We start from the raw sequence: 144,179 nt of genomic DNA, 5'->3' as shown, positions 1-144,179 counted from the left end.
CTTCTTGAGAGGTGCCTTCTCTAAATAACCTATATAAAGAGATTATCTAGTCACCCTATATATACTATACAATACATAACAATAAGAAATTATCTTATTTATGCTGTTTTTATTATGTATCAGTACCTTCCTAAATATACACTCCAAGGTGGGGAACTTGTTTATATTTTTCCACAGAGTCCCCAAGCCAAACCCCAAGCCTGTTCCACAGTCCTCAAAAAGTATTTGATGAATGGGCACATTAATAAATGAATATAAGGAGTATTGATATTTTTTATTTTATAGGTTGGCCATATACCAAAATAGGTTGGGTTGCTTCAATATTAAATTGGAAGAGTTCTCAAAGGAAAAATTGCACTGAGAACTCAAATGTGTGACACGATGTTACAGGTAAGCTTATGGACATATTATAAAATAAATGAGATTTTTTTTGGCCTAAGCTTTATATTCAAATATCTGTTATAAATCAGAGGATTGTGATTCTATTAATCTACTTTTTATTCAGCAGGAGATAAAAAGGGAACATAAGAGTTATGACTATAAATTAGTAAAACTGATTGCCACAAAAGGTATGCCATTACGTAAGTGATCTTCAAAGATGCTTAATCTGGTGATGTTGCAAAGAATGAGATAAACTTAAGCAGAGATTAGATTTTGTTGAAAATTACTTTATTACCCAACTACTAGAGAATTATAAAAAAATGTAATCCATTACTTCAGAAAAGTTGGAATCCTTTTGCATATGCTCTTGTATGAGGGTCAAATGAAAGAGTTAAGTACTGGGCAATTAACCTAAGGGGAATAACCTTGACACAGATTACAGTTCAGTTGAGTGTGCCCCCAATTATAAACTTCTTCTGATAAAATTGGGGTCAGTGTTGAAGCACGAAATCGTTGGTATTTAGAAAAACATCCCAGAACACAGAAAAAGTCAAAGTAGATAATGCATCCTCCATAATTATTCCCAGGAGACATGCTTGTATATTTTAGAATATTAATGAAAGAGCATATCTTGCATATTTAGTTAAATTCTTCCTTGTTTCTGAACAATAAGCAAGTGAACGAACAACAACAATAAAAGGACTGAAGTAGAGAATTCTAGAATATTTGTTATTAAACAAATTAAAAAGTATAACTACTGGACTTAGGAACAAGAGGTTTATGCAAAGTCAAGAAGCCAAATACAAAATAAATGTGTAACAAATGGACCTAAAGACATTATAGTTTGTCTTGAGCTCACTGAGTAGTTTATTCACTCATTTATCCAAAGAATAATTTTTATTGAAATTGCCTAGCACTGTACTAGGCATAGGGAAGATGATTAGAAATAATGGCATAATTTCTGTCTTTGAGATACTTCAGTCTGTTGTAGAAGACACATATAAGAAAGCAACTGCAATGAAGTAATAAATCTAGGCTTAGATCATAGTTGAGGAGGCCTTTTCTTGGGGATATGGGGGAAAAGTTCACAGAAGTTGTGCCACATGGAGTCTGTCTTCAAGGATTTAAGAAAGGAACATTATGTACAAAGAGAAACCCAAGTACAAAATCACAGGGACAAGGAAAAACTTGGCATCATAGCCCATATTTGGAGACATACATTTATTAATTTGATCATTCAATAAATATTTATGGAACACTTACTATGTGCCAGGTGCTATTTGAGGTCCCAGGGATAAAGCAGAGACTACTGCAGATTTGAGACATCATTAGGAAGCCATCTCAGAGGCACTTGGTGACACATTGGAAGTGGGAGGGGAGGGAAAAAAGACAAATGAAGGATGAGCTCACCGTAGCAAGAATAGTTTTCTGGGATGAAGTAAAAATGGATCACAGTTCTATTTAGCTTTGCTACTAATGTCTTCATTTGGTATGCCAAAAATCTCAAATTACTTTTTTCTGCACTTCACTCATTCCAACTATCTTTTTTCATTATTATATAAATAGCACTACTCTCCCATCTTTATCTTTTCCAAATATACAACATAAACCAAATAATGGCCATTCCTTTTTGTCCATTAGCCTTGCCTACTACATTTCTTAGTTTGCTAATTTTGCTTTTGGACCTGCCTGATTCCTGAAAAAGAATGTCAGTTTTCTCTCAATTCCCACCTCTTTAAACAGTCTTAAATTTTTTTAAATCAGAGATTAAATTTCTTAGCTCCCTTATACCTCTAACAAATTATGATGCTATAAACATTTAAAACCCAGTGCTTCTAAATGATATCAGACAATACTAAGCAACACGTGGAGAACTCTGAATTTATTTTACTGATCTACAATGAAATAAGTACAGGGATTAAGACTAACACTTTAGAAATTTTTATTGCAATTTGACAGAGTAATTTTATGCTTGTTGAATCTAATACTAATTTTAAAATGGACTTGTAATTTGTATGTTTCTTTTTGACATTTTATAAATTAATTATTACTCTTTTAAAAAGTATTCATCTGTGATGAATTGGTAATAATATTTTAAAAGAAAGGAAACAAATAAAGAAAAAATAGTGGTACTTTGCTGGGGATAGTTTGAAGGGCACTAGTATAGGTTATTTTGTTGAAATCTAGACTGTGGCATTCTTTGCCACTCTTCCGGAACTCTTATTAAATTCTAATTTCCTTGTGGCAGTACAACTTGCAACAAATTATGGATAAATACACATTTTATAGTATCTAAAAATCTTCTCTTTCTTAATTGATGTGGAGCTTTAGCGTGTTCTTGGTGAGTGTTCATTTTTCTAAAATTATCCATAAACATTCTCAAAATAGGATATTAAAATTATTACTGTTTCAGAGCAATTCATTTGAGGGCCTGAACCCATCTTTTAGAACACTAATATTAGTAATTATGTTAGACTGTATTGAAGAGAGTACAACTTGTTTTTAACTTTGACTTCATGTTGTACAGGTATCTATTGTTAAAAAAAAAAAAGAAATTAAGGCATGAGTGTCATGGATGCTATTTTGAAGGCATAGACTCCTTCCTCTAGTCCTTGCATTCTCTAATGCTATCATATGGGGACAAGGAAAACACCTTTAACTTAGCTTTTAAAGGTCATGCTCATCAAACTGAAGTTGTAAGGCTTATGTGGTTTCAGGTTTAAAGCACAAGGGAAAGCTTGTCAATGGGATGATGGTGCAGAACTATGATAGTGCAGCATGCATTTGGTACCCAAACTGGAATGGTTGTTTATTCCTGCTGTGGCTTGCAGTGCTGATTTCAGCTGATAGCCAGTCAACACAAGAGCAAAAAGTGGGAAAAAAAGTTTGAATGACAGATGTTAAATCCACATATGCATCATTAATTCCTAGTTTTGAATTCTTCAGAAATGCATGTTTATTTTGTTTTTTCTTAAGATAACTACACAACTCAGCCATTCTCAAGGAATATCTAACAAAAGGCCATGAAGAAACAAAAGCTTAATTAATATGTGTGGATTATAATTGAAAACATTAAAAATATAAGAAAGTCATTACTAAAGCTAGTAATCACAATCAAGCAAGTATTTAACAGTGATAAATATTTTATTTTACATTGCTTTTTAAAATAACAGTGATTTTCAGCCTGTAGTGGATATAAAAATCACTTGGTCAAATCAATCCTCCAAGATTCTGATGAGGTGATTGTGGGGTAGATCCACAGTTCAGTAAATTTAGCAAGTGCTGCAATTGAGGAAGGGATGGGAAAAAACAAATCTAACAAAATGGGCAGTTTGCTAACTTCTTGTAAATAAATATTTCACTTAATGTCGGGTCTGAGTGTTTTCCTTTCCCCAAACTCAGTTTTTGAGACATCCAGAAAGTAATCTGACCGAGGCCTCAGCACTCTTACATGCTGGCCTGATGCTCACGGCTAGGCCCTGTTGTTCTCCTGTTCCATATAAACAATCCTGCAGAATACTAACATCAGACGAGATCACTCTGAGACCATGATAAAGTGAGAGACAAACCAGGGCACTGTGCAACCCACAAAATACCAAAAATGCCACTCTCTTGGCTACTATGAGAGAATGCTGCCTCTTTACCCATGACAGCTTTATTCTCACTCACCTTATCCCTATACATAAGATGTTTTGAGCTACCCAGTCATAGAATTGCCCTGGCTTACTGACAGCACCCAATCTAGAATGAGTCTCCACTTCTTAGACTCTTCCTAAGATATCCTAGCCAAAGCTTAAATCCTATGTGAAGTTCTTTCATACACCCTCTTACTGAAGCACCACACGTTCCCCATGGTGTATATTCTCCCATGCTGCAATGAGTAATAAACCCAACTTGTTCGGCCCCAGGAATGTTCTTGGGTGGTCTTTGGCTGGAAGGCACTAACAATTTGTATCATAAATATAAACAAACGTGTTATTGAAAATTATTACCAAAAAATAGGACTTAAATGTAAACAAGGTTACTGTATAACCTGTAAAATATTATAAAAAGCCCCAGAAGTTCAAGGGTCACTTAATTTACCAATCAACACTTAGCTTCTTGACTTCAGGGACAGTGATGTCACTATTTATCTAGTGCCTGCCACAGTACCAGGCACCTAGTAGGTGCTCAATAAGCATGTGCAAAATTTTAAAAAAAAAGAAAGAATAAGATTTTCCACAACCAATAGGTGTATTAGGAGATAACCCCTGTGGTAGGCAGAATAATGGCCCCCAAAGATGCCACAACCTAATCCTGGCACCAGTGAATATGTTACCTGACGTGGCAAATGAGACTTTGCCAATTTGATTAAGGATTTGAGATGGCAAGATTTCCTGGGTACCTGGGTGGGCCTAATGTAATTACAAAGGTTCTTATAAGAGGGAAGCAGAGGGTCATAGTCAGAGAAGGAGAGTTGGTAAAGGAGATAGGATGATGGAAACACAGGCGAGAGAAAGAGAGAGAGATCTGAAGATGCTACATGGCTGGCTTTGAAGATGGTTTGAAGATGGAGGATGGGTGGCACAAGGCCAAGGAAAATGTGCATCTTCTAGAAGCTGGGAAAGTCAAGGAAACAATCTTCCCTAGAGCCTCCAGAAGAAATGCAGCTCTACAAACACCATGATTTAGGACTTCTGACCTCCAGACCTGTAAAAATAATAAATTTGCATTGTGGTAAGTCACTACGTTTGTGGAAATTAGTTATAGCTGTGATAGTAAACTAATCTATCCCCAACAGAGCAAGGTTCTTTTTACACAGCATTCTGCTACGTCTGTTAAGACAGCCTTCTGATCGTGGGCCTCAGGGTTTTGTTTATAAAGGTAGTATAGCTTCTCAGGGAAAAAGAATAAAAATATAAGAGCTCTTCCTATCCAAGACTTTATAAAATATATTATTACATTTATAAAAATAACATTTTAATGTAATATTAAATAAATACAAACAAGAATATAATGTCATATGTCTATAATGTCTATAATGTCATGCATAATTAGTGGAACCAGAAATTCAATGTGCAATAAAATAGATATGATATACAGTTATAAATATGATGTGGCTCTGTTTTATTTTATGTGGGTAAAAGTGAGGATACATTGTTACCAAAATTTCACTTTATAATGAGCCCCCAGATTCATATTAGCAGCACATCAGATCTCCTAAAAGTCCAGCCTCACCAATTATTTTATTCCCCTCTAATGGGTGTCACACATCTGTTAAAAATAAGTCCAGGCCAACTGATACAGCTGTTTCCACTCTGGACCTACTAAGGTTACCCATGTTTCCAGCTAGGATTCTACTCAGACCATCCCCTCCTTTCCTAGACTGTTTCCTCTCGCAAAACTACAAAATCTTCAAGGTCTAAATATTGTCCTTGGAGTTATCATTATATTCCAGAAGCAGGAAGATTGTCTATCTCTTCTCTCCTTCTGCTAAAATATAAAATCCCTCAGGGACAACAATTATTACAAATAGAAATCCCATGCAAGAAGGGTCCCTTTCTACTATTATAGTTTTATAGACTTCTTGACTGAATCTCAGGTTGGACTCAACTGTAGCACCTCACTGTAATTCACAACCCCTCTCTCTGGGCTACTGCCAAGACCCTTGAGGTCATTTTAAATCTTTCCAATAGGCATACAGATTATTATTTGGTCATGGTGGATTCCTGACTTCATTGCATTTGAGTTGATAATACTTTTAGTGTCTGCAGTCTCTATATCTGCAGTTCTATGATGTTTTCTTTAACTTACAGAATGGCATTGATATGTTTCTATTGGTCTAGCTATTTCTGTTCTTATTTGTGAACTGCTGAGATTCATTTAAATGTACACAGTTCTTCCAGCTCATTATACCATCCAGTCTCTTCAGCTTACCACCCCCACACTTCATTTTCCCCAATCTATTAGGCTCCCTTCTGATTTCACTCTCCTTTCCTCGTTATCCTCAATCTTGTGATCCATTATTGCCATCATCTTCCTTTCCCTTGGTCTTCCATCATACATGACTTGCAAAATTCCAACCCTGAATAAATTAACCACTCCCTTCTCTCTTCCATGGCTACTAGTGGTTGCTGGAGAACCACATTCAGTTCTGTGTATTGGTGCTACATTAATCCCTGGTCCTCATTGTTAGGAGCAATGCTTCAATATTTGTACACCAACTACAACAAATGTACCATGCACATGTAAAATATTATTAATAGGTGAGAGGGGAAAGGGGGGAGGGGTTGGATATATGGCAATCCCCTATATTCTTTATGTGACTTTTCTGTAACCTAAAGCTTGTTTTAAGATAAAATGAGAAAAATAAGACGCTGGGGGTATATATGGAAGAAAATGTCACTGTATATACAAGACAACAGATCTTACAGTGATGAAAGACATAATGTCTAAAAAATTTTTTATCATTTCAAATTTTAAAAAAATTTGTATTTTATAGCTTGTTTTTAAAATTACTATTTCATTTTCTTATTAATTTTATTTAGTTATTTTGTTGGCTTAATTTTTTGAAAGGTTTTAGATCATAGAAGGGTCACAACAGTGGCAGTGGAGGATGAATGCTGTGGGGTGTCAATGATGGGAGATGCATGGGAAGGGGTTCACCTGAGGAATGCCTCTAAGGCATATGAATATGCTCAAGTGTTCATAGGGCATTGTCTCCGTGGATGGAGATCTACACAATAACCGAAAGAATATTGAATTCCCATCCTGGGGAGTTCTGCTGCATTCTCTGATAGAAAGGCAAGAATTCCCTGAGGGCAAGAGCAGTGCCTAGTGAAGGAAGACAGAACATTATGCCAGGCCCTTGATATTGATGATTGTACTTATGAACCTTTTCTTGTGAAAATGAAACTTAGCCTAGTATTATAAACTGCCTAAGAGTTACCTCCTGAAAGCCTCCTTGTTGCTCAAATGTGACCTCTCTGCCAAACTCAGCATATAAGTGCAATACCTGCCCCCTAGTGTAGGACATGACTCCCAGGGATGAGCCACCCTTGCAACGAGGGATTATTACAAAATGCCAACTAGCAATACATCTGGGAAAATACCTTGACCAAAAGGGGTAATGGGTAAATACAAATGAGTTTTTTTGGCTAAGATTGCAAAGTGAGTCAGGAGGTCATTCCAAAGGTTACCCCTATGCAAGTCTCAGCAGGACCTCATTGACTGCCACAATAAATACAGTCTCAAATAGCAGGGCGCCTGAAGGTTCTAGAAACATCCAGAAACTATAAGCAGGGTAGACAGCTCAGGAATTCAGCACACTGTCAGTGGGACTTACTTTGGAATTTATGCTCTCCCATCTAACAAAGTTAGACTCATTTATAATTTCCTTACACGTGGCTCTTCTGCTGCTTTTATTTAAACCTATAATTAGCACTATACTTGATAAATACATGTCTCAGAAACTTAAATCTTTGGTCTCTTCATGTGCCAGCTGAGCCCTGAATCTCAGCAGAGTTGCAACACCTACTCTCCAGTTCATTGGACTCACACAGGACAACTAACAAGGAGATGATGATGGACAACACCCATCCCGAGGAACACAGTGTCTGTAACTGCAAGCAAGATAGTTTCATCCATCTGCCCCATGGTCTCGAAGCTCCCCCTCAAATAGAAGCAGAGTGAGTGCCACCATTCCCAAATCACCAAGACTGGGGAAAGAACAATGGACTAAGGTAGATTTATTATTATTCTACTACAGACTAATTACTCTAGCAGTGGAAGAACTCATCATTGATACAAAGGCAGTGGTCACCAGAGGTTCTGAGGGATGGGAAAGGGAAGAATAGGTGTAATATGGGGGCATTTTTGGCACATTGGAGTTGTCCTGAATGGCACTGCAGCGATGGATACAGGCCACTGTGTATTTTGTCATAACCTACAAAATTGTACAGGACAGAGTGTAATGTATAATGTAAACTGTAATCCATGATTAGTAACAATGCTTCAATATGTGCTCATCAATTGTAACAGACATACCACACTAATGAAGGATGTTGTTAATGTGGGAAAGTGTGGAAGGGGAAGCAGGTGGGGTATTTGGGAATCCCTTATATCTTTTATGTAACATTTATGTAATCTAAAGTTTCTTTAAAAATAAAGAAAAATATTTTAAAAAATCCTGGGTCCTTAAGTTCATCTGAATTCTCCTCCATCCTTCAATTACAGCTTCCTTTTATGGCCAAGAAGGTACCTCCTATTTTTTTCAAAAATAATAGAAGCTATCAGGTAGAAAATTCCTATCCTCTTAAAATCTTTACCACCAACATACAATTTCTGGGTGGATATCCACTATTACCTACATTCCTTCTCCCATCCCTGTCAGTGTTCTAAAGAAGCTATTGGTCGGCTTAGAGAAATTGGCCTACCAAATATCCTCTTTCTCTTTCCTGTATCGTTGAGCTTTTCATCTTCACGGAATTGGACACTCTTCCCATTCTCAATCTTTGGGCTCTGGTAAGAAATCTGACTTCCTTATTCTCCTGTATATCTCTTTTCATTGGTATTGGTATTGGTATTCAATATAAGTATTGTAATATTTATTTCATAAAATTGAATTCACCTCTTACTAGACATTTAATAAATTTGGAACTTGGCCATATTATTACTCTTCTTTTTCTCCTATAGTGAGTACTCAGAAAGAGCATAGCCAGCACTATCCATCTTTGTGTTTCTAGCACATTAGCACATATTTGTTCTTACCAGAAAGCTTTTACATGAAATATTGAATGTATTAATTCATTTATGAATTATAACTCAACAAAAAATGACTACCTGCTTCAAAATACCTTTTTTTCCCATCTCCTTCTTTAGAAAGAATTTTAGACTTTCCTGTCGTTCAGATGGAAAAAGAAAAACTTCACATTTTAATGGTTCATGACAGTGTTTATGTCTTTACTTAAATGCAGTCAGTATATGGGAATGATCACTTAAAACTTTGGAAATGAGACAAATACAACTGACTTCTCTCTAAGACGTAATGTTCAAAATCAACATAAAGTGGGTCTTAAAGAGTAAGACACACCCGGCTTATAAAACTTGACTTTAACATATTTAATATATTGATATTTTTAAAGAGAGCCAATCCAAAGGAGATTTGTTTAGACATGAAGAAATAAAAAGAAAGAGGATGGTGGAGAGGGAGAGAGAGATACTGAGGCATTTACTGGTAACGTATATTCAAGCACTGTTGAGGGGAGAGATTAAAAATTCTATTCTGTTGACAAGATTTTTACAACTCCAAGTTATATATATCTGTGTGTCTTAGCTTGAGCCCTTAAACATTAGATATATGAAATTCCTTTGTTTGGTTTCAATCATAACCCTTTTATAGTAATGGGGCTTCTGTTGGCATGTTTGAGCTAATATATTAGAACGCTGTTTTTATATATCAGTCTTGTAACCATTGTAAATATGAATGTGTCCCTGAGGAAAATGAGGTTTCTCTCAATATGCTCAAAAACTTAGGTTTCTTAACCAACAGCCAGCTTCTGAACAGTTGTTAGAGTTACTCCGGAGATATAATCTTTTATAATATTGCCAGGTTTCTTCCACCAGAAGACACTGACTCCTCTGTGTCACCTCTTGGGTTTTCTAATTTTATAAGCCTGGAAGTTCTTGTCTATGTGATAACTCACCTGCAGCTTTATTCACTTTCATCTTTTCTGGGTTGCTATTATTTAACTCTTCTATGCCTATCTGTGCATTATCTTGCTCAAATTCATCAATTTTTAAAATGGTCCTGTAATTTGCAGAAATAAGGATCTTAGCTTTGAAGGTCTAGGAATATGATCATTGGTAAATAAATAAAACCTGGTAGATTGTGGTTTATGGTAATCATTTGATAACCATAATACTGGTACATTAATTTAAGAAAAGCCAGGTATCTGAAAATAGAATTATAGTAGCATTTACAGGATGTTCTACCTTCATAATATTACTTTTAAAGTAAAGCACTTTTTTCTTTGAAATATTTGCATTAAGGCTTCATGTATCTTGGTAGACATAATCATTTACAACCCCAGCAGCAGTGGTCAGGAATTACAGTTGCTTCACATCTTTTCCAAATTTTAATAGTCATTTTCCCCAAGTCATGGTCAGTGTGCAATGGCATCTGATTGTGTTTCTAATTTGCATTTCACTGAGGACTAGTGCAGCACATTTCTACATGCTTATTGGCCATTTGGATATCTTTTTTTTTTTGGATATCCTTTTTTGTTGTGACATGCCCATCTATGTCTTTTATCTAATTTTCAATTTGGATTATCAGTCATGTCTTTGTTGATGTGTAGAAGTTCTTTAAATATCTGGATATGAATTCTATATTGGATTGAAATATTGCACATATCTTCTCCCATTCTGTGGCTTGCCTTTTCACTCTTTTTTTTTTTTTTTAAAGATTTATTTTTATTTTTATTTAATTCCCCTCCCCTCCCCCGGTTGTCTGTTTTCTGTGTCTTTTTGCTGCGTCTTGTTTCTTTGTCTATTTCTTTGTCCGCTTCTGTTGTCCTCAGCAGCACGGGAAGTGTGGGCGGCGCCATTCCTCAGCAGGCTGCTCCCTCCTTCGCGCTGGGCGGCTCTCCTTATCGGTGCACTCCTTGCGCGTGGGGCTCCCCCACGCGGGAGACACCCCTGTGTGGCACGGCACTCCTTGCGCGCATCAGCACTGCGCATGGGCCAGCTCCACACGGGTCAAGGAGGCCCGGGGCTTGAACCGCGGGCCTCCCATGTGGTAGACGGACGCCCTAACCACTGGGCCAAAGTCCGTTTCCCCTGCCTTTTCACTCTTTATAAAATTTCTTTTTGTTAAGTAGAAGTTCTTAATTTTAAGGAAATAAATTAAGAATCATTTTTTTTCCTTTTTTCTCAGTAATTTTCACAAGGATTTTTATGAAACCAATGCCTACTCCAAAATTATAATGATATGCTCTTTTTTTTTTCTTTTAGGAGGTACCAGAGATTGAACCCAAGACCTCATACATGGGAAACAGCTGCTCAACCACCAAGCTATATCCGCTCCCCAATGAGAGATGGTTTTATAATTCATTGGTTGGTTGGTTGGTTTTTTTAGGAGGTACTGAGGGAATGAACCCAGGACCTCATACATGGGAAGCAGGCATTGAACCGCTTGAGCTACATTTGCTCCCCAATGATGATATTTGCTTATAATATATTCTAGAAGCTCTATTGTTTTAATTTTGACTTTTAGGACTATGATACACCCTTAATTGGTTTTGCATATGATGGCAGGAAAGGGTTAAGATTCTTTTTATTCCATAGTAAATCCAATTGATCCAGCACCATTTATTGAAAAGAACATCTTTTCCCCACTGTACTGCAGTGCCACCTTTATCTTAACTAAGGTGATAATGTAAGTGTGGGCCTTTTTCTGGATTCTTTATTCTGCTCTGTTGGTCTGTGCATGTATCTAAGCCTATATACTTATATATATATTTTAAGGAGGTACTGGTGATTGAGTCCCGGACCTCCTACATGGGAAGCAGGTACTCAACCACTGAGCTTTATCTTCTCCCCAGCCAATATACTTTTAAATACTGTAGCTGTAAGTTTTGATAACTGGTAACATAAGATCAGCAACTTTGTTCTCTTTCTTCAATCGAGCCTTGACTCTCATTGACCCTTTATATTTTCATGTATATTTAAATAGTTATTCAATTTCCACAAAGGAAAACCAGCTGATATTGGGACTGTATTGAATGTATAGAACAATTTGGGGATAAACTGACATTTTAGCAATAGAGTGTCTTCTAATCCATGAACATTGTATGTAACATCCTTTTCTCCATGTGCCACTTGGTATTTGTGCAACTTGGAGTTTGGCAACTGCCTCAAGGGAAAACCACATATGGAAAACAGGGATCACTTCTCAGCAGTTTCCTTCTTTCTTTCCAGGATTTTGTCTCCTCTGTTCTGACTTTGTGGTAGTCCTGAGCACCAGTCATTGTCTTCCTAGGTAGCTCCTGGCTGCTGTATATTTTTGGTCTCAAAGTATACACTGTGGGGCTTTAGAGGAAAGAAGTGAGGATGAAGGATTCGCCTAAACAAATTTTTTTTTCTCTTCAGGATTACTGCCCCTCAATTGTTGCCTGCCATTTGTTGCTCTCTGGTGTGTTCTAGTTTTTGGGAGTATTTTGCCTAGCTACCTGCTACTCTGTCATAGCTGTGAGACAAAGTTCTGATATTTAATTTTTAAATATTATTTTTCTATTAGGGGTTCTTCAACCTTAATCATCCCCTAGATTCACAAAACTCTGATTTTAGAATTTCACAGTCCATAAAATTTGATTGATTTTATGCCAATTATATATGTCATTAAAATCTAAGTTAGGGACTCATTGACTTTCAGTTCCTTACCTAATGAGGGTAATGAAAAATGAATCCTCTTTTAGACCAAATCATGTTCTTCTTGAAACATTTCATGTATAGATTATTTTAGAGCAGGGGTTATTAACCTTCTTTGTTCCAGGGAACCCTTTGCCAGTCAGGTGAAAATCATGGACCCCTTGCAAGTTCACACTATACTGTGTATTATTTAATAAATATATCACACCAATACATCCCCACAAGAATAGTGTTTTTTTTAATTTCAGTTCAAGCTCACGGACACCTTGTTAAGAACTCCTGTTTTAGAGAGAAATAGTTTGGGTGCTTTAAAGAGTTCTAAAATTGATTCAGGCAATTTAACAGGATGCAACTGTCAGAAACTAATTATTATTAATTTTTATTTGTATTCTATCTGAATAACAGCCAACAGATTTATTCACATAAGCAACTGAATCATCCATGGCAATAAATTTACTTAGGAGGAAATAAAAATGGGAGATCTTGTTAATTTGCAAGAAGTGTATTATATTAAGATAATGGGCTCCTTTTCTCTTTTAGGAATTGGCAGATATAATTCCATATAACTTTAATATTGCCAATAATTTGCTGTGTGTCAGAGTAAATCATATAAACTCTATCTGCCTCAGTGTTATCAACTGAAAAATCAGATGCTTGGTCTAGATTATTTATAAGATTCCTTATAAGAAAATCACCTACTGTTTTATATATTTAGATTTGTATATCTGTGATAGTATGAAATATAGCAATGTTATGTGTATTTACAATACAGAATTGTTATAAATATAACAATGTTATGTGTATTTACAATACAGAATTCTACAAAAAGTATAATCTATGTACAAGATTTAATTTTTTGTTGTCTATAGAAATGCTACATAAACGGGGAGATCATCTATAGCATGGGAAGACACATTAAATCTTCAAAAACTAGAAACAAGCTTATGTATATGAAGTAGTTGAAATACAGTTTTTCATTATAGGACATAGATAAGACTTGGTCTAGAGATCTTATGAGCTAAATGCTTAATACAAGATAGTCCCAATCCATCCAGGCAATTTCAGATGTCTTATAATCAAAGCTAAGAAACATTACATATTTTAATAGCCTTACAAATATAATAGCCTTAGGAATGTCTACAATTACCCATGTTAGCAGCCAAGATGCCTCTCAGCCAGAGCACTCAGCCCTTTAATAGCCAGAAAGCCACTTTGAATAGGGTTGAAAACACTTTTAAACCTTTTGGAGTTATTAGGGATAATTAAAAGTGGTTGAAAGTGTATAGTTTCATTTATCAAAGCATGAAAAGCTGTGCCATAAGAAATATATTCCAACATTAGTAAATGCAATTCATATACTTCCTTGGTTAAGACAATGGTTAAATAAAGCATAGGTATATAGACATATGGACATATATTCAAATAATATATACACACAAAAATGTAAGTATTATATATATACATATGTATGTGCATATATATATAGTTAACATATATATTTAATGCTTATTGCCCAAAGTTAAGAAGCTAGTCAACTTCCAGGGCCACTGTCCTAACCCTCTATGTCTCCTATAATATTAAGTCATTGTTGTGCACTACATACACACACATATACATACATGCATATATATGTGATATGTGTGTGTGTGTCAGTTTGAAGTTCTTTTATGAATCCCAGAAAGACAAAGATTATGTTTTGAACTAAGCCATTCCTATGGATTTGAGTCCCTTTTGTTGGACTACGTCAGTGAGGGATGACTTGGTTGAGTCTCCGCCCTTTTGCCAGGCTGGGCCTGATATAAATGAAGACAGACAGAGAGACACACAGGAAAAGGGGGCTTGATCCTGCCATGTGAGAGAGGACTGCAGGAAAGCAGAGAAGCCCCATGAGGCTGACAGAGGTCCTGGAGTCTAGGACCAGCAGAGCACAGAGGCATGGAAAGAGGCCCCAGAGGGGCTGGGCTCATGGAGCAGCCTCCTCAGCCTATGGCTGAGTTACCCACAGTTGAACTCTGGGAAATTGTAGATTCTTCATGGGAAGGCAGAATCTTTGCCACGTGGCAGGACCATAGGATCAACAGTAGTTGACTTTGGTGAAAAACCATCTCTGGACACTTCACAGCTTCAGAACTGTAAGCTTTTACTATAAATAAAATTCCCATTATAAAAGCCAACCCATTTCTGGTACTTTGCATTGGCAGCCTTTGGCAAACTAAAACAATATGTAACGTGTGTGTGTGTGTGTGTGTATAGTCACTTCACCTGTGTAACTTACAGCCAAAGCACTAAAACACTGATGGAATAAGTACAAATGTGACTCCAATCATAGCAACATGTAAGAGCCATTACGTCACTTTGACCTAGATTCATAAGGAAAATCTGCCCTGCATTTTTACTGTCGTTATTTGTGAGAACTTTAGCATTTCTTATTGTTTTAATCAGAAGAAAATTATCATGAATGAAATATTTTAAAAAAAAAATAAAACCATGAACACAACAGGGTTAAGTTGCCTGGCATAACCTACAGGTCCAAGATAAACAAACAAGTTTGACTTCGGTATATTACAATATACCAATCATCAATTTGCTTTATAAATAAAGAGGGTTCTCAAGGATTCTGCAACCACATATAACATACCCATTTATGCTAAATGAAATTTTTTACTAGAGAATTTTAACCTGATCTGAAAATCACTTGCATGGTACTGAGCAGCTCTGTCATTAATCTACCAAAACAGGGTTAACTTACCTTATACCACTATTGTATAATCAGCAAAATATTTATTTGGTCCTCTTCTTCATGGTTATTCTGGATCTGTAGAATCTTCAGGGGAGTAAAATATACTACTGGATGTTGGTAAGTTATTTATATAAACTAATTGAGTAGATAGGCAGGCAGATAGCTCAGCTCACAAAAAGTATATGCTATTGTAATTTCTAATCAATGATTTACAGCTTTAAGCTAAAATTGTATATACTAAACCAAATGATAATATCCATCAACAGTTCATTCTTAGGGCGCTGGCTTCCTGTGATATCTCACAGGGCTAAGTAGTTATTTTTCTTTCAGAGCATCCTGAAAGTCAGTGTTTCTATATGTCCAATGCCCTACATCACATACTGGACTGGTCTTCCTCAGAGATTAGCAGGCCAATTGTATAAACTGACCCTTTTAAGAGGCATTAGGAATGGCCTCTTCCTTCCCTAATCCAGACTTCTAAGAGTGTGGCCGCACAGCTCCAGATTTCATCAAACGGTTTCATATTGTCATATGCAAAATATTTGAAGGATGAAATAAACTGTTATTACCTTAAAGTCAATTTGTTTGATTTCATTACCGCCCTAATACTTGGCAGAGATTCACATCTCTGAGGGGTGAAGACCAATGAGTTATAGGAATAAGACAATGGGGAACAGGTCATCCTGGTTTTGGCCTACCAGTGGGGGTCACAGGAGGAGGGTGAGCATAAGGAGAGTGAGAAAGCCTCAAAAAGAAACCACTTACTACAAAGTCTCCTTGGAGACATCGTTATAAGCAAATAACTGTTCACTTAGCTATTTCTCAGGCATTTGTAGGAGTAAATCCAGGCATACTGATCAACAACAAGTTAAACAGAGTGGATTGTGTCTAACATTGGACATATGCCAGAGATTCTTACAGTGTCCATACAACATCTAAAGTACCATTGTACATTGCTTGTTTTATATTTGGGCAGGATTTATATATTAATTCATTTGGAATTCTTGGAAATAGTCATCCAGATTACTTAGAACTGTTTCCTTTAAGGATTTTGTTACTCACATTTAGTGGCTTCATTGATGCAGCAATTTGTTATAAGTATCCTGTCACCCAGGAAGAGCTCTCCTGAAAGAAAGGAACCAAGCATGTAGGGAAGCACATGTGAGTTACAGAGAGTCTTCTAAACAGCATTTATCTCAGAAAATATTACTCTTACCTGCCTGAAGCCTTTGCAAACACAAAATGCTATAATCAGAGAAGGCTGAACTCAGAAGGCAGAATAAAAGGATCAAATGCATGAGAGTCGTAATCTTAACAGCATTGTTGAGTGTGTGTGGGGGGGAGTGTTTTTAAAAAAATCTATCTTGAACCAGAGAATGTAACAGAGAGTATTTTTGAGACAGCCTTAAAATTTTAGAGACCAAATTTTTGTCAGTGGCAGAAATAATCTGGATGGTGCATTGAATGGTGTGGGGTACCACACAGATGCCCCCTCCAGGACTGAGGCACTCATTCCACCAGCTGCGGGGAATGTGATCTGATGACAGCTTGCAGTGGAGATCCTCCCCAGGAAATGACCTCAGCCAAAGGGAATGGCTTCACCTAAGGTCACGTCTGTTCCTTCCAATGATAGGTCTATGCAAGGGTAACAGATATTCCTCCTACCCCTTGTATCCTTTAGGACACCACCAAAAGGCCATCCGAGCTCCAGAGCTCTCTGAGGGATTGGGTGAATCTTCTCTTGTGACTACATTACAAGATAGTTCCTCCCTCTGCCCCTCAGGGTTTGATTCAGCAGCAACCTCATAATAAGGAAGAGAGGTACTTCTAAGTACTCTGTAGTATTATTCACTCTCCCATCTCTTCATCAGAAGTGGGGAACATGGCAGCAGTGCTCTTGGAGACTGAGTAGCCTGGTAGACATGACCATAACTCATGGATACATCTATACACATCAGAGGATGGAAAGACAGAACAGGGGCAGTGGAAATACATCATGGACACCATAAGGTAGGAAACCAAAGATTTTTATAACATGTGACACACTCCGTGGGGACTCCAAGAAGTCCAGGGGATTAAGGATTTAGAAGTGGAGGAAGTGTCTGCCTTTACAGGATGGAACAAAAGCCACTGAATGAAAAACTAAGGGTTAATCTGTGCAGAATTGGTTAAAAGGTTGTTTGTAAATCTCTGGAAATGAATGGAAATGGTGAGAGCACATCTTGGCGTTAGTAACTAGCAGAGCTATTATATGGGTGTGACAGTGGTTGAAAGGGAAAGCCTAAGGACATTTATATTACTAGAAGGAAAGCTAAAAAATGTAACATGGGACTGTATAACATAGGGAAACCTCATGTAAAATACGAATATGGGTGATATTGCATATATAAGACTGCTTTTAAAAAATATAAATACAAATAAACTAGAGAGAAGGAAACAGAATAATAGCTATGTATGGCAGGGGAAGCATAGAGAGATTAAGAAGTGATACGTTTGGTTTGTTTTCATTTATTATTATTACTGGAATAATGAAAATGCTCTAAAAATGACTGAAGTGGTGAATGCACAACTAGGCGATTATACCAAATACCATTGGTTGTACACTTTGGATGGATTTATGCTTTATTAATATGTATTAATAAAATGGATTTGTTTGAAAAAAAGCCATTGAAACCTGGATTATATAAGAAAGTGACCAAGTTAGAATAGACTGACTTGGAATAGAGAAGGAAGCCACCTGAGTAAGAGAAGAACATTTAGAGTGGACAATCAAAACAATAAAAAAGGATTTGGGCCAAGACAAAAATTATACTTTAATTGTCCTTGGTTAAAAACGATTGAGAGTCTTCTTGATATGCTCTTGAGGAAATTTCACTTTACCATATAATATTATTACTTCATCGTGCATGGTCTGTGTGTATATATGTTATTAGTAGGGAGACAGATTGCCAAATTTTTCATATTGTGCATACAGTTCTCTACTGAACAGAGTGGGGAGACAGAGTAACAGAGTGGTCAAAAGTGTGAACTCTGAAGACAAAATGACTGGCTTTGAATTCCAGTTTTGTTACATACTGGTAGTTATTATTGCATATGGTTACTTTGGGAACCAAATAAGTCAAAACTCTCAAGCACTCCAAATGCTGAGCATACAGAGAAAGTTCTATAAAAGGTTTTAAAAAATAAATTTGCCTAGGTTTACACCAACAGGAATGCAGATTAAGATTAAGAATTTGTCTAAATTGGGATACATTATTAAATCTACTGCCCTCTCCATTACTGATAGAAGTACAAAAAGTAAGTATCCAGCCAAGCCAAGGGAGGCTGACCCAAGGTTACAAGTTGCATTCATCCTCCTTCCTAGGTATCCAGACAACAGTCATGCCACAGATACTTCTCAAATCTCACCATACAACAGGCCATGGAAACTGTTCATTCATCCTCACCACTCGTACGTCACTGATGAGCTGATTTATCCTTCTGAGGAAAACGTCAAATGCTTTTCACATAGATTAGCCATAGACAGAGATAAATCTCATTTTGAGTAACACAAAGATTATCAGAGCTTTATAAAATTTGTTTCAAAAACCAAATTCTGTTTTTTCCTTCTATTATCACTGCCAAGATGAATTTAAATTAATTTTTATTAATCATTCATAGTGGCTTCTAATATTGAATTTAACTGTACTTAATTGCTATGGCCCTTGGCAAAATAAACAAACAAATGTGCTGCCCTTAGAAAACATTGAGTTGAAAGATCCCATTATATATTGCAAAAGAGAAATCCACTAACCCGGGTGGTGGGGGCTGTGCCAATTCTGTCAAAAGGCTGGAACACTACTTAGGCAATGCTAAAGTATTTTACTAACAAAATGGTGCCTCTATGAGGCCAATTTCTATCCACGTAGTTTTGTTGTTATTTTTAAGGTGACAAATAAGGTGTTCAGGAAGCCCTTATTTAACATATTTGGCAGTTAGTCAATGTGGAGACCACCACACAGATCCCTTTCAAGGAAGGACTTATGACCCAGCTGTAGGGAGTGTGGTCAGCAGGCCACCTCCAGCTGTCAACTCCTTCAGGGCCAGCTTCATCTACAGCAAGCTGTTGGGTGTGAGGTCATGCCCTTCCCAGGGCAGCCACTGTCCAGTGACTGAGTTAGTCAGGGGTATGAAGGCCCTGACATTTCCGCCTAGAGCGGGACACTCTGATATGCAGGCCTCCCTCGAGAGACCCTTCTGGGTTGGCTGAGGCCTTGTGGGGCCTGTATCACAGTTCAGCTTGTCCTTCTGTCCAGACTTTCCCCTTCCCTTCATAGGTGTTGATTCCTAATAAATATCTGAACCCCAAACACTATCTTAACTTATACTTCTGGAGAATCCAACTTACAGTGTGTAATGTAAACCTGTGTCCTGCAAATTCCTCAATTTGTAAATTAACAAATAAATGTTCTTTATAATCCCAATTTTATTGTTATTGGGGAATATGTTATAACATATTTGTAAATTGTGTTAACAATGACAAACACCTAAAGAATAAGAGTTGAATGTTTAATGATAGCAGAACATATTTGCAATACATTCAAAGTACTACTAGAACACTAGATACTTAAAATTTGCAACTTTTTATTTAGAAGGCTTCTAGGACCATTACCATGACATGAAATAAATTGTTCATTAATTCAATCAATATTTACTGAGTACTATGAGCCAGTCCCCATGCTGGAGACTGCAGATAACATGGTCAGTAAAATAGAAATAGTCCCTGCCATCATAAAACTTACAATCTTGCAGAGAAGAAATATATTGAACAAACAAGTAGATAAATATATAATGTAATGCTATCTGGAAAGGCACCAAGTACTATAAATCATACACAAGGGTAAGCTTAGTCTGGAAAAATGAAGTATACACTTAAGCTAAGACATAAGGATGACCAGGTGTTAGCCACACAAAATTGGTGGGAAATAGTATCCTAGGTACTGAATTGCGAGAGTCCTTACAAAAAATTTTCCTCCCATTCTTCCTTTCTTAGCATCCCACTGGAGAATATACTCCATCAAAAAAGGGAAAGAGGGGAAACAGATGTGGCTCAGGTCAATGAATTCCCACATACCACATGGGAGGTCTGTGGTTCAGTTCCCATTGCCTCTTAAAGAAGACAGCAAGCTGGCATGACAGAACAAGATGACGCAACAAGAGACACAAGAAGAAAGGACGAAATAAGAGACACAACAAAGCAGGGAGCAGAGGTTCCCAGTGCCTCCTAAAGTAAACGAGCAAGAGAGTGAGCTGATGCGACAGGCAGGCACGACAAGCTGACACAACAAGCTGATGCAACAAGAGACACGAGAAGAAAAAAACATAATGAGAGACACAACGAAGCGGGGAATAGAGATGGCTCAAGCGATTAGGTGCCTCCCTCCCATACCAGAGGTCCTGGGTTCAGTTCCCAATGCCTCCCAAAGACACAGCACACAGCAAGGGCAAACAACATGGGGGTTGGGAGAAATAAATGAAATAAACCTTAAAAAAAAAAGGGAAAGACTTGGGATACAGTAAAATAGCGATCCCAAACAGGAAATACACAAAGGGAATCCAAAGATGGTAGTGAAAAGAGATCCCTGAATGACAGCTATGCACAAGTAATATATAGTTCAATCTAGGGTTTCTTCAACTCGGCACCATTGTCAATTTGGGCCAGACTATTCTGTGTTGTGCAAGGTTGTCCTATGTATTGTAGGATGTTTAGCAGCATCCCTGATATCTACCTACTTGATGCCAGAAGCAACCCACCTCCCCTTGTTATGACAACCAAAAATAATGTTGACGTTGAAAAATATCCCTAGGAGGACAAAATCTCCCCTTTCCCCATTTAGAAGCACTAGTATAGATGTTTCATAAATGAAGCATGTCACCAATTCTTTCTTTTACCAAGCAGGTAGACACTGTACACTAGAAATGTGAAGTTTTATTTTTACAAAGCATTTGATGGGATGTAATTAAATTTTGAAAAGAATTAAGAATTCAGTGTTTTAATGCTTTGGCATCCATTAATTCTTACATTTTGATTTTTAATGTTGATAGGTGATTTTGACTATTTTAGAATAAAAATCTCTTTTTTTAAAACATGTGAAAATTTTTATTCTTGCATTATAAAGATTTAATTTTATGACAAACATTCAATTTTGTACACAATGAATACAATTGTATTTAATTTTAAAAAATCATTTGGTTCATTATTGTAAAAAGCACAAATTCTGTGAGAATAATGATTATAATAACATAATAAATAAGTTTGCAGAAGACAGCAGAAAAATTAAATTTTATGGAATGTTAAATATGAATTTTATCTTTATTTTATTACAGTCAAACATTCTCAAGCATTAAAAGAACATCCAGGGAAGTGGACTTGGCCCAGTGGATAGGGCGTCCACCTACCACATGGGAGGTCGCGGTTCAAACCCCGGGCCTCCTTGACCGTGTGGAACTGGCCCACGTGCCTTGCTGATGTGCACAAGGAGTGCCGTGCCACGCAGGGGTGTCCCCTGCATAGGGGAGCTCCACACGCAAGGAGTGCTCCCCGTAAGGAGAGCCGACCAACATGAAAGAAAGTGCAGCCTTCCCAGGAATGGTGCTGCAAACACAGAGAGCTGACGCAGCAAGATGACGCAACAAAAAAGAGACACAGATTCCTGTGCCGCTGACAACAACAGAACTGGACAAAAAGAAGAACACATAGTAAATGGACACATAAAACAGACAACTGGGGCGGGGGGGGCGGTGGGAGAGAAATAAACAAAATAAATCTTTAAAAAAAAGAACATCCAGATGATGTGCAATAATAGTTAAATTCAGTAGCCTTTGACATTTGTTGAATTTCAGTAATGTAAAAAAACACACAGCTTTACCATTATTTTTCAGTTTTGTCTTTATGAAAGTATATTTGTAGAGGGATGAGAAAACATCACACTGTATATTAATACAGTTTCTTTTTAGCCTTTCAAAGATTTTAACATATTGTATGTTAGCTTCCAATTGTACTCTTGTGTAGAGTCCTGCAGATATCAGGGGTAGAACAGGAAGGCATTCAGTATTACCTACAAAGTCCAGTATACTTCCTTTGTCAATTCACTCTCTCACTGTTCAAGAGCTATTTCATAACTTCCCCACTCACTTTAAACCTGCACACCCTTCCCCTCCCTCTTAGTTCATGACTTTGCTCTTTATTTCACTGAGAAAATGTAAAGAGTCAGAAGAGAACCTTCACATTTTCCCACCTCCAAATCTAACAAAATACCTGTCTGTACCCCTATACTCTTCCTTTCCTCTGATTAGATTTGATGCACTGTTCCTGTTCAGGTGTAAGGCCGTCATTAAATTCTATTCCCCTCTATGGTGGATTGAATTACGTACCCTACCTTAGGCATGCTCTTGGTCTTGATCCACATTCCCGTGTGTGGATGTGAACTCATTTTAAATAGCATCTCCTGAAGATGTTAGTTTCAGTTAAGATGTGGCCCAATTGAATGAGGTTGGGCTTTAATATGGATTATGAACAGAAGAAATTCAGACATAGAGAGAGAAAGACACAGGGGAAGAGCTAGAAGTTAACAGAACTAGAAGAGAAAAGAGAAGACATGGCCATGTGATGGGAAAGCCAAGGAACCCAAGGACTGCCAGCTAGTCAAAAAGCTGCCAACACCTTGATTTGGACTTCTGGCCTATGCAACCATGAGCCAATAAATTCCTATTGTTTAAGCTAACCCACATTGTGGTATTTGTCACAGATCCTGAGAAACTAAGATCCCATCTTACCTAGTAAAAAATCTTTGTTCCATTACCCTGTTGTTTTTTCTCTGCATGATTAATTTTACATATTTTCTTAATCTAGTCTACAATTATAAAACCACACAGTAATATATCCCATTCCTTAACCTCATATCACTCTCCAGCTATCACTTCAGTTCTCTTTACAGAAAAACTTTTCGAAATTACTGTTTATATTATCTCTCTCCATTTCCTTATCTCTCATTTTTTTCTTGAACCCTCTTTCATAAGGCTTTAATTTTCACCATTCCAGTGTAAACATACTTTGAGGGCCACCAATCACCTTCATGTTATCAAATTCAATAATCAATATTCAAGCGTTATCTTACTACATCTCAACAGCATTTTAACTGGCTGACCATTCCCTCCCTCCTTCTTGCACGTCCTTTTTTTTTTCTCTCTCTCTCTCTTGACTTCTGGGATGCCATAGTATTCTAGTTTTCCTACTAAATCAGTAACTGAATTTTTATTCCTCTTTGCTGCATTCTCATCTTCCCCTAGTATCTGAATCTTAGATTATCCACTGCTCGGTTTCTGGGCTTTTCTTTTTTTTTAACTCATGAGGTACTTTCAATAAGGTCATGGCTTTAAGTATTACTTATACACCAAAGACTCTCAAATGTGTAAACCAAACCCAATTTTTTTGATGTCTTTGATTACTTACTTAGCATTTTCACCTATTTAACAGGTACTTCAAATTTAAATATATTCAGCCTACCTTGGGGTATAGAAGGATTTCCTAAATAGATTTAAATGACACAAGCCATAAAAAAATTGATACATTAAAATTAAGAACCTCTGTGTATCAAAAAATCCCAGAAAGGATAAAAGTAAAAGCCATAAACATTGGAGATGATAGGGATAAACATATAACTGTCAATTTTTTTTTGGTTTTGTTTTTTTTTAATTGACTTTGTAATAATATTACATTAAAAATATATATGTGAGGTCCCATTCAACCCCACCCCCCCACCCCCTCTCTCCCCCCCCCAACAACACTCGTTCCCATCATCATGACACATCCATTGGATTTGGTAAGTACATCTTTGGGCACCTCTGCACCTCATAGACAATGGTTCACATCATGGCCCATACTCTCCTCCATTCCATCCAGTGGGCCCTGTGAGGATTTACAATGTCCGGTGATTACCTCTGAAGCACCATCCAGGGCAGCTCCATGTCCCAAAGACGCCTCAACCTCTCATCTCTTCCTGCCTTTCCCCATACCCATCGTCCACCATGTCCACTTTTCCCAATCCAATGCCACCTCTTCTATGTGGACATTGGATTGGTTGTGTCCATTGCACCTCTATGTCAAGAGGAGGCTCAGATACCACATGGATGCTGGATGCAATCCTCCCATTTTCAGTTGTAATCACTCTAGGCTCCATGGTGTGGTGGTTGTCCTTCTTCAACTCCATCTTAGCTGAGTGTGGTAAGTCCAATAGATCAGATTGTAGGTGCTGGAGTCTGTTGAGGCTCAGGACCTGGCTATCACATTGTCAGTCCAGAGAGTCAAATCCCCTAAATATATCTTAAACCCCAACATTAACTGCACCTCCAGCACATTAGCATGAAAGTCTTATGAAGGGAGATCCCATCTGAGTCCAGATTCATCACACATAAACACCATTTCCAAAGAGGGGCCATCTGCCCTGGTAGTTAACCCCAACGGCCATGACCATAACTCCCATGGGTCTCTTTAGCCCTCAAAGGAACCAATATCTGGGGGTTGTATCTGCTTTATCTGTCTCTCTGACTCTGCTCAGTTGTGCATGAGGGCAATCCTTCTGCCAGCCTCCAGACTCTTTTTTAGAAACTCATAGCCATATAAACTCATTTCTCCTTTTCATTTCCCCCTTACTTTAGGTCAAACAGCATTTTAAAGTCATGGTATTTTATGTAGACGTGGATATTCTGCTGATCCGCATTGAACCTTCCGTATAAGGTCATTTTCCAGTTGCATCATCAGTTGGTAGTTGATAGTGGTCCCTCGTTGCCAGGGAGGCTCATCCCCGGGTGTCATGTCCCACGCTGGGGGGAAGGCATTGCATTTACATGCTGAGTTTGGCTTCGAGACTGGCCACATTTGAGAAACATGAAGGCTGACAGGAGGAAATTCTCAGGCACAATGTTGCTCTAGGCCTTGTTCTTATTTTAGGTTTATCAGCTCACAAGCATAGTCATTAGCATCAGGGGCTCACTGTTGAACCCTCACTCACTCCCGGTCCCCGCCACTGTACCTGGGAGACTGTTGCTGCTCCCCTAGGGACCACAACAGAGCACCACTGGCCAGGAACCCAGTACCCCCCCTGCTGTGGTTTTTAATTGTTGCCACTATGAGTATATCCAAACATTACCATGCACCCTGGACATATGTTCTGTACAGCTCCCTGTCAGCCATATATCACCTGTCATTGGTATCCCATACCAGTATCCCTCCATTGCCATTGTTGAAACACTCTGTGATCCAGAACTCCCCGAAATTTGAAGCCCAATATAATGTCATGGTCCCTTACTAGGGAATGGCATATAGCGATGGGTTTAAAGGATAGATAAAGAACTTGGATAAAGTTAGATAAAGAACTTAGATAAAGAATGTTGACTTGAAAAAATTCCACATCCTATCTTTTTCTTTTTCTTTTTTTTTTCCCCCCCCTAATTATTCAGCTTTTCTTCACAGGACCTAGACCACAGCAATGTATATATATAATATACAGCACTCCCACACATCCACCAGAAAACCTTTTCCCTTCCACAGTGATACTCTTACGCCCTATTCATATCATATTTACTTAAAGTGATGTACAGAGTCTGAGACATTAGCTTTCTAACAAGGTAACATCTGTGCTTACATTATGGTGCATACTTTAGGATACACAGTTCTTTACATTTTTAGTTATCCTATGTTTTACATTATGGTTTACATTATCAGTCTGTCATCTCCTATATGTTATGGTGTAATATTACATGTTTTATATCTATCCTTGTGTACTCTCAAGAAACTCCTCTCTTACCCCCCATTTACTTTGGTTCCACACATTTAACGTCCATTTTCCCTTCCACCTTGGTACCCACAGTGACAGCCAACCACCGTTTCCTGAGGAGCCACTTCCAGAGATAGATGGAATAGTGTTCAGGGCCTAACTTGCTCAACTGCCCCAATGCCCTGGGAGCCACCCTTTCTCTCGAGGGATACAGTTCCCTCTATTTGATGGCATTAGTCCTCCCCAGGATGTGGGTCCACCCCCACTCTCACTACTTGGGTTTCTACCCCATGGTGTCACCCACTCTGGCAGAATGAGCATTTAGACATTCCCCAGGAGCCCGTCCTGCATCAGACCCTCCCCTCCGAGCATTCTAAACAGGTAACCCTCTTAATTATATTTTGATATGATTTTCTCGGCATTTTACTCTCCACCAACACCTGACCCTCTCCTGTGTTCATATGCTACCCCTCCCTCCCCCCACTTTTGGGCAACGTTACCCATCCGTCCCTCCCCAGCCACCCTCAAACCCGCAAAGCCCCAACCAAAGGCAACCCCTTGCCCCCCTTTTATCTCTTCTTTGTGTTCATACTTACCACCATCTCGTCTTAAATTCCACCCCTGCAGACATCGGCTCATATCCTTCCTCCACCCTCCGATTTCCTGTAAGCCTATCGTTCAGTCTCTTGCTATCTAGGGCAGCTTGTTTATTTCATATCATTGAGGTCATGTAGTATTTGTCCTTCAATGTCTGGGTTGCTTCACTCAACATAAGGTTCTCAAGATTCATCCATGTTATCACATGTGTTTGTAGTGTGTTTGTTCTTACAGCCGAGTAGTATTCCATTGTGTGTATATACCACATTTTATTGATCCACTCATCTGTTGATGGGCATTTTGGTTGATTCCAACTTTTGGCAATAGTGAACAATGCTGCTATGAACATTGGTGTACATATATCGGTTTGTGCCCTTGTTTTCAGTTCTGCTGGGTATATACCCAGCAGTGGTATTGCTGGGTCATATGGCAAATCTATGGCTAGTTTTTTGAGAAACCGCCAAACTGTCCTCCAGAATGGCTAGATCCTTCTGCATTCCCACCAGCAGTGGATGAGTGTTCCTCTTCCTTCACATCCTCTCCAGCACTTATATTCTTCTGTTTTTTTCATAGCTGCCAATTTTATGGGTGTAAGATGGTATCTCATTGTAGTTTTGATTTGCATTTCCCTGATAGCTAGAGATTTGGAACATTTTTTCATGTGCTTTTTTGCCATTTGTATTTCTTCTTCGGAGAAGTGTCTGTTTAAGTCTTTTTCCCATTTTTTAAATGGGTTGTTTATCTTTTTATTTTCAAGATATAGGAGTTCTTTATATATGCAAGTTATAAGTTTCTTATCAGATATATGATTGCCAAATATTTTCTCCCACTGTGTGGGCTCCCTTTTTACTTTCTTGACAAACTCCTTTGAGGTGCAGAAGGCTTTAATTTTGAGGAAGTCCCATTTATCTATTAGTTCTTTTGCTGCTCGTGCTTTTGGTGAGATATTCATAAATCCATTTCCTATTACAAGGTCCTGTAGATGTTTCCCTACACTGCTTTCTAAGGTTTTTATGGTCTTGGCTCTTATATTTAGGTCTTTGATCCATCTTGAGTTGATCTTTGTATAAGGTGTGAGATGGTAATCCTCTTTCATTCTTCTACATATGGCTATCCAGTTCTCCAGACACCATTTGTTGAATAGGCCACTCTCTCCCAGTTGAGAGGGTTTGGTGGCTTTATCGAATATTATGTGGTTGTATATGTGAGGTTCTATATCAGAGCTTTCAATTCGATTCCATTGGTCTATGTGTCTCTCCTTATGCCAATACCATGCTGTTTTCACCACCGTAGCTTTATAGTATGTTTTGAAGTCAGGTAGTGTGATTCCTCCAATTTCGTTTTTCTTTTTCAGTATGTCTTTGGCTATTCGGGGTCTCTTTCCTTTCCAAATAAATTTCATAGTTAGTTTTTCTAGTTCCTTAAAGAAGGCTGCGTTGATTTTTATTGGGATTGCATTGAATGTGTAGATCAGTTTTGGTAGGATAGACATCTTAATAATGTTCAGTCTTCCTATCCATGAACAAGGAATAGTCTTCCATTTATTTAGGTCTTCTTTGATTTCCTTGAACAATCTTGTATAGTTCTCGGTGTATAAGTTCTTTACCTCTTTAGTTAAATTTATTCCTAAGTATTTGATTTTTTTATTTACTATTGTGAATGGTATTTGTTTCTTGATTTCCTCCTGATCTTGCTCATTATTGGTGTACAGAAATGCTACTGATTTTTGCGCAGTGATCTTATAACCTGCGACTTTACTAAACTCATTTATGAGTTCTAGAATCTTCATTATAGATCTCTCAGGGTTTTCTATGTATAGGATCATGTCATCTGCAAATAATGAAATTTTGACTTCTTCCTTTCCAATTTGAATGCCTTTTATTTCTGGTTCTTGCCTCAGTGCTCAAGCAAGTACTTCTAAGACAATGTTAAATAGGAGCAGAGACAGTGGGCATCCTTGTCTTGTTCCTGAGTTTAGAGGGAAGGAGTCTAGGATTTCTCCATTGTAAACAATATTGGCTTTAGGTTTTTCATATATACTCTTTATCATGTTCAAAAAATTCCCTTGTATTCCAATCTTTTGGAGTGTTTTTATCAAGAAAGGGTGCTGTATTTTGTCAAATGCTTTTTCTGCATCAATAGATATAATCATGTGATTTTTTTCCTTCAATCTGTTTATATGGTGTATTACGTTGATTGATTTTCTTATGTTGAACCATCCTTGCATACCTGGGATGAATCCCACTTGGTCGTGGTGTATAATACGTTTAATGTGTTGTTGAATACGATTAGCAAGTATTTTGTTAAGTATTTTTGCGTCTAGGTTCATTAGAGAAATTGGTCTGTAATTTTCCTTTCTTGTGATGTCTTTGTTTGGCTTTGGTACTAGGGTAATGTTGGCATCATAGAAGGAGTTGGGTAATGTTCTTTCTGTTTCGATGTTTTGGAATAGTTTCAGCAGGATTGGTGTCAGTTCTTTCCGGAATGTTTTGTAGAATTCACCTGTGAAGCCATCTGGCCCTGGGCTCTTCTTAGTTGGGAGATTTTTAATAACTGATTCTATCTCTCTGCTTGTGATTGGTTTGTTAAGATCATCAATTTCTTCTTTTGTCAATATGGGCTGCTTATGTGTTTCTAGGAATTTGTCCATTTCCTCTAGATTGTCATTTTTGTTGGAATATAGTTTTTCAAAATATCCTCTTATGATAGTCTTTATTTCTGTGGGGTCAGTGGTGATATCGCCTTTCTCATTTCTTATTTTGTGTATTTGCATCTTCTCTCTTTTTTTCTTTGTTAGTGTTGCTAAAGGTTTGTCAATTTTGTTAATCTTCTCAAAAAACCAGCTCTTGGTCTTGTTTATCTGTTCAATGCTTTCTTATTTTCTATTTCATTTAGTTCTGCTCTTATCTTTGTTATTTCCTTCCTTCTTCTTCCTGTTGGGTTACTTTGTTGTTGTTTTTCTAATTCCTTCAAATGTGCAGTTAGTTCTTCAATTTTTGCTCTTTCTTCTTTTTTGATATATGAATTTATGGCTATAAACTTCCCTCTCAGTACTGCTTTTGCTGCATCCCATAAATTTTGGTATGTTGTATTATCATTATCATTTGTTTCAAGGTAGTCATTGATTTCTTTTGAGATTTCCTCTTTGACCCACTGTTTTTCTAAGAGTGTGCTGTTTAATTTCCAAATCGTGGTGTGAGATCTGGGCTTCTGTCCCTTGCAAATCTCCAGCTTGACTCCACTGTGGTCAGAGATAATGTTTTGTATGATTTCAATCTTTCTGAATTCGTTCAGCCTTTCTTTGTGGCCTAGCATAAGATCTATCTTGGAGAATGATCCATGTGCACTTGAGAAAAATGTATATCCTGCTGTGTTTGGGTGTAGCGATCTATATATGTCTATTAGGTCGAGCTCCTTTAATATACTATTCAGATGTTTTGTTTCCTTGGTGATTCTCTTTTGAGATGTTCTGTCCAGAGTTGATAGTGGTGTATTAAAATCCCCCACTATAATTGTAGATGTATCTATTCTTTCACTTAGTTTTTCCAGCGTTTGCCTGACGTATTTAGAGGCTCCCTTGTTAGGGGCATAGATATTTATGATTGTTCGATCTTCTTGACAGATTTTCCCTTTGACTAAAATGTAGTATCCTTCTTTGTCTCTCACAATTGTTTCACATTTAAAGTCTATTTTGTCTGATATTAATATAGCTACTCCTGCCTTTTTTTGGTTATTGTTAGCTTGTATGATTGTTTTCCAGCCATTCACTTTCAATCTCCATGCGTCTCTGGGTCTAAGATGTGTCTCTTGTAGGCAGCATATGGATGGGTCATATTTCCTTATCCAATGTCCCAGTCTGAATCTTTTGATAGGTGAGTTTAATCCATTGACATTCAGTGTTATTTCTATCAAGGAATTATTTGTGTTAGCCATATTTTGATTGGATTTGTGTTTGTCATATTTTGTTTGTATATATTTTTTTGTCTTTTTTGTTGTTGTTGTTGGTCTTATACTCTCCTCCAACTTTGCCTTTCCTGTTTTTTCCTTTCTTCCTGCAGAACTCCCTTTAGAATTTCTTGAAAGGGAGGTTTCTTGTTGGTATACTCTTTCAGTTTCTGTTTGTCTGCGAATATTTTGAACTCTCCATCATGTTTGAATGCTAGTTTAGCTGGATAGAGTATTCTTGGTAGGAAATTTTTTTCCTTTAGTACCTTGACTATATCATACCACTGTCTTCTTGCCTCCATGGTTTCAGAGGAGAAATCAGCACTTAATCTAATTGAGCTTCCCTTGTATGTGATGGTTTTCTTTTCTCTTGCTGCTTTTAGGATTTTCTCTTTGTCTTGAGCATTGGATAATTTGACAAGTATATGTCTTGGGGTGGGCCTGTTGGGGTTTATGACTTGTGGAGTGCACTGTGCTTCTTGGATATGTACATCTTTCTCTTTCAGTAGATTTGGGAAGTTTTCAGCCATTATTTCCTGCAACACTCCTTCTGACCCCTTTCCCTTCTCTTCACCTTCTGGAATGCCTATAATACGTATGTTTGAGCGTTTTGCATTGTCATTCAGGTCCCTAAATCCTAATTGGATTTTTTCTATCTTCTTATTAACCCCTTCTACTATCTGTTTGATTTCTGATGTACTGTCTTCCACATCACTAATTCTCTGCTCTGTCTCTTCTAGTCTGCTGATATTTGCTGCAAGTGTGTTTTTGATTTCTTGAACTGTGGTGTTCATTCCCATCATATCTGTTATGTTTTTGCGTATGTCTGCAATTTCCCCTCCAAGTGATATCTTCATGTTGTTAACCTCTTTCATTACTGCATCAAATTTGTCGGTGATAAATGTTCTGAGATCTTTCATTGCTTGTGCCAAGTTTTGCTCCCCTTCGTGATTATTGGTTTGTTGATTGGATTCAGCCATGTTTTCCTGATTATTGGTTTGGTTTGTAGATTTTTGTTGCTTTCTGGTCATCTCTTTATTTTGACGAATTTAATCAGTTCCTTAGCTTCTTTGTCTGCTCTTGGAGGTTAATTAGTTGTTATTTTTGCATAGGTGTTATATCTTCTCTTTGTCACTTTTTTCTTCTTATTCTAGTTACTTGTTGTTGGTTAAGTTCACTTTAGAGGAAAGTATTAGTGTTGGGGAAAGGCAATTGTGTAAGCAAGGGAAAAGTGTAAAGTAGTATTGGTGATGTATGTTAACAAAGCAAGAATATGAGATCAGGGAGGATGGAGGTTAGATTCATGTAGATTGTATAGAGTTATAGCTGTAGGTAGAGTACCTTTTATGAAGTAGATGACTGAATATGGGAGGAATATGGTATGAACTACAAAGCTATTGTTTTCATGAGAGAGGGAAAAAGAAAAGAAAGGTAGGAGTTTCAAGAGTGGATAACAGACAGAAAACAGAACAAAGGTATTAGAAATTAAGAGTTAGACACTTTGTGGATCAAAGAAGAGGAGGTGGGGGGTGGAATATAGGAGAGACAGTAGAAGATAGTGGATATCAAGATGCAGGGGAAGGGGGATAGTGTAGGTAGCCTAAATCAGTTCACACAGAAATGAGGAAGTGAAGGATGGGAAAACCCAACAAATGTGAGGTGTTCCCTGTAGCACCTATTGTATACTTGAATTAAAATAAAATGAGTGGAAGATGAGGGACAAGAGGGAAAGAGAAAACCGAAAAAAAAAACCTAATTATAATAAAGAAAAAAATGAAAGACAAGAAGAAAGGAAGAAAGAAAAAGAGGATGGGCAAACGGTGGGGAACGGATAGGGGGAAGAGAGATACAGGTATACACGTGTCACAATTGCAACACTATCTAAAACAACAACTTCCCCCCGCTTTGCCCTAAAACCCCCCGTCTGTCTGCCCAAATGGGTCTGCAAGCACCTCCCTTCCCACAAACCCCCAATAGGCCGCCCAGGGCCCACGAACTCCCCAGTACTGCAGATGCTCCAAAAAAAAAAAAAAAAAAACAAAGAACAGAAACCCCTCCGCAGGCCCGGCTCCGCCCGCCGCTGCCCAGCTCCGGCGTCCGCCTCTCGCTGCCGCGGCCTGCACTGGCCCCGCTCGGCTCCATACGCCGCCGCGGCCCGGCCCGGCTACACCCGGCTCCGCTCGCTACAGCGGCCCGGCCCGGCTCTGGCGTCCGCCTCTCGCCGCCGCGTCCTGGACTGGCCCCGCCCGGCTCCGTACGCCGCCGCGGCCCGACCCGGCTCCGCCCGGCTCCGCTTGCTACAGCGGCCCGGCCCGGCTCCGGCGTCCGCCTCTCGCCGCTGCGGCCTGCACCGGCCCCGCCCGGCTCCGTACGCAGCCGCGGCCCGGCCCGGCTACGCCCGGCTCCGCTCGCTACAGCGGCCCGGCCCGGCTCCGGCGTCCGCCTCTCGCCGCGGCGTCCTGGACTGGCCCCGCCCGGTTCCGTACGCCGCCGCGGCCCGGCCCGGCTACGCCCGGCTCCGCTCGCTACAGCGGCCCAGGCCCGGCTCCGGCGTCCGCCGCCCGCCGCCGCGGCCTGAACCGGCCCCGCCCGGCTCCGCACGCCGCTGCGGCCCGGCTCGGCCCCGCCCGGCCCCGCTCGCCGCCGGCGCAGCCTGGCCCGGCTCCGGCTTCCGCCGCTGCGGCCTGGCCTGGCTCAGCCCCACCGAGCAGGACTAGATGCCTCGTCTCCGCCTACCCAAGGAGGGAATCCTCTACAGGTAGCTGGGATCTCCGTGTATATTTCACAGACGGATCCTCTCTGTTACCTTCCCTCCAAATCGATGTCCAGACACCTCCGGACCAGCAAAAATCCCGAAACAATCCGGTCCCAAAGAGTCTCCAACGCCGCCCAGCCGATTCCCTGCAGAAGACCCTAACAGGGATGTTCACTCAGCCGCCATCTTGCCCCCTCTCTCCATAACTGTCAATTATTATTCAGAATATATAGAATATTCTTACAAATCAGAAATAAATCTATGAAAAAATGGGTAAGGGACCAGTACAGGTCCATCCCTGAAAAGGATACTTAAATGGCCAATATACATGTGAAAAGATATTCAACCCTGCAAGTAATCTGGAAGATGCAAATAAAACCATACATTGGAAAATAATTCTTTTTTTTTTTTTTTAAAGATTTATTTATTTAATTTTCCCCCCTCCCCTGGTTGTCTGTTCTTGGTGTCTATTTGTTGCGTCTTGTTTCTTTGTCTGCTTTTGTTTCTTTGTCCGCTTCTGTTGTCGTCAGCGGCATGGTAAGTGTGGGCGGCGCCATTCCTGGGCAGGCTGCTCTTTCTTTTCACGCTGGGCGGCTTTCCTCACGGGCGCACTCCTTGCGCGTGGGGGCTCCCCCACGCGGGGGACACCCCTGCGTGGCACGGCACTCCTTGCGCGCATCAGCACTGCGCATGGCCAGCTCCACACGGGTCAAGAAGGCCCGGGGTTTGAACCGCGGACCTCCCATATGGTAGACGGACGCCCTAACCGCTAGGCCAAAGTCCGTTTCCCGGAAAATAATTCTAAAATAAGACAATGTCAATATTTTTAGGGATTTGGAGCAGCATAAACAAACACTGCAGGTGGGAGTATAAATCAGTAGCATTACTTTGGAAAACAGTTTGGGACTGCCCAGAAAATTGACTATTTGTATACCTATGATCCAGTGATTTTTCTCCTGCATATACAGTATTGAATTCATGCAAATGTGCACCAAAAAATAAGTACATGGAATGGATTTTGATAAAAGTAAAAACCAAAACACAAAACCAAAATGAAACAAAGCAAAACAAAACGATATGGAAGTAACTGTCTGCCTGTCTGTAAACAGTAGACTGAAAACAGAAATAGTATATATTTCTGCCATGGAATATTATATAACAGTAAATAGAATGATTTTCAGCATGAAACATATATCTCAGAAGCAAAATTATGAGTGAAAAGCAAGTCTCCAAAGAATGCTTAGAGAATTTTGATTTATGTAAACACTACAAACATGCAAAATGAAACAGAACATTTTTTGGGGGGAATCAATTATATGTATTAAACCTCTAAAAAAGGCCATAATACTAAATTCATGCTAGTGGTTGCCTATGAAGCTTGGGTGAGGGGATGGTAGTAGGGATATTCCCACCGAGGCTAACAAAATTGAATGTTTTATTTTTTAAATAGTTGATACATGCATGGGTATGCATGTTATTGCTAATCTTGAAAACATATGCATTTTACATATTTTACAGACATTAAATGTTTATAAAATATTTAATGTTTATATTTTTTATTTTACTATTACAAAATAAATATAAAATATAAACATGGTTTTATTTTTAAATTAAATATAATTACATATAAATCATTCATAAACATAAATATTTAACTTCAAATATGAAATTGAAGACATTTAATATTTATAAATATTATGTGATATATACTTAATATTTAATACAAATTAAAGAGCTAAAGTACAAAACAAAGACCAATCAAAACTCAAGGGAAAATTTCCTCTAAGAAATTAATGGCCCAATTAGGAAGCAAACAAAAATGTTTGATTAATTTAAGCAATTGGTGAAATACAAGGAAAGAAATTCATTTGCTCTTGAAACTAAAAACATTCTTTCAAATCATGAAGGCTCATACTAGGAAAGGAAGTGGGATCTTTCACATTTCCTACAGAGCGGGAACAGAAGATTTTACAGTGATTGTAGGATACAATGTGGATGTTAATCTTGTCAATGTAAAAGTAAAATCAGAAAATGTATGCAATTAATAAAGTAGACATAAAAATGAAAAAAATAATGTGTTAGTGTTTAAGTGATTTAAACCTTACCTCTTTTACATTATGTAGTGTGAAGAACAGAATAGTAGAAGCATATTGCCTCAATATGGAAGTTACCCAGAAGAAGAAACATATTTAAATAGCTTACTTCTGCAGAGTGGGACTTAAAAACAAAAGGTTGAAATCAGGGGATTCTTCTTTGATTTATTGTTTACCATGTGCTGGTATTACTCAGTTTAAAAAACAAAACAAACCTCTTCATTCTGATTTGCCCTTATTCCACTGCTCTATCCCATTCCCCTGAACTTCACTCTTAAATATTCTTAAAAGGAACAAATATTTTTTCCCACTTACTTGCTCAGTTGCTCTCTAAACTCTGAAGAAACTGTTCTCACATAACCTACCAAAAAAATTTTAGTCACTGAATCCAAGAGTACCCAGTCTTCAAACTTGTTTGATGTATGTCTGAAAATTTTATTATTATTCAAAGTTCTATCCATTTCTTTTCCATGTTTCTTTCTTTCTTTCTTTCCCGTATCTCTCATTGCTCCTCTTCCAGTTTTTTTTTTTTTTACCGGTTATTATTCCCATCTTCACCTCAGTATTCCCCCAGGATTCTATCATTTCCCCTTTTTGTCTTTAGTGACCTCATTTTCCTTCAACTATTACTAACACTCCATCAAACAGGTCATTTTTATCTTGTTCTTTCTTCTGATAGAAACGTCCATGTTTCCACTTCATTCAACATTTCTATGCTAATTATTCTTTTAAGAAACTGCATTTCTCCATTTATATTTAGCTTTATTTAAGATATTGTTAGGATCTCAGTAACTAAAGCTAAAATCTAAACTCATCTGTTACTTTCCTTCAAAATGCACATTCAATGTACCCCAAGTCAAACCACTTGTAATTCAGAAATGGCTTTTTCCTTGCTCCTGAAATATTTCCTATCTAATGCCACTGAGAATAAATGTAAGATGAGGACTGAAACCTTTCCAATGGATTGATCCAAATGGAGAGAGAGACCTTTATTGACTTTAATCAGGATAATTTCATCGAAATTGTGGTGACATGACAATTATAAAATATGAATGAAAGTTAAGGAAGTAAAGTCAGCAAGGTTAGACAAGGAAAAAAAAACCTTTTTATTAGTCAATAGGAAGGATCTAGCAAAAATCATAAAACTTTAAATAGGTGAGAGAGAGAATAGTTAAGCATAAGGTTGTTGAGAAAGTGGGAGGTAATAGCATTTAAAAAGCAGTACTGGTGAATCTAAAATCATGCTCTATAAATATTTTGTTAATAACTTACTATATTCCACTATCTCTATCCTGATTAGCGATTTCACAATATATGCCTTTAGTTAAAGATAGAATAGCAAGAGAGCACAGGTGAGTCAGGAAACATGTTACCTCTCTTGGAAAAGTTATTCAAAGTACATGCTATAGGAGATGGTGAACTATCTCTACCTGGCAATATTGGGAACTTAATAAATGTCTGGAGAACAAATTTAATGCAATTTTGATGGAGGGCTAGAAGTGTCCATTTGGTATTTCATAGAAAATTTCATTTAACCCTGTGAGGGTTAATGTTTTTTAGTGTTTTTCTTTTCTTGTCTATACCATTCACTGGCTAAAGGGCACAGGCTATTTCTGTTTTCCTCATGTCTTTTCTTGCATGCCAATATGATGCAGTGTTTTTGCATTTGGGGCACATTTGCTACCCTTAAATCTTCTGGCCAGAAATGTAAGCTAGAATCAATGAAAGAAACATGTATACAGAGAAAGAGTATTAACTTCATTTGGGATTCTTCATTTTGAGTAACATATCAGATTCAACCACTGCAATATAATACCATGAAACTTTCACAGAGATTTACATAGATTCTGAGGATGGCTTATCACCTCTTAAAGTTTGGCCACCAAGCCAAAAAGACAAAATCTCTGTTCTTAAGGTTGCCATTTAAGAAGGGAATCTTAGTCAAACTGTTTTTTAAACTTTCAGAGAGGAATCAATTAATATGCCTTGCTTCTCTTTTGTATTCACTTCTAACTGGGCAAATCTTCAACTTACATGCAATTTATATGCTCAAGCTCAACTTGGTTAAGATAGGAATAAAGTATTATCTAACATCCTTCAGAGTATACTCCAAGTATTAGCGCATGTATTAGGCATCACTTCACACCTGAATTAAAGCTAGGATAATAACTTTATGACCTATACACTTTCCAAAGATGTCCAGTAGTTTTAACTGTTTAATACTTTATGTATACTCAGGAAACATAACTCTCAATAGCTACTCTGATCAGGAAGTAGAATACTTGAAAGTTGTTTTCATATTGTTACATTTAGCCACAATTTCTCCTTATAGCATAGTCCCAAAAAGTCTACACTTTATTTTCAAAAGCCACAACTCACTAAAATACAGACCTTGGCCCTGTCCCAGAGAAGGAAAGCCATAAATATTGTACAAAGTCAGATAGAGAGGCTGCTATGCCTCCCCAATATTACTTTTTTACCTCTAATATTCTCTTGTCAAATAGATTGCAACAACAAGTTTATGTCCCTCTGACTCAAAAGTAAACAATAGGAACAGAATGGTGATTCCCTCCCTGGACATATTTATTTAAAAAATGAACAAGTGACATGCCAGCAGTTATGCCAGCAGTCATAGTTTGCTGAAAGAGTTTTCCTTAGGATGATGAAATAAAGCCATGGACTCCAAAAGCTGGTTGTCAACCATGACAACTGACAGAAGCCTTGATTACAGTAACAGGGAGACTTCCATGTAGTATTACATGGAATTTGTTGACATGCAGACAGTCAGTAGTGCTCACCATCCTTCCTCCTGCCACACACTGGCAGCCATCTTAAGAGCTATCAAATCACTCTGTTTCTAAACTTAAAACTACAATCAAAATGCCTGTATTGGAGAGGATGTGGGCTCAAGTGGTTGGGCATGGGCCTTCCACATGGGAGGTCCCCAGTTTGGTTCCTGGTTCCTCCTAAAAAACAAAAACAAACAACGAGCAAAAACAAAGGGAAAAACCAACTCACAAAAGCCAATGTGGCTCAGTGGTTGAGTGTTGTCTTCCCACATACAAGGTCCCGGGTTCAATCCCTGGCCCCTGGTACCTAAAAAAAAAAATGCCTATATATTGTTGTTTAACCACCAAAAACACTAAAAGATTGCACATGTATGAATGATATATAGGGCATATATTTGTATTTTATTGAATTTAAAAGTTTTCATTCAAATTGAAATAGTAAAATTTGACTGTGAAACTGAGGGAAAGGGTACATAAATCCTGTCTGTGAATTGACTGTGGTGTGTGTTTTGCTTTAATACCACACACTGAACTTCACTACCAGTTATCTGTGACCCTATATTTAAAATTATTATTGTACTTTCTTCCTGACCATACTCAAAATCCATTGAGAAGATGTCTTAGTTTGTCAGGCTGCTTTGAAAAAACACCACAGAATGGGTTGGCCTAAACATCAAATGTTTATTAGGTGACAGTTTCAGAGGCCAGAAGTCCCAAATCAAGGTGTTGGCAAGGCCATGTTTTCTCCTCAAAGTCTGCAGGGTTCTGATGCTGGCTTGCCACAATCCTTGGGGTTACTTGGCTCGCATCTTTGCGGCCTATCACATGGTGATCTCTCTTGTGTCTACTCTTCCATCTTCTGGCTCCGCTTTGCACCTTTCTCCTGTCTTTGGCTTCCAGTTTCTTCTCTTTATAAAGTCTCTAGTAATATGGATTAAGACCCACTTTAATTCAGCTGGCCACCTTAACTAATAATGTCTTCAAAAGGTCACATTTACAAACAAATTCACAACCACAGGAATGTGGATTATGATAACATGTCCTTTGCGGGAGTAATTTAATCTACCACAGAGGATAAAAGCAATTATATCATTTACTAAAATTCTCATAATTAGCCAAATAGGAAGATATAAGGGGTTAGAAGAAGACTAAACTCTCAATGTGCAAATATGTGTAAATTAGTAAAATTTAATTCAAAATAAGGAAGATATGGTAATCAGTTTTAGGAAGGGGAGCAATGCAATAGTTGTTTAAATAAATGAAGATTAAACATATAATGGTAGGAAGAATTTACTACTTTTATTCTTCTTTTGTTGCTAATTAAAAGCAGATATTGAAAATTCAAAACGTTAAAGTCTTATAAGTATTATAGACATTTGCACACCAATGTTCATTCCAGTGTTATCCACAATTGCCAAAAGATGGAAACAACCCAAGGGCCCATCAACCAATGAATGGATAAACAAAATGTGGTATATACATACTATGGAATACTATTTTGCAAGAAGACATGAAATTGGAACACATATGACAACATGGATGAACCATGATATTACACTGAGTGAAATAAGTCAGACACAAAAGGACAAATATTGTACAGTCTCACTAATATGACTTAAATATGAATAATAAACATGTGGAGAAAAATCTATAGTACAGGTTACTAGGAGATGGAATGAAGCTGAGAAGGGGTACTGATGATTAATGCCATGTACAACTTTTAATTAGTTTGATTGTGAAAGTGTGGAAATGGATATAGCTGAAGGTAACACGTTCTAGTGAGTGTAACTAACACTGCTGGTTTATAAATGTGATTGTGGCTCAAAGGGGTAGTCTAGGGATGTAAATGTCAATTGAAAGAATGCTAGAGAATAACCTAGGGACTGTATAACAGTGAACTCAGAGGTGGAAGAAAACTGTGGGTTAATAGTACAGATACAATAATGTTCTTGTATGAGCTAGAACAAATGTACACCACTATTACAAGGTGTTAAGAATATGGTGATACATGGGAAGAATACTATTAGTGTAACTTATGGACGATAGTTGACAGCAATACCTTCTTGCATCAGTGTCAAAGAAGGTACTATATCAATGCTAAGGGTCAACGACGGGGAGTGCTTACTTTGCCAAAGGGCTATGGAAGCAATGTACCAGAAATGGATTGATTTTTATAAAAGATATTTATTAATATATGGGATAAAAGCTTACAGTTCCAAGGCTGTGAAAAGTCCAAATCAAGGCATCATAAGAGGTGCTTTCTCACCAAAGTCAGCTGTCATGTGGGGAAGCAAGATAACTGCTGATCTCTGCCAAGGTCTCCACCTTTCTGCAGCTATAGGCAAACCTAGCATAGGGCCTCCTCTCTCAGTCTTGGTGCAGCTATCAGGCAGATGATTCATTTCTTTGTGGGCCTCAGCAATTTGAGCCTCTTGGAGGCTTCTCTCCTTGCAGTACAGGAGTAGGCAAAACCGGAGGGCCTTTCCCTCACATGGCAGGATCAAATATGACGGCTCCCTTTTCCTATGTCTCCATTTTTATCAGACCCAGCAGGGGAGCAGAGACTCAACCTGAGTGATGCCTCATTGACATAGTCCAGCTGCAAGGGTCTCATACCCACAGAAATGGATTATTTCACAAACATAATCTTTCTCTTTTTAGGAGTGATAAAATAACTTCCAACTGCCGCAGGGGTTTTTTCTATTGGACGAAGGAAATTATTTAAAATTTACCGAGGTGATGACAGCACAACTCTGCAATGAAAATGAGAGCTACTGAGCATACACTTTAGTTGGATGGTACAAGGCATGGGATTGTGTAACACAGTGAACAATGTGGTGGATGAAGGACTGTGGTTAACAACACAAAAATGAGAACATTCTCTCATGAACTATAACAATGTACAATGCTAATACATGGTGTTAGTAATAGGGGGGTTATGGAAAAATACACCAAATGTAAGCTATGGACCATACTTAGCAGTAATATTTTGATGACATTCTTTCATAATTTGTAACAAATATTTCACAGTAATGCAAGGTATTGGTAGAGGGGTGATGTAAGAGAATTCTGAATGTTATGCATGATTATTTTGTAAGCTCACAACTTCTGTAATAAAAAGTTTTTTAAAAATTAAAGATAAAAATTAAAATATAATCATTACACATTCTTCAATCTACCTAAAATACACTCTTTCATATATAGAGTATTACTTTAGAAAATGAACAGCTTTTTATAGGAAGTAGAAAACAGAAGTGCTATCTTCTAGTATCTAATAATATAAAAACCAGACAAATGATGTAGCAACAACCCTATCTATCTCTCAAATAGACAGATAAGTATACAAATGCATATGTTCATATATAATTATATATATTTGTAAATACGTATATGTAAATACAAATTCAAATTCATTTACACATACCCATGACCCCCCAATCACATATATTCAAATAAAATGTATACCAATGAAGTATTTCAAGTTTAGCACAATCAGCAGATATCATTTTTTGACTCCTTCATTAATTAAAATACCACCAAGTTTCAATTATATGCTAGGCAGTGTATCAATTACTGAGAAATTTAACATAAATAAGATATTGTTCCTATCATTATTGAGGTCAGAGTTGGCATTAGGAATGAAATATAATGCCAATTACTTATTTTTTGAAAATACTCAAATGTTAAGTTATAGAAGCATTTTTGTTCATGCTTGAGTCTGGGCATAATGAAACTACATTTTCTGATTTTGAATTGCATACCCTAGGAATGACCCTAGGATATACAATAATATCTAGGGAATCTCTTCCCTAGATTCCAGGCATTTTTAATCACAGAGAAACAAAACTGAAAATAAGCACTTGAATCATTTTTTTCCACATCACTAGAATCCATCTTCTTACTTTTTCCAGAAAAGATCACATCCCATATCCCTTTCCATTTCTATAGCAATGAAGGAAAAGCTAAATGTATGTATCTGGTACATTTTGTGGGCATTATTATTGCTACATGAAAAGTGCTCTTTCCAGCATTGCATGGACCATAATTTATAAAATCGGAGACTAACATTTTATTTCTTAAAAGAAAAACTTTTATAAAACAAATTGTCAGGGCTTGACTTTCCCATTTACTGATGTTCTTGCTTACTCATCATCCATGACAGTGTGCACAGTTCTGAAATAAGCTGAACAAAATATTCTAAAATGAAAAGGTACACTGTTCTGATGCTATTTCCATTCTCCTTCCTTTCTTGTCAGAGTTCATATTACAGACCTATTATTTCCATTCTTTGTCTATTTGAATTGTGACAAGCTTCCTATGATTCATTATTAATCAATAACCTGGGAGATGAAATTTGTATCTATCAATAAAGACAAGGACTTGTTATCTTTAGTTAAAGAAGGAAATAATGATTCATTGAGGGATGTGTCTTGCTAATGCTGTCTCACAAAATACAACCCTATTATGAAAATAGAATTACAAAAGATTTCTATTTTGCATGTCTTTGAAGGGAGGAAAATGGGCGCTATTTTTTTTAAAAAAAAGCTAACAGAATAATCGCCATGTCTGACATAATGGAAAATCTCTATCTGAGCTATAAACAGCAAAATGAGGACACATATGTTAGAATACCTTTGTAACAAAATATATGCTATGAACGTGGATGGAAAAGCCAGGAAAAGGCACTCATGGAAGATGAGGAATCTGAGCTTGAGAGATGTAGAAATAAATCCATATTAGACATATATAAATATACCATAATTTTATTTAAACTCTAATTGTTATGTTATGAATATGGAACTCCATTTTTATATACTTAGGCACTTAAAATATGTTAAATTCCTTTGCAAATCTCTCAAGTTAGACTTTTCTGTAAATATGTTAAGAGATCTAAGAATGGACTTCAAGGGCTGTGGGAACCTCTTGAAATTATAGTGTACCATCTGTACTTGAGTTTAGCAGAATTATGTAGGATGTTGGGGATATTGGGATTGGTGGGAAAATATGAAAGTTCAAAAGTCAGATTGCAAGCCAGGCTAAGGGAAGGGGGTGGTTCTTGAAAAAGAATTACAAAACCTTTCCAAACAATATTGGCAGTTAATATAAATGGACTGTTAACCGTTTTTAAAGGCACTGTTATAAGTATTTATTTGAATTCATTCAATTTATCTTGATAAAAATCACCTTACAGGCACTACTTTATCTCCAAATCACAGTTGAGGAAACTGGGGCATGGGAAATTACGTTAACTTATTCGAGGTCATTTTAAGTAAGCAGGGGAGTCTATCAGATGATGGTGAAAAAGAGAGGGTTTCTTAAAGGACAGTCAGAAGAAAGCAGAGTATTGTGCTGTTCTTTCACCATTATGTTAAAACCAGACCACAGGCCATAACCATGTGCCTTCAATTCATCTTTTAAAAAGATTTTCAGGGTGTTTTGTTTATATTTTCTTTTATTTAACATAAATTTCAGCAGAGGACAGGCTCTCTTGGAAAAGGGTAAAGAAGTAACGTTTATTGGGCATCTGTTACATGCCAAGCACACATGCCGTCTAACTGAATCACGAGAACTGCACTGCATATTCGATGTTAACCTCATTCCACATATTAGGACACTGAAGCCCAGAAAAGATCAGTAACTTGTCAAGGTTAGGAGCAAATGAAAGGTGATGGGTGGAATTCAAACATAGTTCTGATTCTAAAACTTGTCTTTTAAAAAACATCTAATTTGGTAGTAATAGCCTGATGATATTATCTCAGAATCTATAACAAATCTTTCACCACGGTATAGTGTGTTGGTGAAGGGTGCTGTATGGGATTTCCACACATGTGCATGATTGTTTTGTAAATTCACAAATTCTATAATAAAAATATATTTTAAAAAATAATAATAGGATGGGTTGGGGGAAAGTACACCAAATGTAAGATACGGACTATAGTTAGTAGTAAGATTTTGATAATATTCTTTCATAATTTGTAAAAAAAGGGCTCACAACAATGCAAGGTATCGGTGGTGGGGTGATGCATAGGACCCCTGTATGATGTTATATATGTTTATTTTGTAAGTTCACAACTTTTCTGAACACTGATATGGTCACAATTAACAACTAGTATGAAAAGACAGTTTTAAGAGGCTTACTATACTCAGCACTAGGCTAGGCAATGGGTTTAGACTCCTGCTGGTGATATTACTGAGTTTTTCTAGCTAAAGAACAGAAATAATTTTAGTAATTTTAAACATTCCGTTCTTGCCTATAACAATATATTGCCAGGAAATATACTGGGTCACAGTATGAATAAAGTGTAGCAACTGATGGTAAAGTCTTTAATCTCTAGAGTTGTATACACTGGTTTGCTTTAAAAATGTACACTGCTGTTTTGCTTTAAGACTTGATTAATAGTAGGGTGATTTAGGGGCACAGGTAAACTTTGCTCTGTCATCACTTGAACATAAGATGCTAAAGATGAGTAAGTTTTACCTTCTACTCTTTAAAAATGTACATCTAAAATTAGTTGTTTTAAAGACTAAGAGTTTGGAATAAGGGGAATAATATTTAACCAATTTAGTTAAGACATTAATTTGAATCATCCTTATTATTATTAAATAATTTAAATATTTAAATAATGTATATATGCAGTATTTTTGTGTTTCAGAATCTCTCTTCTTTCCAAACTTTTATACAAATCTTTGAAAATCAAAGTAGGTCCTTGCATCTGAGCATGATTTCTACTTTGATTAACTGGTTAAAATGAAATGGAGATGCATGGATTTTTATGTATAATACAGTTTAACATCTTAACATTAATCAACTTTAAAGAGATCTAAAACATATATATTTTATAGTTACCATTATATATGATTTAACAGAATGTATGTGTCCCATCACTGTTTGCTTGAAATCAATTTGTAATGAATTATAGTTTTCTATGTTCTTCTCTATAAAATTGGAGAAAAACTCCTCTTCAAAAATTTGAAACAGTAGATACAATAAAACTAAGTTCAAAACTGCAGGGGAATATTGAAAAATCACATGTTTAAAGGAAAAGAAAAGAAAATTCAAATAAATATAAGTTGCTATTACTGTTACTATATTAATTTCAAGAGCAATACAATAGCTGTTATGTGAAGTGAGGGATAACTACTGAGATTCATGAAAATCATGAGTCTTAGTGTGGTGATTTCAAAATACAATGTGATGGGAAGTAGATTAGGCTCAACGGATAGAGCATACACTTACCACATGGGAGGTCCAAGGTTCAAACCCAGGGCCTCCTGACCCATGTGATGAGCTCAAGGAGTGCTGTGCCACGCAGGGATGCCCCTGTGTAGGGAAGCCCCACGCGTAAGGAGTGCCCTCCATAAGGAGAGCCGCCCTGTGCAAAAAAAGTACAGCCTGACCAGGGTGGCGCTGCACACAGGAAGAGCTGATGCAGCAAGATGACGCAACAAAAAGAGACACAGATTCCGGGTGCCACTGACAAGAATACAAGTGGACACAGAAGAACACACAGCGAACGGATTCAGAGAGCAGACAACGGGGGGGGGGGGGGGGGGGGCCGGAGCATGGAAGGGGAGAGAAATAAATAAAAAATAAATCTTAAAAAAAAATACAATGTGAATTCTTTGGCACTCTTCCCTTTGTGTGGTGGAGTCTAATTCCCCTCCCCTTTAACATGGGATGACCTTAAGGGACTTACTTGTAAAAAAGTAGAATGTGGCAGAAGTGACGTCATGTAATTTCAGAGGCTAGTTTATGAAAAGCATAGCTTCTATCTGGCTGTCTTTCTCTTGGATGGCTCATTATGGAAGAAGCAAGCTCACGTTGTGAGAACACTCAAGAATCCCTGGCAACAACAAGCACCAAACCGGCATACAAGAGTTAGCCATAAAAGAAGTGGATCTTCCAGCCCTGTCAGTCCTTCAGAAGACTGCAACCATACAAGGGTGCAGACACCCAGTCTGAAGGAAACACAAATGTAAAGGCCCAAAGAGCAACAAGTCTTGGCATAAAAAAAATGCACTGAAGAAACCAGAAGATGGTCAGTATGGTTGGAGCACAATGAAAAGCGAGTGAGTGGGAAGAAGAACTAGATTATGAGGTGGGCTGATCAGTTGAAATTCAGTTGCTTTCACTTTGAGGTTCCAGTGCCCATTTCAGTGCTGATAACTTGATGTCTCAAAAAGCACTACTTAAATCAGAAACCCTAAAGAAACAAGCTATTTCTACTTATTTATAACATTTCTGGAAGGCACATTCACATTGCACTTGCTTGACATTTAATCAGAATTTTAGATTGGCAAAAATGATAGGTTGAAGTTGCTCACTGTAAGTCATAACACCTCATTTGATAGCTTGCTGAATAATAGATGAAAGTATTATATCCATTTCACTTCATTCTTTCAATTCATATCCATAAGTGCCAACAAAATATGATTGCCATTACACGCAAAAATGTGTAACCTCAGCAGTAGTATCAGAACTTGATTCCTATTATTTTTCAAGATATGAAGTGAATGACTCTTCATATTTTCTTCCTGTTTCTATCACTCATTTAGTTACTGAAGAGGAAAAAACACCAGAATTTAAACACTTAAAGATATATTTGGGCTCAAGATAAATGGTACATTAGTGGTTTTAATGAAAATAAAAGTTTTCTACATTTGCATTCTCCCTATTAAAGCCAGGGATGTTAGGAAATTAAAGAGTTGATTTTAATCCAACTTTATATAGAGCCCCAATTCTCCTTTCTTAAAATAGGGCCAGTCAAGGGAAGAAAACCCTTCACTTCCAGGTGTGTGTGCATATATATATATGTATATATATATATATATATTTTTAAGCGAGGTAATTATTTATTTATTTATTTATTTAGGCAGGGTGCACTTTCTTTCGCACTGGGCGGCTCTCCTTACGGGGCGCACTCTTTGCGCGTGGGGCGCCCCTATGCGGGGACACCCCTGCGTGGCAGGGCACTCCTTGCGCACATCAGCACTGCACATGGGCCAGCTCCACACAGGTCAAGGAGGCCCCGGGTTTGAACCGCAGACCTCCCATGTGGTAGACAGACGCCCTAACCACTGGGCCAAGTCCACTTCCACTTCCAGGTATGCTGATACAATTTCCACATATGAGTCAAATAATCAAACCTTATGTGGAATAATATTCAAAATACTTTAAAACTGGATTCCTAAGTGGTTTATTGTGGAAACATGAAGCATGTTCTCCTGAAATTTAATGTACAAATTAAGCCCATAATGAATCACATCAGGGATATATAAAACTTCTTCAAATAAAGAACATAGCCCCTAATCTGGATTAAATGTATTACATTTTAAAAACGGGTCTTGACTGAAGGTGAGCCTGGGGACATGAGCATAGACAATGGTAAATTAACCAAAATAATGTCCTCCAGAGAGTCCTCTGAGTAGATGGTTTCCATCATTTTTTATACCTGCATTACTTGTCCTTTTCAATTTATAAAGAATTATCTCGCAAACAATACTCAATGGTTCATCCCTGTCCTCGACCCCCATACAAATTCCTTTCTCTGGTCCTCAATAAAGCAATTCCAAAGCATGCAAATGTTGGGTATTTTCTACTTGCTTTGGAAATGTTAGGGTAATATACATCTCAACATGTTCTCATGTTGTTTGCTAAATTGATTATATTATAGTTATGTTACACTTATAATCAAAATGATATTTCCAGTGACTTTGGTTACCATCTTTGGAATACATTTTACCATACAGTGTATTAAAATAAACATTATCATCTAATGAACCTCCTCACCACAAGCTGTGGATTACTTAGATAATTGAAACCAGCTGTTTTAAACTGTTTATCTTTCCCAGATTATAGAATTAAAATAGGAAACACAATTAGAGATTTTTCTGACTTTAGCAGAGATCAATATGAAATGCAATAATGCAATATTTTAAATATACATTTCCTTCCTCTATAAAATAAATCATTTTTCCTTTAAATATAAATACCCCTATGACCAACTCCTCTTGGAGTTTATAACAAGGAAAAATTCTCTCTCCTCTTGAGTCAGTACATTTCCTTTAGGCAATAAAAACCCTAAGATGCTTCAGGTGAAAATTGGAGCTCAGTTGCTATAGCTTGCATTTTCTGATATAATATTCCTATTGATCTGAAAGTTCTTTGTTTGTCAGTCTTATTGTATGTGTGTTTATTGTAGGCCCCCTCAAAAATCTTTCAGAAAGTAGAAAACAAAACAGTCATTCTTTGCCTCAGGACACAGGTATAATTTTGTTCATTTCATGACATATTTATATTAAAATGTACTATAAAATATACTCTCCTACTAACACTGTTTAAACATCAATTTATGTTTTAGGACACATTGTCTTTTGTTTTGTTTTGCTTTTACTTTTAAAGCCTCATTAGGACATAGTTTTGGTTCCTTGAATCTAAAACTACCATAATTGAATTGTGACCCATTGTCTTTTCTGCTCCAAGGGGACTTCAGATTCATAAGTTACCCCATAAGATATACCAGAAGATCTGACATGTGGAGGTGTTCATGAAACCAATGAAAAGAAAGTTTCTATACAGAACCTTGAAATGTCAAAGATCTGCTAACAAAAAGTCAGACAGAAAATATATGTATAAGAAAAGCAGGACTGGATACTAAAAAGATACTTGGCAGAAAGCATAAACTTAACAAAGGAAAAGGCTTGACTACCATGGTAATGACCTGATCATGGCACTTCTGCAGGGGAAATCGCATTTTATGATTAAGAAACTGAATCTCCAGCCAGTTCTTTGTTATCAGAAAAAAACTCACACCCTGGAGCAAACATTTTATTTATATCTGAAGTAATCCCTATCTTCTGATGACACATTAATCTGATACTTATCATAAGCCAAGCTGAGAATATATGAGCTAGGCAAGGATTCCCTAACTCATCTGCAAATACAGGGGTCACTTCCTTTCCCTGAAAGCTTGAGATAAAACAGTTTGTGCATGGAATATAACGAAATCTCATGGGATTCTAAGGAAAAAATGGAGATTATAGGGAACCTAATTTAAGCTCTAGCTCCATCAGGTTTCTCCAGCCAACTGAAGAGAAGATTAAATGGCAATAGGAACTGATTTAGAGATCTACCAGTTAAGAAATTAGAAACTTGCCTGAATTGGCAAAGCTTGCACTTTGGAGATATAGATAGATTAAATAGGATCCCAGAGAATGCATTAGTCCTTGAGCCATATCCAGATACATATGCTAGTAAATATGATGCTTCCAAACTATTCTATGTAGTGATGTATTAAGAAATCTGATTTGGTATCAAAATAGATTGGCCCAAATCATAGACAACTGAATTCATATGCCAGCTCATTTAGGAAGGATGGAAGGAAAGAAGCTGGCATTTACTCAGTATCTGCTATATATCATTAGACTTCCTGCAATTCCTTTTTACATACTCCAATTTAAAACTCTGAATTATCTAAGTAGAAGATGTTGGTTATAGAAAACAGAGGTACCTGAAGCTCAAGGAAATTAATTACCCATGCTCTGATTTGTCCTACTTCTACCTGCCTCCAAACTATTTCTTCCCAGATGCTTAAAATCATCAAACAACTTTCTTGTTCCTCTCTGCAGAACAAATGAAAGAACAGATATGAAATGCATGCAGATGTGTAGGATTTTGATTGGCATTGGAATATATTATAAATTAGTTTAAAAGCTGTAATCTTTAAAATAGTCTTCCTATCCCCAAATAAAACAAGTCTCTCTTTTCTTTCAGTTTTTTCTGTAGAGTTCAAAAAGATTTGGGCAGCAAAGGAATATATCAATTTAACACCTACCTGTGGAAAGAGAACTATCTGCCAATGCTCCTCCTGCACTCTTGGATTCTGCGGGCCTTTGGGTCCACACATGACCACACACTTAGAAACTGAGACTTTCTCGCTGTCAGCCTGACGGTATTTGCTAGAGGTGAGCCCTCTGTGCCAGAATTCTTGCCCTAAACAAAAAGGACTAAAGCAGACACATGCCTGGAGATATGCCTGTGCTCCACAAAAGTTTCCAGCCACCAGTCTGTCTGAGTACCTGGGTTCTGAGAATATGTGCTTCTACAATCTGCCCACATGCAGAGTAATTGAGGGCCCATTGGGCCTCTTCTGTCCTTGTCTTTGGAAAACAGAGTGCGACTTTCCATAATTATTCTTGCCCTGTGTGTCAGGGACTGTTGCAGACAGTTGTCTGGCAGCATGTTGAGCACCAGAGGCACTTTCGGACATTGTCCTTCCATTGCACTAGTGCCGTGTAGTCCCATCTGGTCACATGACTGCCCTCATGATTGGGTTCCTTGGGGCTCTGAATCCCCAGCCTGATGGTGTGATGAAGAACCTGGGGCACATTAGATTTCATTATAAGACTTGAGTTGGAGATGAATGGATAAACAAAATGTGGTACATAAATACAATGGAATACTATTCAGCTGTAAGAAGGAATACAATACTAACACACAGGATAACATGGATGAACGCCAAGGACCTTATGTTGAGTGAAGCAAGCCAGGCATTGAAGGACAAATACTACATGACTTCTTTGATATGAATTAAGCAAATCGAGCCATCTCAGAGAACCAGAGTCTGGAAGATAGGCTTACAGGAAATAGAGGGGGAAAGGAAGGTTGTGATTCAATGTCCACATGGGCGAAATCTATGATAAAGTGGAGGTAAGTACTTGTGCAGTGAAGGGACATGACAGGGGTATAAGGATATTATCAGGTTGGGCTGTGCAGGCTTGATGGGGGCTAGGGTTTGGAGGATGGGTTGGATGGTCCATGGAATTGGGGGGAGGGTAGGGAGAGCAGGTGAACATGGGGGATTGGCGGGTACCTGGTTGAAACTATGGTTTAGGGTGTTGGATGGGGGGCATTTGGCACAGGGCATAGCTGGGGCAGGCTTCTAGGGAGTGTGTGAGTGCTCATCTTGTCATAGTGTGTTGTATCAGTGGATGGAAACCCATACAATGAACCCAAAGGTGTTATGCCCCCATCCTGGGGCAGTCTGATGTTCTCAGAGGGGACGGTATCTCCTGAGAGCATGGGTGGCTCCTAATGGGGGAGGACAGACTAGAGTGTCAAGCCCTCAGCACTGTTGCAAGCATCTATCAATCTTGTCCTTCAAGCAGTGAAGCTTGGTTGTCACTGTGGGCCCTGAGGGGAGGGAAAGAGAAGAATAGAATAGATGGAAGAGGGGGTAACTGGGGGGCAATGGAAGTGTTCTGCATGATTGTGCAATGATGAATACAGGACATGTTAAATTTCACCAAAAGTTTATAAAAGTGTACAGTGTGAACTACTGGCCACGGTTATTAGCTAGTTTCTATATTTGTATATTGGTTGTAACAAATGTAACATCTACATGTAAAAAGATCATTGTTTGGGAAGCAGGAAAAGGGGGACGATGTTGGGTATATGGGAGTCCCCTCTGTATGTGACTTTACTGTGACCTAAAACTTCTTTGAAGATATAATGGAAAAAAAAAAAGGAGATAAGACACCGAGGAAGAAATGGAAGAGACTGCCTTGCCGTACAACATCTATTACAGTGATGAAAGGCAAAATTTCAAAAAAAATTTTTATAATATTTTTCATTTTAATACCTCAGGTTTTAAACTTTATTTTAGTTTTTCTAAATTATTATGTATTTATTTCTAATGTTTAAGCCTATCATTACTATTTCCTTTTCCTATTACTTGAATTTGGCAATATATTTGCCTTCAGTTTTTAAGAAGTTTTAGATCATGGAGGGGTTCACCTATGGCAGGGGAGGGCATTGGTGTGAGGTGTCATTGATGGGGGATGCATGGGAGGGAGTTCTGCTGGGCATGCACATAGGGTATATAGATGTGTTCGGATGTTCGTTGGGTATTGACACAGTGGGTAAAGATTCACACGACAACTGAGGGAGTACTGGGTTCCCATTCTGGGGAGCTCTGCTGCATTCCCAAGTAGAACAACAACAACCCCCCAAGTGCAAGGGCAATGGCCAGTGAAGAAGGATGGTCCAATGATGGGTCCTTGATACTGATGACTATACTTATGACTGTTATGCCTGGAATTTCAACTTGGCTTAGTGTTGCAGGGTGCCTAAGAGTTACCTCCTGAGACCCTCCATGTTGCTCAAATGTGGCCACTCCCTAAGCCAAACTCAGCATATAAATGCCTGACCTTCCCTCCAGCATGGGACATGACTCCTGGGGATAAGTCTCCCTGGTGCCCAGGGAATACTACCAAGCACTGGCTGGTGATACAACTAGAAAAAGACCTTGAATAAAAGAGGGAAATGGTAAAGACAAATGAGTTTATATGGCTAAGAGACTTCGAAATGAGTTGGGAGGTCATCAGAGGGGTCACGCTTATGCACATCTCAGCAGGATCTCAGAGACATCCAAAGTAGATACAACCCCAGGTAGCAGTGCTCCTGAGGGCTGCAGAGACACCTAGGTGCTATGATCATGGCAGATGGCTCTGGAGTTCGGTGCTTTGCCAGTGGGCCCTACTTTGGAATTTGTGCTCCTGAGGGTGATGGAGTTGGACTCAGATATGACTTCTCTACACATGCCTCTTCTGTCACTTTTACTGAACCTGTGGTTGGCGATGGGGTTTGTGTATGTCCAGGAGACTTGAATTTCTGGGCTGTCCATGCGCCAGCTGGGCCCTGAGCCTCACCAGAGCTGCAACACCTACTCTCCAGTTCGTTGGACTTACCCAGGTCAGCTGATAGGGAGGTGAGGATGGACAACCACCACACCAAGGAACTGAGAGAGTCTACAGTTGTGAGCACAAGAGTCCCATCCATCAGCCATGTGGGATCAAAGCATGGAGTGGGCATTGCCAACCCAGGGTCCTCAGGATGAAGGAATAAAATATGGATTAGAGTAGACTTACTGGTATTCTACTACAGAATTATTGTGACTCTAGCAATGGAAGAAATTGTATCACTGATGTGGAAACAGTGGTCACAGGAGTTGCTGAGGGCTGGGAGAAGGAAAAGGAGATGTGATATTGGGCTATTTTGGGGACTTGGAGTTGCCCTGAATGATATTGCAGGGACAGATGCAGGACATTATATATCCTGCCATAACCCACTGAATGGATTGGGAGAGAATGTAAACTACAATGTAAACTATAATCCATGCTGGGTAGCAGTGCTCCAAAATGTATTCATCAATTGCAATGAATATATCATACTAATGAAAGAAGGTGTTGATGTGGGGAAAGTAGGGATTGTTGGGAGTAGGACATATGGGAACCTCCTATATTTTTTAATGTAACATTTTGTGTAATCTATGTATCTTTTAAAAATAAATTTAAAAGTTAAAAAAAAAGACTCAAATTGGGCACCAAGGGTTCACGTGGTCATTAACTGCCTATCTTTTGGGGCAGCCAGAACAAATCTGGCCTGGTGCCTCCAGTCCTGGGCTATTTTAGAACATGTCTTTGACTGTTCCAGTGCAACACAGTCTCTTTCTGACAGGCCCGTAAAGTGGTTCGCCAGGGACTTTTTGCATCTTCAGCAAACTCCTGTGCTGGAATTCAGGGGTCTTGCTGGTACAGGCCTTTCTGCATGTCTGGGCATGCAGTCTACAAGGAATCCAGGTCCTTTTCAACCACTGACTTGCCGGCAAGTGCTCTATGGGTACTTCCTGACACCTGTCTGCCCATGTTCAAAGGTTCCCCTGGGCCCAGTGTGCTGGCTTCCTGGTTAACCAAAAACACTTTCCATAACATCACAGACCTTGTGCTGGGAAATGAAGCCCCTTTGGCCATCACCCTGACTGCCTGTTGAAGGTAAGGCCCTTTTAGTAAATGGTCTGACCATTAGCGTTGTGCTCCTGGCATCCTTTAGAGTGCTGTCCCTGGCTCAGGCTGGTGCCTGGGCCAGGGAACCCTGCACTCATGCTAGGATTCTGTAGTTTGTTTGGTCCCCTAACCTGCCAGATAGCCAAAGAAACTAAGGCCATCAGCCTGCACACGTGTGGTCTAATTAGAGAACTTTCCGTGGCATTATTGGCTGGCTTTGCACTGCAGAACCAGGTATCTGCTCGCTTGCCACCTTTCCCTGTGGGGCATTAAGTGAGGGCCCTTTAGGCCACCATCTGTCTTAGGCATTAGTGCCCCAATGGCTCTTTCCGCCTGCATACTGCCCGAACTCTTAGGTTCCGCGGACCTTTGGGTCTACAGTATGCACACATGTTGAGAAACTGAAGGCCCTTTGGCTATCAGCTTGCCTGTGTTCTTTTGTAAAGACAGCCCTATATATCACGTTTCCTCGTCCAACCCTTTACCCACAGGACTACAGCGGGCACCTGCCACACAACGTGCTTACAGCCCCGCCCCGCCAAGAGTTTCCGGTCACCAGTTTGCTTGAGTATTTTGGTTCTGTGAGTCTTTAGTTCCAAAATTTGCCCTAATAGGGAGGACCTAAGGACCATTTTCCGCTCAGCCCGCCCGAGTACTCTGGAAACGCTAGCCCTACCTGCCACTGTATGTCCCGTCCTTTGTGGCAGGAACTATTTCGGACACCTGACAGGATGCTTGTGCACTGAGGGCACTTCCAGACACTGTCCTTTCATGATGGTGCATTGTAGTCCCTTTCTAAACGCTTGGGTGCTGCGGGTCCGGGGTTCCACAACCTGCCCTAATATGTTGGAACCAAGGACTCTGGCCCTCAGCATGCCCGTGTGCTCCAGAAAAAGAGCCCTAACAGTGAGTGTTCCTCCCACTCTTTGTGGCTGGCATTAGTGCGGGCATCTGAGGGCAGCGTGCTTGTGCACACGGAGCGCTCCCGAACACAGTCCTTCTTTCACCCTGGTGCCCCGTAGTCCCTTCCGGTCGGTCGCCAGCCTACTGGCGCGCGCACTTGGGTTCTGCCGCTCTGTGACCTGCCTGAATGCGGAGGAATCAAGGCTCCCTTGGACTTCAGCCTGCCAGTGTGTCCTAGAAAAGAGAGCCTTAATCTTCCACAGTTCCTCCCACCCTTTTTGAACGGTGTTTTTGCGGGCACCTCCTGGCAGTGTGTTTGCACACCCCGAGAACTTCCCATCACAATTCTACCTGAGCGCTTGGGTTCCACAGGTTTGTGGTTCCGCCACCTTGCCGCACGTGCAGGAACCGACGGCCAATTGGCCCTCAATCTCCCCGAGTGCTCTTGAAAAGCACGTCCTACAGGCCACAGTTCCTGCGCCCTTTGTGGCCGGGAATATAACAGGCACCTGCTTGGCAGCGTGCTTGTGCCCCGTGAAACTTCCTAATACCTGAACAAATGGGTTCCCCAGGTTTGTGGCTCCACAACCTGCCCTAATAGTGAGGAACCGAGGTCCATTTGCCTTTCATCCTGCCCGAGTGCTCTGGGAAATCGAGTCCTACACGCCATGGTTCATCGTGCCCTTTGTGGCTAGATCTATTTTGGACACTTGCAAGGCAGTGTGCTTGTGCATGGGGCCACTTCCAGACACTCTTTTTATGCAACCGAGGGCTCATAGGGCCGAAAGACTGCCTGACTTCTTGGGCAGGGAGAACTACTTACGACCTTGCGTTCCTGCTTCCGGGCTGTTAGCGGCTCATCCGGCAATTTGCCTTCAGGATATTGCCTGGCCCTCCAGGTGGTGTCTCTGCGGCTTTTCTTATGGCCCCTAGCGCTTCTGCTGGAATTCAGAGGTCTTTCCTGGCAGTGGCCTTTCTACAAGTTTGGGAAGCTTAGGGTGTGCTTCAGGCATTCAGCCTTCCTGCCCACGGGGGTATTCAGATCCCTTTCGGCCACCGTCTCTCCCGCCGGGTGCGTCAGTGGCGCTCCCCGACACCAACCTGCCCTCGCTCAAGGGTTCTGCTGCACTTCTGAGCTCCTGCCTGCCTCTTGCTGGGGAACCTACAGCACTTTTGTAACAGTACAGACCTTGAGCTGGGGAATGAAGCCCTTCGATCATCACCTTACCTGCCTGCTGGCAGAGAGCCATTACCACCAAGGTGCCCCCTGCACTCTGTGGACCCTGGGCTCTCCTGGACACCCGCCCATCTCAGGCTGGTGCACTGGGGAACTTCCGGAATCCCTCTGGTCCTCCGGCTGCTGCCCCAGGTATGCAGCTTCTAGAATGCCTACGTGCCTGGGCTTGGTAGAGCCTGACGGGAACTAGACTGTTTGCTTGCTGAGGAACATAGGGCTTTATTAGCAACCGCCTGGCCATCACTCTGGTGTTCCTCGGACCCTGGTTTCCCTCTCTGGCTCTTGCGCTGGTGCCCTAGAGGACCTTCTCACCAGCATCTCCAGTCACGCTGGTGTACTGGGGACCTTCCAGCCATCAGTGCGCCCTTTCGGTGGGGAACCGAAGCCCTTCTGACCAAGTACCTGCACCAGTGCTGTGGAAACAAAGGCCCTTCCAGCCACCTTACGGACCTCATGCTTTGGGCTTGGGGGCTCTTCTGTCCACTGGCTTCCCCATTTGCTGGTGTCCCGGGCATCCCTTCTGATACTTTGCTATTTGAACTGTGCCAGAGCGGGGTCTCCTGACCATCAGCCTGCCAGCCTGCTAAGGTTCCGATGACATCTTACTTTTGTCTGTCATGTTCTGAGGACCCTTACAGACCTTGATGTAACAATTTCTGTTCATATAACCTGATTTAGACGGTAGTGGCCTCCCTGAACTTGGCCTCCTGGAATTTCCACTGAGCCCTGCCATTTTATGACTGCAGCAGGTCCATGAGGTTGGCAGGTGCTAAAATTTGATGGAGGACTGTCGGCACCTCGGTGGCTCAAGAAGGATGGTGTATTTGAATGTGAATTTTGCCACCTCCGCCTCACATTGACATGCAGATCCAGGGTCCTGGCACCACTGCTTTGTCCCAAGTGGAGCAGATACCGCCTGGTCTGACCACAACTGAGCAAGATTTGGCAGGTGAGCTAAGTCCCAAATGGGGTCAGAAGAAAGGTCAGCCGTCACCCGGTGGGCGGTCTGCCTGATACCAGGCCTGAAAAGTGTGAGTGGCCAAATGACATTTGGCCAACTGGGAGTAGCCAACAACCTTTGCAAAGATGTATTGTTGATTTATAAAAAGGTTAACTATATATATATATATATATATATATATATATATATTAGTATAAAAGGTTCTCTTACATTTTCTGTAAAACTTTTAAAAGACAACTTAAAATTCTTGTTTTTCTACGTTTAGACTTCCAGACCTAAAGTGGTTACAGACACATGATAAGAAAGCAGAGTTAGAAAATTACAGGTCTCATAAATGACCTTTTGTAAAAACCAAATCAAACCAAACAAAAAACAAAAAACAAAAAAGATATGGCTTCTGGAAGTGACTTTTGACATTGGAATCTTGAGATCACTACTAGAAGGGGCATCAGGAGTGACACATGAACACGTTTGTTCAGTGGGTTAAAGGAGGAGGAGCAAAACGCCTTGAAAAGAAAGAAAAGAGTTCATATTTAGAGGGCATTTTTATATTATTACCATTATTCTGTGTGTGCATTTTATTTTCCTACTATATACACAAGTTGACAATTGTATGCCCTTTTTGAAATATCTAGCTTTTCCACATATTCTGAGATTCATAAGGTATGTTGAAAGTCGAGGTAGTAAAATAGCACATTTTGTTAATTTTTTTGGTTAAAATTTATATGAAATCTTATATTTTGGGAATGAAATCACTAAACTTCCTTGTTGAACAAGACCCTTTGTGCTTGTACACTGGGTTGGGCAACGAGGGAGGAGAAGACAGTGTTCTGGGCTTTATGCCAGTGTGTCCACAGTTGGATAGTTTCAGACAAACCCTAGCGCTCTATGTCCTATGCATGTTATTTTTGCTGTGCTTATAGTTCACAATGGACAAATCAGTCGTAATGTTGCAACATCTAGTATTTAGATATTTAAGAGATTGCCACTGTATGAATAAAAGGAGCATAGGAAAATTGTCATATGTAAAATAATTTGGAAGTGAGTTTGTTCAACCCCCTCTGACCAGTACACTCATCTATATTTGTTCACTGGATTGGTGGTGAAGAGGAGGAAATGAGGAAGATATGCTTGAATGCCAAAATGGTCACATTTAGATAACACCTCAGAACATAACCTTCCCTACCTGTATGTAGTTTCGTTTAATGGCACTGTGTAGAAAGTGAACACACTAGTCCTTATCTGAGATAGCTAGACATTCTAGATGTTTAGAAATGACCAATGATTTTAAAGTAGTGGTAGTAAAACAAGACTTTTGAATAGTTTTTAAAATATTGCTGAGATATATTTTCTTTGGAAAGGCAATTGTCAAATCATTTCTGTGTAAAGTGTACTAGCTGCATTTGAGATTGGGTTGTAGGAGTTTGGATATAGCCAACGATGTCAAGTAATGTTTTGAAATATCTAAATTTTCTACGTGTTATGAGATGCATAAAGTATGTTAAAAGTAGATATAGTAAAATAACAAATTTGTTAATTTTTATTTGCCAAAATTCATATGACATTGTCTTTTGGAATGAAATGGCTAAACCTCCTCTGTAAGCAGTACCTTTTGTACTTGTGCACTGGGCTCTATGCCAGTGTGTTCACAGTTGGACAGTTTCAGGCAAACATTTGCCCTTTATGTTCTATGTGTGTTTTTTTTATTTTGTTGATTTATAGTGTTTATAATGGACAAACCGGTTTTGATTTTACATCCTCTAGTCTTTCTAGAATTTACAAAGATTACCAGTTATGACAAAAGTATTTAGTAAACTATTTTCCTTCATTTCTTATTAAAATGCATATGAAAGGCTGTCTTCTGAAAATGATTTTAGTAGTATAATTGTTAAAATCGCCTCTTAACATTACAAATGCTTATATTTATCCACTGGGTAGATAGAGGTGAAAAGGAGTAAGAAGTTTTCTAGATCAGAATGTCCCTATTTAGAAGACAATTTCAGATTATCACCTTTGTTACATGTGTATAGTTTATTCAATGCTATTGTGTGTATAGAGGCAGACATCTAACATTTATAGATATATATAAGTGAACATACTTTAAAAGTAGAGAACATATGACCATTGATGTATGTGTGCATTTCTTTTGACCATACTATATGAATGCATTGTTAAACAATTCAATGGAAACACCTTCATGTTATTATTTTAATAGTATAGACTTAATAATTCTCTTTGAAACATTGTACTTTTTATTAATAATTACTTTTTTTATTTTTGAAGGAGCTTTATATCACATAAATATTACATAAAAAATATAAGGGATTCCTGTATACCCCACTTCCTCCTCCTCCCACACTTTCCCACATTAACATCCTTCATTGGTGTGGTACATTTGTCACAATTAATGAACACATATTGAAGCATTGCTACTAACCATGGACTACGGTTTACATTATAATTTATACTTTGTCCTGCACAATTTCATAAGTTATAACAAAATATACAGTGGCCTGTGCATTATACTTATTTCAATCTATTGTTTTGTGTCTCATTTTAAATTGAGCATTAAGAAAAGAAAGTATTTTAATTGTAACTCTGCCAACATCTTTATCCAGAGGCCTATATCATTTTTGTTGTTTAAACTGGTTTTGACCTTGAGAAAGGCGGAATTAGATACTATGTTGATTGAGTTGATGTAGTGTATTCTTGGTTATTAAAATAATCATGGTGTGGGGGCTTTTAATTGGTAAATTTGGGGGCTTTAAATTGGTAAATTATATGTGAAAAAGCATTGTGCATACTACACAATCTCAACCACACGAATGTATGCCACCTTGTGTATTCATAAACACACACACATGCACATGCATAAGGACTAGAAAGTTATATCAAACTATAAACTGCTGGGATTACAAATTTTTTGTGTGTTCTTTGCTTCTTGTGTTTTTCAGTTTTATACAATGCACACATCAACTTTTTGAAGTTGATAAAAATAAATGTTAGCTTGAAAATTCAGTAGACATTGCTGTTTTTACTTCTTATGTCTAATATTCTTAAGAGAAATAGTTGTCTCTCTTAACATTTCTCCCCAACTTGATGGCCTGATTTCTCTAAGTAGAGATTTATAGTGTGTACTCTTATGTTTGTGGTGAGTCATTTCACTAGGATATGTGTTAATATTCATATTCCTTAAGAGTTGTCTTGGTACACAGTAAAGAATTTCAGTTTGAAGACTGTGTCTTCTTCCCTTATAGAAAAACTTTTTATATAATATTTTTAAAAATATTAATTTTCTGTCTCATGTGTTCTATTCTTTTTTAAAAAAAGAAAATAAAAGAGTTTAGACAGCCCTTCATATTTTCAAGGAAATTAAAAATATACCTTCCTCTGTGAAAATGTATTTTATGAATACATTATATTTTTATATTATGAAATTATATAAAAATAAAGTAAGATAAAAGAGAACTTTGAAAGTTAAATTTTAAAATAGGGGGTGAAACATAGACATTTTAAATGTATATACAGTAGCAAAGAGTAAAATGTCTATGTTTCACCCTGTATTTTATAATTTAACTTTCAAAGTTCTCTTTTATCTTACTTTATTTTTAGGATAATTTTAAGGTGTGCTCCACTACTCAATCTCTGTGTTGTTGTGTTTTTTTTGCTTGATTTCTTATGTCTTTCTGTCTTCCTTCCTTTCTTGCTTCCTGTTCCCTCCCCCTCCTTGCTTCCCTCTACTTTCTTCTTCTTGCCTCCTCTTTTTATAATTTTGCATAATCATTTGATTTATTTCCCCTACTTATTTTTGAATGAGCCTATGAATAATATTTCTTTAAAGCACACATATATACTGGTATATAAAACGTTAGATGGGGGATTGTATTTGGATATATGGACCTGCTTCTGGCATCAATATTGTGTGATAGAATTCACTTTGACTTTCTTCACTTGTCTACATGGGCACTGTATAAATTTCCTTTACACCATGAACTGGAGGGCTGAAAATAGATGGTGTTATGGATGGAATTGTGTCCCCTCCCAAAAATACATTGATGTACTAACTTCTGGTAACTGTGAATGTGACCTTATTTGGAAATAAGGTCTTTACAGGAAAACTCAAGTAAAAATGACAGTTACATTGAATTAGGATAAGCCCTAATCCAGTATGACTGGTGTTGGTTTTAAGAATAAGAGAAGAGATACAGACACAGAGACACAGAGAGGGAAGATGGTCACATGAAGATGGAGGCAGAGATTGGATTTATGCTGCTATAAACCAAGGAACACCAAGGATTGCCAGTAACTGTCAGAAGTTAGGAAGAGGCAAGAAAGGATCCTTCTTAGAGCCTTCAGAAAGAGCATCACTCTGCTGACACCTTGATTTTGGACTTCTATTCCTGTGAGACAAAGACTTTCTATTGTTTTAAGACACCTAACTTGAAGTACTTTTTTCCTACAGCCCTAGGAATGTAATGCACATTAACAGGAAAAAAAATGTTGTGGCTTGGTTAAATTTCAAGTGCAGGCTTACAGTTCCTCTTCAAGTCATATCAGGTGTTATTATTTTTTTTTACATTGTACTAGGTTCTATGGAGAGACATGTCTGCCTAAGTTCTATAAGGAGACATCCTCTAGCCTAAAATCAGCTTTCATATTTTACTCTATTAGTGTGCTTTTCTTTTTTTCCTCACTTATTTATTCACTGCTCTCTACCTTTCTTTCTGAAAGTGGCACCTAGCATTTCATTGTTGACACCATCCAAATTGTTAAATCACATTATCTATGCCTTTCATGGTTTTAGAGCTGGTTGCATACTCTCATATCTTAAGTTCTTTTCATTCTCTTCAGTTGGTTTTGGAATATCAGTTGTTTTTTTGCCTTTGTGCACACCATAATTTCCCCCTAGTTATGTATTTGTCAATGAATATTTCTAAATGTAATGTAATGAGAGCGACATTTATAGAATTTGTACAATATTTCAGGCACACAGCTTTATATACATTCCATTTTAAGAGATATATAGCTTTATTCTAGTTTTTCAGAGGATAAAATTGAGGCTCAGAGAGATTTAAAAATTTTCCTACTTGTGGAACCACTAGCCAAGATTTTATCCCAGATTAGTCTGTCTAAAGCTGAGAGGTTTTTGCTGGTCTGTTTGTTTTTGTTTGGTGGGTGTGATTGGTTTTATGATAAACTGCCTTTGAATAGAAACAGACTCAAAAGTGTGATGTTTGCCTGACTTCAGAGTTATGATCTGAGGGCTTTTATAGCATCATCATAATATCAGTTCATCTATGCCTCTATTAGCTTGCTAATGCATTTGGATTATACCTCTAATGTATTCTATTTGTCTCAAGTGATCATTCGATTTTTGCGGGTAGGCATTTCTCTCCATAGAATCTAGTACAATGCTCTACATTTAAGTCCACTAAAGAATATTCATACCTAACTGAGATGAAAACTGCTGAATGAGTTCTTGATGATGCACTGAATGCAGCTCAAATGGATCATCCTAGGTAAATCTCTACTTTTATCCTGTATAAATATGTAAGCCTGTCTCAAGAGCTGTGAAGCTAATATATATTGTAGCGCTTTCTAATTCACTTTGCAGCTTTGTCAAATAGAGATAGCCATAAAAATAGGAAAATTTTACCTCCATGTCTTGATTTTTGTTTGTATAAGTAACTCTGTGGTTTTAATTAATTCAAAATGTTGAAATATGTGTGAAGTGACTATGAAATGCATAATATAAAATATGCAAATTTGGTCTACAGTCTATTAATTAAGCTCTAGTTTCTCCTCTTTTCAGTTGGAAAACCTTAAAATAAATAATCCATGTATTAGCAAAGACCTGCCTTCACTATTGGTCTGACTCATGTAATGGCAGTATGAACATAAATGTATTTTCTATCATTTGGGCAATAGCAATATATTCTTATTTTAAATTAAAGTGTATGAGATAGTCTATTAAGAGTAAAAATGTTTTATTGCCTCCAATATCTGATGCAACCATTTTTATTTCTATGGGCATTATTAATTTGGGTATTTGCTAATGTATTTTTCACAAATTTTTATTTAGTACCTTCTGAATACTAAATAATAGTGTTGTTTTATATAATACATATTTATTTAAATTAAGCAAGAGCTCCTTTTATTTTATATGAAGAAACTGTTTTCTTGCCCTTTTGTAATTGAGAAATGTTGGTTATCATTTATGACTGAAATAAATAGGATCTTAATATTTCATTATTTTACCTACTAAGCTAGCTCTAGGATGGTGAATAAAAACAATATCACATCCTGAGAGTATTCTTGTAGTGGGTGCAGATATGAGAGGATTCTACATTGTTGTCAGCATGAGTAACTCTCCAGTGATATATAGTGCAACAAAATCATTCTTAGTATGAATGGTGTAGGTTTGAGAATTTATAACATAAAAAATATTGTTTAAAAAGTGATGACAAGGGACTCCCAGGGAAGATGGCAAAGTAGGGAGATCCAGGACTTAGTCCCTTCACCAAAACAGCTATTAAACAGGCAGGAACTGTCTGAAACACCTATTTTGAAACTCTGGAGGCCAGAAAAATATGGTATGGCATCCAGGGAAGAGCAGAAGAAGAGTGATAGATTATGGTAAAGAACAGTAAATTGCTACCGTCACCCATCCCCCACACTTGTAGTAGGCTGCTGTGGTTCCAGTCCCTGGCTAATTCATTGGTGACAGAAAGGGCCATAAAAATACTCTTCCCCAAGAGCAAGGGTGAGCACTGCTGATCACTGATCACAGCTTTTTATTAGCACATTCGGATTGCTGTGGGCCTGATTTTGAGGGCAGCCATTGTTTCAACCCTACCTCAGACAAAGGCTGTAGCAGCCATTGTTCAGCCAAAACAGTGGAGATGGTGGAGATTTAAAGATGCAGTCAAGTATGCAGGATACAATTAGCTGAAGGACTGCAGGACTTAGCAGGCCAGGAGAGCTAGCTTTGGAAAATTGTTGGAGAAACTGTTGGCACCCTACCTGATCCCCTCCCTGGGGCATGGTCTGCGCCACTTTCATGGGTCTCTGGCCCTGTTTCAGCTGAGGAAAACGAACTTGGGTAAGTCGTCTCTGGGTGTCCCTCCTCCCAGAATTTGTCTACCAGGCATCTTGAGACAATGAAAGGAGAGTAAAAAGCTAGAGGAGGACAGTCTGGTACAAAGGCCTGCCATCTTCAAACACTCAGAGAGGTAGGTCTGTCTCCTGGGAAACAGAGGAGACAACCAAACTTCTGAAAACAGGGAACTCCAAAACAACTAACAAGCAAAAGCACAGGGCAAGAAAGGGGCCAAGAAAGACAGGGGAAACCTTGTATACTGCAATCACCTTGGGCATATTTCCTGATAGGATGGCTAAAGCTCAAGAAAACCTCTGTCTTATCACCAGCTGGTTACAAAACCAAGAAACAGACTTCTTAGGGAAGAAACCCCAGAGTTAACATTTTAAAATATTAAAATGTACAGTGCTCAAAAAAAAGAGTATAAGACAAAGAAACAGGTAATGTTGGCCCTTCCAAAGAAAGAAGATAAAAATAAAACACCAGTAAAGAACATGAGAATGTAGGCACATCAAACAAAGCCTTTCAAAAAAGTGATCTTAGAATTGCACAAGAAGATGAAGGAAAATACAGAGAAAGAACTAAAAGATATCAATAAAACAGTGGGCTGAAATACTTAAAGTGATGAAAAAAAATCAATTAGCAGCTAAATATTTTATAACAGGTGAGACTCTCTCTCCAAAAAGAGGGAAATATTAAGACATTCACAGATAAAAGAAAAAAAGCTGCGAGAGTTCATCACCACTAGACCTGCCCTACAAGCAGTGCTAAAAGGAGTTCTTCAGATTTAAAGGAAAGGGCACTAGACAAGACCAGATGACTTCATAGGCATAGTTAGAGGATACAAATAATAAAAATAAAAAGTGAAAAGGGGGGCATTACTTCCAACCCTGATGAAACAAAAAGGACTAAAAGAGGATATTATAAACAACTGCATGTCAATAAATTAGATAATCTAGATGAAATGGACAAATTCTTAGAAACATGCAAACTATCTACATTGACTCAAGAAGAAATAGACAATCGCAAGAAACTAATTACTGTAAAGAGATAGAATCAGTCATCAAAAACCTCCCAGAACCAAATGGTTTCATAGGGGAATTCTACCAAACATTCCAAGAAGACTTAACTCCAATTCTGCTCAAACTATTTCAAATTTTGAAGAGGAGGGAACACTCCCAAACTCATTCTATGAGGCCTACATCATCCTCATACCAAAGCCAGATAAAGATTCCGGAAAGAAAGGAATCTACAAATAAATATATTTTATGAACATAGGTACAAAAATCCTCAAATTTCTAGCAAACCAAATCCAACAACACATTAAAGAAATTATACAGCATGATCAAATGGGATTTATAGCTGGTATGCAAGGGTGGTTCAACATAAGAAAAGCAATTAATACACCACATTAACTGGCTGAAGGAAAAAACCACATGATCAATCTCGATACACAAAGCGTTTGAAAGAGTACAGCATCATGTCTTGGAAAAAACACTTGGAACACTAGGAATAGAAGAAAACTTCCTCAGCATGATAAAGGGCATATCTGAAAAGTCCCACAGCTGACATCATATTTAATAGTGAAAGACTGAAAGCTTTCCCTCTAAAATAAGGAACATAACAAGGATGTGGACTGTCACTACTGCTATTCAACATTGTACTGGAAGTTCATGCCAGAAAAATAAGGCAAGAAAAAAAAAAAGACATCCAAATTGGAAATGAAGAAGTAAAACTTTCCCTATTTGCTAATGATACTATCCTATGTACAGTCTCTTCAACAAATAATGCTGGGAATAGTGGATCTCCATTTGTAATCAAAAGAAGGACCCCTACCTTTCACCATATACAAAAGTCAACTCAAAGTGGATCAAAAATGTTAATACAAGAAATAGAACTATCAAACTCCTAAAAGAAAACATAGAGAAGCATCTTCAGCACCTTGTGTCAGACAATGGTTTCTTAGACTTTACACCCAAAGCACAAGCAACAAAGAAAAAACAGATATATAGGACCTCATAAAAATTTAAAATTTTGTACATCGAAGGACTTGATTAGGAAAGTAAAACAGCTGTATACACAATGGAAGAAAATATTTGGAAACCACATGTATTAGTCAGCCAAAGGGTTGCTGATGCAAAATACCAGAAATTGGTTGGTTTTTGTAAAGGGTTTTATTTGAGTTAGGAGCTTACAGATACAGGGTCATAAAGCATAAGTTACTTCCCTCACCAAAGTCTATTTTCATGTGTTGGAGGAAGATGGTTGCCAATGACCGTGAGGGTTCAGGCTTCCTGAGTTCCTCCTTCCAGTGTTTTGCTTCTCTCTGGGTTCAAGGTTCCTTTCTTCCTGGGACTGGCTTCTCTTTCCTCTGTGAGCTTACTTCACAGGCCTCCAGCTTAAGGCTTCAGCATCAAACTCCAACATCAAAAACCCTCAACTCTGTCCTTTGCCATGCCTTTTGTGACTCCCCACCCCTTGGTGGCCCAATCAAAACCCTAATCATAACTCAATCATGCCCATTAATAGACCCAATTACAAACATAATCCAGTATCTATTTTTGGAATTCATAACTATATCAAACTGCTATATCACATATCCAGAAAATGCTTAATACCCAGAATATAGAGAGAAATCCTTTAACTTAACAACAAAAAAGACAAACAACTCAGTTTAAAAATGGGCGAAACACTTGAATAAACATCTCTCCAAAGAAGATATACAAAGGACAGAAAGCACATGAAAAGATGCTCAACATCAAAGCCACAGTGAGATACCATTTCACACTCATTCGAATGGCTACTATTAAAAAAAAAAAAGGAAAATAACAAGTGTTGGAGAGTATGTGGAAAAAAATAGGAACATTCATTCATAGTTGGTGGCAGTGTAAAATGGTACAACTGCTATAGAAGACAGTTTGGCAGTTCCTCAGAAAGCTCACTATAGAACTACTATATGAACTGGCAATCCCACTAGTAGTTATATACCCAAACAAATGGAAAGCAAGGACTCAGACAGATATTTGGAAACTGATGTTCATAGTGGCATTTTTCACAGTTGCCAGATGATGGATGCAACACAAGTTTCCATCAACTGATGAAAGGATAAATAACATGTGGTATATATATACAATGGAATATTATTCAGCCATGAAAAGAAATGAAGTTCTGATACATGCAACAACATGGATGAACTTTGAAGACATTATTCTAAGTGAAAGAAGCCAGACATAAAAGAAATATTGTATGATCTTACTGACTTGAAATAATTAGATTAAGCAAACTTATAGAGTCAGAGTCTAGAATAAAGCTTACTATGGGCCAGGGTGGGGATAGAGAATGGAAAGTTAAGGCTTGAAATGCATAGGGTTCCTTTCTGCAATGATGGAAATGTTTTGGTAATGGATGGTGTTAATGGTTGGATAACATTGAGAATACAGTTAACAATCCTGAAATACATAATTGAATATGATTAACAGGGAAGATGTTTGATTGTATATATGGTAACAGAATAAAATTTTTTTAAAAATCCATGGAACTACACTAAACAAACAGTGAACCCTAAATTAAACCATGTGTTTTATTAATAGTACAATTATAAAAATGTGCTATCACCATTGTAACACATTTCCACACCAATACAAGGTATTGGTGTTGGGTTGGTGTATGAGAATCCTGTATTTTATGCTTTATTTTATGATTATTCTTTAAACCCACAGCTTCTATAATAAAATAAAGTCATGCTAGAAAAAATAATAAATAGGTAGTTTTCCTTTAAAACCTTAAGATTTCTTTTACCAACCCATCTCTGCTTTGTCAGAAGAACTGCTGCTGAGAGGCATCCACTACTACCCTGCTGTTTCTCATATATTCTAGGCATTCTGCAGGCTGTACAGAACTCCACACCCATGATATTTCCTTTCATTTCTCTTTTTACCTCTTCAGGGTTCTCTAAGGAGATACAAATTTGAAGTAAAAGGTTAAACAATGTTAATAGCTAATGTGTTTCCTTTTCAGAGGAAAATAACTCCTTCCTTGCCTTTGATGCAGATGGTCTGAGTTTTAATTCTTGTATTTCCGTGTACATGGTTCAGTAGGTGAGCCACTGATTCTCTCCGAACCACAATTTCTTTTTTTCAGCAAATTTTTATTGTCTTTTTAAAAAAGATACATAGATTACCCAAAATGTTACATTAAAAAATATAAGAGGTTCTCATATACTCCACTCCACACCCCAACCCCTCTCCTCCCACATCAACAACCTCTTTCATCAGTGTGGCGCTTTCATTGCATTTGATGAATACATTTTGGAGCACTGCTACACCACATGGATTATAGTTTACATTGTAGTTTACACTCTCCCCCAGTCCATTCAGTGGGTTACGGCAGGATATAATGCCCTGCATCTATCCCTGCAATATCATTCAGGACAGCACCAAGTCCTGAAAATGCCCCCATATCACACTTCTTCTACCCTTTCCCTGCCCTCAGCAACTCCTGTGGCCACTGTCTCCACATCAATGATATAAATTCTTCCATTGCTAGAGTCACAATAGTTCTATAGTAGAATACGAGTAAGTCCACTCTAATCCATATTTTATTCTCCATCCTGTGGATCCTGGGATGGTGATGTCTGCTTCACCTCTAAATCGAGATGGGGATTAGATTCCACATGACTGATCGATGGATTCTCTTGCTTGCAGTTGTAGACTCTCTCAATTCCTTGGTATGGTGGTTGTCCATCCTCACCTCCCTGTCAGCTGACCTGGGTAAGTCCAACGAACTGAAGAGTAGGTGTTACAGCTTTGCTCAGGCTCAGGGCCCAGCTGGCCCATGGACAGCCCAGAAATTCAAGTCTCCTGGACATACACAAACCCCAGCACCAACCACAGGCTCAGTAAAAGTGACAGAAGAGCGTGTGTACAGAAGTCACACCTGAGTCCAACTGCATCACACTCAGGAGCACACATTCCAAAGTAGGGCCCACTGGCAAGGCATTAAACTCCAGAGCCATGACCATAGCACCTGTGTGTCTCCATAGACATCAAACTACTGCCTGGGGTTGTATCTACTTTGGCTGTCTCTGAGATCCTGCTGAGTTGTGCATAAGTGTGACTTCTCTGATGACCTCCCAACTCATTTTGAAGTCTCTTAGCCATATAAACTCATTTTTCTTTATCATTTCTCCCTTTTATTCAAAGTCTTTTTCTAGTTGCATCACTGGCTGGTGATTGAGAGTAATCCCTCAGCACCAGAGAGGCTCATTCCCGGGAATCATGTCCCACACTGGGGGGAAGGTAATGCCTTTACATGCAGAGTTTGGCTTAGAGAGTGGCCACATTTGAGCAACATGGAGGGTCTCAGGAATTAACTCTTAGGCACCCTACAGCTCTAAGCATAGTTGAATAAGCATAGTCATCAGTATCAAGGGCCCACCGTTGGACGATCCTTCTTCACTGGCTGTTGTCCTTGCACATGGAGAATTGTTGCTTGAACTACAATTTCTTAATTTGAAAAAGTAGCCTGGTGAATTGGAAGCTCCTTTTCCCAAAAACAGGGGAGGAAGAGATTGTTGGGCACCAACGTCGTTACTAATTAGTAAATTTGGCTGGCTAAAGTGTAATCCTAAGAACAGCTAAAGAGTGAACATGTCCAAGTCAGAAAGAGGCCAGTAGCTGCCACTTTAATTCTGCCCCTGGCATGAGGGAAAGCGGGGCAGACTAAAAAATCACAGTGCTGGTAAGGATCAGCTTCTTTCCATTCAGATGGAAAGGGAGGAAGCTGGGAGGACCTGCAGCAGCCTCTTTGGGTAATTGCAGGTACATTCAGCTGACATAGACTGAAGAGTCGGAAGTCTCCCTGGGCAACTACAGTCATTTTGGACCTGCATGGCATGGATTGCTGCCCACACTTGCAGCTCCATCCCTACCCCAGGCAGGGGAGGAAGAGTATGCCATCATCAATCTCTCCCAGCAGCTACAGTATAGGCCTGCACAACTTGGATTATTACAAACAGCTTTGGCTCTGTCCCTACCCCAGGCAAAGGAAAGGTAGGAGAAATTTCATCAGTCCCTGGGGCAACATGGGCAGCTTGAGCCCCCACAGCGTACAGCACCAACTACATCCTCGGTTCCTACTACACAACCAGCAAAGGTGAAACATCAAGAAAGCCCTAAACTAAAGGGAGAAACTGCACCCAGAATAAATACATCTAGTAAGCTAGATGCCAAGACACACACACACACACACACACACACACACACACACATACAAATCACAGTACATACCAAGAAACAGAAATATATGGTCCAGTTAAAGGAGAAAGACAAGCCTCCAGATGACATGAAGGAGTTGAGACAACTAACCATAGATGTTCAAACAAATCTCCTTAATAAATTCAATGAGATGGCTAAAGAGATTAAGGATATTAAGAAGACATTGGATGAGCACAAAGAAGAATATGAAAGCATACATAGAAAACTAGCAGATCTTACAGGAATGAAAGGCATAATAAATGAAATTAAAAATACACTGCAGTCTTATAACAGCAGATTTGAGGAAGGAGAAGAAAGGATTGGTGAGGCATGGCTTCTGAAAGTCAACATACAAAAGAACAGATGTAGAAAAGAATGGAAAAAATTGAACAAGGTCTCAGGGAACTAAATGACAGTAAGAGATGTGCAAGCGTTCATGTCATGGGTGTCCCAGAAGGAGAAGAAGAGGAGAAAGGGGAAGAAGGAATATTTGAAGAAATACTGGTAGAAAATTTCTCAACCCTATTCAAGAACATAGATACCCATGTCCAGGAAGTACAATGTAATCCCATATGAATAAATCTGAAGAGACCAACTCTGAGACACATACTCATCAGAATGTCAAATGCCAAAGGCAAAGAGAATTCTGAGAGCAGCAAGAGAAAAGCAATGCATAATATATAAGGGATACCCAATAAGATTAAGTGCTGATTTCTCATCAGAAACCATGGATGCAAGAAGACAGTGGTATGATATATTTATAATATTGCAATAGAAAAAGTTCCAACCAAGAATCTTATATCTGGCAAGACTGTCTTTTAAAAATCAGGGCAAGTTTAGGATATTCACAGATAAACAGAAGGTGAGAGAGGTTATAACAAAGAGACTGGCCTTGCAGGAAATACTAAAAGGTGGGTTACAGTCTGAAAAGAAAAGACAGGAGAGAGAGGCATGGAAGACCGTCTTGAAATGATTATATCAGTAAAAGTAACTAAAAGTCTCGAAAGAGTGGTGAAAATAAAATATGACAGATAAAACTAAAAGGTCAAAATGGGCGAAACAAGAACTGCCTTTCCATTAATAACATTGAATGTTATGGATTAAACTCCCTAATCAAAAGACACAGACTGGCAGAACTGATGAGAAAATATGAGCCATCTGTATGCTGTCTGCAAGAGACTCACCTTAGACCCAAGGATACCGATAGACTGAAAGTGAAAGGCTGGAAAAAGATATTCCACATATGCTGTAACAACAACAACAAAAAGCCAGAGTAGCTATACTTATATTAGGTGAAATAGACTTTATTTTTTTTTTTTTAATTTTTTTTTTTTATTGACTTTGTAATAATATTACATTAAAAATATATATGTGAGGTCCCATTCAACCCCACCCCCCCACCCCCCCCTCTCCCCCCCCCCAACAACACTCGTTCCCATCATCATGACACATCCATTGGATTTGGTAAGTACATCTTTGGGCACCTCTGCACCTCATATACATTGGTTCACATCATGGCCCATACTCTCCTCTATTCCATCATGTAGGCCCTGTGAGGATTTACAATGTCCGGTGATTACCTCTGAAGCACCATCCAGGGCAGCTTCATGTCCCGAAGACGCCTCCACCTCTCATCTCTTCCTGCCTTTCCCCATACCCTTTGTCCATTATGTCCACTTTTCCCAATCCAATGCCACCTCTTCTATGTGGACACTGGATTGGTTGTGTCCATTGCACCTTTATGTCAAGAGGAGGCTCAGATTCCACCTGGATGCTGGATGCAATCCTCCCATTTTCAGTTGTAATCACTCTAGGCTCCATGGTGTGGTGGTTGTCCTTCTTCACCTCCATCTTAGCTGAGTGTGGTAAGTCCAATAAATCAGATTGTAGGTGCTGGAGTCTGTTGAGGCTCAGGATCTGGCTATCACATTGTCAGTCCAGAGATTCATATCCCCTAAATATATCTTAAACCCCAACATTAACTGCACCTCCAGCACATTAGCATGAAAGTCTTATGAAGGGAGATCCCATCTGAGTCCAGATTCATCACACATAAACACCATTTCCAAAGAGGGGCCATCTGCCCTGGTAGTTAACCCCATCGGCCATGACCATAACTCCCATGGGTCTCTTTAGCCCTCAAAGGAACCAATATCTGGGGGTTGTATCTGCTTTATCTGTCTCTCTGACTCTGCTCAGTTGTGCATGAGGGCAAACCTTCTGCCAGCCTCCAGACTCTTTTTTAGAAACTCGTAGCCATATAAACTCATTTCTCCTTTCCATTTCCCCCTTACTTTAGGTCAAACAGCATTTTAAAGTCATGGTATTTTATGTAGACATGGATATTCTGCTGATCCGCATTGAACCTTCCGTATAAGGTCATTTTCCAGTTGCATCATCAGTTGGTAGTTGATAGTGGTCCCTCGTTGCCAGGGAGGCTCATCCCCGGGTGTCATGTCCCACGCTGGGGGGAAGGCATTGCATTTACATGCTGAGTTTGGCTTCGAGACTGGCCACATTTGAGTAACATGAAGGCTGACAGAAGGAAATTCCCAGGCACAAAGTTGCTCTAGGCCTTGTTCTTATTTTGGGTTTATCAGCTCACAAGCATAGTCATTAGTATCAGGGGCTCACTGTTGAACCCTCACTCCCTCCCGGTCCCCACCACTGTACCTGGGAGACTGTCGCTGCTCCCCTAGGGACCACGATAGAGCACCACTGGCCAGGAACCCAGTACCCCCCCTACTGTGGTTTTTAATTGTTGCCACTATGAGTATATCCAAACATTACCATGCACCCTGGACATATGTTCTGTACAGCTCCCTGTCAGTCATATATCACCTGTCATTGGTATCCCATACCAGTATCCCTCCATTGCCATTGTTGAAACACTCTGTGATCCAGAACTCCCCGAAATTTGAAGCCCAATATAATGTCATGGTCCCTTACTAGGGAATGGCATATAGCGATGAGTTTAAAGGATAGATAAAGAACTTGGATAAAGTTAGATAAAGAACTTAGATAAAGAATGTTGACTTGAAAAAATTCCACATCCTATTTTTTTCTTTTTTTTTTTTTTTTTCCCCCCCCCCTAATTATTCAGCTTTTCTTCACAGGAGTCCTAGACCACAGCAATGTATATATATAATATACAGCACTCCCACACATCCACCAGAAAACCTTTTCCCTTCCACAGTGATACTCTTACGCCCTATTCATATCATATTTACTTAAAGTGATGTACAGAGTCTGAGACATTAGCTTTCTAACAAGGTGACATCTGTGTTTACATTATGGTGCATACTTTAGGATACACAGTTCTTTACATTTTTAGTTATCCTATGTTTTACATTATGGTTTACATTATCAGTCTGTCATCTCCTATATGTTATGGTGTAATATTACATGTTTTATATCCATCCTTGTGTACTCTCAAGAAACTCCTCTCTTACCCCCCATTTACTTTGGTTCCACACATTTAACGTCCATTTTCCCTTCCACCTTGGTGCCGTCAGTGATAGCCAACCTCCGTTTCCTGAGGAGCCACTTCCAGAGATAGATGGAATAGTGTTCAGGGCCTAACTTGCTCAACTGCCCCAATGCCCTGGGAGCCACCCTTTCTCTCGAGGGATACAGTTCCCTCTATTGGATGGCATTAGTCCTCCCCAGGATGTGGGTCCACCCCCACTCTCACTACTTGGGTTTCTACCCCATGGTGTCACCCACTCTGGCAGAATGAGCATTTAGACATTCCCTAGGAGCCCGTCCTGCATCAGACCCTCCCCTCCGAGCATTCTAAACAGGTAACCCTCTTTATTATATTTTGATATGATTTTCTCGGTATTTTACTCTCCACCAACACCTGACCCTCTCCTGGTTCGTATGCTACCCCTCCCTCCCCCCACTTTTGGGCAACGTTACCCACCCGTCCCTTCCCAGCCACCCTCAAACCCGCAAAGCCCCAAGCAAAGGCAACCCCTTGCCCCCCTTTTATCTCTTCTTTGTGTTCATACTTACCACCATCTCGTCTTAAATTCCACCCCTGCAGACATCGGCTCATATCCTTCCTCCACCCTCCGATTTCCTGCAAGCCTATCGTTCAGTCTCTTGCTATCTAGGGCAGCTTGTTTATTTCATATCATTGAGGTCATGTAGTATTTGTCCTTCAATGTCTGGGTTGCTTCACTCAACATAAGGTTCTCAAGATTCATCCATGTTATCACATGTGTTTGTAGTGTGTTTGTTCTTACAGCAGAGTGGTATTCCATTGTGTGTATATACCACATTTTATTGATCCACTCGTCTGTTGATGGGCATTTGGGTTGATTCCAACTTTTGGCAATAGTGAACAATGCTGCTATGAACATTGGTGTACATATATTGGTTTGTGTTCTTGTTTTCAGTTCTGCTGGGTATATTCCCAGCAGTGGTATTGCTGGGTCATATGGCAAATCTATGGCTAGTTTTTTGAGAAACCGCCATACTGTTCTCCAGAATGGTTGGATCCTTCTGCATTCCCACCAGCAGTGGATGAGTGTTCCCCTTCCTTCACATCCTCTCCAGCACTTGTATTCTTCTGTTTTTTTCATAGCTGCCAATCTTATGGGTGTAAGATGGTATCTCATTGTGGTTTTGATTTGCATTTCCCTGATAGCTAGAGATTTGGAACATTTTTTCATGTGCTTTCTTGCCATTTGTATTTCTTCTTCGGAGAAGTGTCTGTTTAAGTCTTTTTCCCATTTTTTAAATGGATTGTTTATCTTTTTATTTTCAAGATGTAGGAGTTCTTTATATATGCAAGTTATAAGTTTCTTATCAGATATATGATTGCCAAATATTTTCTCCCACTGTGTGGGCTCCCTTTTTACTTTCTTGACAAACTCCTTTGAGGTGCAGAAGGCTTTAATTTTGAGGAAGTCCCATTTATCTATTAGTTCTTTTGCTGCTCGTGCTTTTGGTGAGATATTCATAAATCCATTACCTATTACAAGGTCCTGTAGATGTTTCCCTACACTGCTTTCTAAGGTTTTTATGGTCTTGGCTCTTATATTTAGGTCTTTGATCCATCTTGAGTTGATCTTTGTATAAGGTGTGAGATGGTAATCCTCTTTCATTCTTCTACATATGGCTATCCAGTTCTCCAGACACCATTTGTTGAATAGGCCACTCTCTCCCAGTTGAGAGGGTTTGGTGGCTTTATCGAATATTATGTGGTTGTATATGTGAGGTTCTATATCAGAGCTTTCAATTCGATTCCATTGGTCTATATGTCTCTCCTTATGCCAATACCATGCTGTTTTCACCACCGTAGCTTTATAGTATGTTTTGAAGTCAGGTAGTGTGATTCCTCCAATTTCGTTTTTCTTTTTCAGTATGTCTTTGGCTATTCGGGGTCTCTTTCCTTTCCAAATAAATTTCATAGTTAGTTTTTCTAGTTCCTTAAAGAAGGCTGCATTGATTTTTATTGGGATTGCATTGAATGTGTAGATCAATTTTGGTAGGATAGACATCTTAATAATGTTCAGTCTTCCTATCCATGAACAAGGAATAGTCTTCCATTTATTTAGGTCTTCTTTGATTTCCTTGAACAATCTTGTATAGTTCTCAGTGTATAAGTTCTTTACCTCTTTAGTTAAATTTATTCCTAAGTATTTGATTTTTTTATTTACTATTGTGAATGGTATTTGTTTCTTGATTTCCTCCTGATCTTGCTCATTATTGGTGTACAGAAATGCTACTGATTTTTGCGCATTGATCTTATAACCTGCGACTTTACTAAACTCATTTATGAGTTCTAGAATCTTCGTTGTAGATCTCTCAGGGTTTTCTATGTATAGGATCATGTCATCTGCAAATAATGAAATTTTGACTTCTTCCTTTCCAATTTGAATGCCTTTTATTTCTGGTTCTTGCCTCAGTGCTCGAGCAAGTACTTCTAAGACAATGTTAAATAGGAGCGGCGACAGTGGGCATCCTTGTCTTGTTCCTGAGTTTAGAGGGAAGGAGTCTAGGATTTCTCCATTGTAAACAATATTGGCTTTAGGTTTTTCATATATACTCTTTATCATGTTCAAAAAATTTCCTTGTATTCCAATCATTTGGAGTGTTTTTATCAAGAAAGGGTGCTGTATTTTGTCAAATGCTTTTTCTGCATCAATAGATATAATCATGTGATTTTTTTCCTTCAATCTGTTTATATGGTGTATTACGTTGATTGATTTTCTTATGTTGAACCATCCTTGCATACCTGGGATGAATCCCACTTGGTCGTGGTGTATAATTCGTTTAATGTGTTGTTGAATACGATTAGCAAGTATTTTGTTAAGTATTTTTGCGTCTAGGTTCATTAGAGAAATTGGTCTGTAATTTTCCTTTCTTGTGATGTCTTTGTTTGGCTTTGGTACTAGGGTAATGTTGGCATCATAGAAGGAGTTGGGTAATGTTCTTTCTGTTTCGATGGTTTGGAATAGTTTCAGCAGGATTGGTGTCAGTTCTTTCCGGAATGTTTTATAGAATTCACCTGTGAAGCCATCTGGCCCTGGGCTCTTCTTAGTTGGGAGATTTTTAATAACTGATTCTATCTCTCTGCTTGTGATTGGTTTGTTAAGATCATCAATTTCTTCTTTTGTCAATATGGGCTGTTTATGTGTTTCTAGGAATTTGTCCATTTCCTCTAGATTGTCATTTTTGTTGGAATATAGTTTTTCAAAATATCCTCTTATGATAGTCTTTATTTCTGTGGGGTCAGTGGTGATATCGCCTTTCTCATTTCTTATTTTGTGTATTTGCATCTTCTCTCTTTTTTTCTTTGTTAGTGTTGCTAAAGGTTTGTCAATTTTGTTAATCTTCTCAAAAAACCAGCTCTTGGTCTTGTTTATCTGTTCAAGTGCTTTCTTATTTTCTATTTCATTTAGTTCTGCTCTTATCTTTGTTATTTCCTTCCTTCTTCTTCCTGTTGGGTTACTTTGTTGTTGTTTTTCTAATTCCTTCAAATGTGCAGTTAGTTCTTCAATTTTTGCTCTTTCTTCTTTTTTGATATATGAATTTATGGCTATAAACTTCCCTCTCAGTACTGCTTTTGCTGCATCCCATAAATTTTGGTATGTTGTGTTATCATTATCATTTGTTTCAAGGTAGTCATTGATTTCTTTTGAGATTTCCTCTTTGACCCACTGTTTTTCTAAGAGTGTGTTGTTTAATTTCCAAATCGTGGTGTGAAATCTGGGCTTCTTTCCCTTGCAAATCTCCAGCTTGACTCCACTGTGGTCAGAGATAATGTTTTGTATGATTTCAATCTTTCTGAATTCGTTCAGCCTTTCTTTGTGGCCTAGCATATGATCTATCTTGGAGAATGATCCATGTGCGCTTGAGAAAAATGTATATCCTGCTGTGTTTGGGTGTAGCGATCTATATATGTCTATTAGATCGAGCTCCTCTAATATACTATTCAGATGTTTTGTTTCTTTGGTGATTCTCTTTTGAGATGTTCTGTCCAGAGTTGATAGTGGTGTATTAAAATCCCCCACTATAATTGTAGATGTATCTATTCTTTCACTTAGTTTTTCCAGCGTTTGCCTGACGTATTTAGAGGCACCCTTGTTAGGGGCATAGATATTTATGATTGTTCGATCTTCTTGACAGATTTTCCCTTTGACTAAAATGTAGTATCCTTCTTTGTCTCTCACAATTGTTTCACATTTAAAGTCTATTTTGTCTGATATTAATATAGCTACTCCTGCCTTTTTTTGGTTATTGTTAGCTTGTATGATTGTTTTCCAGCCTTTCACTTTCAATCTCCATGCGTCTCTGGGTCTAAGATGTGTCTCTTGTAGACAGCATATGGATGGGTCATATTTCCTTATCCAGTGTCCCAGTCTGAATCTTTTGATAGGTGAGTTTAATCCGTTGACATTCAGTGTTATTACTATCAAGGAATTATTTGTGTTAGCCATATTTTGATTGGATTTGTGTTTGTCATATTTTGTTTGTATATTTTTTTTTGTCTTTTTTGTTGTTGTTGTTGGTCTTATACTCTCCTCCAACTTTGCCTTTCCTGTTTTTTCCTTTCTTCCTGCAGAACTCCCTTTAGAATTTCTTGAAGGGGAGGTTTCTTATTGGTATACTCTTTCAGTTTCTGTTTGTCTGCGAATATTTTGAACTCTCCATCATGTTTGAATGCTAGTTTAGCTGGATAGAGTATTCTTGGTTGGAAATTTTTTTCCTTTAGTACCTTGACTATATCATACCACTGTCTTCTTGCCTCCATGGTTTCAGAAGAGAAATCAGCACTTAATCTCATTGAGCTTCCCTTGTATGTGATGGTTTTCTTTTCTCTTGCTGCTTTTAGGATTTTCTCTTTGTCTTGAGCATTGGATAATTTGACAAGTATATGTCTTGGGGTGGGCCTGTTGGGGTTTATGACTTGTGGAGTGCGCTGTGCTTCTTGGATATGTACATCTGTCTCTTTCAGTAGATTTGGGAAGTTTTCAGCCATTATTTCCTGCAACACTCTTTCTGACCCCTTTCCCTTCTCTTCACCTTCTGGAATGCCTATAATACGTATGTTTGAGCGTTTTGCATTGTCATTCAGGTCCCTAAATCCTAATTGGATTTTTTCTATCTTGTTATTGACCCCTTCTACTATCTGTTTGATTTCTGATGTACTGTCTTCCACATCACTAATTCTCTGCTCTGTCTCTTCTAGTCTGCTGATATTTGCTGCAAGTGTATTTTTGATTTCTTGAACTGTGGTGTTCATTCCCATCATATCTGTTATGTTTTTGCGTATGTCTGCAATTTCCCCTCCAAGTGATGTCTTCATGTTGTTAACCTCTTTCATTACTGCATCAAATTTGTCGGTGATAAATGTTCTGAGATCTTTCATTGCTTGTGCCAAGTTTTGCTCCCCTTCATGATTATTGGTTTGTTGATTGGATTCAGCCATGTTTTCCTGATTATTGGTTTGGTTCGTAGATTTTTGTTGCTTTCTGGTCATCTCTTTATTTTGACGAATTTAATCAGTTCCTTAGCTTCTTTGTCTGCTCTTGGAGGTTAATTAGTTGTTATTTTTGCACAGGTGTTATATCTTCTCTTTGTCACTTTTTTCTTCTTATTCTAGTTACTTGTTGTTGGTTAAGTTCACTTTAGAGGAAAGTATTAGTGTTGGGGAAAGGCAATTGTGTAAGCAAGGGAAAAGTGTAAAGTTGTATTGGTGATGTATGTTAATAAAGCAGGAATATGAGATCTGGAAGGATGGAGGTTAGATTCATGTAGATTGTATAGAGTTATAGCTGTAGGTAGAGTACCTTTTATGAAGTTGATGACTGAATTTGGGAGGAATATGGTATGAACTACACAGCTATTGTTTTCATGAGAGAGGGAAAAAGAAAAGAAAGGTAATAGTTTCAAGAGTGGATAATAGACAGAAAACAGAACAAAGGTATTAGAAATTAAGAGTTAGACACTTTGTGGATCAAAGAACGGGAGGTGGGGGGTGGAATATAGGAGAGACAGTAGATGATAGTGGATATCAAGATGCAGGGGAAGGGGGATAGTGTAGGTAGCCTAAATCAGTTCACGCAGAAATGAGGCAGTGGAGGATGGGAAAACCCAGCAAATGTGAGGTGTTCCCTGTAGCACCTATTGTATACTTGAATTAAAGTAAAAATAAGTGGAAGATGAGGGACAAGAGGGAAAGAGAAAACCGAAAAAAAAAAAAACAAAAAAAAACACAAACTAATTATAATAAAGAAAAAAGAAAGGCAAGAAGAAAGGAAGAAAGAAAAAGAGGATGGGCAAACGGTGGGGAACGGATAGGGAGAAGAGAGATACAGGTACACACGTGTCACAATTGCAACACTATCTAAAACAACAACTTCCCCCCGCTTTGCCCTAAAACCCCCCCGTCTGTCTGCCCAAATGGGTCTGCAAGCACCTCCCTTCCCACAAACCCCCAATAGGCCGCCCAGGGCCCACGAACTCCCCAGTACTGCAGATGCGCAAAAAAAAAAAAAAAAAAAAAAAAAAAAAAAAAAAAATTAAGTAAAATTAAAAAAAAAAAAACAAAAAACAAACAAACAAACAAACAAACAAACAAAAAAAAACAGAAACCCCTCCGCAGGCCCGGCTCCGCCCGCCACGGAGGCTTGGACCGGCTCTGCCCGGCTCCTCACGCCGCCTTGGCCTGGCCTGGCTCCGCCCAGCTCCGCTCGCTACAGCGGCCCAGCCGGCTCCGGCGTCCACCTCCCGCCACCGCGGCCTGGACCGGCCCTGCCCGGCTCCGTACCCGCCGCGGCCTGACCCGGGCCCGCCCGGCTCCAAACGCTACCGCGGCCCGCAGCCGGGGCCTGCACCGGCCCCGCCCAGCTCCAAGCGCTACCGCGGCCCGCAGCCGGGGCCTGCACCGGCCCCGCCCGGCTCCAAGCGCTACCGCGGCCCGCAGCCGGGGCCTGCACCGGCCCCGCCCGGCTCCAAGCGCTACCGCGGCCCGCAGCCGGGGCCTGCACCGGCCCCGCCCGGCTCCAAGCGCTACCGCGGCCCGCAGCCGGGGCCTGCACCGGCCCCGCCCGGCTCCAAGCGCTACCGCGGCCCGCAGCCGGGGCCTGCACCGGCCCCGCCCGGCTCCAAACGCTACCGCGGCCCGCAGCCGGGGCCTGCACCGGCCCCGCCCGGCTCCAAACGCTACCGCGGCCTGGCTCGGCCTGGCTCGGCCCCGCCCGGCCCCGCTCACCGCCGGCGCAGCGCGGCCCGGCTCCGGCGTCCGCCGCTGCGGCCCGGCCTGGCTCAGCCCCACCGAGCGGGGCTAGATGCCTCGTCTCCGCCTACCCAAGAAGGGAATCCTCTACTGGTAGCTGGGATCTCCGTGTATATTTCACAGACGAATCCTCTCTGTTACCTTCCCTCCAAATCGATGTCCAGACACCTCCAGACCAGCAAAAATCCCGAAACAATCCGGTCCCAAAGAGTCTCCAACGCCGCCCAGCCGATTCCCTGCAGAAGACTCTCACAGGGATGTTCACTCAGCCGCCATCTTGCCCCCTGAAATAGATTTTAAAAGACATTAGTAATGTGCAATCTGAGAAGGAAGTCAGGGAAAAAATTCCATTTACAATAGTGACTAAAAGAATCAAATATTCAGGAATAAACCTGACCAAGGATGTAAAGCACTTGTATTCAGAAAACTACAATGCATTGTTAAAAGAAATAAAAAGATCTAAATAATTGAAAGAACATTCCATACTCATAGACTGGAAGACTAAATATCAGGAAGATGTCAATTATACCTAAATTGATATACAGATTCAATGCAATCCTAGTAAAAGTTCCACCAGATCTAAAAATAATAATTGGAAAACACAATTTTCAAATTTATTTGGAAGGGTAAGGGGCCCTAAATAACCAGAAACATCTTAAAAAGGAAAAGTAAATTTGGAGGACTCTCACTTCTGGACTTTAAATCATATTACCTAGTTACAGTTGTAAAAACAGCATGGTAGTGGCATAAAAACACATCTAGACCAGTGGAACCGAACTGATGGTTCAGAAACAGACCCTCACATCTATGGGCAAGTGATTTTTGACAAGCCTGTCAAATCCACCCAGCTCTGGCCGAACAGGCTATTCAACAAATGGTGCTGGGAAAACTGGTTATCCACAGTGATGAGAAAGACATAGGACCCCTATCTCAGACCTTATACAAAAAAATTAGCTCAAAATGGATCAAAGACCTAAATATAAAAGCAAGAGCCATACAGCTTCTAGAAGAAAATTTAAGAAAACGTATTCAATACCTGGTGGTAGATGGTGGATTCTTAAAGGAGATAAGAGGAGGATTGAGATGGACTACTGATGTTTAATGTGTGTAGAAGTTTTAATTAGCTTTACTGTAAAAGTGTGGAAATGTGTAGAGTTGATTGTAACACATTATAGTGAGTATAAACTGGTTTATAAATTGGAATGTGGCCAGAAAGGGTAGTCTAGGTACATAAATGCCAATTGACAGAAAGCTAGAGAATAATCTAGGGACTGAATAACACAGTAAATCCAGAGGTAGATGAGAATTGTGGTTGATGGTACAGATGCAAGAGTGTCCTTTGTGAGCTAGAGCAGATGTATATCACAATTGCAGGGTGGTGGAAATGTGGAGAAGCATGGGAAAAATACAACTGGATTGACCTATGGACTGTGGTTAGAAGCAGTACTGTAATATTCATGCATCTATGCCAAAGATGCACTGTGTTGATAATGGGGGAGTGTGGAAAAATTGTGCCAAATGTATGCTATCGACCATTGTTAGTGATAATAGTCTGATGATACTATCTCACAATCTGTAATAAATGTTCCACCATGGTGTGGTGTGTTGATAGAGGTGTGTTGTATGGGAATTCTGCCCATGAGCATGATTGTTTTGTAGGTTTACAACTTCTGTAATAAAAATATATTTTAAAAAATAATAATAGGGTGGGTTGGGGAAAATACACTATTTCTAAGATATGGACTATAGTTAGTAGTAAGATTTTGATGATATTCTTTCATAATTTGTAAGAAATGTCTCACAACAATGCAAAGTGTTGGTGGTCGGTTGATGTATGGAACCCCTATATGATGTTATGCATGTTTGCTTTGTAAGTTCACAACTTTTACTGTACACTTACTGTTTATGTATATTCATGTGTGAATGATATAAAAATATTAATAGGGTTGGTGGTGGGGGGGGAAGTAGTCTTGATTTATTTAAGTACTTCCTGAGGGTCTTTGATATTTTCAGTTCCAAAAATAACCACTGGGTTCATAAAGATGCCCCTGAATTTAAGAAACTCATAGTTCCTTTGTTCCTACCTCACAAAATTGCTATGAAACTTAAATTAGATCATTAAAGCATTTGGAAAATTACATTATGTGTTATCATTATTAAGGTAGTCTATGAAATATTTACTTCCTTGTGTACAATCAAAAGATAAAGAGTGAACATTTCGTGGAAAGAAATAGACCAAAGAGAGAAAAATGTTTGGTCAGAGATAACTTGATTGGTTTTAAGTTCATTACAAAGATATTGCTGCTCAAACAGAAGAATCATGTTCCACATAGTTTTCCTCACTGAAAAATAAGCCAAAATGAATACGTATCACCAACATATTGATATGTTAGAGAGGGGTGAATAAAATATAACAAAGCCCCATATTAGTTTTCTATGCCATGTAATAAATGGCTACCAATTTAGCAGCTTGCAACAACACATATTAATTTTCTGAAGTTTCTGAGGTCAGGAGTCTGGACTCAGCTTAACTGGATCCTCTGTTGAGTATCTCACAAGACTTCAGTCAGGTGTAGACTAGACTGTGTTCTCATTTGGAAGCCTGATGTAAAGGAATTTGCTTCCAAGCTCATTCAGGTCCCTTGCAGAAATCATTCCTTCAGGTCCTAGAGGCTTTCTCACTGTTCCTTGCCACTGGGGCATCTCCAGTATGGTCACTTTCTTTATCAAGCCTGCTCAGGTTGTTGAGGGAAGACCCGGTCCCTTTTTTAAGGGCTTTAACCTGATTAATCATCATGCAAGGTAATCTGATTTTTGGTTGATTCAGTATTAGTTGATTTGGGACCTTAATTACATCTGCAAAATCCCTTCATCTTTTTTTTCTTTTAATTAAAAAAAATTTTTTTGTCTTTATTTTTTAATGTTACATTAAAAAAATATGAGGTCCCCATATACCCCTTTTACCATAATCTATGGCTAGAAGCAAGCCACAGGTCCTGCCCACACCCAAGTGTCGGGGGGCGGGGGGCGGGGCGGGATTAGACTGCACAAGAAATGCAAGGTTTGGGATTAATGGTGGCCACCGTAGGGGTTTTTGACCATGGCCCTTAAAAGGAACCTGCAAGAAGAACTTTTTAAAAACCAGGTGCAATGGATGTATCACGATGATGGGAGAGAGTGTTGCTGTGGGGGGAGTGGGGGGCGGGGGCGGTGGGGTTGAATGGGACCTCATATATTTTTTTTAATGTAATTTAAAAAAATAAATAAATAAATATTAAAAAAAAAAAAGAAAAAGAAAAAAAAAATAAAAATCTAAATTTGAGCTTTTTTTTTTTCTTAAAAGTCTGTATCATGTCCTCAACTTCTCTATTACAGATGCTTTAGGAAATAGAACTGCATCCCTCCAGGGGAGATAAGCAGAGCATATATGTAGTGGAAGGAGAAAGAATAAGGATTAGGTTAGTGATATTAGCAATAATAACACTTAATCTATGTGTTATGGATTTTTCTAAGAGTTCTACATGAATCATTCTACTTAATCCTCACAACAACCCTATGGGGTAGGTACTATTATTATATTAAGGAATAAGAGCATTTTTAAGATCTACGCAGGAATGTCTAGTAATATTTGTACCCCTAGTGCTTAATGAAGTGTATAAGTAATTACACAGTCCATATTTGTAGAGCTAATACTCTGAAATATTCATGATTAACATTTGGAGTCTACACTACTTATATAATCATTAAAGCAAAGGTTCTTGGCAAATTGTAATCTATAACAGCAAGCTGGCTGCTAGGTGTTCTGTGTTTATAAACTTCACCAGGCTTTTTAACTTGCTGAGAACTTGAGGTAGTCACCTTAGCTCCCTCGATCCCCATAAACTTTTATTTAAAATAAAGATGTGAAGCTAGATCATCCTTAAGGATCTTTCTATATTTAAGTAAGGTACATTCACAATACATGGAGAAATTTTTCATATAGGGTCTGCCTAATTACAAAATAAATTTCCAAATACAATAACTGCATGTATTTGTAATAGGAATAATGCTAGGTGAGTGGAGTTCATATTTGGGTGAGAGTTTTGAGACCAGGCAGACCTAAGTTTGCATTCCAGCCCTAAAATATATTTGCTACAAGTGTTTTTGCCTGTTTAAGATGCAGTTTCCTCCCCTGTGAAACTGAAAAATGAGAGCTACCTTACCAACCTTTTTTGGGGAATCAATTAAGATAACTTACATAAAAAAGCAATTTATATAATGTCTGGTGCTGTGATGTTCACTTTCCATTTTCATTTGGGGAAAAAATGGAAATATAAAAATACAGTCTGTAATACTACCAAATGAAATACCAAATTTCATCTACTATTTCAAACTTTGACAATTTGTGAAATTTTCCTTTTTATGTTGATGTGCATAACACTCCACAGGAGATGTGTGTGTGTATGTATGCATATATATATATATATATATATATACATACATATATATATGGATATTGTGTGAATAAAGAAGTTCCCTTGTTAGCTGAATGAATCTTATAATTTGGGAGACTTGAATATAAAATTATCTCCCTCAGTGGTTTTAAAGGAAAGTCATGTGTATATTTCTGAATATTCCATTATACACATTTTAATTGCAGTGGTATTTTAATTGCACACTGACTGCAGTTTTATAAGCAAGTATAATCTATGTTATACTATATTGAATGAAATGTTTCAGCATTTAAGAAAATGATATAAATAAGAGTTGTAAAGTATATTAAGCTGTTTATAAAGTGCTTTTCTTTAATTCCACCTGCCCATAGGTTGAAATGGTTGGAGAATGAAAACTGTAATTGACTAGCATGGGAGATGTTAACACTTACTTGCAGTGTTGAGGGAAATCAGTTCTGTACAACTTCTGAACTAAGCTAAAATTTCTATCTAGAGCATTCCTCATAAGTGGCCATCTTATCAACGTTGCCTTTATATGTTTCATTCTAATTTCTTTGCGGGATGCCCTTGCTCATATAATAAAAAATGAACATGGATATGGTATGCTTTTAAAGTCAGGTATGGCTTCTTTAATTAATCCTTTGTGGTTATATTCCATGTACTAAGAAAATACATGGTTTAAAAATTATCTTTTTAGAAATCCTATGCCCACAACACTTGCTTCTCTTCTTTCCCATAATCTATTTTATCACTTCCTTTTCCATCTTTTTGTTCAATTATATTCACAGAAATTAATATCATCTTGAAGAACATACTAATTCAGAGAGATTTGTTTAAAGATATTGAAAAACAGAAGATCATAGCAGCTGTATTTTGCCTATAGTCCCTCTACCCAGGACCATTTTTAAATGAGTAACTAATATTTATATGGCTCTAGCATCAGAATCTTTCAGGATTGAACCAGTTTTACTGAAAGATAATACAATAAATGATTGTTGGAACCATTTTACTTCTGAATGTACAAACACAACTGATTCTGCCTGAAATGTCTTACTTGACAAGTACGTTAAAATGTTTTTGCTCCTAACAACTTGAGACTAGTGCTTTTACATGTTTAAACTTTGAATTTTCTATTGTCCTGAACTGTATATTAGCAAAGTTTAGTACAAACAAATGAATTTCTATCCATTTCCTAACTATGAAGTGAGGGGATTGAGAACTAATTGCCTCAAAATACCTTTTTATTTTGAAATATTAATAATTTCAAACTCATGGGAGAGTTGCAAGAACAATATGAAAACAATACAGAGAACTCTAACATAACCCCTATCCAAACACCCACAATTACCAACCCTCAACATTTTGACACACTTAGCTTATATGGCTTTTTCTAAGCGATGTTCTATGATTTTAACTTTCTAGGCTTCTTCTTTCTCTGTTTTTTTAAAAGCTTATTGAAATATATCACTCATACATAAACATACATAAACAATAAGTGTATAATACTGTGAACTTACAAAACAAACATATAACATCAAACAAACATATATAACATCTCACCCTACCACCAATAACTTGCATTGTTCTTAAACCTTTTTAACTAATGATTAAAGAGCACCGTCAAAATATTACTACTAAACAAAGTATTTTTCCCCTAACCAATCCTATTATTATTATCTTTATATCATTTATATATGAGCATACATAAACAATTAAGTGTATAATACAAGTTGTGAACTTATAAAGCAAACATGCATAACATCATACAGGGGTCCCATACATCAATCCTCCACCAACGCCTTGCATTGTCATGAGACATTTGTTACAAATTACGGAAGAATATTGTCAAAATCTTACTACTAATCATAGTCCTTATCTTACATTTGGTGTGTTTTTCCTCCAACCCACCTTATTGTTATTTTTAAAATATATTTTTTATGACAAAAGTTGTAAACTTATAAAACAATCATGCACATGTGCAGAATTCCCAAACAACACCCCTCCATCAACACACCACAATATGGTGTGTCATTTGCTACAGATAAAATAATATCATCTGATTGTTACCATGTCCATAGTGTACATTTGGCTCACATTTTACATACTGTCTCAGTATCAACACAATATATCTTTCACATAGATGCAAGAATATTGTATTATTACTACTAGCCACAGTCCATAGGTCACTCCAGCTGTATTTTTCCCATGCTTCTCCACATTCCCAACACTCTGCAGTAATGATATACATTTGTTCTAGCTAACAAAGGACACCCTTGCATCTGTGCCATCAACCACAATTCTCACCCACCTCTTGGTTTACTGTGCTATCCAGTTCCTAGGTTATTCTCTAGCATTCTGTCAATTGGCACTTACATAACGAGACTACCATTTTCAGTCTTATCCCCATTTATAAACTAGCTTTACTCACTGTGTGTTACAATCCACTCTATACATTTCCACACTTTTACAGTAAAGCTAATTAAAACTTCTACATATATGAAACATCAGTAGTCCACTCAGTCCTTCTCTTATCACCTTTAAGAATCTACCACCTACCACCAGGTCTTGAAGATACTTTCCTACAATTTCTTCTAGAAGTTTTATGGTTTTTGCTTTTATTTTTAGTTTTTTTTATCCATTTTGTGTGAATTTTTGGATAAGGTGTGAGATAGGGGTCCTCTTTCCTTCTTTCAGCTATGGATGTCCAATTCTTTCAGCACCTTTTGTTGAATGGATTGTTCTACCCGAGCTGTGTGATCTAGGCTCCTTCTTTCTTGATCAAATAGATGAAAAATAAATTGGCACCTTTGCTTTCTTTTTTACATTCTTCACATTCCAAATTATCTATAATGAATTTAATTATTATGGTGGCTTGGAGCTATGTATACCCAGAAAAATATTTCTTAATCTATTTCTGTGGGTGTTAGCCTATTTTAAATAAGATCTCTTCAAGATGCTACTTGAGTTAAGGTGAGCCCAAGTGAATCAGGTTGGGCTTTAATCCAGATTACTGGAGTCCTTCAAATCAGAATGAAAGAGAAAGCTACAGGGAGCAGCCAGAAACTGGAAATCAACAGAACCGAGAAGCTAGGAGAGGCCACCGTGTACATTGCCATGTGACAGAGAAGTCAAGGACCAAGGATTCTCAGCAATCAGCCCGAGAATGACACACTTCTCTGGGAGAAACCATTTTCTTGATGACCCCTTGATTTTGGACTTCTAGCCTCAAAAATGTGAGCCAATAAATTCCCATTGTTTAAGTCAACCCATTCATGGTATTTGATTTAGCAGCTAGGAAACTAAAACAATTACTTAATGAGATCAGAAGTAGATGCATAAAGTGACTTCTATCCCACCTTCTTTCCTGCAAATAATCAAGGTCAAAAACATGGAAAAATGAAGAATTAAAAATTCAAACTTGGTAAAATAAGAAAATAGCCCAAATACCAAATTCCCAAAAAGTAGCTAGTGAATAGGTTAAGATTTGGACCAAAATAAGATAGCAATCTTCTTGTGGCTTGTATTATTTCTCCAAAAAGATATGTTTGCTTCCTAACTCCCTGTACCTCTTTGTAAATAGGGTCTTTGCAGGTGTAATAAAGTTAAAATGAAGTCATACTGGATTAGGGTGGGCCCTAAATCCAGTGACTGGCTTCCTTATAAAGAGTGGGAATTTGGAGACACAGAGACATGGAAACACACAGAGTGGGAAGAAGGCCATGTGAAGACAGGGGCAGAAATTGGAGTAATGAAGATATAAGCTAAGGAATGCCAAGGATTGCCAGTAACCACTAGAAACTAAGAAAGGCAAGGAAGGATTCTTACCTGGAACTTCAGAAGGAGCATGGCCTGGCTGACACTTTGATTTCAGATGTCTGCCCTCCATAACTGTGAAACAATACATTTCTGTTGTTTTAAGTCACCCAGTTTGTTATGGTAGCTCTAGGAAACTAATACAAGTCCCAAAGAATTTCCATTCCTTTTCAAATAGAAAAGGCAACTATTTCAAAGAGCTATTCATAAATTACTCGTTGGAGTATTAATAGATTGAATTATTTACCTCAGCAAAGTCATGTTAATCTTAATTTCATTCCTATGTGTGTTAATCCACTGCATATAGATATTATTTTTAGTTAGGGCGTGGCCCAATTGAATCAGGGTGGGTGTTAATCTAAGTTATTGGAAGTCAGAAGTCAGAGAAGGCCATGCAGGAAAAAACCAGAAGTCAATGGAAACCAGAAAAGTAGACACAAAAAGAGAGAGATCACCACATGAAAGGAGTCAGAGATGCAAGCCAACGACCCCCAAGGATTTGACAAGCCAGTACCAGGACATTACTGGCTTTGGGGAGGAAGAAAAACCTTAACAATGCTCTGATTTTGCATTCCTAGTCCTCCAAACTGTGAGTCAATACATTCTTGTTAGGCCAACCCATTGTGTGGTATTTGTCATAACAGCCTGGCAAACTAAGACAGTGGTCTGACAAATTCGGCACCATTTGGCACCATCCTTTGAACCATAAGGCCATGGACCATGGATAGGTTAGAGAAGTGGTATCACAGATGTGATACCAAGAAATGTCAGGGGAAACTGATGATCAAAGAATTACAACTGCCATGGAGGGAGGAAGCAGATTATCATTGTACCCGTGCATAGAAAAATGTCAGGTACTAATAGACGTCTATAGTGGTTGACCTTGGTTAGCAGAAGAGTAGTAAAAGCTACTACTAATCACCACATAAAGGATCATTGAAATGTTGAATTCCATGACAGGCCTTCTAATGACAAGTAGGTGGGAAATACTCTCAACATTGAGTGTCAGAGACAGAGTCCTAATTCTGTTGACCTAAATCTAAAATACTTACTTTCTCAACTCATTGCCTGTGTCTTTCTTCCTCATGATATTTAATGAAAGCCTGACTGTAGTGGATATGTTGGATTGGCACTCGGTATTCATTTTAACCTTATTTCAAGTTTGTTCTTCTGTGTTTCAGAGTCTGCAGAATCTGGGAAGCTAAACTCTCTATTTTCTAGCTCCCTTGTAGCTAGGTACCTGAAAATTATGTAGATTCTGCCAATTAGATGCATTGATGTGAATTTTGGAATGAGGAAGTACTGTTTTTTGGTTTTTTCTGCTGTCAAGCAAGATCATGGGGTTGCTGATTTTCCGTTCATTTGTTTTTTTTCTGAAAAAAAAGAAAAAACATTGAGTGTTAGTCACTAGCATCCAGGTATTGAGAGACAGCATGTGAGGCCTCTGTTTTGTGGTGGTATATATCTGTAAAGCATGGTGTGGCTCTAGAGCCAAGAATTGGAGCCACTTGATGACCAACGGTGTGAAGCTATGATGATGTGTTCTTTTTTTTTTAAAGATTTATTTTTCATTTATTTCTCTCCCCTTCCCTCCCCCCCCCCCCCCCCCCCGGTTGTCTGCTCTCTGTATCCATTCGCTGTGTGTTCTTCTGTGACCGCTTCCATCCTTATCAGTGGCACTGGGAATCTGTGTCTCTTTTTGTTGCATCATCTTGCTATGTCAGCTCTCCGTGTGTATGGCACCTTTGTTGGGCAGGCTGCACTTTCTTTCGCGCTGGGCGGCTCTCCTTATGGGGTGCACTCCTTGCGTGTGGGGCTCCCCTACGCAGGGGACACCCCTGCGTGGCACGGCACTCCTTGCACGCATCAGCACTGCGCATGGGCCCACTCCACACGGGTAAAGGCGGCTCGGGGTTTGAACTGCGGACCTCCCATGTGGTAGGCGGACGCCCTATCCATGGACCAAGTCTGTTTCTCTGATGATGTGTTCTTGAAGTCAACAGTTTCAATGGCATCTTTCAGATTAGCTACAATCTTGACGATAGAACAGGTAGCAACTCCACTGGTTTGTCAGTTCAGTATTTCTTATCATTTGAATAATACCTGTCAATACATTTCTTCAGATGTTCCAATTTACTTTAAATCTGTTTTTCTTAAAATTACTACAGAGACTTCTGTTCCTTATAACTGAAATCTGATTGAAACTTGGCCATAAAAGTGTTTATCATTCAAAGATGAATTATAATCATGGCATCACCAATATCAAACCTGTGCAGAAGTACAGCAAGTAAACAAGTGGTTCAAAACATTAAAAATAAAAGTCAAAATCAAATTTTAGAAAAAATTTGAACATTGAATAAGAACACATTTTTAAAATATCTACTTTAAATCAAGGATATTAAAATAAAAATTCTCTGAGACAAGGGTGAAGAGATGTAAGATTTCAACTAGAGATGAGATAAAAAAGAAAAGGAAACTGTCAAAATGCAGAAAATAAGAGAAAGACAGTTCATTAAAAGAAAGTCAAACTTGAATCAGCAAAAATAGCAATAAAATGTTTTACCTCTGTCAATTCATGTCCAATCTAGTAAATGCAAATTTAAGTGATCCTAAAAGATGCTTATCAGAATCTATTCCCTAAAATTAGAGCGCATATCTTCATTTGAAATGCTGACATGACAGTTTTTACAAAAATGACTGTGTATTTGGTTACATACATTTTTAGGCTAACCTATCAGTTTTCCAAATTTTAAAAATAAGTATATAATATTCCCTTTTTTAAAAAAAATTATTTCTCTCCACTCCCCCCCCCAGTTGTCTGCCCTCTGTGTCCATTCACTGTGTGTTCTTCTGTGACCACTCCCATCCATATCAGCGGCACAAGGAATCTGTGTTTCTTTTTGTTGCATCATCTTACTGTGTCAGCTCTCCATGTGTGCGGTGCCATTCTTGGGCAGGCTACACCCCTGCGTGGCACGGCAAGCACTCCTTGCATGCATCAGCAGTGCTCATGGGCCAGCTCCACAGGGGTCAAAGAGGCCCAGGGTTTGAACCTCTGACCTCCCATGTGGTAGGCGGACACCCTATCCATTGGGCCAAGTCCACTTCCCCATATTCCCTTTTAATAATGTAATAAAATAGTAAATTAATAATAAGGAAAAAAAACAAGAAAGCCATGACTTAAGAACTAACAAATACATATATAACTTTTTAAATCTCATAACTGTAAATGAGAAAATTAAATTAGAATTTCATTTTAGAAACTAAATTTCAAAAATTAGAATTCAAAAATATCTAATAGATAACCATAATCAAATGCTCTATATCAAGATCAACTGGATATAGTTAATGCAATGTTCAATGCTCTAATAACTTAGAATATTTTAAATCCTAAAAAAATGTGGCAGATAATGTTAGTTTCCCAATTACCTGCTCTCTACCCCTTAATTACTTGCTGACAGAGATTACTTTCCACACTTTAGGCTTAAAATAGCAAATGCTTTGTTGGATAAAGTTGAGTTTGCATGTGGAGCCAGGAACTGCGATAACTACCTAAAGAACATGAGTGGCAATAACTCTGATATGCTGAGAATAGTGGAATAAAAAGATAGAAAAGATTGGGTTGCCATTTGAAGATACCACTGAGCTGCTGAACCAGCTGTGGAATCACCCAGCTTCCATACTTCTTGTTATATAAGATAATAGATATCCTTTTTATTTAAACCACATTTGTGAGGGTGTTCTCTTTCAGCAGCTACTACAAGCAGGAATGAAAATAAATGATTTAAGCATTCAACTTAAGAAGTTAGAAAGAAAGCAATAAATACAAGGAAAGTAAACGGAGGAAACAAAAAGACAACAGCATAAATTAATGTTAGTAATCCTAAATAGAAATATATATAACAAATGAAAATTGGCCGTTTGAGGGAGAATGGATCAAACAATAATATAATCAACTAGCCAATTAAATGCAAAAAAGAATATATTTAGAAGTAAAAAATGGGGGATATAACAGTTAATAAAATGAAAGAATCCCCTCCTCAAGTCTTTGCAAAGAATCAGAAGGCATGACTTAATTACATTTTTAAAGATAATATTAATTATAATAATTTTATTCCACAAGAAGTAGACAATATAAATATTCCAATTCCATTGATGAAATTGCCACTACTTTTAACAATTACCCCCAAAAGTTACCAAGCCTTGGAAGATTCACAGAAAATTGTTAGCAAACCTTCAGGGCATACAGAGCCAATAATATTTAAAGTGTCTAGCAATTCCAGGTTCTTTTTATTAAACTAGCATATTTTATATACCTATTATTGCTTACTCTTGCCTAGTTGCATTGGCTAGCACTACTATAAAAATGGAAAATAATTAAGATGTTTACTAATATACTTCACTAAATTAATTAGTGAAAGGACAAACTATTCTCTCTGATTATGTCCAAATGGATTATATGAAATTAAGAGAACAATCTTAAATTGGGAAAGAATAGGATATTTGAATATGTTCAGAACATAGGGCTATTTAATGTGACTAAAAAAGCCAATGTTGTGTTTAATTGTGAAATGCTAGAAGAAATTTTATTTAATTTAGGAACATTAAAAGTGTTTTTACTACTATGATCATTATTTTGCATTGTTATTGTAGTATTTAGTAAAAAAATTTAAGCAAAAGAAAGGAATGAGTTACAAGAAATAACAAGGAATAGGAAGTGTTTTATTTTTGGTAGTATGTTTATATGCCTGGGGACCAAGAATATCAATTTGAACAGCTATTAGAGTAATTAGAATTATAAGTGATTGTAAAATCAATTGTGGCAGTGGTGGCAAACTTTTTCTGCAAAGGACAACATAGTAAATATTTTTGGCTCTGTAGAGTACACAGTTTCTGCTCCAAAACTATACTCTGCTTTTGTATTATTAAAGCAGCCACAGATAATACATAAACAAATGCACATGGCTGTTTTCCAATAAAACTTTATTTACAAGGCAGGCAGTTGGCCATATTTGACCTAAGGACCTTAGTTTTCTGATCCCTGAATTAATGTATAGCCATAAAAATCTTCCTTAGATTTGAACAGCATCCAGTTAGAAGTGTAATGAAAGAAAGCAATCTTACTTATAATAAATAAAAAAGTACAGTTAAATAATGTGTAGTATCTGTATAGAAAAACTTTTAAAACTCAAACGAATTAAGACTTTCAGAAGTGAAAAATTGCTCTTAACCTTGAAGACTAAAACATATAAATATGTCACTTTCCCCAAAAGTAATCTAGAAATTTAATATGATCCCCATAAAATAACCAACATACTTACTTGGGATATATTTTTATTTCATGTGATAAAGAAATCAAGAATGCTGATTAAATTATGGATATTAAATTCTATTTGAATTAGCAAATGAAAGGACAGGCAAATTAAAGTCACAGAATAAGGAGTCAAAGACAGATCTAAAAAATATGGAAGTTTAGATATTTTAAATGTGGTATTTCAGATTAGGTAGAAATAAAATAATATCATTTAGAACAGCTAGATTGAAAAGAGACATTTAGCAATATCTATTTTTCAATTTTAGATTGAGTAAAAACTTTCTTAGGAAGTAAAAAACCTAGAAGTTCTAAATCAATTGACACATTTGAATGAAACTACCCAAACAACCATGATGATGATGATAATGATAGTTAATAGTTGCAAAAAGCTTAATATATGCTAGGCAGCCCTCTAAATATTTAAATGGTCTAGGTCTTTGAATGCTTCTGAAGACCTAATGATATTTGTACTAGCCCTATCATCATTTTACAGATAGGATCTGTTGCAAAAATGTCAAATAACTTCCTCAAAGTTATACAACTAGTAAATAGTGGAGAAATTAAATTTATTTATGGAAAAATAGAATATATACAATATCAAAATACAAATACATTGCGTAAAAATAATAATATAGGAAAAGGGACTTATTTCATGGACATATGATGAGTTATTTCATATTAGTAATAAAACTTCCAGAAAATAATAAAAAAGAGGCAAATGTGGTAACATGCAATTCACAGAAAAACAATATGCAACAAATAAACAGATGCTTAGAAGACTCAAATCCTGAATAAAAGAATGCAGAATAAAAAGAAATTGTGGTACAGTTTCTGTTTTGACACAGATCTGAAAAAGGTATAATTCATTGTAGAGATTACTTAAGAAAAAAATAATGAAATGATTATTTGGAGTGAAATTTGGCAGTATCAAAAATTCTAAAATGTACATAATTTTAATTGACTCATTTATATATGCTACACATACATTTATAATTATGACCAAAGCATATATAAAGTATATGAAATGTTTGTTATTTTGCAGTTATTAATTAATAGCAAATTCCTGGAATCTACCTAAAAGATTTTTAGTAATAATCTGCTTAAAAATTATAATTGCTATAATTGTCATATTAGCTATTAATACAAATGAGGTTCCTATCTTTATGTGCTGATACTGAAACATAAGGTAATCTAAGAATATTTAAAATGAACTATACATGCACACACTTAAAATTTAAAATGTGTATGATGCTCTTATTTAGGCCAAAAATTGAAAAATTTATATCCTTGGGATATATCTTGGGATATATCTAGGGGGCTCAAAAGAGACTATTAATATTGGCTGCCTCTGAAAAAGGGGATTGTAGATTTGTGTATGCGACTATGTTTATTTAGACATTATTTTTTCTTTATTAGAGAAGTTACTGGTTTACAGAATAGTCATGGATAAAATACAGGATTTACATATACCACCCTATTATTAACAGCTTACATTGGTGTGGAACATTTGTTACAATCAATGATAGCATGCATTTTTATAATTGTATTATTAACTATAGTCCATGTTCTAACTTAGGGTTCACTGTGTAGTGTAGTTCCATGGATTAAAAAAAATTATTGTTACATATATACAATCTGACATTTCCTCTTTTAATTATATTTTATATATATATTTATATGTATTTCCATGCTGTTAATTATGTTCTCCCATTACCACCATTCATTTTCAAAACATTTCCATCATTCCAATTAGGAACTCTGTATATTTTAAGCCTTAACTTCCCATTCCCTATCCTCACCCTAGCCCCTGGTGACCTGTATTCTAGCTTCTGACTCTGTTTGCTTATTCTAATTATTTCAAATCAGTGAGATCATACAATATTTGTCAGTTTGCATCTGGCTGATTTTATTCAACATAATGTCTTCAAGGTTCATCTATGTTACTGCATGTATCAGGACTTCACTCCTTTTTATAGCTGAATAATATTCCATGGTGTGTGCTTGTGTGTATATATCTTTATGTATATATTATATATCATACATCTACAGATCTACATAGCTATCTATATATATATACACACCACATTTTGTTTATCCATTCATCAGTTGATGGACACTTAGATTGCTTCCATCTTTTGACAATTGTGAATAATGCCACTATGAACATTGGTGTGCAAATATCTCTTTTGAGTTCTTGTTTTCAATTATTTTGGCCATATACCTAGTAATGGGATTACTGGGTCATATGATAGTTCTATAATGAGCTTTCTGAGAAACCACCAAACTGTCTTCCACAGCTGCTGTACCATTTTACATTGCCACTAGCAAGGAATGAGTATTCCTGTTTCTCCTCATCCTCTTCAGTACTTGTTGTTGTTGTTGTTGTTTTTAATAGTAGCCATTCCGATGGGTGTAAAATGGTATCTATTGTTGATTTTACTTGCATTTCTCCGATGGCTAATTATTTTGAGTATCTTTTCATGTGCTTTCTGCCATTTGCATGTGTTCATTGGAGAATTGTCTATCCATGTCTTTCGCACATTTTTAAATTAAGTTGTCTTTTTGTTGTCAAGTTGAAGGATTTCTTTAGATATTCTCGCTATTAAATCTTTATTAGATATGTGGTTTCCAAATATTTTCTCCCATTGTGTACATTGTCATTTTACTTAAAGTCTTTTGAGGTGGAAATGTGCTGTTTTGTTTTTTAATGAGGTCCAACTTATCTATTTGTCTTTTGTTTCTGGTGCTTTGGGTGTAGAGTCTAAGAATCCATCACAAAGTCCTGAAGATGCTCCTCATGTTCTTATTTCTAGGAGTTTGATATTATTTTTACTTTTTAATTTGAAATAATTTTAATCTTACAGGACAGTTACAAAAATAAAACAAAACCCACACAGAGAATGGGCAACATAATCCTCTGCCCAGATAACCAGATCCACCAACTTTTAATGTTTTCCCACATTTGCCATATGATTTTATCTATCTATTCATCATCTATCTGTATCATTTTATTAGTCTATCTATCTAATCTGTGCATCCATACATTTATTTAATCTATCTGTTTATCTGTTTTCTAAACATTTAAGAGTAGGTTATACAATATTTTATACATTCATACAATAATACAATAGGTTTTACATGCCCCTTGACCACTTAATATTTCCATGTATTTTTCCTAAGAACAAGTATATTCACTTAGGTAACCACCTTAGGTATCATTATCAAGTTCAGGAAATTTAACACTGATATAAAGCTTGCAGCCTAATTTTCAGTTTTTTCACATGTCCAATAATAACCTTCTGGGCCTTTTCTCCTCCATTGTTAGACCCAGTCCTGGATCATGTATTACATTCAATTGTCGTTGTCCCTTTAGTCACTCTCTCTTTTTAAATTGTGGAAACATATATTCAACATAAAATTTCCCATTTCAGCCACTTCCAAGGATACTGCTCTGTGAGATTAGTCACATTCACAATGTTGTGCTAATCTTACCATCAACCATTACCAGAACTTTCCCATCACCCCAAACAAAAACCTTATACCTATTCTGCATTAACCCCCCAGCCCTGGTAACTTGTAATCTTCTTTCTGTCTCTATAAATTCTCATTTTCCAGCTATTTCATGGAAATGGATTCATACAATATCTGTCCCTTTGTGTCTGACATATTTCACTCAACATGAAGTCATCAGAAGTTCGTCCATGTTGTAGCATGCATCAGAACTTTGTTGCTTTTTAAGGCTGTGTAATTTTATCCATTCATCTGCTGATGTACATTTGGATTGCTTCTACATTTTGGTTATTGTGAATAATGCTTTTATGAGCATTGGTATAAAAATATCTGTATAAGTCCCTGCTTTCCATGCTTTGGGTTGTATACCTAGATGTGGGATTCCCAGGTCATACGGTAGTTTTGTGTTTAACTTTTTTTATTAGAGAAGTTGTGAGCTTACAAAACAATCATGCATAACATGCAGAATTCCCATGTGTCATCCCTGCACCAACAAATTGCACTGTGGTGGAACATTTGTTACAGACTATGAAAGAACATCATCAAAATATTACTGCTAACTTGTTCTATAGCTTACATTTGGTGTATTCTTTCCATAAACCCCTCTATTATTAACACAATGTATTAGTATGACACATTTGTTATAGTCATGAGAGCACTCTCATATTTGTACTGTTAACCACAGTCCATCATCCACCACATGGTTCACTGTGCTTTATAATCCCATGCCTTTTACAATCCACCATATGGTTTACTGAGTTATACAGTCCCATGCCTTGTCCACACAGTAGCTCTCAGTTTCGTCAGAGTTGTGTTGTCATCGCCTCAGTAAAGTTTAGAACGTTTTCCTTCTTCCAAAAGAAAAAAATCCTATAACCTCCTATTATTGACCCTTAGAGTTGATATAGTACCTTCTTTGCCACTGATACAAGAATATTTCAGTTAATCTTTTGAGGAGCTGCAAAAGTGTTTTCCACAGCAGCTGCACCATTTTACATTCACACAAACAATGTACTAAGATTCCTATTTCTCTGCAGCCTTACTAGCATTTGTTATTTTCTTTTCTTTTTAAAATAATAACTATTCTAGTGGGTATTTATTTAGGCCTTTTTTCATTATATTGCCTGTGGAGTTTTCCCCAATAAAAATAATTTAAAATAAATTAAAATGAATATTGTGTGAATTTATACAATGGAGAACAACCTTTGTGAAACAAAGGATTGCTTATAGAATATAGATATAACTAATTCTGTTATTGTCAATTTGTTTCCTGAAGACCTAAATCCATGGCACATTAAACATTCTATTGGCCCATAGTAATTCTGAATACACCATAAGTATTCCTTTTTGTATGTTGTTTTAGTCTCCTAGGCTACTCAAAGCAAATACCATGAAATGGATCAGGTTTGACAATGGGAATTTATTTGCTCATGGTTTTAAAACCAGAAAAATGTTCAAATCAAGGCATCTTCAAGGCAAATTGTCAAGGTGATGCTTTCCTCCTGAAGACCAGCTGTTGGCAATCCTTTCCTCCTCTGTCACATGGCAAGGCACATGGCAGCATATACTCATCTCTCCCTTCTTTGATGGATTTCATTGATGTCAGCTTCTTGCTTCTATGGCATGTTCTCTCTCTCTCTCTAGCTGTATTCATTCTGTTTCTAAAGGACTCCACTAAGAGGATTCAGTCCCATCCTGAGTAAGGTGGGTCACACATTAACTGAAGTAGCCTCATCAAAAGTCCTACTTATGATGGATTCACACCCACAGGAATGGATTAGATTTAAAAACATATTTATGTGGAGTACAAATAGTTCCAAACCACCACATTTGTATATACATGAATATATATGCACACACAATTTTCTCTCATACTGGAAAATGTGGTGCACATAGGAGTATTTTTTATTAATGATGTCATAAAATACTGAGGTGCCTTTAATGAGTCTGAGGACAATTACTGGCAAAGGATTTTATCACTTTTTAAATTTCTCTCCCCTTCCCTATTGCCTACCCCCTGCCCCACTTGTCTGCTCTCTGTGTCCATTCGCTGTGTGTTCTTCTGTGTCTGCTTGTATTCTTTGTCAGCAGCACTGAGAATCTGTGTCTCTTTTTGTTGCATCATCTTGCTGCGTCAGCTCTCTGTGTGCACAGCCCCACTCCTGGGCAGGCTGGACTTTTTTCGCACTGGGCAGCTCTCCTTATGGGGTGCATTCCTTGTGTGTGGGGCTCCCCTACGCAGGGGACACCCCTGGGTGGCACGGCATTCCTTGCGCACATCAGCACTGCACGTGGGCCAACTCATCACATGGGTCAGGAGGCCCTGGGTTTGAACCCTGGATCTCCCATGTGGTAGGTGGATGCTTTATCCGATGAGCCAAATCTGCTTCCCGGATTTTATTACTTTTGAAAAAAAAATTCATTTGTACGACATTAAATTGCCACGGCCACTCTCCCTTTTTTATTTTTCTCCTCTTGCCACTGGCTAGAAATGAAACACCATATGCATGTTTAATAATCACAGGATTAATACAGAAACCTTTTATTTCCATGTACGTTTGAATAATACTTCTTTGTGTTTAAGTCAGATTTAATTCTAACTGTTCATTGTTTAATAAAATTTCTAGCAATTACTATAGTTGAAGTAGATCTAAACTTTGCTTGAGGTAATATGTAAAATAATTTAATAGCAAGGACCTTAGTTTGATTATGTATAGAAGTTGATGGGAGTAATTTTTTTCCTGTTTTCTTTGGTTTAAGAAAAGGCTTAATTTCAAAATGACAAGTTTAAGAGCAAAAGTTGACAATGAGTAGAGGAAAAGATGTATTTTGCACTCTGAAATGGATGCAGAGACATCTTTCCATTCCCAGTTAGTTTTGGTGTTGAAACAATTCATTATAAAAACCAAACTAAAAGAGTGATCCTTTTTTAAGAAGAAGGAGTAATTACTATGGTAGATCTACAATGCTTAGATTTGCAATATGTTTAGAAAGAGCCTCCCCGCATATCTGTAAGTATTATCTTAAAATTTTGAGGAATTTTAATATTGTAGCATGAATAATCTTGAATATAGTGAGTAGAAGAAAGTTAGCCATATTAATGTATGTGTTTCTTTGGGATGACAACATTCATTTAATATACGCATCCTTTTATTTTTTAATTTAATTTAATTTAATTAATTAATTTATTTCTCTCCGCTTCTCCCCCCCACCCCAGATCCTTACTCTACTACTGGAGGGAATTTGCATCCTTCAGATTTTTCAGAATGGACCACCTGCTAGATAAACTCACCTTTCTTTTGCTAATATTGACAGAAATTCATAATAAAATTCCATAGCATTATTCTATTTTATCTCTACTTCTTTTCACTTTTTTCTCTAAGGATACTTCTCCACTCCAGGGATTAAGGAAAAGATAAAGGATAGAGGAGATGAAATAGATAGAAAATTCCATGCTGCTACAAATAATTTCATGGATGGTGTACCATATTTCTTGACTCACTATATTTTTAAAAACCTATAGGACCAACAACATGAATTAGGAAAACAGGTGTCTCACGTGAGCATTTAAAAAGTTTGCAATCTAATAAGAAGGATATGGTATATTATAGGTAAAAATGACACAATAACTAAATAAATTATATGCCAAAAATGGACGAAGTACCTTGAGACTCCAAGGTTGGTAAGATCACAATGACTTCCAAAAATCTTCTTTGACTAACATGGGAACAATATTCTAGTTTCATAGCTCCTTAATTAGATGTCAGAAGCTTCTCAAGTTTCATTTCCTCACCTCTTTCAGCACCTAACAATGTCTTCCACACAAAAGATAGAGTGAATCCATGTCGTTTCGTTGAAATGTGCATCCATAGTGTACTTATTCCACTGTGGACTGGGAAGGTCAGTGGGATTGTTACCCCATGCTTGTTTTTTACTGGAAGGACACTGATGGCTCAGGCTCTTATTCCAAGACACTGCCACACAAGACAAATTAAGATGAAAAGCACAACATCCCCACAAAAAACAACTCCTGGAATATACTTTTAAAAAATTGTAGCTATGTGTTGAGAGAAATTTCTGTCAGGAGCTAAAATTAGATATATAAAATATTAAGAACAATGGATACAGCAATATTTGTATGCGGAGCTATGTGGCAAAGGAAGATACATTACTTAATTTTTGAAGATAAGTTAATTTTTGAAGATATTTGAGACTTAGAAAGTGCTTATATTTATTCTCTGATAAAGTCAAAGCACTGCTTTAAAGTAGTTTTTTCTAGGGAAATATATGTTATTAATAGAATATTCCAACCAGTAACTTAATGAGAAAGGGCAAATGTTGATGAAAGAGAGAATACATTTATATGTATTCACTGAAATTTTAAATAAAAATTCACTTAAATCTGTTCAGCAAATGTTTACTGCACATCTGCTATATAAAAAGCACTAAGCCAGGTACTGTTCTTTTTAAAGAGAATAAATAAAATGTCAAAACGATATCATTATTAGTGGGAGAAACTTTTAACATTTAAATTTTAACCTTATGCTATTATGTTGCTTTACTGTAGAATATGCTGGTTTCCCTCACATCTTATTATTTGTATGTTGCTGTTTTTATTAAGAAGTGTAAGAATATACATGTCTTGTTATTTTACTTTCTTACTATTTTTTAAACCATACATTTATTTACTTACTTGCCCCCCTTCCCCCATTGTTTTGCACTAACTGTCTGCTTTCTGTGTCCATCCACTGTGTGTTCTTCTGTGTCTGCTTGTCTTCTCTTTAGGTGGCACCGGGAACCAATCCTGGGACCTCCCAGAGTGGGAGAGAGAGTCTCAATCTCTTGCACCACCTCAGCTCTCTGGTCTGCTGCGTCTCTTGTCTATCATCTGTGTCTCTTTTTGTTGCATCATCTTGTGGCTCCAGCTCTCTGCATGGGCCAGCACTCCTGTGTGTGTCAGCACTCTGTGTGGGTCAACACTCCACGTGGGCCAGCTTGCTGCATGGGCCAGCACTCTGTGTGGGCCAGCTTTCTGCTTGGGCCAGCTCACCATACCAGCCAGCTTGCCTTCACCAGGAGGCCCCAGAAATTGAACCCTGGACCTCCCAATCACTTGAACCATATCCACTTCCCTCTTTCTTACTATATTTAAAGTATTATCTTCATAAATTTTTTCAGAAGAAATCTTGGTTATAAAAAGAGAAGGCAAACACATGTGGTAATATTTTTCTCAATATTGCAGATTTCAGAACTTACAGAATTTCTTATCATTTTGTGTTATTTGTCAATGCTCCTCTTAGTAAACCACATGAATTTACCTTATGATTCAAATTCTCTGTTGTCTGCAGAGGCTTAGTATGGATAACATTTGAAATTTGTGGCTCCGTACTTTTAAATATTTGATGTTCAAGAATGTTTCCTGCTGGCCAAATAACTATTTCTTTCTCTCAGAAACATGGGAAGGAAAAAAAATGGAAAAGACAAGCTTAGGGAAGCAAATTGTTTCTAAAATACAACAGCTGGATGAATCAAATTGAGTCAATTACAGATTGCATCTTACATTGAAATACAGTTTTCAGCAAAGAGACAATAATATTGTGATGATTTAATGTTTACATGAGATGCTCACTTATTGAACATGTAAAATGAGCAAATATGACAATATCAAGAAATACGTATTAAAAATTTGACCATCTGTATTGACAGACTCTGTCATAGTGAAAATTTGCAATAGGAGTAGGGCTAGAAGAAAATGTGATTATCTTAATGCAGCAGTAATTAAGCGGGCAGATGTCTTAATTATGACACAATTGACCTACTTTTCCACAAGCTAAACTTCTTTGCCCATTGAGACATGGTCAATGACCTACTTTTTCAATTCTACCATATTGTATACTTACAAAAGTGAAAAATAATCTACTTATTATGAAAGGAAGTAATGCAGTTGAAAAGATGTGTGATATATAGCAATTAATTGTATTTATGTTTCCCTATAGATTATGGGGTAAAAATAAATTCTTATAAACAATTTTATGTTGATTCTCGTATAAAATCTCAATGTATGACAGAAAGGCTTGCCTAGTTGTGAACATATACACACACACATTTTATGTTTTCATTTTGATTTGGCTTTCACAGCTCAATTTAGTATTTTAAACACTTTTGAACCTGCCTTTTCTTTACTGGACCCTTTATGAAGATGGCATAAATTTTCTGTTTCTTATAAAAATATCAGGGAATTATCTTGAGTCTAAATCTTAGACATTGTTGCCTGTGCCCCTTTATGTGAAATTGTTCTCTATTAGATTTTTTACACCATTAACTTTAAAATGCATACTTCTCTTGGGCTATTCATTCTCCATGAGATATTCAGTAAATTATTGTTTTGTTCATTCCTTTATACAGTCATTCATATAGGAATGGCTATTTTGGGGTTTCTCTTCCATTTGTTTTTTTTATTAGAGAAGTTTGGGGTGTACAGAACAGTTCATCTCATATATGCAGTGATATGTCCATTTTTGTTAGATACATAGTTGTAAAAATGCTATTATAAAAATGCTATGAATAGTCTATTTAAATATATTTTTCCCTTTTTTCTACTTATTAACATAGCGTGTGAAAGCTGGATGGATTATTATGAGATTTTGGAGTCTTGTATTTGGTGGTCGATTTATTATGACAATTATTCATGTATAGATACTATCATAAGCCAATAAATTCTTGCTGTACCACACCCAATAGCATACAGAGTGCTCTTACTCACCTGCAAAGCGATTTTATCTTCAATCAAGAACATCACAAGTCATTCAAATGAATTTTAAACTCTTTTAAATAATAACTGCTTTGCTGTTGATTTTCCTGGGGTTTCCAAGCATATCTACAAATTCTAATGATTTTCTCTTATTTAAAAATTACATTCTGGCAGTCATGAGAATGAGCCTGTCAGATCTCTAATGGCAGGGAGTGTAATTAACAGAAGGCCCCAGCTACTGTTCTTTGAACTCCATCATGACATTGACACTGAGGCCTTGCTTCCCATGAGTTGCTCACAGCCAAGACTATTGGGAGTATAAAGGCAGTTCCTTCCTGGGAAACCAGGGACTCTTCACGCTGATTTTGGCTCAAAAACCTCCTATCAGCTTTGCTGAAACTTTCTTAGAACTGCATTATGGTCCAATACCTTTCCTGCCCAAACTTATCTTCTTTTTTCTTTCTTCCATGAAGGTTTGACCTACATCTCAGTCTACACACCACCTCTAATTCCATCCGCAGTTTTCTTTCACATGCAGTTTCCCCAATAACTTTCTTGCACATCTAATCTCATCTTAGCATCTACTTCTCAGATGATCCAAAAATATATGTAGGGAAGCAGACTTGGCCCAATGGATAGGGCGTCTGCCTACCGCATGGGAGGTCCCAGTTCAAACCCCGGGGCCTCCTTGACCCGTGTGGAGCTGGCCCACACACAGTGCTGATGTGCGCAAGGAGTGCCGTGCCACACAGGGGTGTCCCCCGCGTAGGGGAGCCCCACATGCAAGGAGTATGCCCCATAAGGAGAGCATGAAAGAAAGTGCAGCCTCCCCAAGAACGGTGCCGCATACACACAGAGCTGACACAGCAATATGATGCAACAAAAAGAGACACAGATTCCTGGTGCCGCTGATAAGGATAGAAGCTGTCACAGAAGAACACACAGCGAATGGACACAGAGAGCAGACAACTTGGGGGGGAGGGGAGAGAAATAAAAACAAACAAACAAACATATATATAGGTTTTCCTTCTGTTTCTGTTCTTTTTGTACTGGAGAGAACATGCTAAGTTCTTTGTTTTCTTGTTTAAGATTTAAATGACCAAGAACTTAAATATTTACCATGTTCTGCACAGTTGGTCATGGAAAAACACACGATATCATTAGGAATAAATTAAGGAATAGGTTTTATTAGAGAAATTTATAAGGCAAGAACTAGCAAGAAAAGATATATAATACTCAAATCTTCCAACTTTTCCACAGAGAAGCATGCCAGGGTCAAGCATTGATGGTGTTCCAGTCAAGGGACACTGCCTGCTTCTTGCTTTTCCTTGTTAGAGGGCAAGAGTGAAAACAGCTCTTCAGTAGGGGATGACAATTTTGGGGTATTAGGGAGTCAGAATTATCTGGGAAAGCAAGCTGTCCAGCTTCTGGTGGCAATGAAGCCCCTGATAAATGTGCAACCCCTCCTCTCAGTAGTAGGAAGTCACCTATCCTTAGAGAAACTCAGTGAAGCTATAGCTCCCCTGCTGGGAAGAGGAGGGTACACGAGGTCCCAGCCCTCTCATTGTCTAGCAAACTGGAGTGAGCTCCACAATCACATTTGGGTGCTTTTGCTCCCCAGCCCCCACTTTAAAATGTTATTGGCTATTAGTTCAAGACACTGTTTTTCATGATATAGAAATATTCATTCTTGATAGAGCCCCCCCCCTTTTCCCTCAGCAGGTAAGTCACTTAATAAATGACTGAATTGTTTTCATGAAATCATATTTTCTCATTTGAATTTATTTGAGATGGGGCTATTGTAGAACTGTGTTGCATATGCATGTGTATACACACACTCACATGTGTCCATGATCTTTGCCAATTATTGATACCCTAGCTTTGCTCTAATAAAAAGAAAATTGCTTGACTTCTGATTATTTTCTATAAAACTAAAGTTTATTTAGCATGAAAATTATCTTAATAGATAACACATCATCTTAACTTAGAACCTATTTGAAAAATTAGAAGTACTTTTCATTTTTTCCAGTAAATCTGTTGGTTCAGGTTTTGTCTACTTAAATCAATTTACATAATTTTTATTTTGCAAAAAAACTTATTTTTAAGATTGCTGAAATGTATGTGTCTTGTTTTTATATTTTCAAACAGCTCTACAGTTTTTATTTATATTTTTTGCTTCAAATTATATTTATCAATGTTTTATATCATTGTTTGATTTGCCAACATTTTATATATGAACTATTTTTACAAAGCATTGCTCTATTTGCTATATTTTGATTGATTTTCCATATTATAATTTATTAATTCATACTTTACATTTTTTAAATTTTCAATGCTTTTCTTCAGTTAATTTTTTCCTTCTTAAATTGAACATTTATTTATTTTTCTTTTTTGTAAGGAACATATTTAGCATATGTTTTTTTTAAAATGAGTAGTGTCTTGACCATTTTTCCCACGGTTTGACAGGTATTATTCTTAAAATTTTCTCACTTATCTGCAACTACATCTTTCTTATGCTTTCCTAACATACATATTTTAATATAAAAATAATGCATGTTTATTTTAACAAATCAAGTAAGACAAAGATGTACAAAGAGATGTCAATATCTTCTCTACTCTCAGATTGCAAGTGTTATAAATTTAATATCCCTTTGCATCTTTCTTTGTTCTTCTATAGATATATTCAAATATACAGAAGTACTTAATTGCTCCCTCATTGATGTGTTTGCAAAGATGAGATCATTCTATACATTTTACTTAGTGTTTTAGTTTGCAAAACTGCCTAAAGCAGATACCATAAAATTCATTGGCTTTAACAATGGGAATTTATTAGCTTACAAGCTTACAGTTTGAAACCTTGAAAATGTCCAAATCAAGGCATCATCAGGACAATGCTTTCTTCCTGAAGATCAGCTGCTGGCACCCTGGACTCCTCTGTCACATGTCAAGGCACATGGTGGCATCTGCTGGTCTTTCCCTTCTCTTCTGGTTTTCATTGCTTTCAAATTCTGGCTTCTGTGGCTGTTTCTCTCTCTGTCTGGATTTCATTCTCTTATAAAGGACTCCAGTAAGAGGATTAAGACCTACCCTGAATCAGGTGGGTCACATCTTAAGATTCCACGCAGCAAAAGATCCTACTTAGAGTGGGTCCACACCCACAGGAATGGATTAACTTTAAGAACATACTTTTCTGGAGTATATACAGCTTCAAACCACCACACTTAGCTATTTTTATTTATTTTTTCTTAGTGATATACTATATGTTAGTCTTCCATCATAATACATGTAGAGCTACCTCATTATTTTAAAATAATTGTTTAATATTCCCAAATATTTATGATTTCCATTGAAGGATTTAGGCTTAGGTCTAATTGAATTTCTTTATCAAGTTCCATTACCCTTTATAACTAGTGAGATTCTTTCTAGGTTCTACCAGTTAGTTTCAGGAAATTGAATTTTGGGTATGGGTGAGGGTTTTTCCCCTCCTTTTTCCTTTGTCTCTGGCTGTGCAGGTCCTGTGTAGAAAGACCGTGAGACTATATGGTGGCAATTCATAACCAATTTTAAATCCGTTTTCTCTCTAACTTTTATAACCATGGATCATTCTTTCCAACAAACCTTGCCCCTCCATCTTCTTCATTCTTGACAGTTCGTTCTTTTCCAAATTAACATTAAAGTTGAATTAAAGCTTTTCAACAAGATAGACAATGACCTCTATGATATCTCCTCTCTTCCCTCCAGCTTCATCAACAGCCACTCAGACACTAACTAATCACTTTCCATCTCTTGCCTTGTTCTTCTGGACCTTCTTAACCTAATTTCAGGTTTTTCTTTTGTCCTGGAATATGCTTTCTCCCTTTCTGTCTCTGATTAATTCTCACATATCCTTAACCAGCTTAGAAATCAACCACTGCTATAAGCCCCACCCAACCCCACCTGTGGCAGTTTAATATTGTGTTCTTGGAGTTAATCCATTCCTATGGGTATAGGACCAGCTGATTGGATTGAATTCAGTTAGGGGCTTTTGATTGGCAAACTTCAGTAAGGCATGGCCCAGGATAGGGCTCAGCTCTCTTGCTGGAACCCTTTATAGGTGAGAGAAGCATTCAGAGACATATAGACAAAAAAGGCACAGAGAAAGAGAGAAAGAGAGCTGCCATTTTACCCTGCCGTATGTGAAAGGACTCCAGGATCACCTACAGCTGCGGAAAGATGGAGAAACCCCGAGAGGCAGAGAGACTGAGACTCAATTTAGCAGAGCAACCCAAAACTGAAGAGATGATCCACATGGATGGTGGCCTACAGCTGAGCTCTGGGAGAAAGTGAACCTGGAGGAGAAAGCAGAGACCAGCCACCATTTTGCCTTACTATGTGGCAGGACTCCAGGATCTGCCAGCAGTCGACCTTTGGTGAGACAGCATCTCTGATGATATCTTTTTTTTGGGGGGGAGCGGGGGTTTATTTATTTAAAAAAATTTTTTTAATTAAAGTTAATAGATCACAAGGAATGTTACATTAAAAAACATAAAAAAACAAGAAACATAAGAGGTTCCCATATAACCCATTCCCCACCCCCACCACATCATTTCTTTAAATTGTATTTTTTTGAAGATAGATACATCACAAAAAAAATGTTACACTATATAAGAGTTTCCTGTATACCCCCCACCCCCCTCACTGATGATATCTTGATATGGACATTTTCATAGCCTCAGAACTGTAAGATTTTACCCTAATAAATTCCTATTATAAAAGTCAACCCATTTCTGGTATTTTGCTTTGGCAGTCTTTAGCAAACTAAGACACCACCCCTGTTCAGTTTTTAGCTCATTTGTTTCCTTTGCAACTCTCTATAAATATGTATCAGCCCATTGTGGCTGCATCTGACTGCCCTAAAAGTGTGTTTGCTGAGTTTCCCTGACTCCTCAAAATTCTCTTAATGAATCCATTTTTTTCCATTTTTTTAAACCTTGAACAGCAAAGTCAATAGCACATCTCACAAAATATCACATGTAAATATAATGCAAAACACAAAATTATGTCCATTGATATTGTTTTAAAACATGAATAATAAGCTATATGAAGACTTATGTACATATATATGTTTATATATAATTTATATAGTATAGATTCAGATAACAGATACAGGTATAGACTTAAATTCCCAGATGTTTAAATACAGGATATAACTGTAATCACTGATTATGTATTAAATGATGCATGTAATTTCTTTTCTTCAAAGGAAGAAATCATCTTTTATGATTTTAGCCTATTTTTATATAATGTTCAATGGAGTTTTTAATGGCTAAGCTATAAGAAAGGATCATGGACACTTTATAGAACAGTGTAGACTTTTCTGCCTATGAAGGCTACCCATTTATCAATAATGTTTTGTAGTGAACAACTTGAGCTCAATAAAGGAAATTTAAAATTTTGAGATAAAATGGAAAAAGAACATGAGTGGTTGTCCCCCAAATTAAAATTAGTAATCCAAACTATACTATTTACATACCTGAATATAATGAACAACCGAGTCTTTTTTATCTTTGTTGCCTGGTACATAGTAAATGCTTAATAAATATTGAATGAATGAACTTTGTATTGGGTTCTAAAGGAGAAGGAACTAACAAAGCATACAATGATTTTAATTAGGAGGAAATTGAGTCCCCAACCATGAATAAGGACATTTCTATGTATTTCCCATAAGTTTAGATAGGATGAATTCATTATGAATGTGAATATTCTTTTACTGGTGTCTGACCCCAAAGCTTCAGTTGAGTGATCATGTCTGTGGTTTGAATATAAATTAAAAGTACCAGTGAGCCCTGAGACTATTAATTTATTCAATCTAGGCTTTAGTTTCCACATTTGTACTATCAGGAATTTGGGTTGGATATTTCTTCCATCTCTGGCATTCTAAGTTTCTGTAATTCTGAATTTTAATTAAACAAAGCAGGTTCATTAGATAACCTGGGTTTTAGGGTTCTAAATGGAAAAACATATACTTAGTGTTATATGCATATACACAGCATTATTAGGATATAATAAAAATAATTTATTTGGCTGTGTCTTTTGTAGTTCATTTTATTCTCTTGTTCATTTTTTCTCTATCCTACCTTCCTTTCTTTGGTATTAATTTTATTTTTCCTTTGAAACTCTGCAAGCAAAAAAAACAGTGCCAATTGTTTTTTAAAGGGTGTAAAAATGACTCAGTGCAGGAGAGTTGCAAGTTATAACAATAAGGGGAATTTCTGTTTCTAAATATAGTGTCTGTTATGGTTCCCAAAGGATTGAGAAATATTTTAAAACATTGTGCAAGTTCGTGTTCATGACTAATTGCTATGAAGAATATTGTGCTCATATAGTATCAGTATATATAATACAGGAAATAAAAATTGTGGTTTGATATTATCCATCTCTCATTTTTTTAAGTGCCTGAAAAGAAAACCCATTAAATTTACTGAAGAGTGGTATCTATGGAACCACTTTTCTGAGCTTTATCTCAGATGTTGCACTGTATCAGGGAAGAGTATTATCTGCTCCTCACACAGTCAGCAAATCTCGTGTTGGGCTAATTTCAAAAGTTACAGGTGCTAAGGAAGGTGAAATTTATAGAAAAGTAAAGAAAAAAATGGAAACCCTGTTTTTTATTTTAATGAAAATAATAAGTGCCTACTACTTTTTTTTCCTCACTTCTGTAGCACAAAAGAAAATGGGGATAAATTGCTCTGTGTACTTTAAAATGACCTATGGTAGGCTTGTAAACCTCATCTATATGCATTTTGGTTAAATTCTTTAAAATAATTTACTTCTGGGCTGAACCCAAGTATAAGGAATTTTAACCCCCAAAAGTAATTTTTCGTGATTAATAACTGAAACAAGGATCGGAAGGAAGCTGCAATCTGAACCCACTGATAATTTCAAGGCCAAGAAAAACAGATTATAGTATTTACTTATCTAAAAAGATGGAAATCCTAGGTAACAGAGTAGAAAATGTAGTTTGAAAACCTAATTGACTCCCCATTCTTAAAAATAAATAACACAAATAACAATAACATGAAAGAGACTTCTTTTTATTATCACACAATTGTATGTGTGAATTTGGACTCCTTGAAGCAACAGTATTTACTTGAAGAAATTATACATTCTTCTATCTGTGTAGAAAGTCCTTGTTTTGCTTATACCTGGCCAGGGTCAAAAGTCTTAAGGTAAAACCTTACTGAAAGTGGCTAATTAAACTGTTGTGTGTCTTGACAAATGTGATAAAACTTGGAACTACCTGCCTACAATGATATTGTGGTTTGCTGTCGTTTCTATTTTTAACCATCTATGAGAAATAATTGTCTCTTTTTCCCAAAAATTCTGAAAACTTTCAAGAGCACAGAGAATAGAACTTTAATGCTGGAAAGAAAGCTAAATAACATTTGACTACACTCCACCGCTTCCTTCCCCATTTTAAAGACCTGGAAACTGAAGTGCTATAAGGATAAATGACCAGATCAAAGATTCCTCAGTCCACTGCAGGACTGGAATTTATTTTAATGATATTCTGCCCTTTATTTTCTCTCCTTACCATACTGGCTCAAATATTCAACTCTTTTTTTTTAATTTCCCATGTATATTTTATGTGTTTCTTCTCTTCATTGCTTATTGAACGCAAGATTAATTAGCCAAACAAGCATGTTTGGTTTCTCAGACAATTCCCAGTTGTGATGGCTGGTTCCAGGATGTCAGAACTACACGTAATCCTAGGAGTCCTGAGAGAGGAAGGGGCAAAAGGCCAGATATCAGCATTTCTCTAGTCCTGTCCCAGCCTAATAGAGTGCCCTTCTCTTGGACCTCCACGCCTGCTGCTCTATTTCTGCCTAGTGAGTAGGTGAGCAGGCTGATGAGAGAACTCAAGCTGGAGCTTTCTCCCTTGAGTTTATTTTCCGGGTTTTTAATGTTGATCCCTTGGGCTGACTTTTCATTCCTCATAATTGATTTCCTGTTCTAACTTCTGTCACTAAATATTAGTAAATAAAGTAGTCCCAAACAAGTAGGCAGTGTGGCTCAACTGTGTGATCTGGGGGGTCAAGAGGCAGGGTTCTGGTCCTTTACCTGATCCCCGATCCATTTCAACACCCAGTCCCAGGATGACACCTGGTTCGGGAACAAGGCTTTTAAGAGTTCAGTGTTGGGATTCAAAACTAGCAGTGTGATCCTGCGGGAATAACTCAAGAGCTTATTGTTTGTTTCCTTCTCAACCAAACAATATAATAATAAAACATAAATCACGAGATTGCTGTGGGGGATAAGCAATTTATGTGAAGTGTTGAACATTCAGCCTGACAGAGTAGCGCTTGCCAAAATTTAATGATTATTTTATTTATTTATTTATTTTTAAAGATTTATTTATTTATTTCTCTCCCCTTCCCCGCTTCCCCCACCCCCCAGTTGTCTGCTCTCTGTGTCCACTCGCTGTGTGTTCATCTGTGACTGCTTCTATCCTTATCAGTGGCCCTGGGAATCTGCGTTTCTTTTTGTTGTGTCATCTTGTTGTGTCAGATCTCCATGTGTGCGACGCCATCCCTGGGCAGGCTGCACTTCCTTTTCCTTTCGCACTGGGTGGCTCTCCTTATGGGGCGCACTCCTTGCACGTGGGGCTCCCCTACGCGGGGGACACCCCTGCATGGCACGGCACTCCTTGCGCGCATCAGCACTGTGTGTGGGCCAGCTCCACACGGGTCAAGGAGGCCTTGGATCTCCCAAGTGGTAGACGGAAGCCCTATCCATTGGGCCAAGTTCACTTACCTAATGATGATTATTATTGTTATTGCAGTGGCTGTTCCACTGTTCACACAATAATCACTTCTACTATCTCCTTTCCTCCTAGAAAGAGTTTATTGAAGTCTGTTGCATGGAAAAAGAATGGGTTTTGGAGGTAAACTTACCTGCACTTAACAAATCTCAACTCTACAAGCTACCGGGTATATAAACGCTGGACAAATTTTTACTTTCACAGCTCTAGTAGTCTGCATCTTTCAAATGGTGGTTGAATCCAGGAATTATATTAAAAAATAAAATGAAATCTGAAAGGCAGTGTGTGTTGGGGAATAACAGGGAATTCAGAATGCTATAAGGTTCTTAAGAAAATAATTTAGTTCTGGGCATATTTGTATATTTAGTGATAATCTGGGAAGTCTTGTAGATATAACATAGAAAATAAATTATCCAATTGAAAAATAAAACAGCATTATCTGTGCTGCCCCATTTAATTAAAAAATCCTGTTCATGCAGTTTGCAGCTGCTTGTGAATATGGTGTGTTCAAGAGCCCAAAGATCTTTGGAAATTTGACTCTTCACAGCTAATAAAAGACACAATGAAAATGATGATATCGCAGTTTCAGTAGCCTGGGTTTTGGGTTATTTTATAATTATGATGTTATGGTTTTCTCTTACTAAAATACCAACAATTTACTAGGTCAGGAAAGCCTAATAAGTTTGGTAGCTTGCAAACTACAGTGAGCATATCGTTTTATTTGCTCATGTGGTTGCAGAAGAATTTGAGTGTTTCTAAAGCAGAAAGAGAGAAAAAGAAAGCTTATTTAAGATGTTAAAAAGAGAAAGCTATTTCAGATGTTAAATAGAGAAAAAAAATACTATTTTTGGTACTTAGGGCTGGACTATCTCTAATCCAATGTGCAGCCAGTCCTAGACACCCTTGCCAGAAATACAGTTCCCGTGAGATATCAGAAATGACACAATCAGTGATTGTACTTGCCCTAGGATGGTCTTTCAAAACATAAATATTTCTACAAAGGAGAGTAAATCAAGTCATTTATATTGTGAATTAATTTCTTACTAATTAATATTTTTCCCAGAGCTAAAGAAAGAGGCTAACAGAAGGAAAGCAGGGAAGAGAAGAAAGATAAGGCAGGTAGTAGATTAAATGATTGCTCAGACATATTTACTTACTCCTGCTTTTCCCCCACTCAAAGAATGGCATATATTTTCCTATCCTTTGATATCTGAGGTTGTCTATTTGACTTTATTTGGCTAATGAAATTCAGTGAAAGTGCTAGCATAACTGTTCTGAGCCTTAATTCTTAGGGGTCCTTGTGTTTTCCTGTTTGTAGTCTTCTGCTTCAGTCATCACAATATCTGAGCTAGTCTGTTGGTCCAGTGAAGAGGAGGAGAGACACATGGAGCAGAGCTGTTCCAGCCAAGCCAAGGTTGGATCACATGATCACCAGTTTATCCATTGATGTGTAAGAAATACATATGGTATGGTGTATTTTTTAAATTTTGTGGTCGTTATGCAGGGTAACGTGGCAATAGCTAACTGATGCAGTGGGACATCTTGAAAACCAGTGTTGTCTGCTCTCCACAATTTTTCAAGTTTCTTTCCCTTCACTCTAATCCTGAAGAAACTCGTTAATGGAAATATAGTGTATATATACACTATATATATAGTGTATAATATAACTCTGCTAAAAATCATTATGCATTTCCAGGCCCAAGTAAAGCATCTATGATTTCATTTCATTCTTGAAGTATATCCATTTGCTTTCTTACAGCTGTTATCTTTTAGTTGCATCTATTGTTTATTTTCTAATTTATATCCTTTCATGAAGTATCTCAAACAAACATGATCAGTGGGAAGTGTTATACTTGTCTCTTTTGCTCTGGATTGCTTGGATCGTCTCAATGTGATTTATAAGAACTGAATATTTGCCTGGGATTGTCTATTCAAATCCCAGGCCCTTAATCTGAATATTTTCATCTTGAGCTCATTATTACTTACTGTTTGGTATTGTGTGGGGGTAAAAAGTCATTATTAGAACTTTTTAAAAAGTATATGAGATAGAAATAGAGTAAGTCTTCTTTTTCTTTATTTTTTCCTTTGGACATGCTTTTTCATTATTTATAAAATTTAACAAAACATTGGGCATAGTATGATGGCATCTCCAAACTCTTTAATTTCTATAAACATACATCAGTTACAAAATAAGCCAGTTCAGTCAAGACTATAGATTGAAACATTGGCTTCCAATTTCCCTCTTTACTCAGGCGAATCCTAGCATGGCTTTGTACAAGAAGGTCCTGGAATTTAGTTACTTGATAAGCTATGAAAAAGTTTTATTAGCATGTTGAGTGGGATACCTCTGTAAGGAAAGTAGAATTTGCATGAGATTTTTCTTCATATCTCTGGTATTTGTAAATACCGGTTTATTTAAATAATGATTGACACTCTTATTTTTCAATACATAGTTTTCTTTTATGCAGGCCTCCTCTAAAGCCTTAACAAAACTTGACAATTCCAAAAGTGATCCTTTCCTACTATTCACTGTTGATAGAATCGGAGAACATTTATGTGTTCTTTGGAAAAACACATTTTCCTACTCCCACTTTTAATTTTTATCCCACCCACATCAATTCATCCACTACCTAATAGTCAAAGTGACATTTTATTTTTTTTAAGTTTTGTTTTTGTTTATTTATTTATCGCCCCCCCCCCCAGTTGTCTGCTCTCTGTGTCCATTCACTGTGTGTTCTTCTGTGAACGCTTCTATCCTTATCAGCAGCCCTGGGAATCTGTGTTTCTTTTTGTTGCATCATCTTGTTGTGTCAGCTCTCCATGTGTGCAGCGCCATCCCTGGGCAGGCTGCACTTTCTTTCGCCCTGGTCAGCTCTCCTCAGAGGGCAGACTCCTTGCACGTGGGGCTCCCCTACATTGGGGATACCCCTGCGTGGTACGGCACTCCTTGCGCGCATCAGCATGGCAACTCATGGGCCTACTTCACACGGGTCAAGGATGCCTGCGGTTTGAACCGTGGACCTCCCATGTGGTAGGCAGACACCCTATCCATTGCGCCAAGTCCGCTTCCCAAAGTGACATTTTAAAATTCAAATGAGAATATCTCATTCTTTGCTTAAACTCTTTAATCATTTCTAATTGCACTATATCTAAAGTTTTTAATGTGGTCCTAATTTTTCTATTTTTCCCTCTCCTGTTTCATGCCAACTTCAATATCTTCTTTTGTGTCCTCTGAAAACCCCTATTCTGGAAAACTCTCTTTTCCCATCTCAGAGGCTAATTTCTTTTCCTCCAGGTCTCAAATATCATTTCTTCCAAGAACCCTTCCCAGACTTCTCCCCACTAACATAAATTGGGTTCAGCCTTATACTGTCTGTATTTTCCTTCATGGCACTATCAAAATTTGCACCTGTATATTTTAGTTGCGTGATTATATGTTTAATACCTGAATCTCTTCCCTACTTAAAGCTTCATGATTTAAGAGATTTCATTACTTGCACAAAGACTCAATTCAAGGCAGAATTTCTTACAGAGAATCATCCTTTCATAGTGGTCTCTATTCCTTGTGGTAGTCTCTGTTGTTATCTCACTTCAGTTTTGCTCAGATTAAGCTTCCTCTATACTTTGCAAACCCCATTCACACCCCTATATCTGTTCTGGCTTTGCTTGCTCCTCTGGTCTTGATGATGCCTTCATTTCAGGTAAAAACTCTGTGCTCTAATATCCTTCCTTGACCCCATCTTCTCTGCCATCCCTGTCCAGGCAACTGTGCAGCTTACATGGAAAATTGAGTATTCATCCTCTAACCATCATTACCTAGGTACCTAATTCTTTGTAAACAACTGGATGGCATTTATCTCATCCTATCCTTTCCATACCTAAGAACTATGGCTTTTCCACATGTGAGACTGAGCTGGTTGAATAATGGCTTGAGGCTTTAGGAGAATATGAAGTGGTTGTTTTCATTTTTGTTTTCTTCATATACTATCATTAAAGGAAGAAAGATGGGAAGTTTCTTTTCTACCCTATAAAGGGTATTGTAAAGGGAATGGTAGGGTTTTCTGACCACTCTATGTCTCTCACCTTTTCTTCCCACTTACAATAACTAGGACATGATAATCATCCTTATCTGATGATGCAAGGAAGAGAAAGAAACAGTCATCTAGTGTATTTCAAATTTTTTTCTGTTGGTTCAGAAGTAAATTGGATTGACCAACATTTCAGCATCCAAGATAGCCCAAGTGTTTACAACCAGAGGCTGTGAACCTGCAATAAAAATTCTGAGTTTCTAAATGCTCTTGATTTATACTTTGTTTTATGTCTATATGTGTCTGTTTGGTGTTGGGGATGAAGGGAGAGGAATAGAAGAAATAGAACAACTGTTATCAGAGAGGGAATGGGATTTTTTAGGGCCAATTAATTGTAATGTACCAAGTATTTCTCAGAAACTAAAAAAAAGCAGCTAAATTTTTGAGAAAAGATAATATAAATATTAAGGATGTTGGGCACTAAATACTAATACAAGATTTTTGGTTGAGAGAAGTGGTGCTGTTTCCCAAGAAGAATATCTTGTAGATTAAAATAAATCAGGGGGAGGCTGAGGAAAATTAACTTTTAAAAGACAAACATTGTATGTGATCTATGTACCTTTAAAAAAAAAGATCATAAAAAAAAAATAGGCTGGGAAGTGGATGTGGCTCAACTGATAGAGCATCTGCCTACTGGAGGTCCCAGGGTTCAATACCCAGGGCCTCCTGACCCATGTGGTAAGCTGGCCCACATGCAGTGCTGCTGCACACAAGGAGTGCCGTGCCATGCAGGGGCATCCCTGCATAGGGGAGCCCCACATGCAAGGATTGCGCCCTGCAAGGAGAGCCGCCCCACATGAAAAAAGCACAACCTTCTCAGGAGTGGTGCTGCACACACAGAGAGTTGGTGCAGCAAGATGATGCAACAAAAAAGAGATGCAGTTTCCTGGTGCCACCTGATAATGTAAGTGGATGCAGAAGAACACACAGCAAATAGGCACAGACAACGGGGAGGGGAGGGGAGAGAAATAAATGAAATAAATTTTTTTTAAAAATCCTTTTAAAAAAAGGCTAAAAGCTTGGTGGATTAAAAAAAAAAGACAAGCAAAGATAAAAGAGGGCTGAAAGACAATTCCCCATTTACCTTTCCTGTTCTGCTTATCTTGCAAGCAGAGACTGTCTTTGTTCCTGGCTATCTTTCCAAGGGTGTTTGGGGAGAAGACATTCTTGGAAGACAGAGATAGTGTCTCATTCTGGAGCAAAGGACAGGTGTGCTCCCAGTCCATCAGGAAAGATTTGGGTTTCCTTTTCCTTCCTTTCCTGTATGTGCAAACCCACTGCATAAGAAGCTTTACCTGGCCCTCTTTAGGCCACTCTGGGGGAATTGAGACAAAGGGAATCAAGTTGATGATAATTCTGGCTACTGCTACTGCCATTACTAATAAAATCCTTGGACTGTGACCCACACATTGTGGTTTCTGCCAGCATCTATGAAAGTATCAAGCTAACTCATTAGCATGAAGTAGGGTAAAAATCTAAGACTCTTTATAGTTCTTGATAAAGTTCACATAATAAAACTAAGCAACCAGAGAGTCTGGACAAAAAAGCAAGGGAGGTTTCTATACTATTAAGTAGAATATACCGATAGGAAAGGGAACAGGAGAGTAAATTTCAATGGATTGTATTACTTGCACACTCTTGTGTTGTCAGCACCCAGAACATTAGAGGCTTCTCAGAGCCCCTCCTTATGCTCCCTTCCCCCACTTCTTGGGTAAATACTACGCTGACTTCTAAGTTACATATTGAATTACCTTGATCAAATGGGAGAAAGGGTAAAGACAAATGAGTTTATATGGTTATGAGACTTCAAAGTGAGTCAAGAGGCCATTCCAGAGGTTACACTTATGCACATCTCAGCAGGATCTCATTGACTGCCACAGTAACTATTGTCTCAAATAGTGGGGCTCCTGAGGACTCTAGAGACATTCAGACCCTATAAGCAGAGCTGAGAGCTCAAGAGTTTGCCACCCTGCCAGTGGGCCCTGCATTGGAACTGATGCTTCCCAGTTTGACAGAGTTGGACTCAGTTGTGGTTTCCCTACACATGGCTCTTCTGCCACTTCTATTTGCACCTATAGTTAGTACTAGAGTTGATAGGTGTATGTCCAAGAGACTTAAATCTTTGGGACGTCCATGTGCCAGTCGGGCCCTGAATCTCAACAGCATTGTAACACCTACCCTCTAGTTCATTGGACTCACCCAGGACAACTAACAAGGAGATGATGATGGACAACAACCATCCCAATGAACAGAGAGAGTCTGCAACTGCAAGCTAGGTAGTCCCATCCATCTGCCCCATGGGATCTAAGCCCCCTCTCAATTAGAAACAGAGTGGGCATCACCATCCCAGAATTCATAGGATTGGGGAATGAACAATGGACTAGATACTATTATTCTACTATAGAACTATTGCGATTCTAGCAATGGAAGAACTTTTGTCATTGATGTGGAGGCAGTGTCCACTGGAGGTTCTGTAAAGGGAAAGGGAAAAATAGGTGTAATATGGGGGCATTTTGGGGACATTGGAATTGTCCTGAATGACATTGCAATGACAGATACAGGCCATTATATATCTTGTCATAACTTACAAAATTGTGCAGGAGAGAGTTTAAACTATAATGTAAAACTGTAATCAGTAGCAATACTCCAATTCATCAATTGTAACAAATATAGCACACTAAGAACGATGTTGTTAATGTGGGAAGTATGGGAGGGTTAGGGAGTGGGGCAAATGGGAATCCTCTACATTTTTTATTTAATCTAAGTATCTTTTTAAAAAGTATATTAAAAACTAAAAATAAATATATGGATATTGTTTAGAAGTTATTTAATTATCTCAAAAATTACATAACTGATATATCTAATGTATAAGTCTAAGTTGTTATGATAATATTAGTAATAATGATACTTGAAGACCAAGAAACTTTTAGTCTTGTAGCCAAGACATTATTATCATGTTTTATGAGATTTTGTAAATGAACAAATATATGCCGGTGTTATCTTCAAAAAAAAAAAAGATTATAGATAGACCAAGCAACATTTTAAAAAGTGTAGGCGCACAGAATGTAGGGCAAATTTAGAAAAGAAAAAATAAATTCTATATTCTTTTAGTTTCCTAGCCTGCTCAAGCAAATACTATGAAGTGGTTGGATTAAACAATTTTGAGGCTAGAAGAAAACCCAAATCAAGGTATAATCAAGGGGATACCTGCTCCCTGAAGACTGTGGTGTTCTGGGCCTGGCTGCTGGCGACCCTTGATCCTTAGCTGGCCACATGGCAAGGCACGTGGCAGCATCTCCTGTTCTCTCCCTTCTCTTCCAGTTTCCCTTGATGTTCACCTTCTTTCTTCCAATGGCTTTCATTCTCTCTGAATTTCATTCCACTTATAAATGTCTCCAGTTATGGGATCAAGACCCATCCTGACTGAGATGGACCACAGCATAACTGAAATAATGGCATCAAAAGGTCCTACTAACAATGGGTCCACACCCACGAAAATGGGCTAAGTTTAAGAACTTTTTTTCTGGGTTACATACAGCTGTAAACCACCACATTTATGAATGTGGCTTAAGGGGCATCTAGAAAAGTGGATGCAAAGTTTAGTACATGATTGTTCATGTGCTACAAAATAGGTCTGTGTTTTTGTGTAAGTATGTGTGGTAATATATGCACTATATAAATGCTTATAACAATGTTTTTCTTGGTAAATCAAGAGTAAATAAAATAACTTCTTAGTAAGCATGATGGACTCTCTCTTAAATCAGTGATGTAAATCACTTAACCTCTTTGAGCCTCAGGTTTTTCATCTGAAAAAGAGAATAATAATACCTATTCACAGGGTTGTTGTATTGCAGTGATAAATTTTTATATGGCATACTAAGCACTCAGTATTACTGAGTTATTCTGTGTACATCAGGGAATTAACTTTAGTGAGGAATGTTAAACACAAAACATAGATCTCACTCTTAAAGAGATTATAAGTTCTCTCAGAAAAGAAATATTCAAAGGGCAAAAGGGGTAAGTATCCATTAACCTACTCATCTTTTAATATAATGACTTAAAATAGTAAAATTTTCTGGACCAAGAATTCTATTTCCTAAATGCAGAGTTCTGCCATGAGGTCACTGAAGAAAGCTTTGATGGTGAGCATTGACCTCAAATATTTAAACAACTAAAATCACCACTTTTTTGTGCCCTTTAGTTTCAACTACCATGTATTTCTCTCTCATTAAGCACATGTTCCAACAATAACTAACACTTTAAACTTGATTACCTCCTTCTAAACAAAGCTTGCAGGAGCACCATAGCCAGCTAATAAATCAGTCAAGAATTCATCTTAAAGTTACTACATTGGTTTTACTTAAAAAGTGAATAACAGGTTAGGCAATGGGGCTACTGTAATGTTGAAAGGAAAATGAATATAGAAAATATGCGCAAAAGAAGTTAAGAAATTTAGAGTCAATTACCAATTTGCAAAGAGCTCAAAAGTTTGAAATTTAAAAAAATAAACTGAGGAGAGCAGATGTAGCTCAAGTGATTGAGCACCTGCTTCCCATATATGAGGACCTGGGTTCATTCCCTTGTATCTCCTAAAAATAAAATAAAATAAAATAAACTGAACTGTGACCTTTACAAATTTAAGTCAAAAAACTCACAATGACAGATTTTATGCCAGATTGCTAATGCTTCCGGTAACAAATAGAAATATTGTAAATGCAACTTGTATTGTAATGTTCTGACATGCATTTTATTTTTATCAGAATCCATAATTGTAGAAAAGGGTTATTAAAACCAATTTCAACTTCAAAATGTTAAAGTTTCAATTTGATACTAACTGGGGAAGGCCTAACAGAATAGAGTGCAAATATTAAAAAGCTTATAAATTCAACAACATATTCACTTTAATTGAATCTTAGAGAATTATTGTTCTGATTCAGTTTGTACTTTTTAATTTTTATTTACTTTGTGCCAGACACAGAAGAAGTCTTGGACCTAGGAATTTTCTATGGTGTAGATATTCACTTGGAATTATACTGCATCCCTAGGATAGAAGTTTAAATATTAAACCACTCTGATATTTGATGGCTGTGGCAGTTTGAAGGTTTTTTTTATGAATCCCAAAATGAAAAAGATCATGTTTTTGAACATTTGTAAATTTTAGAGTGTTTTCCCTTGTCCAGTAGGAAAAAAAGCCCATATCCCCTGTGGCAGTTTAAAATTATTTTATGAAGTCTAAAAAGAGAAAGATTATGTTTGTGGAAATAATCCATTCCTGTAGGTAAGAGACCCTTTCGATTGGACTGCGTCTGTGAGGCAGGACTCAGGTTAAGTTTCCTCCCTCTTGCTGGGTCTTACATAAACAGACATAGAAAGAGAGAGAGAGGGAGAGAGAGAGAGAGAGAGAGACAAAGGAAAAAGAAAACTGCCATTTTGATCCGGCCATGTGAGAGAGAGGACTCCAGGTTTGCCTATGGCTACAGAAATGCAGAGAAGTCCCAAGAGCTCAAGGAGATGAGGCCCAGGGAATGATGCCTGATAGCCCATATCTGAGCTCAAAGCGAGAAGCCAGCCCTGCCATACACCTGATCGCCATGTGGCAGGATGCCAGGGTGACCAGTAGCTGATTTTAATAAGAAAGCATCTCTAATTGTGCCTTGATATGGATATTTCACGGCCTTGGAACTGTAAGCTTTTGCCCCAAAGAAATCCCCTTTTATAAATTAAGCGAACACATTTCTGTTACTTTGCATCAGCCGCCCTGTGGCAGACTGAGACAATGTTTTTTTTTATGAAGAAGAGAGAAGTAGAGACAATATATATGGTACTGGCAGAGTTCAATAAATTTGGTGGGAAATGTAGGTTTGAATCTGGGGAGTAGTTTCATGACACTGGGCAAGTTACTTAACCTCTCCACATCTCAGTTTACTTGTGGGGATCATGGCAAGCCTTCTTCATAGGGTCCTTGTGATTATTAGATGACACAGTATCCATAACATGTGCATCATTATCGCAGATTAGGTTCCACAGGAAGCTTACGTTGACCTGAAGATTAGTTTTATTAGGGAGTGTTCCTGGGTCACCACTGTGGAGGAAAAGGGACAGAATGGAATTAGGCAGAGAGAGAAGTTTAGCTGCAATTCAGTGTCAATGGAAGCCATAGCTACCCATGGAGAGTTCTGTCAATGGGATGAATCTTCAGAGGAGTCCTGAGATGGGGTGAGAGGAATGGGACCTCATATTCCTTCATAGATGAGTTATCGAATGCGGAACAACTAGAATGGAGGCATGACCTTGGTCGAGGCTGTTCTTAGATGAGGCAATGTCCACGGAGAGCTTGACAGCTATCAGTCAGCAACAATATTTCCAGCCTTTTATTCCTGAAGCTGGATCCTGGACAACACATCAAGGTGTCCACTACAGTTAGTCACCAAATCAACACACTGTAAGTTTTTAATAAAAGATGCTAGCTTTTGTTATTATGATAAGTGTCATCTTTCATATTTTGAAAGAGATCTGAATAGTACCATTCTGTTTCTTTTGTTTAATTCAGTATACTTTGTTCTACTTGAATTTGCTCTTTCATATTGGGTCAGACACCCTACTAGGCATTCTGCATGTCTTAGATCACTTAATTTTTACAATAATCTGGTAAAAAATGTATAATTCTCAGCAAGTTACTATGAGGCAACTAATGTCAAAATGGGAGATATAAACTTTTTAATTTTACAAAGCTACTACATACTGAATTCAGAATTTAAAGGCCAAGATTTTTAAATATAAAGCCCATGTGATATTTTCTTTGGAAATTTGACATACTTGGATTTTGCTATAATTTATTCAAACTTTTGACAAAATATTTTAATGCCTGCAAGGATTTCATTTTTCCATATGCTGTAGGCAACAGTTATCATATTAAGATAATAGGCTTGATATTTTCATTTGTTACATAACTGTATAAGTATTTAATCCTATGTATTTCATTTCATTATTAAAGCACATTATTTTTGTATGGAAGGAAGAATTTTCAGAAACAGCTGAACAAGTATTCTTATATCTTATATAAAATATAATGTATCCATAATTTCTTACAATACTATTCACTCATTTTGTTCCAAAAGCACAAGCCAACTGGCAAAAATGAAGTTTCCTAACACTTGAGTGCCAGTATCACAAAGAGAATGAACTATAAATATCATAAGATATAATGTGATATGCTTGATATGATCTCCAAATATGATGAGCAGTTATTCCTTTGCCATCTCAGAAGAAGGGCAAGCAAAAGAGTGGTAAAAGAAAGTTACTAAGCATTTGCAATACTTCAAGTACTAGATAAGTTGTACCTAAGTTATTATTTTAATATTTATACTTTTACATTTACTTGGAATTTATTTTCGTATCTGTTACAAGGTGAGGATCTAATTTTGTTTTCTTTCTAAGGACCTAAATTTTGCCTATTTTCCGAAGAACCGAGCATAGGAATTTCAATATATAGACACAGTCTATAATTATAGAGATATTTGACACAATGACAATAGTAGCTTTCATTGAGAGAGCTTAGTATAGGAATAAAAATGTAAATCAATTAGTGATAAAATGGAAATCCAATTTCATTGGCAATATAGAGACCTAATTGACCTGGAAATTTTCCAGGTGCAACAAACTGAGGAGAAAAAACATCTACAGTCTTACCTTGGTACTCGACTGCTTTGAAATTTGGTACTCGATGCATTTTGACATGAAAATTTTGTCCCGACACTCGTTGTTTGGTACTTGATGCACAAGCTAGAACTTGTCCATGTTGGTTGCCTTGTGACTCATTACCCTCTCCAGTCGAAACAAAGCTTCACACAGTCACCCAGTAGCAGTCTTATCTTGGCTTCTGTGGTCATTTTGTATATTTTTACATTTTTTTTCTCATCATGGGTCCTATGAAAATGAGCAGTGATAGCTCTGAGCAGAAAAGAAAATTACTTTGCACCACCATTGATCAAAAAATAATAATAGGTAAACATGAGAGTGGTATTCTGTATTACTGATCTTTCTAGGGAATGTGGTATGCCTAAAATAACTGTCTCCACCATCAAGAACAAAGAAGCAATTAAAAAGGCTGATGTTGCGAAAGGAGTTAAAGCAGTAACAAATCAGCATTCCCAAACACTCAAGGAAGTTGAAAAGCTGTTATTAATTTGGGTAAGCAAGAATCAGTTAGTGGGTGACAGTGTATCAGAAGCCATGATATGTGAAAAAGTGAAAGTGTTTCATGCTGATCTTTTGAAAAACAAACCAGAACCAAGTGATGAGTGTTTTTAAGTTTTTAAGGCCAGCCATAGCTGGTTTGATAATTTTTGAAAGATGACTGGCATGAATTCAGCATGTACGAATTTGTGGCCAGAAGCTGTGACCCAGAGAGACTTCAATGGGTTTGAGGCTGACCCCAAGCCTGCAGGAACAGAGGGTACAGTTGTGCAGGATATTGTATCTTTGGGTCAGTCCATGGGTCTGCAGGTCGATGCTGCTGCTGTTGAGGAGTTAGTGGAGGAACGTTGTGAAGAGCTCAGCACTGAGGAACTGCAGGAACTACAGAAGGAACAGCCACAAGAGGTAGCTGAAGAGATTTCTTCTGGTGAAGAGGAGATAAGGGAGGATGTCCCCAGTTCCTCGATAAAAGAAATGTGTGCAAAATGGGCAAAGGTTCGAAAGTTTGTGGAGAAGTACCATCCAGACAAAGCTCTGACAAGCAGAAATGTGAATTTTTTGAATTACCAAACAATTTCACACTTTAGAGGAATTCTGAAAAGAAGACAGAAGCAGTCTGCACTGGATAAGATTTCAGTGAAAGTGACAAAGAGTGTGTCAGAGTGTATGGTGCAAGTTGAAAAAAGGCAGAAAAGAGAAAGAACACCCAAAGTGCAAGTGCTTGATATTCTGTTGGATGGGGACTGTCCTTCCAAGCAGCACTCCATGTAATCTCTCCTCTTCACCATTTCCTCCCACCATCCCATCAGGCCATGGACTCTTCTCAGTACAGGTAAAATGAAGTTTTTATTTTATTTAATCTAAATATTTATTAATTTTTAGGGTTTATTTCTCATGTAAAGTAATGATATACAACCCTACCTTTTTACATATTGCCTTAAAAATGTGCATTGTCTTTGGTTTGGGAATGCATTAAATTTATTTACATTATTCATTATGGGAAAAATTTGTTTGGTACTCATCATTTTTGGTACTCATCATGCCTCATGGAACCAATTAAACATGAGTACATAGGTACCACTGTATAATAAACATTCTTTTAAATGCAAAGTTGAACTCACAAGAGTATTAGGGAGATAATGAGGGGTGAGTTAAGGTTTGTGTGGCTTGCTTAGTTTGTGTAATATAGAAGCTTTTGTTTCAGTATTGATACAGCAATAGGAGACTAAACAGGGATCCTGAACGATAATACACTGGAAGGGTGGTCCAGGAAAATTCCATTACCAATATAGGACTTCAGAACTAAACATACTACAGAAACAGTGATCCCTAAGTTAAACCATGGACTTTAGTTAATAGTACAATTATAAAAATGTGCTCTTATCAGTTTGGAACAAATGTTCCAAACCAATGCAAGGTTTTAAAAATAGCAACACTGTTTTGATTATTATAGCTTTGTAATAAGTTGTAAAATTGGGAAGTGTGAGTCCCCCAAATTTCTTCTTGTTTGTCAGTATGACTTTTGTCTATTCTGGATCCCTCACCCTTCCATATGAATTTGATGACTAGCTTTTTTATTTTTTAAAAATTTATTGAAGTATATCACTCATGCATAAACAATAAGTGTATGGTAATAGTTGTGAACTTACAAAACAAACATATATAACATCATACCGGACTGTCATAACTCACCATACCACCCATATCTTGGATTGTTGTTAAACATTTTTAACTAATGATTAAAGAGCATTGTCAAAATACTATTGCTGACCAAAGTATTTTCCCCCAACCCACCTTTTATTATAATTATCTTTATATCATTTATATATGAACATACATAAACAAGTGTATAGTAAAAGTTGTGAACTTACAAAGGAAACATGCATAACATCATACAGGGGTCACATACATCAACCCTCCATCAACACCTTGCATTGTCATGAGATGTTTGTTACAAATTATGAAAAATTATTGTCAAAATCTTACTACTAATTATAGTCCTTATCTTACATTTGGTGTGTTTTTCCCCCAACCCACCCTATTATTATTTTTTAAATATAGTTTTTATGACAGAAGTTGTAAACTTATAAAACAATCATGCACATATGCAGAAATCCCACACAACACCCCTCTATCAACACACCGCACTGTGGTGGATCATTTGTTACAGATTAGAGAATATCGCCTGATTGTTACCATGCCATTAATTACATTTTGCTCACATTTTCCTTACTGCCTCATTATCAACAGAGTACATCTTTGGCATAGATGCAAGACTATTACATTATTACTGCTAACCACAGTCCATAGGTCACTCCAGTTGTATCTTTCCCATGCTTCTTCACATTCCCACCACCCTGCAGTAGTGATGTACATTTGCTCTAGTTCACAAAGGACACTCTTGCATCTGTACCATCAACCACATTTCTCATCCACCTCTTGGTTTACTATACTATTCAGTTCCTAGATTATTCTCTAGCATTCTGTCAATTGGCATTTACATACCTAGACTACCATTTTCAGCTACATCCCCATTTATAAACTAGCTATTACTCATTATTTGTTACCATTTATTCTATACATTTCCACAGTTTTACATTAAAGCTAATTAAAACTTCTACATACCTTAAACATCAGTAGTCCGTCTCTGTCCTCCTCTTATCTCCTTTAAGAATCCATCACTTACCACCAGGTCCTGAAGATATTTTCCCACAATTACTTCTAGAAGTTTTTCAGGCTCTAGTATACCCTTTAGTATTTCCTGAAAATCTGGTCTCTTGCTTAGAAATTCTCTCAGTTTCTGTTTATCTATGAATATTCTAATTTCACCCTAATTTTTTAAAAGATTTTTTAAAATTTCTCTCCCCTTCTCCCCCCACCCCAGTTGTCTGTTCTCTGTGTCTATTTGCTGCATCTTCTTTGTCCGCTTCTGTTGTTGTCAGTGGCATGGGAATCTGTGTTTCTTTTTGTTGCGTCATCTTGTTGTGTCAGTTCTCCATGTGTGTGACACCATTCCTGGGCAGGCTGCACTTTCTTTCGCACTGGGTGGCTCTCCTTACGGGGCACACTCCTTGCATGTGGAGCTCCCCTACGCGGGAGACACCCCTGCGTGGCAGGGCACTCCTTGCACGCATCAGCACTGTACATGGGCCAGCTGCACATGGGTCAAGGAGGCCCAGGGTTTGAACCACGGACCTCCCATGTTTCACCCTCATTTTTTGAGAGATAGTCTTTCTGGATATAAGATTCTTGGCTGGAAGTTTTTCTCTTGTAGTATCTTAAATATATCATACCACTGTCTTATTGCCTCCATGGTTTCTGGTGAGAAATCAGCACTTAATCTTATTGGTGATCCCTTATATGTTATGCATTGCTTTTCTTTTGCTGTTCTCAGAATTCTCTTTGTCTTTGTCATTTGACATTCTGATTAGTATGTGTCTTGGAGTTGGTCTGTTTGGATTTTTTCAGATGGGAGTACATTGTACTTCTTGGGCATGAATATCTACATCCTTCAATAGAGCTGGGGAATTTTCTACCATTATTTCTTCAAATATACCTTCTGCCCCTTTTCTCTTCTCTTTCTGGGATACTCATGACACATATGTTTGCATGACTTTTCCTGTCATTCAGCTCCCTGACCTTGTTCAATTCTTTCCATTCTTTTCTTCATCTGTTCTTTTGTATGTTAATTTTCAGAGGCCATTTCTTCAAGCTCACCATTCCTTTCTTCCCTGCTCAAATCTGCTGTTTTATGATTACAGTGTTTTTTAAATTTCATTTATTGCACCTTTCATTCCCATAAGATCTGATATTTTTCTGTGTATGCTTTCAAATTCTTCTTTGTGCTCATCCAGTGCCCTCTTAATATCCTTAAACTCTTTAGCCATCTCATTAAATTTATTAAGGAGATTTGTTTGAATATCTGATTAGTGGTCTCAACTCCTTTATGTCATTTGGAGGCTTAGCTTGTTCCTTTAACTGGGCCATAGATTCTTGGTCTGGATTGTAATTTTTTGTTGGTGACTTGACATCTGGCTTATTAGAGTATTTATTCTGGGTGCAGTTTTACTCTTTAATTTAGGGCTTCCTGCCCTTTCTCCCTTGCTACTTGTGCAGTAGAAGCCAAGGATGTAGTTGGTGCTATAAGCTGTGGGAGCTCAAGCTGCCCTCATTGCCCCAGGGACCGATGAAGCTTCTCCCAACTTTCTCCTTTGCCAGGGGTAGGGACAGAATCACAGCTATGTGGAGTAATCCAAGTCATGCAGGCCTAGACTGTAGTTGCCCAGAGAGACTGATGAAACTTCATGCCCCTTTCTCCCCTGCCTGGGGCAAGGATGGAGCTGCAGGTGTGGTAGCAATCTATGCAGTGTGGATCCAAGATGACTTCAGTTGCCCTGGTAGACTTCCAGTTAGTCAGTTTGTGCTACCCAAAGGTACCTGCAGTTACCTGGATAGGCTGATGCAGGGCCTGCCAGTTTCCTCCCTGCCAGAGGTGGGGATGAAGCCAAACTTGGGCTGTAGGCTAGTCTCGGTGGAAGAACCCAGTTCCTACCATCACTGTGATTTTCAGTCAGCCTGGCTTTCCCTCATGTTGAGGGCAGAGTCAAAATGGCAGCCACTAGCCTCTTTCTGACTTGGACATATTCACACCCTAGCTGTTCCTAGGGTTATACCTTAGCCACCCATGTCTACTAATCATTAGCCAAAATTGGTTGCCAACCATCTCTTTCTCCAGTTTTTGAGAAGTGGAGCTTTCAATTTCAAAGAAGTGGACCAGCTCCCAAGGTGGCTTGTGCCTCTAGTGGAGAATGGGTCTCATCCTCCATGGTGTGGAACACTCTACTTATGATTCTTCTCTGCAGATGTCCAGTCTCCTTTTTCCATTCCTTCAAGGATGTTGCAGGATGCTCTTCTGCTCTCCTGGAGCCCCTAAACAGGTGATTCAGCTAGCTCCAGATAGCTCTGAGTGTTTATTAACTGCCCTGTAGCAGGAACTGATTCTAGGAGCTCCTTACTCTGCCGCCATCTTGCTGACTTTTTTTCCAGCTTTTCCATTTTTGAGAAGGCTCTGGGAATTTTTATTGGGATTGCATTAAATATGTAAATCACTTTGAGTATTTTGCTATCTTAAAAGATACATGAGCATATGATTTATTTCCATTTATATATTTTTAAAAACTTTTGTGGCCCTCTTTTAACATATTTTTAATTTATTTTTAAAAGATAGATGTATCACACAAAAAGTTACATTAAAAAATATAGGAGATTCCCATATGCTCCACTCCCCACATCCCCCACTTTTCCCACATCAACAACTTCTTTCATTAGTGTAGTACATTCATTGCAATTGATGAATACATTTTGGAGCACTGCTACACAACATGGATTATTGTTTACATTGTAGTTTATACTCTCTCCCAGCCCATTCAGTGGGTTATGGCAGGATATATAATGTCCTGCATCTGTTCCTGTTCTTTCAGTAATGATGTGTATTTTTCTGTGTACAAGTCCTTTACACCCTATGTTAAAATTTTTCCTATGTATTTTATTCTTTTAGTTGTGATTGTAAATGGAATTGTTTACTTGATTTAATTTTCAGATTGTTCCTTGTTGTCATATTAGAAACACCTCTGAATTTTGCAGCTGAATTCACTTATTAGCTCTAGTAGTTTTCTTGTAGATTCTTTAGTCTACATATAGAATTATGTCATTTTAAAATAGGGACAAATTTACTTTTTCCATTCCAATTTGGATGCCTTTTACTTCTTTCTCTTGTCTGATTTCTCTTTCTAGAACTTGCAATAAAATGATTAACAGTGGAGATGGCAGGTTTACCCTTATGTTTTCCTTATCTTAGTGGGAAAGCTGTTTGTCTTTCACCATTGAAAATTATATTTGCTCTGGGTTTTTCATCCATGTCATTTATAATATTGAGAAAATTCCCTTCTATTCCCAGTTTGCTGACTTTTTTATATTGTGAAAGGAAGTTGGATTTTGTCAAACATCTTCTGCAGCGATTGAGATGATCATGTGGTTTCTTTCCTTCATTCCATTAATGTGGTGCATTACATTGATTGATTTTCTTATGTTGAACCACCTTCCCACTTGATAATGACCTATAATCCTTTTAATATACTGTTAGATTCTGTTTGCTGAAGATTTTTACATCTATGTTCCTAAGGGATATTGGTCTATAATTTTCTTCTCTGGTGCAGGATTGACCTGGTTTTGGTATCAAGCTAATGCTGGCCTCATAGAATGAGTTAGGAAGTAGTCCCTTCTATTCTATATTTTGGAAGAATTTGAGAAGGATTATGTTAAATCTTTTTTGAATGTTTGGTAGAATTCAGCAGCGAAACCATCTGGTCCTGGACTTTTTTGTGTGTGTGGTTGGAGGGTTTTGAATTATTGGTCCATTCACTTTAGCTGTTATAGGTCTGTTAAGATGTTCTATTTCTTCTTGCATCAGATTAGGTTATTGGTATGTTTCAAGAAATTTGTCTGTTTCATCCAGGTTTTTAAAGTTTGTTGGCATATAATTGTTCATAGTACCCTCTTATAATCCTTTTTATTTCTGTAAGATCAGTAAGAATGTTCTTATTTTCATTTCTGCATTTAGTTACTTATATCCTCTCTCTCCTTGTCCTTCTTGCTAAATGTTTGTCATCTCTATTAATCTTTTCAAGAAAAAAACTTTTGGTTTTGTTGACTCTATCAATTGTTTTCTATTTCTTTTGTCTCTTTTTAAAATATTTACTATTCCCTGCCTTCTACTAACTTTGGGTTTAGTTTGCTTTTTTTGTTGTAGTTCCTTTAGGTCTGAAGTTAGGGTATTGACTTGTGATCTTTCTTCTTTTTTAATGTAAGCATTTACAGCTATAATTTTTCCTCTGAGCTTTTGCTATATCCAATAGGTTTTTGCATGGTGTCTTTTCATTTTCCTTCATCTCAACATATTTCCTACTTTCCCTTGTGATTTCTTCTTTGACCAATTAGTTGCTTAATAGTGTATTGTTTAATTTCCCCATATTTGTCAATTTTTCAGTTGTCTCCCTGTCATTGATATCTAGTGTCATTCCATTGTAGTCAATGGAAGATACTTTGAGTGATTTCAATCTTTTTATATTTAATGACACTTGTTTTGTGATCTTACATATGGTCTATCATAGAGAACAATACATATGTGTAGCTATTTGAAATTATTTCATGAATCCCGTAAAGAGAAAGATTATGCTTTTAAACTAATCTACTCCTGTGGGTGTGACACCTTTTGATTGCATTAAATTTGGTTGTGGGTCCTTTGATTAGATTATCTGATAAGATCAATTTAGGGCTTTTGATTGGACTATATCAGAGAGGTGTGAGCCAGCTGGGTCTCCACCCTCTGGCTGGGTCTGATATAAATGGTGACACGGAGAGAGACACACACAGACACAGGAAAAGGAAGGTACCATGTGAGTGAGGACTAGAGAATGTTAAGTCTCCATCCTCTTGCTGAGTCTGATATAAAGGGAGACATGGAGACTCAGACTGAGGAAGAAGGGAGCTGGCATATTTGATTCTGCAATGTGAAGGTGATGATTGCTTAAACACAAAGCCCCCAAGAGACTGGGCCCACAGAGCAGCTCAAGAGGAGACCAGCCCTGCTATATGCCTGATAGCTTACAGCTGTATTCAGGAAGAAAGCAAAACAGCCAAGACTGATGGAGGAGGCCTGAAAAGAGACAAAAGTCCTATGCCTGCTTGCTCACAGCTGAGCTCTAGGAGCTGGGCTCTGAGATGGTGAGCCCAGAGGGGAAAGCTGAGATCCCAGCAGAGATTGCTGCCCATCCTGCTTTGCCATGTGCTCAGACAATGGGATCAATAGTAGCCGACTTTGGTGAGAAAGGATCTCTTATGGTGCTTCAATTTGGACTTTTCATGACCTTGGAATTATAAGCTTTTACCCAAAATGAATCCCCTTTATAAATGTCAACCCATTTCTGCTATGGCACCCCTTTGGCACCCCTTTGGCAAATGAAAACAATGTGCACTTCAGAAGATGTGTCCTCTTTTGTAGTTGAAGTGTTTTATAATTGTCTACCAGGTCTAACTGGTTTATAGTATTATTCAAATCTTCTATTTCCTTATTGATCATCTATCTTGATGTTTTGTCCATCATTGAAAGTGGTGTATTAAAAGTCTCCTACTTTTATTACAGAACTGTCTGTGTCTCCCTTCAAATCTGTCAATATTTGTTTCATGTATTTTGGAGCTCTTTTGTTAGGTGAATGTATGTTTATTTCTTCTTGATGAATTGGCCCTTTTATTAATATACAGTGCCCTTCTTTGTCCCACTTAACAATTTTTATTACTTAAACTCCATTTTGTCTGATATTAACACAGCCACTCCCAGTCTCTTTTTACTTCTCTTTGCATGGATTGATTATTTTCCATCCATTCACCTTCAACTTACTAGTTTCTTTGAATTTGAGATGAGTCTTCTGTAAACAGCATGAAGTTGGGACCTGATTTTTTATTCTGTCAATCTCTGCCTTCTACTGGAGAATTTAACCCATTTGCATTTAAAGTAGCTACTGACTTACTTTGTTATATATAGGATTTACTTCTACCATTTTGCTCTTTGGTTTTTGTAATTCATACCATGTTCCTCAATTCTTCCAGTACTGCCTATTTTTGTACTTAGTTGATATTTGTAGTGACCCAATGAGAATCTCTTCTCATATCCTTCTGTATATTTTTCCCTGATTTTTTCATTGTGATTACCATGGGACTTATATTTAACATCCTAAATCTATTAACAATCTTGTTTGGCTTGATACCAAGTTAATTTCAATAACATATACAAAATATGTTCCTATAGCCTTCCTTCCCCCCTCCTCTGTGTAGTTCTTGTCACAAATTATGTATTTATACATTATGATTACAAAACCACTGATGTGTCATTAGTTTTGTGCATTTGTATTTTAGGTCCTATAAAAAGTGAAAAAAGCAGAGTTATATACCAAACATACAATAATATTGGCATTTATGTTTACCCATGTCATTCATTACCTTTACCAGTAATCTTTATTTCTTCATGCAATTTTGATCTGTTTACTGCCCTTTCCTTTCAACCTGAAGAAATAAGTCCTTTTACCATTTCTTGTAGAGTCTCAGATTTTGTTTATCAGGTAATATCTTAATTGCTCTGTCATTTTTGGTGAAAGATAGTTTTGCTGGATACAGAATTATTGGTTGGCAATGTTTTGCTTTCAGCGCTTTTAATATATCCATGTAATACCTTCTTTCCTGCATGATTTCTGATGAGAAATTGGCTTTTAATCTTACCTAGACTACATTGTATTCTCTCATGTGCCTTTCAGAGTTCTTTTTATCTCTGGCATTTAGCAGTTTGGTTATACTATGTGTTAGTGACTGTATGTTTGGGTTTATCATTTTTGGAGTTTGTTGAGCTTCTAGGATGTGTGGATTAATGTCTTTCATTAAATTTGCAATGTTTTCAGTCATTATTTCTTTTACACTCTTTCTTCCTTCTCTCTTTTTCTTCTTCTTCTGGGATTCACATAATGCTTCCATTGGTATGTTTGTGTCCTAGAGTTCTCTCAGGCTCTATTCACTTTTCTACATTCTTTTTGTCATGGTGCACCTCAGATTGAATGATTTCAATTTTCTCATCTTCAAGTTTAATGATTTTTTTTTCTTTATTAGCTCCAACCTCCTGTTAAACCCCTCTAGGGATTTTTTTTCTGCTACTGTGATCTGAAGCTCTGTTTGGTTCCTTTTTTTTTACTTCTATATCTTTATTGATATTCTACTTGTGTCCTCTATCATTTTTCTGATGTCCTTTGGTTCTTTGTCCATGTTTTCCTTTAGCTCTTTAAGCATATTTAGGACAATTTTTAAAAAGCCTTTGTCTGATATGTCCCAGATCTGGTCCTCCTTATTAAAAGTTTTTAACACTTTAATCTCCTTTGCATGAGCCATCATTCTTGTTTCTTTGCATGTTTTGCTATCTTTGGTTGCAATTTGGACAATTTTGATATTTTAATATGTTATCTCTGGAAATTAGACTTTGACACAACTGTTCTTTAGGTTTTTATCCAGTTAGTGTTATGACAGAGATTTCTGTGAATGCCAGCAATTAAGAGAAAAAAAGGAAAAGCAAACACCTTTCTCTGTCTTTTTTGCTGTGTAAGTGCTGTCTTTCAGAGTTTGCCTATCCTAATTATGAGTTTAGAAAACAGCTGAAGACAAAAGCATAGAGTCCTCTCCTCTCTTTTCTGGGCAGGCATCTTTTTCTGATCACACACACATGGCCCTTGGAATCCATACATTAAATGGATATGAATGTCTTTATTTCCCTAGGAAAAAATGTTCTGTACAGTCCTGGGTATGTTACTGCATGTCCCATAACTGGCAATTCTTTATCTCAGACAGCTGTGATTTGACTACTCGACAGAGTTCTGTAGGAGACCTCTGTAAGCCACTTCTAGACTCAGGGCAAACTCTGGGATGGTGAGCCTATGATGTGTGTCTTTATTCTGTTCTTCTCACTGCCTACATACAGATTGGCACAAACACTTATGTACCCTAGTATATATGCATAGTTTACTCTTCTCCATCTGGACCTGGGATCCAAGACTGTACTGGAAGCACAGCCCACTCCGTACCTAGCTGGCAAGGTAAGGGAGGAGACACCCTTAAGGGCACCAGGAGATTTTCCTACTGTTTTTATGCTACTTTTTCCTTGATTTGATGTTCACCCTGTTTCTGCAACCCTTCAACTCTTTTTCAGAGTATTGATATGTAAGTTTCTGCCAACTCTTTCTGGTTGTTCAAAACTTCTGTAAGTGAACAGAGCCCTGGAGGTCTCTCTTACTCTACCATCTTGAATAGGGTAGGACCCTTGTCATTAAATCTTAAATGAGAAGAGATAAGCCCAGATTCATTATTTTCCAACAGAAAGTCAAGTTCTTGTAGCTATGTTCACTAGTCCTTAACTGATATTTCACATCTTGCATTCACTGGACTGGAAGATAGGTTTGTATCCATAATTGTCAGCCATTTTCAACCAGACTATTGGTACAAGAAAGGCAGGATATTAGAATAATCTGGGATCTCCCAGGAAGGTGCAAGGGTAGGATAATAGCAAAGAAGAATTCTGGAAATGGGCAACAAGTGATTACAATGTTAAATCATGGAAATGGAAATGAATATAGAAACAAGATGATGGTTGAGATCAGATGTTGCTGAGAAATATTAAAGAAGCAAAGAGGACAAAGAAGATTCAATGCAATGTAAGCCTAGAAGTTTTGGGATTTATTATAGTTATACTGGATATACAGGATATAAAAATTAAGTAATGGATGATATGAATTTAAGATTTCAGCACTAGAAATGTGAATAATGATGAAGTTCAGGAGACATCTTTCCACTGGAGTGGTAGTTGAAATATTGAAGAGTTGAAGGTCAGTTTGAGAGGAGATTAAGTACCTGAGAATCTAAGGTTTTGGATAGGTAGATATTAAAATCAGTCAAGATAATATCAGAATCTGTAATGGAGAGGACAAGAGTGAGACAGGTATTAAAATCTTTAGTAAATATGACAGTTACTGAGATGATTTCAAATGGCATAAATGAGAAAGAATGAAGGGAGACAGCAGATGGCATGGTTGTCAAAGGGAAAGGGGTATGGCGTGGTAATTGGGGAAGTCTATCCTGAAAGTAGTGGTGAAATATACTGTGTCCTCCAAGATACACTAGATTGGGGAGCATAAGCACTACACCATGAGAAGTTATCAGGGAATAGCCAGACCTTTGAAGAAGCTCTCTCGTACTTAAGGCAGGGAAAGGAAGAGCGTTAACATTTGGGGCTTTCTTCCATAACCAAGGACTCCAGAAAATATTCTTGGAGGTATCAGAAAAATGCAAATTCAAATGACAAAACTACATGGGAATACAAGTCTTGGATCAGACAGATGACAGGACTGACTTATATTTTTGGTTGTGACCAAAGATTACATGCGTATGAAGTGTGTTGAAGGTAGCTATACTAAAAGGCTTCCAATAGTTTTTTTCCCAGCAGTTCAGTGATAGAAGTGAATAGTAGCAACCTCCAGGTCATAGAGCCAGAGATTCCAGCTTCATGACATGAGAGTTACTGGAAATTTCCTGCAAGTTACGGCATCCAGTTTTCAGAGAGGTTTAGTCTTCGGCAGTGATATAGTCTCTTTGTCATCTTTTGTGAGTATGTATTCAAGAAAATTTAGAAGTATATTGGGATGCTATAGTCAGGTAAATTTTAAACTAGAAATTATCTAACAGATTTTTTCATAGGCCTGGGCCAGTAGCTAGGGATACGGAATTTGACAATTTTTTTCCATATGAAAACTGAGGTTCAAAGAATTAAGTCTGTTCTGTACTGGTCTGGTCCTGACATTTTTTTCCTTTGGTGACAATGAGCACATCCATTTAATATAATTCCATCCTTTTATTATTCTAGTAGTCTCTAGTGTAGAGCAAGATAGTAACAGAATGCCACTTTGCATAAAATTGGAGGTTCATTGCTAATTTGGGGAATAATTATTTTCTAAAGAAAGGTTTGGATTGTTTGAAGCTACCGAATTTGTTTTAGTGAACTTACGATATATGCAAGTGCTAAATTTAACAGGTTTGTAAGTCAAAAACCTGGGCATGTTTTCATCTCACTGATAATAATTCAGAAAGTACATCTGTAAAGTCCACTACCAGACATGCCAAAGGACCTGCAATGACTGAGGGGAATGCCCAAAATAACCACCATGCTGACTCGAGTGGACCTACAACTCCCTATGAAGTTGCTCTATAGTACAGGAAGGTAAACACGAAAGGCATAATAGAAGCAATGGTGTAGGAGGTGGGGATAGCTGAATAGAGAGCACACAAGAGAAAATAGTACCCCCTAATAGACAACTTTAGAGAGGGAGTAGCATGATCACAACTTGATTATCTTATTCAGGATATCAATGGCAAATGACCACAAAGGTCAGAAGACAAATAAGTGAATAAAGTGATCTTGGTGTTAGAGGAAGCTGACCTTGGAAAGGAGAGGGAGGTAAACAGAGTTATTGTGATTGTATTGAAATTTTTTTGAGTATTTGGATTAACCAGGAAATTTTCTGTGTGTTTAAAAATTCCACATTTCCCACGGGGCAGTCCTCAACTGGATAAGGACCTTGTGCCAGAATGCAATTCAGTGTACTGCTTCCTTCACTGAGAAAGTCTTAATGTGAAAAATAGTGTTAGCTGAATGAAATAGTGTGCTTAGTGATGTTGACAGTTTACATTCTGACATATGCTCCTTAACCCATTGCAGCCTGGTTCATGGACACTATGTAGACAGGCAGCCAGTCTTTGAACCTGGAGTGCACAGTTTTATGGTTATCTAGTCTAGTCCTCTAATAAATCAACACCATGAGAAATGATTATTAACCCCATTTTACAGGAATTTTGAGATCCAAAGAGGTAGGAAAATTCATTCAAGTTTCCACAGCTAGCAAGTGTTGGGTGAGGACATTCAATGCAGATTGTCTGACTCCAGTATCCCCCTAATTACTGAGTTTTACTGACATCCTGGATATTAAGGCTTTATAATCTTTTACAGAATAATTCTCTAAATGAAATTTTATTTGGATTCCAGCACACAAAGTAGATAAAAGTGGATGTGTTTGGTTTGATTTGGGAAAACAGAATTTGAAATCTCACCTATGCAGATTCCATTACAGCCCCCACCCACCCTGCCTGTATCCCTAGGCACTTCTTGGAAATCTCCAGTTATCATACGGCATTCTATAAGATATTGGAGCCCAACAAAGTTTCATTTTGCTCACTCGATCACCTAACCAAGATATATATCAGAGTAGAAAAAAATACAAGTTCATTTTTGGGTGGAAACTATAAAGAACAAAAGGAAGTTACTCAAAGGTCTGAGGAAAATTGGTGGAACCAACCCTAAGTCCAGCAATATAGGAATATATTAACTCCTTTTTCCAATGACTCCTCTAAGTCTCTATTTACCATATCTTTATTTGTAGAAAGAATCATTGGGAAAATTCAAATATTATAAAAGAAGCATGATTCCTGAGTCTCTTTTTGCTTTTAGCTAAGCATGTACATGTTAATTCCATTTTGAAAATTCATCTGAGGGTGCTGAAAGTATACCAATATTTCTGCCATTATTTTGTGAGCACCTCGTTAGGATCATATGTCTCAGTTTTCTTTAAAAAATGTGGATATGTTGTTTCTTTCACTGAAAAGAGCTTCTCTTGAGGCTATAAGGGATGAAGTTTGAATTGCATCTGCAGCCACTGATGTTTACATAATGAAGCTAACATACAAATAAGGAGGTAATATTGGATTAAAGCAAATCAGGAAATACGTTAAAACTGCATTTCTTCCAGGAAAAAACTAGGATAAAAATATGGAGTAAACAAAGAGGCTTTGCAGCATGAAAATGTATTATATGAAAATAACCATATGAATATAAAATATTTACATGCCATAACATTATTTTCAGTACAATAATTTTATGCCATATGTATTACTATTATTAAGTGATCAAATAAAATAGCAGTGTATTGATGCTAATTATTTGCCTTATCCCCCACAAAATATTTTACAATATACTTCCATTACTAAAATCATAACTGAAAAGCCATGAAACATTCAAATAAACATTCCTGACTATACAGTTCACCACTAAGAAGAAATGCATCATTAAGTATCAGAACATTTGCTAGTTCCACTCACATTCTCCTGGATAATTGTTACTGCCATTTGCCATTCCATAATTTACACTCCACCCAGACCTAACTGCTTGGAGCTTCTGAAACAAATAACACTTCTTTAAGTCTTGAATGCTTGCTGACACTACTTTTTTCCCCTGGAAGCCACACTCCACTATTAATAATCAGAGTAATTAATGCTCCCTGCTGTAACAACAATAAAAAAAAACAACCAAAATTTCATTGTATTAACCCACAAAGATTTACGTATTTCATTAAATCTAAACTGCCATCTATTGTTAGACGCATTATTTTGTGTAATGCTAAGGGAGAAATGAATTCTGCCAGTTAAACTTTGGCACAGTGCTTCCTTATCACCTTCATCGTAAGATGCATCCTGATTACAGAGAAGTTAAATGTGAAAATAAAAGCAGTTTAGATTCAATGTGATATTGCATGCTTCTTGTGTCTAGTGTGGTGAGGACCACACAGCTGTGAAGGATCTCTGGGCTGTGACCAAAGCATCCAGCCTCTTTCCATCTTGAGTTTCCACTGTTCCCTAGGGACTTCTCAGATTTCTCCACTCTACACATTCCATCTGGGTAAGAAATTATGACGACGGCAATGGTATTTCCAGGGTCAGGCCTCAAAGTGTTGTACTTCACTTCCACTCACATTCCATTGGAAGCATTGTTCACATGGCCCCATCTAGATGTCAAGTGTTGGGAGGGAGGTAATATTTTGGGGACTACAAGGGAAGACTTCCAGGGAAATGAAATAATGTGATCACATAGCATTGCCATTCCAGTTCAGTCCTAATAACACGCCCACTTATCTTTCAGGATCCAGCTCAAGAATCACTTTCTCTGTTCAATTTCCTCTTACTCCTTACTCCCCCTAGTAAAAATGACTCCTTATTTTGAGCAGTACTAATTTCCAGTATAACCTCATTAATAACCCTACATATTTGCATTGTTAGACACCAAGTCCTTTTTAATCAGTCAATTTCTAGTGTCTATAAATGCTTAGAAAATTAATACATTTAATTGAAATTAGATAAAAGAGCATGAACAAGGAAAACAAAACACATGGGTTCTAGGCCTTGCATTTATATTAATTACCTATATGAATTTGAGCAAATCACTTTTCCTCTTCACACACATGTTTCTTCATCAAAAAAGAAAGAAAAAAAGGAAGAAAAGCGAATGAGGGAAGGGAAGAGAATAGGGAATTGGAATAGATAATCTTTGTTTTCTTGAATGACAACATTTATATTCTATTGGATACCCACAATAAAAATCTATAAAAGTTCTTAGCTCTCAATCACAATGTTGATGTATACTCTGATGTATTCATATGTTTAAAGCAACAGATCCAATTCCCAGATTGGGTCACATTTTATTATCTGAATTCCACAATTCTTGGCTTTGCAGCTGCACCCTGTTACCTGCTGAAGCCACACAAGGCTATTCACATTTTCTCAGCTATTGACGGGGTTGTGGTGTATATTCTAAATCTTCTTCACTATCAAGAAGCTTTTTCATAAGCCTTTGCTCAGTTAATTTCATTTCTGCAGTGTATATAGGGAAATTGTCACATTTTAAAACCTTTGGTAAAATATTCATGTGAAATATCATTCAAAATACAATCAATTAATCTCAGTCAGACCTTAATAAGGTCACCAGTGAATCCAAATATTACTAGAAAAATGCATTTATTTTAGTTAGAATGTGTTGTCAAAGAAGCTAAAACCAACTAGCATGGAAGTTATGAACAAGGTGTAATGATAAATAATACTTCACTATACAATTACACATTATCAACAATGGTAAATTAATATAATAGTAATATAATAGGATTAGCTTTGAGACCAGTTATGGGGAGAATTTTTATAAAAATATACCAAGGAGCCTTATGGTTAGTATTCCTTTGTAAAAATATATCAAGAAATCAAAAGAACATTTATTTTTAAGTAGGAAGAAGTTAGGACAAAAATGCAAATATTCAAAATGAAAATAGATGACTTTAATTTTGAAAATGTTTTCAAATATATTTATATTGCTAATTTAATTATGCCTTTTTATCATTCAAATGATACTCTGTTGAAAAGCAGGTATTAAACCTTTTTAAATCAAATTATATGTATAGCAGCAAGATTTGGGATGCTAATCAAAATAAAAGGGTTATATTTAGATTGATATATCCCTTACCAATGATCACTGGCATTTATTGAGCCTTACTATTATATATGCCAGGCACCATACTCTGTGATTTGCACCAAACGAATGAGATAGTTGCTATTAACATCTCATTTCATAGATGTGGAACCCAAGGCACTGAGGTTTTATGCCAAGACCATACAATTTAAAAATTATGGAGCCCAGACAGTTTTACTCCAGAATCTGAGTTTCTACCACCATATTAAACTATTTCTGGTGACTTTGGGGAATCACTGAAGTGATTAATGTCTTGAGAAAATAAAGTCTTAATAAATTTAATAATGTTTTGTATATGAATAAGAGTAACTATAGTGCATAATAAAGACACGATTAGAAATATTCTTTTGCTTTTCCTACAAGAAATGCACAAATAGAATCTTAACCATAAGGAAACACCAGAGAAGCATTCTTCAAAATAATTGTACTCATCAAAAATGTCAAGGTCAAAAAACCCAAAGAAATGCTGAGCAATTGTTCCAGATTAAAGGAGACTAAGAGACATGATGATTAAATATAAAATATGATATTAGATTGGATTCTGGACTGGGAGTGAATGAGGATAGATATAAAGAATATTATTAAGAAAATTGATAGGATTTGAATATGGCTGAGGTTTAGATAGATAATAGCATTGTATCACCATTAAGTGTTCTTTACTGTGATTCAGTGAGAGAATATACTTGGGAAACTGAAATATATATATGTATACACAGACACA

This window comes from Dasypus novemcinctus, chromosome X (assembly GCF_030445035.2).
Source record: "Dasypus novemcinctus isolate mDasNov1 chromosome X, mDasNov1.1.hap2, whole genome shotgun sequence".
Lineage (NCBI taxonomy): Eukaryota > Metazoa > Chordata > Mammalia > Cingulata > Dasypodidae > Dasypus > Dasypus novemcinctus.
The sequence above is the reverse complement of the archived record's forward strand: the minus strand, read 5'-3'. Positions refer to the sequence as shown.